This window comes from Martes martes, assembly GCF_963455335.1.
Source record: "Martes martes genome assembly, chromosome: 8".
In the NCBI taxonomy this organism is placed as follows: domain Eukaryota; kingdom Metazoa; phylum Chordata; class Mammalia; order Carnivora; family Mustelidae; genus Martes; species Martes martes.
In genome coordinates, this window is record NC_137895.1 from 137207572 (window position 1) to 137333578 (window position 126007).

General features: G+C 50.5%; 1 protein-coding gene across 5 annotated transcripts; it reads right to left on the reverse strand.

Moving 5' to 3' along the window:
- Nucleotides 1–50912: 50912 nt before the first annotated feature.
- On the reverse strand, nucleotides 50913–121682 carry PFKFB3 (6-phosphofructo-2-kinase/fructose-2,6-biphosphatase 3). 5 transcript variants are annotated; one of them, XM_080812567.1, is made up of 16 exons: nucleotides 73717–73932; nucleotides 69135–69260; nucleotides 68220–68316; nucleotides 67814–67880; nucleotides 67169–67243; nucleotides 66755–66811; nucleotides 65076–65200; nucleotides 64192–64399; nucleotides 63785–63931; nucleotides 63520–63624; nucleotides 61835–61964; nucleotides 61113–61175; nucleotides 60909–60973; nucleotides 58945–59118; nucleotides 57540–57562; nucleotides 50913–53602 (listed from the first exon to the last, which is right to left on the reverse strand). In XM_080812567.1, the coding sequence occupies exons 1-16, from the start codon at nucleotides 73790–73792 to the stop codon at nucleotides 53596–53598; spliced, it is 1545 nt and encodes a 514-aa protein (XP_080668693.1). In that variant the 5' UTR covers nucleotides 73793–73932; the 3' UTR covers nucleotides 50913–53595. The 5 variants fall into 5 exon arrangements, with proteins under 5 accessions (XP_080668693.1, XP_080668692.1, XP_080668694.1 ...); XM_080812566.1 differs by lacking the exon at nucleotides 73717–73932 and adding an exon at nucleotides 72628–72934; XM_080812568.1 differs by lacking the exons at nucleotides 57540–57562; nucleotides 73717–73932 and adding an exon at nucleotides 121625–121682.
- Nucleotides 121683–126007: the final 4325 nt, after the last annotated feature.

Below are 126007 nucleotides of genomic sequence, written 5' to 3' on the forward strand. Positions count from 1 at the left end.
AGAAATACAGAGGATGACATTTTTCTTATATAGAAATTTCTGTCTATAATTATCCAGTTATAAAAACAATTGGTAATTTTTTTTTAAAGATTTTATTTATTTATTTGACAGACAGTTCACAAGTAGGAGCCCGATGCGGGGCTCGATCCCAGGACCCTGAGATCATGACCTGAGCCAAAGGCAGAGGCACAAACCACTGAGCCACCCAGATGCCCCACAATTGGTAAATTCTAATAAAATCAAAATATTGCAAAAGATATGATGTGGGCAACTACTAGGTTATATCACTAACACTTAACCTCTTGATTCATTCTTTAGTTCTAAAAGAAATAATGAACAATTAAAATGAAGGTTTCGTGTTAAGGATATTACCAAATTTAGGAAAATATTTTATACCCAAGCTAAAATTAGCTCTCACAAAGCAAAAATAATATACCTCCCAGCTCACACAGTTTTACTGATTTCAGTTTTAAACACTAATGAATAATTCTAGGTGGTCACAGACAACAGTGAAATAACGTGAGTTCTTTTTCTCTGCCTTTCCAATCACTGGCTGTCCTTGTTTCTTTGAACCTACTTAAATATAAGACTATATAGTGAGACAGCTGCCGGAGACCGCAACTGTGTCCAAAATGTGCCAGAATGGTGCTGGACTATTCCAAACTTCCTCCTGAAACAAAGGTGGGTAGCCATGTCCATGTGTGTTGGAGGCTGACTGTACAACTGGGAGTTCTCTGGATTAATGGTCATGTGGAAAACAATATTTATGAACGAAGAAGGAATAAAAATCTCCTCACTTGAAATTTACATGATTAAAACCCAGCCGTTACCATGGCAACCATTTAGAACTTATGTCAACAAAAGATTTTTTTTTTCCCCCTGGGAGGTATAGTCTATCCCTGACATTTTTTAAGAGTTTTAGGGAGATGTGTGTCAAGAATGTTGAGAAGGCTGTATGGGAAGCCAGTAACATCCAAAACAAATAGTGATGCTATCTCCTCAGGAGTTTTCCACTGAAAAGCTATAGTAAGATTTACATCACCTGCTGGGCGGTCGCACCAGACGGTGGACTCTCAGACTCCCAATCTGGATCATCCTATTTCTGCCATGACCAAGGAGGTGAAAGATGTAATTGTGGCAGAAGGAAGGAAGGGAAAAGAGAAGTCAGGGAGAGAGGAAGGGAGGGAGGGAAGAGCCTGAATGTCAGTATCTCCCCAAAATTCATCCCCTGAACCCCGACGCCCCAAGGTGACGATGTTAGAAGGTGGGCCTTTGGCTTGATGGTATCATGAGGCAGAGCTTTCGTGAATGGATTCACGTGGATTAGTGTTCTTAAAGTGTCTCCGAGAGTCCCCTTGCCCCATGTGAAGAGAGAGCGGGAAGATGGTGGCCTATGAGCCAGAAAGCAGGTCTCACCAGACATCAAATCTGCTGGCACCTTGATCTTGGACTTCCTGATTTCCAGAAATGTGAGAAATGAATTTCTGTGGTTTATAAGCCACCCAGTAAATGGTATTTTTGTTCTAACAGCTCAAATAATCTAGGACCAGAAGGAAGGAAGGAAGGAAGGTAGACTTCACGTCTGTCGCCATTCCACTGGCTACAACTCGCTACGATCACTTATTTCTCATGTTCTAGATTTCTATCTTTTAATCGAGAATAAATAAATGCTCTTTTAGCATTTATTGAAGTCATGAGCTTTTGTGTTAGACCCATCTATGTGATATTTACACTTATAAAACTTTTTATATTAAAACTGGGTGATGGGCATTATGGAGGGCATGTGATATGAGGAGCATGGGGTGTTATATGCAACTGACGAATTACTGGACAGCGCATCGGAAACTAATCTGTGCTATGTGTTGGCTAACTGAATTTAAATTAAAAATTAAGTATCAACCAATCAATCATAAGTGCTTTCTTTAACAGCAAACCATCATTGTACACTGGCATATTGCTATCTTGTACCATTTGCTCATATTTTTATTAGAATTTCCACTTCTCTACAAAGGAAACCAGTCTGTTCTTACTTCCCTTCTCCTCCTCCTTCTAGCTCTTTGTATTAAATTTCTTCGAGCTTCTGTAAACTAATCAATGTGTTGCCTACACAATATATGACATATTTGTTACTTTTGTAAGATTATAGTGCTCCATAAAGTCCTTAAAGACGTTAAGCTGGGTTTTTTTAAGAGTCAATGAGTAAATAGTTGTTGAAAAACAAAATATCTGTGCTTTACAAGGCCTCCGGGTGCTTGTTTTTTTCAGCATGTCCCAGAGCAGCTGTTAGAGGAACAATTCTAGTCTCTGCCCTGTCCCACTTTTGCTGGGGCACGTCACAATGCCACATCACCGGCGGCTTCATATAAAGGGTACTGGGTAGATGCGATTTCCAAAACTTCTTCCAATAGCTCAGCGTTTTTTCCGAATTCCACAGATAACTTCTTCAGTTCAGAAGTTAAGAAAGATCACTTTAAAACTAAGATCATTTTTTCTTTCTTTGCTTTGGTTTCCTACCCAAAAGGAAGGCGGGTGTGGAAAAATCACAAATATGTTCACTTTGTATAATTAATAAAGTCAGCACACTTCTCTGTCCCTGTCACTCCAGGAGGGAGTGGAGACAGCAAAGTGACACTCCCGTCACTGAAAAGGTCTCATGAGGCACCTGTCAGGTTGATCAGTCATTAATCATTTACCGGAGCAGCTAACACAGCGGGTGGCCCTCCTCCCACCTTCCTGCATAGAGATGGTGTGAGCTCTCATTTCCTGGAATTTAATCATAACACAGGAACGATTTGCAGTGTGGCTCCCCTTATCAGAATGGAGAGTTGATGATTAGTTAGAACCCCATTTCCGCTGTGGCTTGCCCCCATTAGGACAATTCCCACACGAGACCTTGGAGCTGGGCGGCTATTTAAGGCAGACTTGTTGCCCAACTAAGCCAAGTTGTCACTCAGTTCCATCAACCGGTGCCTTTCAAAAAACGGGTGTGGGGAGAGCTTTCTTCACTCTATTTATCATGTTAGGAATCTGAAAATCCAGATGAGCGCAATTCTGTTTAAACAAGGACTCTTCACTTTAAGAAATGATGTGCTTCCCTAGCGTAATTAGGACAAGTCCATTTCCAAAGAAAACTCCGGATCAACACTATTTTTTTAAAGGTGTATCTCAAACAATCAGAGACTATGCATGACAATTACCTATAGTCAGAGTAAAGGAAAATAATCTTTATCAACTCCCTTAAACATCCAGGAACTGTGAGATGTCTTACAAATATGCTGGGAATAAATCTTAGTCCTGCGATCAAGATACGCATGACTCATCACATTTACTTTATTCCCTTAAATCGAAGTCAACGCCAAGTCACTGAGAAAGGACAAAGTCCAACTGTGGAGGCTTCTTTCCATTCAACGCCTTCTCCAAGGTTAGAAAGACACACACACAGCAAGACGTTCATCTCCTGTCCATACTCACATGGCCCACCGGAGTTTGGTAGCCTGTGGTATTCATGCCAGCCTTGGGCAGAGGAATCTGCATCAAGATGGTAACTTCAGTTGCTAGGGTTCAGCCTGGGGGACCACATGGCCATTCGCTTCAGTGGTCTTCCCACCCTTCCAGATGTTGCCAGACAGAGAAGAGCAGAAGCGCCCTATTCGTGGGACCCACAGATTCCTGTTCACTTCCAAATCTTGGAATTACCCTTCTCTCAAAGTCAATAGCTTCTCTTTACTACCTATGGCTTGATGCCCTCAAGAAGCCCAGGCTTCCAGAACTCAAATCCAGGAAGAAATCAAATCCCACTGTACACAACTCCTGACTTCCATTCTGCATCACAGGACCGGCACTGCTGAAACATGGGCTTCTGGGTGGCAGTTCATAAGAAAATAGCAAGGGGCACCTGGGTGGCTCAGTCGGTCAAGCATCCAACTCTTGATTTTGGCTCAGGTCATGATCTCAGGGTTGCCGGATCCAGCCTGCGATGGGCTCCGCAGTGAGTGGGGAGTCTGCTTAAGATTCTCTGTCAGCTTGTGCTCTCTCTGTCAAAATCTTTTTTAAAAAATAAATAAATAAAATGGCTAAACAGTGAAAAAAAAAAAAAAGAGAAAAGGAGCAAGAGATTCTCTGTTAGGACAGGAGATAACCTAACCTTCTCAGAAGTGAGGACTGACATGACTGCCACTCTTGAGTTATCTTTGCCAGATCCAAACCCCTGTGAACATTCAGATACTGGACCAAGCGGCGCCAGAGAATTGAGGGTGCCGACTTTGGGCTGGACTGAGTCCCCTTAAGATGAGTCGCCCCAGCTCCATGCTTTGTGCCCCCCCGTGCAAGCCCCTTCACGAAGACACTTGCACCCCCACCTTAAAATGTCCCCACTTTGGTTGTTCGAGGGAGATCTGCTTTGGGAAATACCCTTGGGATTCTCTCTTGCTTGCTGCACATAAAACTCTTCCTTTTCCTATTCTTTGCCTTGGTTTTGTCTTTTGGCTCAACGCCCACCAACAGGCAGACCCAGAGCCAGATCCAGTTTTGGAAAGCGCTACGGTCAAAACATTTTCATGATGGGAATGTAAAATGGTAGAGCCACGGTGGAAGAGAGTGTGGAGGTCCCTCAAATAATTAAAATGGAACGACCTTTTGATCCAGGAGTCCCACTTCTGGATACATATCCCAAAGAACGGAAAGCAGGGTCTCAAAGAGATATTCGCACACCCGTGTTCATTACAGCAGTATTTATAATAGCCAAGATAAAAAGGCAACCTAAGTGTCTATCAAAGAATGAACAGATAAAGGAAATGCGGCATGAGATCTATCCACACAACGGAATATTATTCAGCCTTAAGGAAAGAAGGAAATCCTGTCACACGCAACGATGTGGAAAAACCTTGAAGATGTTATGCTGAGTGAAGTAAGCCAGTCACAAGAAGGCAAATTCTGCATGATCCCACTTACTGAGGTAGGTCGAGTCGTCAAACCACAGAGACGGAAGGGAAGATGGTGGTTTTCCAGGGCTGTGGGGAGGGGAAAGGGTGAGTTGTCGCTGTTCAGTGGAAATAATATTTCAGCGTCAGAAGATGAAAAAGTCCTGGAGATATGTTTTACTACAACGTGCATATAGTTACTATTACTGTACACTTAACATTGTTAGGGGGTACATCGTGTTGTATGTTTTTTTATTTTAAACATACAATTTATTTTAAATTTATTTTAATAAATTTATTAAAGTTTATTTTAAAACATATTTTATTTATTTAAAGCATATTTAAATTTATTTTAAACAATTTATTTATTTTAAAACATATTATTTTAAATATGTTTTATTTATTTTAAAACATTTTAAACGTTTTTTATTTTATTTATTTTAAAACATATTTATTTTAAAACATTTTAATTTATTAAAATATATACAATTTATTTTATTTTAAAATACAATTTATTTTAATTTATTTTACAATTTATTTTAAAACATATTTTCAGGCTTTAGCCTTGGTCAGGAATCAAAGTTTTTAGGAAAAAAAAGGTGCTGTCTCTGCAAAGCCTCTGTAAAGGTTGGTAGGGGAAACAAGGTTGGGGAGAAAGGGTTCTAAGCCAAGGAAACATACAGAGCCCGTAAGACTGGGGAATTTCTTGGGAAGACAAGTCTGAGTGATTCCTGTTTGAGGAGCACAAGTAGTGAAATCAGAGAAGAGAGGTAAAGTATTATTCTTTATCTGCCGTAACAGAGGGAGTAACTGCCTGCGAATGATCGATGCCAGGGAGGGACTCGAGTTCATGGCCAACAGCCCTTGACCCCCTGCACGTGATTCAGCTACACCATCTCCACAAATCCACATTAGCAGTATGACCTGGCCCCATGCATTCCCGGGAATCTCTCTCTGTCCCAACTATGGAAACACCACCCTCTGTGGTCGGCCGACTCACACCTGACCATACATCCTAGTCAGGGAGAAAGGGGTAGAGTGTAGACACACAAGTACAAATCCTATCTGTCTCTGAATAAAGATGAAAGGAAGAGTGGGTTCGTTATAGCACAACACAGTCATCACTGAAAGCACGTATCATTCCTGAAAAATATAGGCAGAACGCAATCCTATAGGTTATCAACTGATGTGTTTCCCCGGTGGTGTGAGCTGATCTGTCTCCCCTAGTATGGGAGCAAGGCCTTCAAAGAAAGCACTGGGAAAAACAGAATTTAAAAGTCATGTATCAAGCAAGGAGTTAACAGCTATACTATGGGTTCCTTTGCTTTATCAGGGAAGGAAATGAAATGAGCATGTGTCAGCATGGGTTTGGGGCAATATAGTAAATACAGAGATGGAAGAGACACATCCTCAAGGAGCTCAGAGTCCGGCAGACAAGATAAGACCTTTTACACATCTGAACGGTGGTTGGTACCCCGTAATAAGTTCTTGAAATGATCAGCATCATTCACAGCCGCAGAATGCCAGGTTCTTTTTGACACCAACAGATTTGGGAAGCCTTTAGGGAGTATCCATTTGGGGGTGCATTACAGAGAGCCATCCGGAGGACCCTAACCCTTTCAGGACCATTCACAACTAGATGGCAGCCGAGCAGCTTCCTCCTGGGACTGAGAGCGCCTCTGAGGGTGAAGGATGACCTGAACAACGAATAAGCGGGCACGGCCTCTCTGTTCTCCCACCTCCTTTCTCAGTCCAGCTTCCACGGGCATCGCCCAAGGACATTCTGTAATGGTTACCCTGGAAGGCGCAGATCTCGTGGAGCTGAAACAGGGCTCTGGGTTTGGCTCCACTTACGCCTACATGTCCCCAGGCTGGGTCACAGCGTGGGCCTCATCTTTTCTTCTGGCTTTTACTCAGATTGATTTGCAAGACGAGCAGACTGCTAGCCAAGAAGTCTCTTTCTTTTCCTCTTCTTTTTGTATGGACAAGTTCCTTAACTAAATAGAACATAGCGAGACGTATGGTACCAGCCCAATTATTAAGAGCCCCTTTAGTTTAAAAATGCAATTTGTATTTTTTTCATCTGCATTCTTGACAGATGAACAAACTGATGCCCTTAGGAAGTTGTCAGCAGAGGGAGGAAAGCCTGGTCTTTGGGGACACCTCTGATTCAGCTGTTAAACAAAAACGAAGGTACAGTTATTAGAACCAGAATACCTACAGACATGAAAGAGGCCCCACCTGTGATAGAGTGAGAAGGAAAGCTTTGCCTACTCAAAAATATTCTCCACTTCACACAGCCTCCAACACCTCATCATCAAGGGAGCACTCACCCACATAACGAGCCTCCCGCTCAAATGCAAATGACTTGAGACAAGTCCCCACCCTCAGAAACAGCTCTGCTTGTAGTCTGTCCTTCATGCACCCTTCACAATGGCATCTTGCCAGAGCTCCTACAGCAGAAAATATTTTTCTTCCTCCCAACGGTAGCACCACACCACACCCAACTGTGTTGCATCCGTAAGATGTCTGCAAAGAATAGGAAGGACACCCCACTGACAGCTCTAGTCCTGATTCTGAATTTCATTTTGTCCTCTGGGCCCTACAGGTGCCCTGCTCCTGTTCTTGATGCACAGACATGCAGTCTTTTTATCCTTTACCTACTGTCTCCTTGGAAGTCGGACATCATCCCTGTGTCCTTCCTTGGGAACAAGTGGTATATTCCATTTTCTCCCAGAAATCTGCACAAATAATTTCTCCCATGCTCTTCCTCCATGCATGTCAACCACTGCAAATGCATAGCAGGCAGGGGGACACTAGGCCATCATTCTAGCACTCAGCCTAACGTTTACTCTCAGATTATGCTCTAGTGGAACGCAAAAGGATGTCCTCAGACATCCCCCTTCAAAAAATTCCCAATTTGCCCAAGGAAGCCTGGACAGTGATAGGAGACCCAAATTTCATCGCAAGATTGTATTGTTATCTTCCTTACACCTTTATCATGTACAGGTGAGGTCCAGTCCAATCATCCCTCTGCCTTAGGTCCCTATGAACTGGGTATGGGAGTCCCTTTTATGATGCGAATGGCTGCCAGGGAGTTTCTGACAATACTTGCAGACATCAGTCTATAGCAGGTAATCTCAGTCCCCAAACTAAGCTGTACTGAAAAAGGCTAATTTCTTGTTTCCAGTCCAACATGTAAAGAGGTTAGAAGTCATCACTACCATCCTCACAACAAGAAAAAAGGCTGAGCAAACTATGATCAACAAGTCTTGTTAGAGTCAGAAAATTGAGGTTACAAGGCAAACAGCTGTCCCCAAAATTGAGAGACAGATAGGCGAATAGGAAAAAAAAAATCACAGCTCACCCAGAGCAAAAGCCCAAAAGCAGAAGTCTAGAGCTGGAGCCAATATTTGCAGGAACACATTAAGCTATAATCGACTATTGCTAGAGGTTCAGGGTAGATGAGCTTAAGAATCAGAAACTCTAATGGGACCCAGTCTTAGGGGTTTCCTCATGCTTTTATGAGTTTAACCTCCAAGAATCCTGACAAATACTCACTGTGAAGATTTGAGGAAAAAATAAAATCCCCTATTGCTTCTAACAGGAGGAAGGGAAAACATTCTATTCTCATTAACAAGGCCTGCCCTCAAGGGGAATTATCTACCAGAGTCTCACCAACTGGGGCTTTACTGAAGCCAAGGAGGGAAAGAAAATTCCAGCTCAGGCTCTTGGAAAGAATGAGACCTCATTGAAGGACTACACAATGTTTATTATCCCTCACATATTGCCACCACATCAGTAAAGCTCCTGTATAATAACAGCTGATTACAGAAGAAATGGAAGGAAGGAAAAAAGAAAGAAGGAAAGAAAGGGAGAGAAAGGGAAAAGGAGTAGATGGAAAAGAAAAAGCAAACCTCAGACCTTATTTCAGAAGTCTTTAGGAAAATCCAAGACAGCAGGGGACACAAAAACAGGAACATTAGAGGAAATTTCAGCCTCTGACACCACAGCTAAAGAGGAAACACAGCCTAACTTCTAGGCAACTAGACCCAAAATTCACATCAAAGGCCTACCCACCTCAGTTTCTTGAACCTGATGCATCATATCTGACTTCCAACAAAAAATTACAAGGCAGCTAAAAGGCAAAAAGCACAATCTGAAGAGACAAAGCAAAAATCATAACCAGACTCAGATATGGCAGAAATCTTGGGATTATGAGACTGAGATTTTAAAAGAACTATGAGTCATGTGTTAAGTGCCCTAATGGAAAATGTAGATAATATGCAAGAACCCATGAGTAATGTAAGCAGAGAAATGGAAACATCTAAAAAAGAATCAAAAGAAAATGCTTGAAATTGAAACCACTGTAAGAGAAATGAGGAATGCCTTTGATGCACTCCTCAGTAGACCGGACATGGCCAAAGAAAGAACCAGTAAGCTTGAAGAGTGTCAACAGTAACTTCCAAAATGAAAAAGCAAAGAAAAAATAATAAAAAAGGTAGAGCAGAATATCTAAGTACTGTGGGAGATTATAAACTATGTAACATACACACAATGAGAATATCGGAAAGAAAAGAAAGAGAGTAAGGAACAGAAAAATATTTGAGGTAATAATAGGTGAGAATTTCCTTAAAATGACATATCTCAAACCACAGATCCTCAGAGAAACTCAGAGAATACCAACCAGAATATTTCTAAAAATCTGCATCTAGGTATATCATGTTCAAACTGAAGAAAAAGAAAAAGAAGAAATCTTGAAAGAAGCCGGGGGAGGGGGAACACTTTACCTATAGACAAACTAGAATAAGAATTACATCAGACTTCTCTTCAAAAACCATGCAGCAAGACGAAAGTGGAATGAAATATTTAAAGTGTTGGAAGAAAAGCAATCAACCCAGAATTCTGTATCTAATAAAATTATCATTCAAAAGTAAGGAAAAAACAAAGATGTTTACAGAAAAACAAATAATGAGGAAATTTGTTACCAGTAGACCTGTCCTGTAAGAAATAATTTTTAAAATTCTCCAGAGAGAAGGAAAATTATATAGGAAAAAAAAGGAAAAAAAAAATCAAATATGCAAAAGACAGGAAGAGCATTAGAGAAGTAATAAGTGAAGTAAAAATTAAATCTTCTTAACTGATCTAATAGATAACAGTTTGTTCAAAATAATGATAGTAACAATGAATTTGGTGATTAAGCTTACATATAAGTGAAATGAATGACAACAACATTATAAAGGACAGGAGGGAAGAATTGGGAGTACACTGTTATAAGTTTATTTGCACTAATAGTGAAGCAGCACTGTTGTTTGAAATTGGACTTGAATTAGTTATAAATGTAGATTGCATACTCTAGGACAACCACTAAAAGAAGTTAAAAAAAAAAGTATAATTGATATACTAAGAGAGGAGAAAAAATAAAATCATACAAAGTGTTCAATTAAAACCAGAGACGGCATTCAAAAAGATAAATGCATCCTTGTGTTCATTGCACCACTATTTACAATAGCCAAGATGCAAAAGCAACCTAAGTGTCCATCAACAGATGCATGTATAAATGAAATGTGGTGCACATAATGGAATGTTACTCAGCCATAAAAAAGGTTGAAATCTTGCTATTTGTGACAACATAAATGGACCTAAAGGGTATTATGCTAAGTGAAGTAAGACAGACGGGGAAAGATAAATACCATGTGATTTCAATCATAAGTACAATCTAAAAAACAAACAAACAAAACAAAACAGAAACAGACCATTAATACAAAGAACAAATCAGCAATTGGCAAAGGAGAGAAGCAGAACATGGGTGAAACAGGTGAAAGGGATTAAGAAGTACAAACTTTCAGTTATAAAAGATATAACTGGGGAATATAAAGTACAATATAGGGAATATAGGCAATAATATTGTAGCAACATTGTTTGGTGATAGATGGTAACTAGACGTGTGGTCTTTTCATAATATATATAAATGTTGAATCACTATTTTGTATACCTGAACTAAGATAATATTGCATCTCAATTATACTTCAATTCAAAAAAATAAAACAGAGAAGGCAGAAAAAGGGCAGGCATGGGAAAAAAGAAACAAAGAACCAAAGGCAAGGAAGCAATGAATAGAAAACAGTTACAAACATGATAAAGACTAAACCAACTATCATAATAATCACAATAATCACTTTAAATGTGAATGGTCTAAATATTTCAATTAAAAGACAGAGACTATCAGAGTGAATAAAAGAACCAAAACCCAACCAATTATAAGAAACCCACTTGAAATATAGCAACACAGATAGATTAAAAGTAAACAGAGAGGAAATTGGAACCCTTGTGTACTTCTGGTAGAAATGCAAACTAGGAGTGCCTGGGTGCTCAGTCAGTCACATGTCAGACTCTTGATGTCAGCTCAGGTCATGATCTCAGGGTCGTAGGATCGAGCCCCATGTTGGGCTCTGTGTCAGTGGGGAGTCTGCTAGAGATTCTCTCTCTCCCACTCTTCTTCCCTGTCCCTTTGCCCTCTACCTCTGCTCCTCCTCACCTGCTCTCTCTCTCTCTCTCAAATAAATATTAAAAGAAAAAGAAACACAAACTAATCCAGCTGCTGTAGGCAGTTCCTAAAAACTTAGGTATAAAATTACCATATGATCCACGAAGTCCACTTCAAGGTTTATACCCAATAGAATTGAAAGCAGAGACCCAAACACATACTTGTATATCCATGTTCATAGAAGCATTATTCACATAAGCCAAAAGGTAGAAACAACCCAGAGGTTTATTAATGGATAAATGGATAAACAGAATGTGGTATATACATACAATGAAATATTATTCAGCCTTAAAATGGAATGGAATTCTGATATGTTACAACATGGATAAAATTTGAAAATGTAATAAATTTTAAACAGTCAGAGACAAAAGAACAAACATTGAACAATTCCACTTATATGAGGTGCTCAGAATAGGCAAATTCATATAGACAGAAAGTAGAACAGAGGTCACCAGCTGCTGGGGGAGAGTTATTGTTAAATGATTAAAATTTCTGTTTCCAAGTTCTGAAAATGAATATCCATGATAGCTACACAATATTGTGAAAGTACTTAATGCCACTGAATTGCATAGAAATGGTTAAAATGGTAAATTTTGTGTTATATAGATTTTTTTCACCACAGGAAAAAAATTAAGAAAAGGGATAGAGAAAGGCATTTCATGCTATCACTTATCAAAAGAACACTGGAGTGGCTATACTAATTTCAGACTCAAGAGCAAGAAAAATTATCAGAGATAAAGAGGAGCATTATGTAATGATAAAAGGGTCAAGGAGCCATAACTGGTCTTAACATGTATGTGCCTAAAATGAAGCATCAAGATACATAAAACAAAAACTGATGGAACCACAAAGTGAAACAAATACCCACCATTACAGGAGGGGTGCAACACTCCTCCATCTGAAACGGTCAGTCCAACAGGCAGAAAGCCAGTAAAGACAGGGTTGAACAGAACAGTGCCATCAGTCAACTGGATGTAACTAACATTTGTGGTCTGCTTCACCCAACAGCAGCAGGTACACATCCTTCTCAAGCTCACACGGAACCTCCACCAGGAGACCACATTCTGGGTCAAGAAAATGTATCTTACAAAATGTGCTCTCAGACCACAGTGGAATCAAACTAGAGATCAACAGCAGAAAGACAGCTGGGAAAAAATCACAAAATAATTGGGGATTAAACAATACACTGTTAAATAACACATGAGTCAAAGAAGAAGACTAAAGTAACATTTTTAAATGTTTTGAAGAAAATGAAAATACAACCCACCAAAATCTGGAGGAGCAGTGGGAGCAGTGCATAGAAAGAAATGTTTAGCATGGAATGCATACATTAAATACACACACACACACACACACACACATGAATTAGTGAATACTACATCTGAAACTAATGATGTCAGTATGTTGGCTAATTGAATTTAAATAATATCTAAATATATATATGAAATCAATGATCTAAGCTTCTACCTTAGGCAACTAAAAAGGTAGAGCAAATTAAATCCAAAGTAAGCAGAAGAAAATAAACAAGAAAAATTAGAGCAGAAATCAAGGAAATTGGAAACAGGAAAACAATAGATAAAATCAAACCACAAGGTAGTTCTTTGAAACATCAACAAAACTGGGAAACCTGGGGCACCTGGGTGGCTCACTGGGTTAAGCCTCTGCCTTTGGCTTGGGTCATGATCTCAGGGTCCTGGGATCAAGCCCCGCCTCGGGCTCTCTACTCAGCGGGGAGCCTGCTTCCCCCTCTCTCTCTGCCTGCCGCTCTGCCTACTTGTGATCTCTGTCTGTGTCAAATAAATTTAAAAAAATCTTTAAGTTAAAAAAATAATAATAATAATAAATTTTAAAAACCTGGGAAACCCCTAGTCATGCTAACCAAGAATAAAAGAGATAAGACACGAATCACTAATATAAGAAATGAAAGCAAGGACATCATCACCAAAGGTCCCACGGACATTAAAAAGATAATAAAGGAATATTATGGATTACTCTATACCCACAAATGTGATAACTTAGATGACATGGACTCATTCCTTCAAAGACACAGTCTACCACAACTCCCACAAGAAGCAGCAATCCGAGTAGGCTTCTATCTATTAAAGAGACTGACTCCGTAATTAATAATCTTCCCAAATGGAAAGCACCAGGCCTGGATAGTTCCACTGGTGAATTTTACTAAACTTTTAAGGAGCAAATCATATTCATTTTCTACCGTCTGTTCCAGAAAACAGGAGAGGGAACACTTCCTAACGATTCTATGAGCATTCCCCGCACACCAAAACTAAAGACACCACAAGGAAACGACAGACCATTCTCTCTCATGAACACAGATGCAAAAATTCTCAACAGAAAATTAGCAAATGTGACTCCAAGCATGTATGAACAAAGAGCTATACATCACAGCCAACAGAACTGGCGCCACAGAGGCAAAGCTGGTTCAACATTCAAAAATCAATTAATATACCCCATCTCGTCCATCGGCTAAGGATACAGTTTTGTGATATATATTATAGCTTTTATGATTAATTATATAGATATAATAAGGGATTCTCACTACAGAGGAAAAAAAAAACAACAACTGATTCTGTCTGGTAGAGGTAAGGAAGGCGTCATAAAGGAAGTGACACTGGTAGGAGGTCGAGAGACGAGTAGAATCTCTCCAGGGAAGGGTGGTTGAGGGAGAGGCACCTGAGCAGGAAGGTGACTCGTCAGATGTGGCTGGTGTGTGGTGTACACAGTGCAGAAAAGCGCCGGGGTCCCCTTTCCCTCGTATCTGGCCACTCCACCCACCTGCAAATCCCAGATTCCTCCAAGAGGTACATCTTCACACCCTTTCTTACACACACTGCATCCTGCCAGGGTCAAGCACGATGAGAAAGTCATCTTTATAAACCCAACACTGCCTCTCCCACGAGGACCTTGACATGTCAAAGCTAATTGACTCTAGTTCCATCTATGCAATGGTAAATATCACTGGTCTTTATTTGTCAAATAGCTGGAAATTTTCCTCACCTCCTCCTGCCCCCGGAGCTAGTTAATGGTTAGTTTCTAATTGCTGCCTCATGTTGTCTGGCGGGAGATTCTGTATGACTCAGGGCTTTACTGAGTATGACATTCCAGGAGGTCACTGGAGAGACACTCCCCCTGAACGTGACCCCAGGCACACAGGCTGTGAGCCCCAGCAGACCAGAGGAGATAGCCTCTTCTCTCTAAGTGTTCAGACAGCCATGAAATTTCTGGAAAAAAAAAAAAGGGAAAAAAGGAACCAAGACACTTGCTGCTTATAGTACGATGGAAAGGGAGAAATAAAATCTGTTCAGCCCACTTTTATAAGACCAGATGCCATTTCCCAAGGTTGATAGGAACCCTGGACAGCTCCACAGAAAAGAACATCCCCATCCATCCAAATGTCTAAAATATGCATATGCATGTTAGATATCTGACTATGAATGATCGTAACACTCGTAAAAAACTATGCATGTTAGGTATCTGACTATTAATGTTCGTAACACCATACGTTACTATGTTAAGAGCTGTCACTTCAAAGACACAAGATATTGTAAATGTTCATGGATACATTATTTTTTTTAGATTTTATTTATTTATTTGAGAGAGAGAGCACACAAGCAGAGGGGAAGGGCAGAGGGAGAAGGAGAAGCAGGCTCTCCGCTGAGCAGGGAGCCCGATGTGGGGCTCGATCCTGGCACCCTTGGATCATGACCTGAGCTGAAGGCAGATGCTTAACGAACTGAGCCGCCCAGGTGCCCCTACATAAACATAATTTAAATTTGCCTAAATATCACATATATGATGGTGCATCTTCACTCAAATGATAAAGTATTTCAGAATAAAAGTAATTAAAAGTTATGGCTAATGCATGGGATCTACAATCTGCTTACGGATCATTAGTGATAACAGCTGAAATTGATCAAGCACTTACAGAATAACAGACTGCTCAGAGGTTCATGCACATCTTTATGACACCCTTACAATCGCAGTCCTGGAATTATCCCATTTTACAGATGAGGAACAGAGGTCTGCACTAAATCAGCCAGGAGATGACAGTCAGGCCCCAAATTCTAGTCTGGATCTAAATCTTTGATTTGAAGCTCCCCTCTAGGGTCTCCTTGAAATGGCTTCTTCGTTTCTATCCTGTCACTAATCATTTAATGAGCACGTGTAGAGAACACTGCACTAAGCACATAAAAAGCATGTATAAGACGCAATCTGCCCTCAGCAAACCATTAGTCTAGTAGGCAGTATCAATTTTACCTTTCAAATCACTAGGCAGAAAGCAACTTTATTCGTAAGAGAAAAAAATAAGAAATAAATTTCCTTCAGTGGATAAATGGTTAAATAACCCTGGTATACCCACGTCGTGAAATATTACTTAGCAATAAAAAGGAATGAATTATTCGTACATGCAACATTTTGGAGGATCTCAAAGGAATTATGCCAAGTGAAAAAAGTCAACCAAAAGGTTAAACACTGTAGGATTCCACTGATGCAACATTCTTGAAATGACACAATTACAGAGAGGGAGAACAGGTTAGTAGTTGCCTGGGGTTAGGGATGGGAGGTGGGTGTAGCTCAAGGAAGATTTATGTTGATGGAACTGATGGACTCTGGTGAGTTACAGGAATCTACACATGTGATAATATTGCATAGAACTATTCACACACACACACACACACACACACTCACTCACGAATGCACATAAAACACGGGCAATCTGGATAAGCTCTGGGGACGGATGTCGATACCCTGGTGATGATATCGTATTGTAGTCATGGAGGACGTTGCCATCGGGGGGAGCGGGGTGAAGAGCACAAGGACCTCCCTGTGCCTTTTGTCTTGCAACTCCCTTGAACCTACAAGGATTTCAAATTTTTTTAAAAAAATTTAACTGCTATGCAAATAATTCTCCTTTTTTGGAGACTATTGAACTCCACCAGGGGCTGTGACACCTCTGTCATTGCCCCCAGGCCATTGCCCTGAGAAGCCAAAAATTTCGTTGGTCCTTGGCAGAACTCAAATTCATGTTATTGGAGTCAATAGTTAAGTAAAGTCAGCTGTTAACATGCAACTAACCTACCAGGAGAAAAATGACAATCCCATATATAGAGATGTTTGGTTTTTGCTGAAGCATAATCTTTTTGTTAAATGGATCCACAAACACGCATTTGATACTTTTACACATTTTTTAAAAGGATGATCTAAAACACATTATAATTCACCCACACAAATAAATAGCAACTCCTTCCACTCCCACATCAAGCTTCTTTTTGAAGAATTATCCTGTTTGTTATCTGTCTATAAAATATGCTACCCATGAACCTGATTCAGAGGCCAAAAATCCCCCAAAATTAAGGTAGCATTTGGCTAACTACTCTAAGCGACCAAAGTCTTCTCTTGGGTGGACAGAAGTGTTGGTCCTTTTCACCAAAATCTTCTACTTCCCTAACAGACTGTTTATGCACCCAATTTTGTCAAATACAAAATGCCAGGAATTGTAAGAAACATCCTGATTTCAGAGATATCCAAGCGGGAAAGAGGTGCATCTTAACATCAGTGGAAAACCGAGGCACCTGGGTCGTTCAGTCGGTTAAGTATTCGACTCTTGATTTTGGCTCAAGTCATGATCTCAGGGTCGTGACACTGAACCCCCCCATCAGGCTCCACGTTGGGTATGAAGTCTGTCTAAGACTCTCTCTCGGCGCACCTGGATCGCTCAGCTGGTTAAGCGTTTGCCGTCGATGGGTCAAGATCCCAGGGTTCTGGGATCGAGCCCTGCATCAGGCTCTCTGCTCAGTGAGGAGCCTGCTTCTCCCTCTCCCGCTGCCTCCCCTGGTCTCTCTGTCAAATAAATAAATAAAATCTTAAAAAAAAAAAAAAGTTTCTCTCCCTCCCACTACCCCCCTTCATGCTTACACATTTGCTCATAAATAAATACATACATACATACATACATACAAGAATCAGTGGAACACTGTAATGTTCCATCCAAACACCTCCAAAATTCTGCCCAGATACCTCCAGAGGTAACCTCTATGTTTATTTGAAGACCAGGATCCTTCCTGACACTATAAAGAAAATGTTTCTATTTATGGTGATGTAATCCCTCCACTTAAAGGACAAGGTCCAAACAGAGGTTTCCTTTTGTGTGATAAGAACCTGTACAGGGAGGGCCCGAGTGTGTGGTTATTTGCATTAATGAGATGAGCTCATGTGAAACTTCCCAGAGTCTGGGGTCAGCCGTGTGCGAGCGGAGACCAGCTGACGGGAGGCCCATGACTCATCGACCACTGGCTCCATCACAAGGCAAGGATGCATTGCCTGGGATAGATAATCAGCTACTTCCTGCCTGTGCGGGACCCCAGCAAGGCTCAGTTGAGTCACACAGCGATGACTAGGGTGACTGGGCCGAGTCACAAGTCAGCTATGCAGAGAAGTCTTCCCGAGTAAGCACTCTGGTGTTCGTGCCTGAGATGGGGGCCACGTCCAGGAACCAAACGGGCCCTGCCACCAAGATAACAGAAAGGCAGAGGGTGTGGCATGATCCCCAGCCCCTGGCACCAAGTCCCCAAGCCCCAGCTGGAGGGTTCGTGGGACCAGGCAAGAAGCCACAGACGTTAGCCTCCAAGAGAAATCAATCCAGAGTCCCCTAATCACAGATCTCAAAAGACCTCAGCCGTCATCCAGTCCAGGAACACGTACACCTGGATGAAAAAATTTAAAAAAATCCTTGCTCTGCCAACCAACCACAGATACTTAGCGTTTTAACCATGAAGGAAGGCATCGAGCCCATCAGCGGCGTCTGTGCCTACAACCAATAAAAACCCTATGTTCGAGTGACTTTCTGGTTGTTGTCAATATCTTCAAATACCCTTCGCCCTTCGCCTCTCCTTAGAGCTCGCGGTTGTGTTAGACGTGCCCTGGTATCTTGCCATTTAATCCGCTATTCAAGTAGCACCCGTGTTACTCTTCACAAATGTTTGCTATTTTGATGACTGTGTTTCAATAAACATGCTTAGTCGTTGGGTGTAATATTTTTTACATGGAGGCATTATTCTGAGAAAGGGTCCAGGGTCAACCTTCCATCACCAAAGGGGTCTGTGGCAGGAAAAAGCAGAAAGATGCCGTATGAGTCTGCTAGGGTTGCCGGAGCAGAGCAGACCAGGCTGGTGACTGCGACAGAAACCGGTCTCGTCCTTCCAGAGGCTGCAAGCCCAGATCAGGGGGTCGGCAGGATGGGTTCCTTCTGAGGCCTCTCTCCTTGGCTCGTGGACAACGGGCTTTCCTTTTGTCAGTTCATGTCGTCCTCCCTCTCTGTGGGTCCCTGTGTCCAAATCTTCTGTGTCTGCGGCCACCAGTCACGTTGACTGAGAGCGCTCCCTAACAACCGCATTTTAACCCCATCACCTCTGCAGAGACCCTGTCTCCGAGTACGGCCACATTTGGGGGTGCTGGGGGTCAGGACCCTAACATATGGTTTTTGGGGGGACATAATTCAACCCACAACAGAACATCTTGTCGTCCGATCTCCCTGCTTTCTTCATGGGGGGTCTCGGGCCCCAGGAGTGGAACAACCCAAGAAAACTGCCGGCCGAGCAAGGCTGCCGGACGCCTCGCCCAGGACTGAGCGCTCCGGAAACTGCAAAGCGCTGCTCGGCTGTGGGTAAACAGCAGTCTCCCTCCGGCGACGCTCTCAGAAGCCCGAGATGCCCGATCAGAATGCAAAACCTTTCCCCTCCCAGACCGCCAGTACTCCGACCCCAGCCGAGGAGCGGGCGCCGCGTGTGATACGATTTCTTGACCTTCGGTTGGCAGCAGCTTCCTGCCTCATCTGTGATCTTGGCAGTGGTTCGGACCACCTGTAGCACAGCATACAAGGTGGCGGCAATGGGGCACGGGGAGTCGCCTTGCGGTCCCCAAGAAAATGCCTGAGACCTTGACTGCACTTACCATGCAGAAGACGTTTGAACCCTTTAGGAAATTGAGAATGTCTTCTCACCCTTTATGTTCTGTCGGGGACCCTCTCTGATCAATCTCCACCCCAGGCCTACTGACCGGACCTGAAATCCTACCTCCCCTGTCTGGTCCTGTTCTCAAGAGAGCTGGGTGGCATGGTCATTAAGCGTCTGCCTTCGGCTCAGGTCATGATCCCGGGGTCCTGGGATCGAGCCCCGCATCGGGCTCCCTGCTATGCAGGAAGCCTGCTCCTCCCTCGCCCACTCTCCCGGCTTGTGTTCCCTCTCTCGCTGTGTCTCTCTCTGTCAAATGAATAAATAAAATCTTTAAAGAAAAAGAAGAGAGAGAGAGCTGAAATGGACTCTTTCCACATAGGATGAGGAACGAGTCTGATGGAAACAGTCAAAGCAGAGAGCTTCTGGGATCCAGGAAGACCTAGTTCAGTGCACTGGCCAGAATCCATACACCTGAGTGTCAACTCAGGGTCTAGTGAAGAAACCAGCACCCCCATGTCTTACTGGGGCAACCAGAAGGATCACCTCTAGGCAGCTTGAAGTCAAGGCAAGGAACTGGGGAGATGCTTGCCTACAAGTCCTAAAGTGACATCTGGGACATCTGTCAGCTCTGGAGCAGTGCCCCCACCAGCACTTTCAGAGCGTACCGGCCTGGGGACAGCCCCCGCGCGTGGCGTGAACTCGGGGCACTTTGCACTTCACCACGTACTCCACGCATACGCGACGGTAATGAAGCCGGGGACTGCGGCGCCCGCGTCTTCCCTGCTCCATCAGACGCACTAGGACGACAGGGGCCACTGCGTGCCTTCCCCAGCCGCACACCCTCCGCGCTGAGCACAGATTCCCACCGGGGCCAACCCCGATCAATATTTGCTCAGCAAATACATGAATGGCTCCCCCACTCCATACCCATCTCTCTGAAAGCCTGTGCCCTTTTGGAGCACTTTCTCCCTTTCAAGTTTACCCAAGTTCATTTAAATTTAGCTTTAAAAATACACCCAGAGTGTGGGAGCAAAAAAAGCCCACGGCAACCTGCTTTACACACCCACCTCTCGGACAAGGCGCTGTGGCTCTCGGGTACCCGAACCCCTTTAATGCTTTCTACCAAGCAGGCACACTGCCTCGTTTGTTGTCCACAGTGACTTCCTGTTAGAGACTCATGGCTAAGGGTTGACCATCTCACACAAGGTCACACAGCTAGAGCGTAATCGGGGCATGATAGGAAATATATTTGGTCTTTGTCCCCTATTCCTGGGGCAGAGTTCCGAAAACCCTCGGGATTTCCCAAGTACTAGGAGTGTCTTGTGTTATTCATAAGGCATTCCTTCTGAGCACACCCGAGTTTGTGCTCACGAGGTGACCCCGGTGGGGCCCCTAGCTCACCCCAGGATGGGGCTTTCAGGGTGGGGAACTTTCAACCCTACTCCCGGACCCCTCAGGAGGGCAGTGGGGCCTGCAGGTGGGCTCTCCAAACATTCTAGAACAAGGAGATGAGCTTCCTGGCTGGGGAGTGTGGAGAGGTGCTGGGAGGGGGCCCAGCAGAGAGCTCACGGGAGCTCCACTCCCCTCTGGGTGGGTGTTCCTGAGTCTCCTCCTTTATAACAAACTGGCAACAGCAAGTAAACTGTGTCCCCGGAGTTCTGGAGCCGTTTTAGCAAATCCTCAGACCTCGGGAGGCGGATCTCCCCGGCGTTCACGGTAGCAACCTAACACTTGCAATGGGTCTCAGGAGGAGGGGACAGTCGTCCTGTGAGACTGAGCCCTTCACCTGCAAGGTCTGCGCTAACCCCAGCAGACAGTGTCAGCATTTAATTGAATCGGGAGACACCCAGGTGGTGTGAGAGAACAGGTTGTTATTGGGGAAAGCCCACGTCTGGGGGCGGAAGTGTTCTGTTTAATCAGTACTGAACGAGGACTGGAGCTCAGACCCCGCTGATTCAAACACACTGTTTACCAGAGGGTTGGGTAAGCTACCGGATGTGGCTCTGCTGCTTTCAAAGTCCTTTTGGCTTCCCAGCCCACCTCTGAGCGGGCTGTGACCATGAGGTTCATCCCGCCATCCCAGGCCACGTCTACAGTTTGACTCCCTGCCACTCGGCTCCCACGCTCCCAGCAGGCTCCCTTCAGAGCCGGTCAGTGACTAGAGGACTTTCCGGACTATCCCGCAGGCACCAGGAAGTCAACTAAAAGAGGACACTTTTTTTCAGTTCTCAGCCCTATCTTATCTGAGGTGTGGCACACAGCTCTGACGCCTAGAACCCCCCGTACCAGACACAGCAGCAATCACGACCAGTCCCTCTTTTCCCTCTGATGATGACCAAACAGCAGGCAATGTCTCCCCATCTCCTGAAAATACCAAGGTCCCTCCCCTGACCCTGGGAGGTCCTCATTACAATGCCTGCAGTTAAAAAAAAAAAAAAAAGTGAATGTATAAAGAACAGATTTTTCATCCATACAGCCTCCTTGGATATATGTTAGCAAATTGCATTGCACGGGTGTTTCCAGGAGAATCTGTTTAAATTCTAGACACATTTTCTCTTGGCACTTGAAACCAGGTTCCAGACAGCGGAAGTGGTTGAATACTAATTACTTGTAGCCGAGGACATTTAAAGACCCATCTTTCACTTTTTTTCACAACTTGAATCATCTGTTCCTCATGCTTCTTGCCCAACCCACTTTTCAGAAAAGAAGTTCGTAAACCAGCAAAATCCATACTTGGGATGAGATTAATGAAATTAGCAAGCTTGCTTTCCTTCCTTCATTGATTTAACACTTATTGGGTGTTTCCTACCCCCAGGCAGTGAGCTGAACGCTGGGGGGGAGGGAGCGATGAATGAACACTGGCACAGGGCCTACCCCCAGGTGCCAGAGTCTAGTAAGAGAGCAGGCAGGAAGGAACGAATCACACCAATGAATGTGAGACGGCAACTCTGGGGGCCCGAGGGCAGAGAGGCTAGGCCTGCAGTCTAAGGAGGGCATTTCACAGGGATTCGAGCTGAGCGAGTTCCAGACTGGGAAGACCGCCCTCCGGACTTGACACTAGGTGTGTCAGGAGCTAACTGGGCAGGAGGGATGGGGGACACTTACTAGCCAGATGCCCCAGCAAGTGCAAGGTCCTTCCAAGGGAAGGGCGCATGGCCAGGCCAAGGGAACTTCAGAAAGTCTGTATGACTGCAGGAGCAAATGGTCTAAGATGAGGCCAGGGAGTGGACAAGGGCCAGGCCACCAGGCAGGCGGAGAGCTGTGCTGAGCATGTTTGTCCCAAAGCCCAAAGAGCAAAGGGACTCCCTGAAGGGCTCTGAACACGGGGCTGACACAATCAAACCATTACCCGAAAACATTACTTTCACGGTAGCATAACGAGTAAAATCATCCCTATTGTACTCGTCATCCGAAAGAGGAAAACGATATGGAATGACACGTTGAGAAGAAAAGCAACCTGGAGGGCCACGACTCACCAGGGGCTAAAACACGGGACTCTTGTCCCCCATTCCCAAGTCTCCGGACATCAGTTTTTAAGAGTAGATTGAAAATTTGCCCGTTTTCACATTGGGAGACCCTCTCAGCTTATGCATTTGATACGCTCACTGACTTCTGACGTGTGTGGGTATAAAGGACTCAGCCGGGGGTCAGAAATGCAAGCCGCCTGATGTCTACTGCTAGGAGCCGTGAGGCCTTGCTCCCTGTTCTCTCTGCTCGCTGGCCTATTTCTCCTCCCTTTCTTGGCTCTCAGTCCCCCCAACCTCTTAACTGCTGTGTTACTCTCTAAGGCCGGTCTAAATCATCCTCGACCACTGAAACATAAACAGTGGGAAAAAGACTCAGGGCTCCAAAGAACAAGCAGGAACTGTGAAATGTTTCATACACTCAAGGAGTTAAAATACAAGACTAAAAATTTCAGCAGAGAAATGGAAATTATTTCTTTTTAAAAAAGCCAGTGGGGAAAGGGGCGCCTGGATGGCTCAGTGGGTTAAGCCTCTGCCTTCCGCTCAGGTCATGATCTCAGGGTCCTGGGATCGAGCCCTGCATCGGGCTCTCTGCTCAGCAGGGAGCCTGTTTCTCTTCCTCTCTCTCTCTGCCTGCTGCTCTGCCTACTTGTGATCTCTGTCTGTCAAATAGATAAAGTCTTTAAAAATAAAAAAATAAAAAATAAAAGGAGCCAATGGAAGTTCTGGAACTGAAAATACAATATCCCAAATTAAGAATTCTATGGACATGTTTAAGAGAAAATTAGTAAACCAAAATATACAGGGAGGAAAGCAAAGCATGAAGTAAGGCACAGAGCCACAGAAACACGGGAAGCACGACAGAGCAGGTGACTCAAAGTACATCCAGAGACTGGCCCGTGAATGCGCAAACAAGACTCTAGAAGGAGAGATGAGAAGGGAGGAAATGTGGTATTTAATAAATAATGGCTGAGAAATTTCCAAAAATGGTGAAGATCAAATCTCAAAGATAGAAAATGTATGTATATATGTATACATATATATATATTTATTTATTTTTAGTGTAACAGTTTTCATTGTTTTTGTACCACACCCAGTGCTCCATGCAATACGTATATATACACATATATACACATATATATACACATATACATATATATATATTTCTTTCTTTTCAGTGTAACAGTTTTCATTGTTTTTGTACCACACCCAGTGCTCCATGCAATACATGCCCTCCCCAATACCCACCACCTGGTTCCCCCAACCTCCCACCCCCCGCCCCTTCAAAACCCTCAGGTTGTTTTTCAGAGTCCATAGTCTCTCACGGTTCACCTCCCTTTCCAATTTCCCTCAACTCCCTTCTCCTCTCCATCTCCCCATGTCCTCTATATTATTTGTTATGCATATACATATATACATATACATGTACATATATATACACATATATATGTCTATATACATATATATGTATACATATATACATGTACATATATACATATACATATATGTATATGTGTATATATATGTATATGTGTATATATATACACATATACACACACACATATATATATATAAAAAAAAAACTGTGAAGGTATTTTAGACAACACTATGAAAGGTTAGATGGATGGATGGTCAAATTACCAGAGAAATAAAACTTACCCAAACTGGCACAATAAAGTAGAAAATATTGTCATGTTACTATTAAAATAATTGAATCCAGAATTTAGACCCCCCCCAAAAAACAAATCCTGGTCCAGATGAATTTACTGGGAATTCTACCAAACACTCAGAAAAAGAACTAACACAACTCTTACACAAAATCTTTCCAAGAAGAAGTTAAAAAAAAAAAGCAATCTCCAACTTGTTTTTTGACCATGATCCAAAACCTCTTAAGAATATTACAAGAATGGAAAATTTCAGACAAATCTTACTCATGAACACAAACACAAAATTTTAAACAAAGCAAACTGAACAACATATAAAGAATTAACACAGTATAGCCAAGTTAGGCTCCTCCCAGGAATGCTGGGTTTGCGTAACATTCAAAAACCAGTCAGTCAGAATCACACGACATTTGAACAGATGCGGAAAAGTCACAAAGTTCAACATACATTCCTCATTTAAAAAAAAACCCACAGAAGACTAAGAATAGAAGCTAACTCTTTGTTTTTAGGTTTAAAAAGCAACAAGACACCTGGGGGGTTCAGTCGGTGAAGGGTCTGCCTTCGGCTCAGGTCATGACCCCAGGGCCCCAGGGTCTCTGGGGTCATGATGGAACCCCACATAGGGCTCCCTGCTCAGCGGGGAGCCTGCTTCTCCCTCTGCCTTCTGCTCCCCGTGCTTGTGCTTGTACTCTCTCTCTCCAACCCACAAATAAATAAAATCCTTTTTAAAAAAATAATAAAATTAGGGGCACCTGGGTGGCTCAGTGGGTTAAGCCTCTGCCTTCGGCTCAGGTCATGATCTCTGGGTCCTGGGATCGAGCCCCGTGTTGGGCTTTCTGCTCAGCAGGGACCCTGCTTCCCCACCTCTCTCTGCCTGCCTCTCTGCCTGCTTGTGATCTCTGTCTGTCAAATAAATAAGCAAAATCTTAAAAAATAAAATAAAAAAATAAAAATAAAAAGCATCTACAAAAAAATTGGTAGAAAAATTACACACTTTCCCTCTGAGATGAGGAATGAGCCGAGAATGCCCACTTTTACCACTTATATTCAATGCTGTATTAGAGGGTTGAACGGCAGTAAATCAAGACAAATGGAGAAAGGATAGAATTGGAAAGAAAGAAATAAAACTGTCATCATTCTCTAACTACATAATTGGTTTATGTAAAAAGTCAAAAAAAATTACAGATGAATTATTAAGGCTAGTATGTGAATTTAACAAGGATAATTTCTTAAAAAGCAATTATTTCTACATAACATACATAATTAGAATCATACATAATTAGAAAATGAAATCTTTAATATACCTTTAATCTCTTTATGTTTGATCTTTGTGAATGTGTTATCCAGTCCAAAAAAAAAAAATGTTTTGGATTAAACAGTCTTTAGTTGTGGAAAAAGAAAAGATAATTTCTAACAATAGCCTCAAACACACACACACACACACACACACACCCTAATCTGTAGGATAACAGCAGCCACTTGAGTTTAAACCTCTCCACACCACCTCCCCCAGACAGCCCAAGATCACCACACACGCCTTCGGCATTACCAGAATCAGGAAGAACTTCAAGTTAGGCAGAGAAATGTGCACTTAATCACAACAAAGCTGTCGTGGGAGCTCTGCTGGGGTTTCAAGACCTTGGGAGTAAAGAGCGGGGAGAGGAGTCTTAAGAAAATCCTTGGAAAAGAGTTGTTCTGTGCACGGTGCCGTCACACTGGGCTCTGTGCTCAGAAGGACATTGCACTTGGTTTAAAGCTCTGTTGTCACCATCTTGAAATTCTTCACAATTTCATCTTTGAACCAATGCCATCACGCATGGGAATTCAGGGAGGCTCAAAGCGAGTGCAAAGAAAGTGTGTAATGCCCACCACCGGGTAGGTGAGAAGAGAGCCCCAGGAGACCACTGTGTTTGACCCTGAACTTGTTTTGACTGCACACAGAAGGCAGTATGTCTGTCCAGGAAAGGCTAACGACCAAGCATCATCTTTCTTCTCTCCGTTCACCGACCACATATGCTGAAAATGATGCCACGAAGGGAAGGGGAGAGGTAGACAAACCAGAGTGCCTTTTCCTCTCAGTCCTTCGCCATTCATCAGCGACCCAAAGGTAGCAAGTGTTAGTAGAATGTGAGCACATCCAGAAGTGAAATGGAAACACGGGTTAGTTTTGTACGACCATCGCAGCTCCTTCCTATGAACAAAGTACATATACACGTCCAAACTAGGAAATATTCACCATGTGATTTTGGGGGGCTCCACTCCGAAGTCAGAGGCTCTTCTATTTGCACTTAAAATTGCCACTGTGATATAAAGATGAAGAGTAGAATTCATGTTAACGTTCAAATTTAATTTTTTCTTCACTTCGAATGAGATTAAATGGCAGATAAAAACACCATGGCAAATCAGGAGATGGCAAAAGAAGACAGCATGCTGTATACTGTAGTGTCCTTCATGACATTTTTGCCCTTTTTGAACAAAGCGTTGGGCATCTTCATTTTGCATGTGGTTCCCAAATGATGTAGAAAGTGTGTTGTTGTTGCCAGTGGGCACTCACTATGGAAAAAGGGAAACACAAATAAGGAATGATGAAGACAGAGCCTACTTTGTATGTGTGAGACACAGGCACTCACACAGACCTTGTGAAAAGAGCCCCTTGCTCGGTTCAGTGCTCTTTGGAGCTGAAATTCTGGAGATGTTTTGAACAAAGGACCCCACATTTCATCTTGCACTGGACTCCCCAAATTATGTAGACAGTCCTGCATGGTGGCAAGGTGACCCATGGGTCCAGTTGGAATTGGAGGTATCAATGTAAACTTTTGTTTCTTACAATTCTATACATGCAGATGTTATAATCAGCTTATAGTTTTATTTACACACACACACACAGACACACACGTGCACACACATTTATCACAGGCCTGGCCACTGAAAAAGCAAGGAATTATCCTCCATCCAGATCTAGGAACAAGGGTATATTGCAAACATGGCTCGTTCCATCGCTGAGACAGGTAAGGCACAGAGGAGCATGGACTCTTGGGTCAGAAAGTAAGGAAATACTCAAAAAAAGAGAGGGAAACATGTCAAAGACAGAGGAACCAGCTCAATGATGTTCTCACTACCCCAATTTTGGGACAATCTGAGCATCAGGAAAGAAAGAGAGAAAGAGAGAGGAAGGAAGGAAGGAAGGGGACGGGAGGGGAGGATGGAAGGGAGGAAGACAGTAATGGATTATAATTCATTGAATATAATAGGAATCTGTGAGTCCATAAAATAAAAAGCAGAGAAGTAAACGCAGAAATAAATGAGGGGGAAAGGAGGGCTCTTCCTGACAGTCCAATGCTGAATGATAAATGTAGAAGAAGTGGTAGAACTGGAAAATCACCTTTTTGCAATCATTACAGCAAAGATTGGTTTGGGCAAGAATCATCAGCAGATGCTACAATTAAGAGAGACGGTTAACAAGGAGCAGGATATTTTCACGGTTTTAGTGTTTCCCCCCTTGACTGCCTACTAACTTCAAGGGGAAAGAAAATATGTGTGCAGTGGAAAAACCGAGTGCTACTTTGGGCGGGGGACCAAAACCATTACGAAGGAGACGCAGGTAGGTATCATGTGCCTTCAGATGGAATGTCCTGAGAGAGATACACGTTACTTCTCCGCGTTCCTGCCAGGGGTGCGAAGCCTGAGTCTAACGGTGAGGAAACGTAGGACAGATCCGACTGGGGAAGCACCAATGAAATAACGGGCCTGTAGGTCTTCAACACTGTCAGCGTTACGAAAGCCAAAAAAGGCCCACGGAATGGCATCAGACCAAAGATGAACAGAAAATGCCAATGAAACGCAAGGCGTGCTTCTGAGCCTGGTCCCGAACCGGAAGGATGTTATGAGGACCACTCACGAAATTGGAAGGTGAACTGCTTTAGACAGAAGAATTAAATCAAACCTAAGTTTTCTGACCTTGAGAACTATTCCATCGTTATATAAGAGACTCTCCTCGTTCTCAGAAAATACATGTGGAAACATTAATGAGTAAAGGGGCCTGATTTATGCAATCTACTCTCAAGTTATACAGAAAACAAAAAAATAATACACACCTATAGGGAGAATAAGAAAGAGAGAAAAACCAATTTGGCAAAATACGTTTCAAATGTTGAATCTGGGTAAAGGGAATATGGGATTTCTCTGTACTAGCCTTGTAGCTTTTCTGCGATTATTGCAAATAAAGGTTCAAAGAACAAATACCTAAAACTACAGGGGGTAAAACATATGTGAAACCTCTAACAGAAAAGCACCAGTACCATTATAAGAAAATATTAAAAACCGAAATAAGAGAAAGAATAAGCCATATTCATGGATTGAAAAAACCCAGTACTGTAAAGATGTCAATTTTCCCAAAGTTCTCTATAGAGCCAATGCTCTAAACATCCCAGCAACATATTTATGACAACTGAAAAGCTTATTCTAGAATCAGATGGAAATCTGAGGGGCCAAGACGAGCCAAGACAATCTTAAATAAGAACCAAGTGCGATGATTTACTCTATTTGAAAACAAACTTCATTTTAAAGCTACATTGATTAAGGTGATATTGCGCGTTTAGGTAAATAAATCAATGGAATATAATAGAGAATCTAGGAATGGACCCTCTGGATTTATAAGAACCTGGCCCTGGAGAGCAATTTGGAAAAGACAATCTTCTAATTAAGTGACACTAAGTCAATTAGAAGTGGGACCGTCAGGCAAGACTCCTACGGGTCACAAAAATCAATTCCAGGAGGACTGAAGGTCAATGTGAAAGGCAAATAATAAAACTTCTAGAAGATTATTGTCCCAGCTACCAAGCTCTGGTCTCTCCACTCCAGATCCACTCTTCTGTGCTTGGTGATTCAGGGGCTGGGACTCTACATTCCTCCTTTGCCAGTGGGTTTCCAGCTAGGTTCGGCATTAGGGGCTGCAAGAGAAAGACTGGGAGACGGGAGGCACCAAGAAGAGGCTTCCTCCTTCCGGCTCCACGCGCTGCTCTGCACGGGCCCCTCCAGCTACAGCCCTTCACCCCCACAGCAGCTGGCTCCAGCCTCCAGCTCAGCCCGTCCCACCCCTCCCGCCCAGGAGCTCGGAGAAGCCGCTGGGCAGCACCTGAGCCGGCCTCCCTTCTCTGACTTCGAGGTTCCACCAACACCCACTCTTCTCTTTGTTCCCTGGTCTTAGAGGCACCACCTGCTCTCGGAAGCTGTTATCTCCATGTTGCCGTAAGCTTCCTTTTTTGTCTTCAGGCTGTGAGATCCGTGTAACCATTTCTCCTTATTAAATTATCTCTGTTGTACACGGTGTCTTTTCTGTTTCTTAACTCTGCCACGACTGATACAATAACAGGCAAGAAGATTCTCATGACCTCGGGGTAAGGAGAGATTTCCTGTGCAGGACACAAAAAGCACTAACCATAAAGGAAAAGCTAGGTGAGTTAAATTACTTTGAAAATATCAAAAGATAGCGCTGAAAGGATTAAAAGGCAACTGGACCTCAATAAAGCTGATAAAAAGGGCCAAGACGTCAAAATGTACGTCACAAAAGGTGAGACAAATGTCCAAAAAGTGTGTAAAAAGGCATTCAACCTAATTTGTCACGAAAGGAATGCAAATTAAAATCAAGAGGAGCTATCACTACAAACGATCAGAAAAACCGGAATTAGAAAGACAGGCCACAGCGTCACAAACATACCAGTGCACCATGGGTGCGAGTGTCAGTTAGTACAACAGTTAGGAAAGCTGTTTAGCATTACCTACCAAAATTCAATGCACGCCAACCGCCAAGCAATTTCACTCCTATTTGCAAATCCAACTGAAATGCAGGCTCTTTTCACTGAAAGTCACGTGCAAGAACATTCCCAGAAGTATTTTTAATAATTGCCAAAAACCGGAAAACCACACATGTCCCAAAAACAGTAGATGGAAAAATAAATGATGCCATATTCATATAATAAAATACACACGGGAAAGAGAACTCACGTATGTATGCAACCTACTCTCAAGTTATATAGAAAACAAAAAAATAATATATTCTATGTACGCAACAAAATGTATGAATATGTATGAATGAATGTATGTATGAATCTTAAAAATTTAATGTTGTACGCAACATATGTATGAATCTTAACAATTTAATGTTGAGGGGGAAAAACAAAATCACTAAAGAAAACATACAATATGATTTATGTTTAACAAAACCAGCAGGACCAAACCATAGTGTTTAGGGACACATGCTTACATGGTAAAACTACTTTTTTTTTTTTTTAAATAGAGGTCATTATCAGGATGGTGACTTCTAGAAGATACAGAGTGGGTGGCACGGAAGGAGGGGAATGCAGGTGCTGGCAATGTTCTCTTTTTCACCTCGTTGTATACAGACAACTTTGCTTTTCAATTAACCATAGAGTCATACTGTATTTGGGAAGGCACCGTTTTGTATATGTTGTATTTCACAATGAAGAGGATGGAAATGTTGTAGCACACACTTCTTAGGATCACTTAAGGATTAAATGAGATTAGGTGGGCGTACAGAGAGCTTTGCAAAGTATCTGACAGGTAATGAGCATTCAGGACATGGTAGTTGTGACCCAGTGCAGTACCCCTGACAGACAGAAGTAACTCGAGCCCAGGGCTAGGAGAAAACAAACCCTCATGAGAAGCTGTCAGAGGACCAGAAATGCTTTCCAGTAGATGCTAAAGGCTGTAGGTAAAAGGTGGAGGTGAGTTTTAAGTATGTTTGCAAGGGATAAATGCCAAAGACTAGGAATAATTCCTACCATATTGCCTGGTTCATGAGAGTCTCCCAATAATTATTAGAAATACGGACAGGCAGATGGAATGATGAATGGACGGATGGATGGGTTGATGGATGGAAGGAGGGAAGGAAGGAAGGGTGGATAGATGGGTAGATGAGTAGGAGGGTGAATGGATGCATAGGTGTGTGGGAAAGTAGGTGGGTGTGTGATGGATGCACCAGTGAGGGGATCGGTGGGTGGGGGGGGGGGGGTGGATGCATGGAGGGACTGGACGATGGGTGGGAAAACTGAAACGAGAGTTGGTCTGATGCAAATCTTGCCGCTCCAAAGTGAAGAGACTTTCTCCACACAGTCCTCTTTGCCCAGAGCTTAGCACAAGACCATACACAAGCTTTTATTTCAGGCTTTGTGATTACAGGGATGCGGGTGACCACTTTCGCAGACCTTTTCATGGTTCTTCTTGGTTGTTTACTGGGCAGAGGAAGGGATTATATCAACCTGGATTTCTAATACCTACCATTAAGGGGGAAGAGAGCTGATTTTACCTACAAATTAAGTGTCTGGCAGGGCTACCAATTCAGGCTGAAGGCAGCATATTAGAGGGGTTTTTCCACCCAGACAGACCCCCCATGGGGAGGAAAGGCTAAACTAATGAACATCCAATGGATAGGGACTCAAGCATGAAGAGGAGGCACCAGGCTAAAAACATGTTTTCCTAAGACAGCCTAAAATGACAAACAGGCATCCGGAATGGAGACCACCAAAGCCACAATTTCCAGTCCAGTATCATATGTAATTGCAGACTTCAAAGTTTTGTGCATTGCAGGGAAACATCACTACATGCACCAAGCAATCACTATGTGCCTTTCACTAAGACTGTCTGGTTCTCAGAACTGCAGACAGAGACGCCCATGGACTTCAGAGACACATGCTATTGTCACATGACAGAGGTCTTGTACATTGCTTCATTTTTTTCCTATTATAAAGCATAATATTCTTGTTCGTAAATCTGAACATCTCCTCCTACCCCTCCACCCCCTGCTTCCCAGTCCCTCATGTTGGATCTATTTCCTTCCAGACTTTTTTCTTTACATGCACACAGATGCACGTTTCTTTTTATTAAAAAAAAAAATGATGTCAAAATATACATGTATAGTATAATAAACAATCTACTTGGTCTTTGTCCCCAGTTCCTAGAACAGAACTCTAAACCTGTGGAATTTCCTGAGCAAATGGAGTGTCTCATTATGCATAAGGTGCCCATCTTGATCACACTTGAGTTTATGCAAATGAGGTGACACAGGTAGCGCCCCTGGATAGCTTCGGGATGGGGCTGGTCCCCAGTGATTACAGGACTAGAACTTACAGCTCCATCCACCAACCCTGGGGAAGGGGAGAGGAGATTGAGCTCTATTAAAAACTCTCACATGGGGGTGCCTGGGTGGCTCAGTGGGTTAAAGCCGCTGCCTTCGGCTCAGGTCATGATCCCAGCGTCCTGGGATCGCGCCCCGCGTCGGGCTCTCTGCTCAGCAGGGAGCCTGCTTCCTCCCTTCTCTCTCTGCCTGCATATCTGCCTACTTGTGATCTGTCTGTCAAATAAATAAATAAATCTTAAAAAAAAAAAAAAAAAAACTCTCACATGAGATCGGATGAGCTTCCGGGTCCGTGAGCCCGTGGAGGTGACAGGAGGGTGATGCCCCCAGAGAGGGAATTGGGGACCCTGTGCCCCTTCATACATCCCTTGTCCTACACATGTCCTCCATTTTCCTGCTCCTGAGCTGTACTCTTTATAATAAACTGGTAAATATTGGTGAGAGGGTCTTCCTGAACTCTGTGAGCCCTTCTAGCAAATTCTTGAACTTGAGGAGGGGGTCCTGGGAGCCCCAGTATGTAGCCAGTCAGCCAGAAGGACAGCTGACAACCTGGGACTGGGGGGGGGGGTCCTTGTGGGACTGAGCCCTTTCACTTACGTAACTGGACACTCCCTCCAGAATTGAACTGAATCACCGGATACCCATCCGGTTGGTGCCTACGATACATTACTTCTCACTTGTTCACAGGCTCTACTATAAATAACTTCCAATGGAAGGACTCCACACTCCATTCTTTTCAATAGTTTAAGAGTAAAGCAGACACTGCCGAGACCCTCCAATCCCGTCACCATTTCAGTGTGTGTCCGTCCCCTGGCTTGTGCGTGCTTCTCTTTAACTATAAAGCATCCGCAGCTCCTTTCTGGGACCTGCCCTTGACCATCTGGAGCCATTTTGCCTGTTAACACCGAGAACTAGGAGGGGCTGTAAGATTCTGAAAGCCCAGCCCCTTCCCTCCAGTTGGTACAATTGATACTCTGGAGCTCCCCAGGGATCAGGGTGAGCCCTGGAGCACTCACGGGGATCAGGTGAGTGCCGGCATTAGTCTGAAGCCACCCCCTCATTTGATTCCTTTCCCTTTCCCACTCCTGCCTCCCTCGTCCTATGTTCCGTGATAAATCCTAACCAACCCAATGCAGGGTATATTCCGGGAAGATGACTCATGACACACAATAATCCACAGCATACAACATGCCATCATCTACCAAATTAATCTCCTGTTGACGGACTTTCATGTTATTTCTGAATTTCCCTATCCCAGACCGCGCTGCACCCACATCTGCGCACAGCTCCTCCGAGAGCACCTTCCTCGGCCTCCCACCTGCGTACTCTTACCAGTTGCTTTGGTGGCCAAGTCAGCTGTCCCGCCTCCTACCGTCATAGTTTAAAAATAAGAAGGTAAACACCCCTGCAAGCAACCCACTACCTTTATTAGCAACCCCAAAGATACATGACTCAGTGCGCATGTTTATTTTTCCTGGAGTTAAGTTAGGATCAAAGAGCTCAGCCCACGCTACTTCCCGAAACGCCCTACTCTCAGATTCCTAAGTAATCAATGGTTATTATCACACACCCTCCCTGCAGGCCGGTGTAGATGTATTTTCAGATCAATGACTCAGAAAGAGTCCTTTGTCTGAGAAAGTACGGGGTCTCACGTCTCAGTGTCTAACCTTTTCCCAGCTCCTTGGACGGTCCCAAATAGAAAAGACGAGCTCCGGAGTGTGGACAGACTTCCTTTATTGATGCTCCTGGGAAATCTTGTGGGCCTTCCTGAAAGGAAAGCGCTCCAAGTGGGTTGAATATTCCTTTTTGAAACAAACGGCTAGGACGTATGGAAATCTGTTTGGAACTCTTGTTTAGGAAACCTTTAAAAATGAGCTAAACTATCTTACTCTCCAGGGAATCCCCACAGTAGGGACCTCCTCCACATCCTTCTCTCTTGGCACAGAACCCAAGGCATCGGTGATCTCATCCCTTCCCTTTTCTCTCCTCGTGGGTGAATTTGATCTACCAGTGTCTGAAAGTCCCCTTTATCTCTGACTAGGGATTTCCACTCACCGAACAGTTGCAAACGAAGTTTCAGGATGACAAGTCTCCATCACATTAAACGTACCTGAGAGTGGGTGTGGCTCACTGGGGCAGCCTCCAGGCTGACTAAGGAAGTCAGTCCACTTACAACACAGCCGGCGAGCGAAAGAAGAAGAGGTGTGGGGATCGCACCTCCCAGCTGCCTCCCAGCTTCGCCTCCTCGTGGAATAGGAGAGAACACTGCCGACGTACTCCCAGCACCCAAACCTGGCACCAGCTCCGTAGAGAACCCAGCCGTCTCCCCTGGGTGTTAGCACTCACATCCTAGCAAAGACACTACCTTTTTTTTTTTTTTTTCCCAATCAGGGATGACAAAGTTAGAACAGGTTGACTCACCTTCACCTCTCAGTCTCCTACTGACCCACCTTCTCCTGTCCTGGGGGGGAAAAATATCTTCATTTAGTTCCAGGCCATTCCTTCCTCTGGTTGGCTGGATGCTGGGCCAAACCATCCATGAAGGGGAGAATGACATCTTCAGAAAATCCTCTCGGGCCCGATGCTCGGAGCAAAAGACAGAGTAAGTGTGGAGGGCACCGACCCTAGAATCTTAGTGGTGGAAGGGGACCCCCGCCATCAGACTCTGAAGACATGGGGTGGGGAATATAAGTTTTCAGAGTTTAAGTGGTTTACCCAAAGCAGACCATTAAGCGGCAAATCAGAGGTTGCTGCCTACTTTCTCTCCTAGTTCCTGGCCTGGGGCTCTGTCCGCTAGAGTACATCGTTAATGTTATTAGAAACACCAGGAACACGAGAGAACGTGGCTGACTGGCAAGGCCCCTCTGACCACCTGCCAACACTTTCTTTTTATTATGATTACTATTACTGGTATTATTATTATTGAATGCTGCTGTCACCTTTTTTTTTCCACACTTAGCCAAGCTGAAGGTCCTGAGGGGGAAGCCCCAGTACATCCTTAGGGCATTGCCAGCCAGAGCGATGTCGTTCAAAACAGGGGTCTTCACCCCATGAAATCCACACATCCAGCTAGCTCTGGCCTCCAGCAAAGCCTTCCCACTGTTTGCCCAACCTGGCAGAGCTCTGCACACTAACCAAAGCAACACCAAAAAATTAGTCTTTATTTCTCTCAAGTTTGCACCGTCATAGAGAGAGACACCTGTTGAAAGAATCTTAGCCAGAAAAACATACATCCTGCATTTTTGTATTAAAAATGATTGATTTTTTTAAAAAAGAGGTTGATTAAATTTTTATTTCATTTAATGGGGGTTAGAAATGCAAATATATTGAAATCCTCTCCCTTGAGGCTGAAACTGGACTCAAGAAAACTAATGGCAAAAATGCCAGATTAAGAGAAAACCACCATTTCTGATTGGTCTGCACAAAAAACACACTTGCTTTTTACACAACCGACTCTGATCTGAGAAAGTGCCAACTGGCCACAGAACCAGGAAACCCTGTCTCCGAGGCTTATTTCTGTCCCAGGTGAATGTGGGCTCTCTCAGCCGGGTATCATCAGAGAACCAGAGAGGGGCAGACACAGTGTAAGACCAGTGTGGTCCCCAGGCTGCTGGCTCGAGTGCCAGCTCTGCGTCTGGACGCCTGTGTCACCTCTGCCGCTGTCTACGTACGGCCCACCAGCCGGGGGCCGGAGCCGTGAGCCGGGGTCCCTGCGGGAATTCCATTCTTCTACTCCTGAATGGGAAGGAGCACACTTTGGACTGATCGGCTCGAGTTTATCATCAGAAGGGGATAAAGAGGAAAGTACATGCATTACAAGACCAACTATTCCTGGTCCCAAGTGAGACTTGCTACTTTTCACGAAAGGCTGCCGTAAGATTTTGCTCTTTGCCTCGTCTTGGCGGAGCACCAACGGCTCTCCCTGCTCTCCCCTACCCCCACCACCAGGCTACAGCCCCAACTTGGCTTTCTCTTCTCTACACCAGCGACCCAGGTAGAAGAGTGGGGGAACGAAACCCGGGAGTGCCCTTTCTGAGCTGACAACTCACGTCACCAGACACACCCCACTGCTGGCTATTTGGGGACGACATCCTGTCTCCCTCACCTGGAGCAGATCTGTCTGCATCAGGGGACAACATCCTGCCCCCCACAGATACACACGCCAACACACCTGTGTGCAACCCTCACCAGGTAGCCCGCTCACCTCAAGCCAATTACCCAATTTGTTTAATTTTATGAAAACACTTTAGATTTCTAGAAGGGGACTTGTTTTTTATCTTGCAATAAGCAGCCAAGCTCCAAGAGGAGACACGTAGGCAGAAAACTAAAAGTCAAGGTTTTTTAAGATTTTTAAGAATTTGTTTTATTTATTCGAGAGAGCAGGCAAGAGAGAGAACATGAGCAGGGGGAGGGGCAGAGGGAGAAGCAGACTCCCTGCTGAGCAGGGAGCCCGATGCAGGACTCAATCCCAGGACCCCAAGATCATCATTTGAGCCAAAAGCAGACTGAGCCACCCAGGCACCCCAAGACTTTACTATTTTTAATTGTGTCTGTAATGGGAGTAATTGTTCTCCTTGTAAGAGATCCAAATACAGAAGTTTCTAGAGTAAAACACACAGGTCCTGCTTTATCATCTCCACCCACTTTATCTCAAAACTCACTTACCTGCATTAACAGTTTGATGCATATCCTTCTATACGTATAAGGTTTTTTCTATACATTAGAATATAATATATATAAATAGCATATATAGGACATAAATGACACCATACAATACAATAATATGTATTAGAGATCTTTTCAAATCTGTACATGTATGTTTATCTCATTATTTTTAATTGTTGCTGCTTTCCATTTTGTGACCATATCATAGTTCTGCGATCAATTCCATACTGATGGCCACTTAGTTGTTTCAGGTATTGTTATAGTCATATGCACATGATTTTACATATATGTATATTGTCTATATCATTCCTTAATGTAAGGCATTTCAATCATTTCTAAATTTATCCATATTATAAATAACTTATAAATAAAACCTTGGCTGCATTTATGTCTTAGGACAGATTCCTAGGAACTGAATCACTGAATTGGAAGAGACAAACTTTTTAAAATCAAAGTTTTACATGCTTACTTATCTAATTACTAATCAGAAAGCAGACACTACTGTTCATCACAAACAACACCAAAAAATCACCAAGGAGACTTTTATAGAGCACGTCCTGGGTATCTGTCACCAATTATACCATGCGTTTTGGCATAAGTTTTCTGAACGATCTCATTCTTTCTCAGATAAAACAAAGTCCAACGTAGGAATCCCAAGAGCCAAAAGTATATTCACAAACACACCAGGATAAGAGCCAAGGCCAAAGGACATTGTTTCTGTATTAGCCGCTCGGCAGGGACAGCAGGTTCCTGTGGCCGATTACACAAAGGATAGAGACTAAAGAGTTCAGGCACTGGAGTTACACATGAATTTGAATCTTCCCTACAACTCGAAGCTGCTTCTCTCATGATACCTCTCTCATTCATCAAGTTCCGTTCCATTTTACAACATCCTCCATCCTGCCCATATCCCGGCTCTCCTAAATTTAACTCATCCTGCCTTTGCCCCGAGATGAACCTTCCCATACGGCAATTTGCATGCCTCCCTTTACAGGGCTTCCCAGTACCTAAGAGGACTCCACTTCCTAGAGCAATGTAGAAGACACCATCACGATCACCCGCCCCAGCGCCTGGAATAGGGGAAAAAGGAAAAGAAAACTGGGTAAACTCACAAACACATATTTGTGAAAAAGCTCTTGGGAGCTTGGGATTCAAAGTAGTCTACCAACTAGACTGTAGAGGGGGCAAATGTCTCCTCCCTGTGAACGCAGACGGAGGAGATGGGGATGGGCGGGTGGTCGGATGGGTCTGCCGTGGACTGATGGAAGGTGATGAAAAATCCCTGTGAAGAGTCACTGAGATAAAATATTTAATTTGGTGGTTTCATCCAAGGTTTCCTCACATCAATTTAGACTTACGCAATCTGAGAGTTGGAAAAGACAGTTTGGTTTAGTTCAATGGTTCTCAACCTTGGCTGCATGTTAGAATCACCTAGGAAACTTGAAAGAACAACCATGGGGAGGCGGGGGAAAGGGGGCATCCAGACCAATTACAACCAAACCTCTGTGGGTAAGGCCTAGACCTCAGCACTTGGTAAAGTTCACATGGTGATGCTGGTGTGCTGCCAAAATTAAGAAGCACAGGCTTAGTCAACATACTCATATTATCCCCTATGGTTTAGGTCAGACGTTAATGTGTTAGACTATTTTATCTCCTTCGCACTACTGAGGGCCGAGGTGATGTACAGATCATCTTTATATCTCTCCCAGCATTCAACATAGTGCTTTATCCAAAGCCAGTAGAAAAAGATGATAATAAAAATTAGAGCAGAAATAAATGAAATAGAGATTTAAAACAAACAAACAATAGAAGAGATCAATGAAACCAGGCACTCATTCTTTGAAAAAACCAATAGAATTCTGTCAGCCAAACTCATTAAAAAAAGAAGAGGACTCAAATAAATAAAATCAGAAATGAAGGCGAAATTAGTACCAACACCACACCAATACAAAGGATTATAATTCTATATTATATATAAGTTAGTATACATATATATTAAATTACATGCCAATGAATTAGACAACCTAGAAGAAATGGATAAATGCCTACAAACATACAACCTTCCAAAACTGAATCAGAATGAAATTGAAAAATTTGAAATAACAAGTGTTGGCAAGGATGTGGAGGAAAAGAAACCTTCATGCACTGTTGGTGGGAATGCACATTGGTGCAGCCACTGTGGTTCCTCAAAAAATTAAAAATAGAATTATCCTATGATCCCGTAATTCTGCTACTGGCTACTTACCCAAGGAAAATGAAAACACTAGATCAAAAAGATATGCACTGCTGTGTTTATGGCAGCGTTATTTACAACAGCCAAGATGTGGACACAGCCCAAGTGCCCATCAGTAGCTGAAGGGATGAAAAACACATGGTATATATGCCCAATAGAATATGACTCAGCCATAAAAAAGAACGAACTCTTGCCTTTGCAAAAACATGGATGGAGCTAGAGAGTATACCGCTAAGTGAAGTAAGTCACTCAGAGAAAGACAAACACCATATGATTTCCTTCGCACGTGAAATCTAAGCAAAAAAACATGTAAAGATGAAGAGACAAACGAAAAAGATTGTTAAATACCGAGAACAAACGGGTGGATGCCGGAAGGGAGGTGGGTGGGGGGATGGGTGAAACAGATGAAGGGATTAACGACGAGCACTTGAGGAGCACTGAGGAACGTGCAGAATTGTTGAATCTTTATATTGTACACCTGAAACTAATATAACAATGGGTGAATTATACTCAAACTTTAAAAAACTGTTAAAGCAGTAAATAAATAAATAAATAAATAAATACAGAGCTTTACATGTAGTAGGGATTCAATAAATGTTCTTGAGGCGACTGATTAAACACACTCCCGAGGGTCACGCTCTTGGAATTCAACACCAGGAATAAAATCCATTTTTTTAAAAAAAAATTACAAATATAACACCTCAAGTAAAGGACAGAAAATGGCATTTCCAAGCCAAAGAAATTCACACCTTACGCCCCTGGCCCAGGAAAATGGAAGTGACTACATTTCCAGGGAAATCACATGAACAGAAATGAAAGAAAAGGTCCATTCTCCATCTCACAAGATTGTTCCCACAGGGCTTCTCCTCTTTCTGCAAACTCCCTGACTTGACTCTAATCAAGTTGGAGCCAGCAAAACAGCAAGGACATTGGCTTTATGGCCACTTGGTAACCGTGGTTACCTGGGTTGATTCCTCCTCTACCCATGACAGTCTGCACCATCTAGGGCAAATTATTCAACCTCTCAAATGATTCAACCTTTGAGCCAAACCTTTCTCATGTAGGTTTTTAAAAGATAAACTGAGGCCTATTATAATTTTTGAGAGTCTGAACAAAACTCCACTCAAATAGGACAGCGTCCGATCCAGAAGACAGACAGGAACTCCAAGTTGCTGTGAAAAATGACTTTTACAAGCAGAAGGGAGTGGGAACAAGAAGGTTAAACTAGGCAAAAAAGCATGTTGTTTATTGCTAAGTCACTTTCCTCAGAAGATGGCAGGGGTCCATCAGGCAGATGACCGACTACGTTAAGGTTCCATTTCTGGGAGAGCCCCAGCTGTTACTAAGTCAAGTGTTGGTTTGGTGACGTGGGCTTAGCACAAGTGACTCCATTTGGGGTCTTCTGTCTTGTTTTTAACAATATAAAATGGAGAAAAGAACATAGAACTGGTTCATAAAGCTGTGGAGAAGATTGCGGGCAATGTTCTAAGATGAAACATCTAACTCATAGCAGACATTCAAAAAGGACTTCTGTTTGTTCTTTGGGACTATTTTTCCTATATTTTCTGGTAAGAAAATCAAGATCTTGCTTCTAGTGATTCCCAGAACCATCTGGGCACCCAGATCGACCGTGGAAGAGATATGAGATATGAGATACCCCTAGAAAGGTTCAATCAGGAAAGGTTTGGAAGAGAAAACCTCACAGCAGCAGAATGGGGACAGAGCGCTGGACTGGCCAGGAAGAGAGAGATGACTTTTTCTCTTAATGGAGAGCTGAACTCTTGAACCAACTCGATCTGTTTTCCTTTGTTTTGCCTTCGCCAGGACTAGCCCAGAGCAGTGGGCGGATGGATGTCATTGCCTATTTCCTCCCCGTTGTTTTTATAGACCTACATTTTGAGAGGGCTAATTGTTGGAGTCCTCTTCCTTCTTCCGCACAAAGAAAAGAGCTTTGTTCAGCAATCTTAGAGCAAGGTCTGGCCCCCAACGTCAAAGAAATGTTGCCTCTTTTTTATGGAGCTGACCATGGTTTCTCCCTCCGAGATCAAACTGGACGTTTCTGCCTCTCAGAAACACGGGTCCTTCCATGACCTTATACGGGGAGGGAAGACCCGCCGCCAGCCCAGCGGAGCAAGAGGATGGCTCTTCAGGCTTCTTGTTTCAACTTCCAGGGAAGGAACACAAGCAGAGTGCCACCGGTTTATCCATATAACAGCCTCGGACTTCTCTCTTCCCTTGTCTGGGACTTCTCGAATTTCAGATTCATAGCGAGAGGTAACCTTACCCAGCCACTGGGCTGCCATCTCACGAGGTCCTTCTGACACCAGACTTTGCAGAACAGATGTATTTTTCTCCAGCCTTCTAGAGCCCCTGAGAACGGCTCATTGCTGTTCTTTTAAGTGATTGTCTGCTCCGAGATGAAAGGGTTTTGTTTTGTGGTTTTAATCCGTGGGTAAACCCCTTCAGTCCTTTCTTTGGCAAACACCGGCCAAGTTCCGTGGTGTGAGTCCCGTGGCAAATCCACCCTTTTCCACCCTTTCAGCTGGAGACTCGGGAGCGTGGGTCTGGCAGGGTGGACAGCCCGCCCCACGAAGCACCCAAGGAGAGCGCCAGGGCCGACGGCGGGAAGCGGGAGGCTGCAGGATCGCGAGGAGAATCTTCGAGAAGAACCAGAGGAGTCAGCCTTCAGGAGGGGAAGGAGACTGTCTTCTCAGCAGCAGCCGCTGAGAGCTCTTCCCTGAAAGCCCCACGGAGCTCTGACCGGTCCCGTGGCACTGTTTTCTCTCTCTTTCTGGGGAGGTGATTCTCATTGAAAAAAAGAGCTAGAGCAGGGGTCAAGCTGGTTTGGTCCCAGCTGCTACTACGCCGGAAACGACTTCCGCCCTGTGGACCTCCTGTTTCTACATCTGTTAAGTAAGTGGTGAAGTTGAACGAGAGCCCCTCAAGGTCCCAGCCCTCAGGGACTCTAACCTTCTAAGATGAAAAAAGCTCATAAACGTGTTTACCCTTCTCTCTGATAAGAACTAATTTTTCTCCTGCATCTCCTATAAAAGTTCCTCCTAGCACGTAGCACAGTGTTGGACCATAATAGGAACACCATGAATTCTGACGGAGTGAATGAATGAATGAATGAATGAACAGACTAATGAACGCGATTTAACCCTGCTCTTGGCACTTCCGCTTAGTGCCATCCTGGGGAGCTGGGGGCCCCAGACAGTAGTGTAGCCTGCCTTTGTCCTTAACTGCCCTTTGCAGCTTCTCATTCCTAATCCCTTGTGAGCTGTGGATTTAAAAGACTAAGAATTACTTGTCCACATATAATCTGCTTGTCGTTCTTGTGTAAGAAAGCCCAGATTCTTGACTAGGGCTAGGGTGTATTTTGGGTCCAACTGACCCAGAGTGCCAGTCGAGGGCAGCTTTTCCCGGGTACTGTGCCCACACTCTCAGGCATGGTCTGATTGAAATATAGTTCATGTCTTTCTGAAACTGAGTAGCAAGTAGGCTGCTCCAAGGAGACCATAGTATCTCTAGAAATTCCCTTCCCCTTTGACCAAACCCGTCCTCCAGGGGCCTCTGGTGAGCCCGATACCTTGGAGAACTGAATCTGGTGGTCATTAAATGTGCTTTGTCTTCCCGTGTCTGGTGCTTTGTTAGTCCCAGTAAGGGATCTGGTGTCACGTCACGCTCTTTGTGTGGCCTCTGAGGCCCAGAGAGGCCCAAACAGCTGAGCTGAGGTCACACTGTCCCCTGATGAGCAGAGGAAAGAAAGAACCAGCACTTTAACTCCCAAGCCCTGAAGTTATAAAATGACGAATAACAATGTATGTCACACCTTTTCCCCCACTCCATGTGAGGAGATGCAAAGGGAATTAGAGAGAACAGGGCAGAAGACACGAACAGACACTTCTCCAATGGAGACATGCAAACGGCTCACAGACACATGAAAAATGTTCATCATCACTAGCCATCAGGGAGATTCAAATCAAAACCACACTGAAATGCCACCTTACAGCAGTTAGAATGGCCAAAATTAGCAAGATAGGAAACAACATGTGTTGGAGAGGATGTGGAGAAAGGGGAACCCTCTTACACTGCTGGTAGGAATGCAAGTTGGTGCAGCCACTTTGGAGAACAGAGTGGAGATTCCTCAAGAAATTAAAAATAGAGCTTCCTTATGACCCTGCAATTGCGCTACTGGGTATTTACCCCAAAGATACAGATGTAGTGAAAAGAAGGGCCATCTGTACCCCAATGTTCATAGCAGCAATGGCCACAGTCGCCAAACTGTGGAAAGAGCTGAGATGCCCTTCAACAGATGAATGGATAAGGAAGATGTGGTCCATATACACTATGGAGTATTATGCCTCCATCGGAAAGGATGAATACCCAACTTTTGTGTCAACATGGACGGAACTGGAAGAGATTATGCTGAGTGAAATAAGTCAAGCAGAGAGAGTCAATTATCATGTGGTTTCGCTTATTTGTGGAGCATAAGGAATAACACAGAGGACATTAGGAGAAGGAAGTTGGGGGAAACTGCAGGGGGAGACAAACCCTTAGAGACTGTAGACTCTGAGTTTATTTCTCAGAGTTTGGAGGGGAGGAGGTGGGAGGTTGGGTGAGCCTGGTATTATGGAGGGCACCTACTGCATGGAGCACTGGGTGTGGTGCATAAACAATGAATTCTGGAACACTGAAAAGAAAAAAAATTTTTTAATTTTTTTAAATTAAAAATTAAAAAAAGAAAGAAAGCAAAAGGAAGAGAGAATAGGCCCCAGTAGGAAACTGTCCCAGCTTCTACGGCTCCAATGTGCAAAGGACATCCGAATGACAGGACCCAAATTCCAGCCTGCTCAGAGGGGCCATGCCCTGCTCCCTTTCAGAGGGAAGGGAGAGTTTCTAGAAAATCCTAGGGGCTTCACTTCTCCCTCCTTCTTGCTCTCTACTTGTCATTCCTCAAAAATTGCATCCACTGATGCCTTCTGGGGTTTAATAACAAAGTAAAGAAGTCTTGGACCAAGCTTCCCTTGAATCTTGGAGCTAGATGAAAGATACTGAATTTGTTGTTTTCTGTAAAAAAAAAAACCTCTCCGAATAAGTAGACATTTACATTCCTGATGATAAAAGGAACATGAAACCATTTACCCTATTTGGCTCGATAAAACCATTCAGAAGATCAGAAGTGGCAAAGACAATGTACGATGTCACATTTTTAGTATTGACGTTGTACATCGTTTTCCTGCACATTTCAGAGAGCAAATGCCTCTGACTTCAACTCAAAGAACATTTGTTGGCAAGGACTGTTCTAAGAATCTAGCAAAGTTGCAGGAGTAAGAGTAGAACAACAGACTCTACACATTTCACCACACCCACCTATTGTCAACACTGCCTCCCATTTGCTTTACTGTGTGTGTGTGTGGGGGGGGGGGTCACTCTCTAGCAGTCTATGATCAGAATGGCGGCCAAGAATATGACATGTGACCAATCAGGTGAACAACAATTTGGTTGACAAAGACAGAAAGGCATGAAGTAACCTGAAAAGAAGGATGAGGGCTCCCAAACGGACATTCTTCCTTCACTCATTCACCGTCATCTTACTCACTCCGCCATTGATGTGCATGTACCGTCCCCTTGTTCTGGTCCTCTGACCCCTCCACATTCTATCGTCTCAGCACCACCCCCACTCAGCTTCGCGTTGTCATATGGCTATAGAATGGTCTGCGTATAAGCCTATACAATTTACGTATATATATTTAGGTGCATTTGAAGGGGGAGAAAGAGGAGGCTAACAAGTCCCAAGACGTGCAGCATGAGTCAGCAAGCTGGGGACCCAAGGAGCTGATGGAGGTCAACCTTTTGGTCTAGTCAGGCCTTCAACAGATTGGGTGAGGCCCACCACACAAGGGAAGGCAATCTGCTTGACACAATCTAGCCACTGATATGTCGATCTCATCCAAAAACACCCTGGCAGATACCCCCAGAATAATGTTTGACTTAATATCTGGGCATCCTGTGGCCCCATCAGGTTGATACACAAAACTAACGATCACGAAAGTAAGGGAAGACAGACCCAAGGATTGACATCTAAAATTGAATCTTAAAGGATTAAAGGGACCTGGTGAAACTGGAGGGAAAGATTTCTGATCCAGGCAGAGAGAGGAGGAAGGGGAGAGGTCCAAGAATGGAGTGCATGGCTCAGGATGGGGACAGCTGGGATCACAAGGACTGAGGTCATTGGAGAGGGATCAAGAGGCAAACAGAAGGGTCCTTGGCCTGGGGAGTTTGTTATCATGCTAACATCCTGTGTGTGTGTGTGTGTGTGTGTGTGTGTGTGTGTGTGTGTGTGTGAAAATGAATGGGTAGCCATTGAAAGGATTTATGCATAGGAATTATCAGATTTCCACTTTACAAAAAAAAGGAAGAGTTTAAGTTATAAAAACCATACTGAGAATCTCTGAAAATGCAGTGAGCTTTCACTATGGAAAACGACGGACAGTATTTGTTAGAAATTTCAAGTTTTCAAATAAAAATTAGAACTGTAGAAAACACATCTATCATTTCAAGACTGATAGTTTTTCAATGCTTTAAGGATTTTCTGATGGGATCAGAGGGCTATTCACCAATGTGATTTTTTAATATTACATTTTGAAATGTGTCAACATTTAGAAGATCTCCATAACTCAGTGAACCAATATTTCCCAAATGACCTATGTTGAATGTTACATAATCATGCGTGGATGAAAAATCAGTTCAAAGAGCAAGATCAACCAAACAAATTTTAATGTAACAAGGTATGAAAAGTTCACTGATCCATATCCGATCTAACGCCCCAAGAAAACTTTAAAAAACTATCATGTGTCCACTTTGGGTGTAGGATCAAAGAAGAATACTCATGATTTTCTGAAAAGGGTATTGATATACTCTGCCATTTTCATCTATATTATCTGTGTGAGGCTAGAGCGTCATTATATACTTCAACACAAGCAATAAGTGTGTCACAACAGACGGAGCGCCAAACCAGATATGAGGATTTACCATCAAGGAGATTTACAAAAACTATAAATGCCATTTTTCTCACCACATATTTTCTATTTTGAAAATCAGTTGTTTTGCATACAATACGTTATTTATCACCTATAAGGAATCTTAAAATAAATTATTAAATACATGTACTTTTTAAAAATTTCATGGTTTAAAAAAGGGCTCTTTTTAAGAGTGTGAAGGAGTCTGAGATCAGAAAGTTGGGGATTGGCTGCACTAACTTATAGTACTTTGCTTGTTCTCAATTCGGAACATTCCCGTTGTAGCCGAGCTCCAACTTCAACAGGGAGCCAGGGCAGGAAAGAAATCCCTGGGGGTTCACAGTGCCAGGGGTTAATCATTAAAGGAGGCTTCCCTCTGCTGGGTGCCCTGGAGGTGTTTCTACCCTGGGGCAATGCACCGTAGGAACTGCTTTGGGGGTGGGGTAAAGGGTTTGCCTTCTGTTCCCGAAGCAGAGAAACACACTGCAATTGCGAAGGTCAGCAAACTTCTCAGGCTGTTTTGCAAAGACCAAGTATAGAAGTTGAGGATCTGGGACCCTCTTCCCCTAAAACTATCTCGGCATGTGTACCCCTGGGAAAGTCCTCATGGACACCCAGGAACAGGGTATACCCAAAGGTGCTCGTCTATAGGCCTTGTTTGGAAGAGGTGGGACTGGAAAAATGCGGAACCTCGGACCTGAACCTCCTGTCTTCAAGGCTCTGCAAGCACCCTGAATCACAGCCCTTTGAAGAAAATTGGCCCTTCATTTGGATGCAGACAGACCTTTCCACAGCCCCAGGACACAAAAGCCTGCTTGCTAATTAACATGAGACTCAGTCCCAGACCTGTGGTTGGTGATTCATCTGGCAGGGCCTGGCTCAGCTGTGTGGTTCTTAGGCTGCGTGATCTGGCAGTCTGACAAACCCAGGCTTACCCCGGGTTGTGCCTGGGCAAAACCAAGCGGGATCCTAGAGTTCTCCTGGCCTCAGTTCCACATCCATAAAGTGGGAATAACAATATCTACTTTGCACTGGAAGTATTAGATGGATAGCTACCACTCTAGAGTTTACTCTGTGCTAGGATCTGTCAAGGTCTCTCTTTGTTTATACGATTCGGTCCTCACAAAAAGCCTGAGAAGTAATTATGTCATTTCTTCACTTCTAAGGAGAAATTCTGTCTACATTTAACACACCCAAAAATTGAATTTTGTCTTGTCTTGGATGTGCATATGGTTTGTTCTATTTTGCACTTAAAGTTTAACAAATCTACGGTGAATCTTATAATAAAAAAATGCAGCATGAACTTCTCCACTTTATGAGTGGGGAAACAAGTTAAATAACTTGTCCAAGGCCACACATCTGGAACGCGGTGGGACAGAGATGGACACAAGGCCATCTGTCTCCAAAGCCTGGGGTTGCCTGGTCAATTCATCACACCAGGCAGCCTGCCTCCCCTCACCCCACGCAGCCAGGACTTGGAAATGAACTGAGTCGCACCCAGGCCCTAAGTGTCCCCTCTTCCCCTTTACTCACCAAATGTAGTCACCAGATTATCCAGGTGAGGCATCTTTTGTTCAGTTTATCCAAAGTGTGGGAGGTAGAGTCACTCCGATGCCTGCAGCTTAGTTAAGGCCTCAAAGAACTGAAAAGGGACAGCTTACCCATACCCCCCACCTTCCCCCAGTGTCGAGGAGTCATTGGTAATGCAACGTCATGAAGCATGTTGTATATGGGGACGCCTCTCCACTGAGCCCACGCCCCTCCCCACCACCGTTAGGTTTTTTTCTAACAGTTCCCCCAACCCAGCCCACCCCAACTGCACTTCCCCCTGTGCATTAAATCTCATGGGGCTAAAGATCCCTGCACATGAGAGACGTAAGGTGTCTGCGATTGGCATGCGAGCCATTGAGTATCTCCAAAGACTTCTCTCCGGGAGTGTGCAAGCAACCCTCTTTAGTCCGAAGTAGCAGAAGTCCCACACTTTGGTGTGCTTCTGTTGTCTTTACAGGGGTTCTCTTTTAGTATATGGTCTTAGAGGGGTATGTCAGAACCGACAGGTTGAAACCAGGGCCTTTATAAAGTTTACCCGAACCATCGGTGCCTTGTGAAGACCTGCTCACGCGCCAAGAAAATCTTGATCTAAACCCACTCACGCTGTGTGGAAAAATGAGAGCTCGAGAGGAAGTTAGTAAGACAACCTTCAGAACCCACCTCTGCCTTCAGTTGCCCTGTCTTTCTTTAGCTTAAAAGACGGCAGAGGTTTGTGGTGGAGAGGAAGTAAAAGCCTCTGGGAATCTAGAAGAGTCTCTGTGTTTTTCTTATCGCTCTGGATGTGTTTCCAATCCGTCTGCTAGGATAACTGCAGGGGTGGGGGTCAGATTTGTGGCAAAGTTTCTCAGCATGTTGCTTTCGTTTTACTCACAATGGTTGTTAATGACTTTGAAGGTAAAGTATTTGTGTTGTGGAAACTCAAGTATTTCCTTTGTGGTTTCTTCTACTGCTTTTAAGTTTGATTCTCGTCCACCCAATATTTTCTTCTCCTTTTCAACAGTCTGATATTTGTTAACACTTCGGTCCAACGGATGGCGCAATGCTACAGTCTAATTAGTTGCCTCTTCTCAAACAGTGGACTATTTTTCCCAGTTCTGCTTAGTAAATAATCCCAAATTAAAATATTCCCAACAATGCTGGTGAGAAAAACGTAAATGAGTCATGGGCAAAGTGCGACTCGAGTGTCAGACTGGCTGGCTGCTCCCACTGGCAGGGCTGGACCACTCAGCCCCACCAAGAGAGAGTCCAGCAGCTCTGTTTACTCAGTTAAACCCCCCCTAAGCTCCCATTTGCCCGCTCCCCACCCACCCTGGCCTCCCACCCTCTATGGCACAGTGCCACCTGCTGCTTCTTGGAAGTGCAGGTAAAATCCTTGGAACTCCTGCCCAGATAGAATTTGGATAGTACCTGGGGCTTTCCGAAATCCGGGCCAGGACTCCCATCTACTCCTGCTGGGCTGCTGCTGACTTCTCTAGAGACCCTGACCACCTGACCACCAGCTGAGCACCACAGGGAGCATGACGGAAGGGACAGCCCAGGCTCCCAGCCCGGACAGGCAAGTCGCGTAATGCTGAGCAGACCCCTCATCAGCTCCACTAACTCACATTACTGTGGGAAAACCACATTCACTAACAGTTAAAGCCACACACTTTAGAGTCCCAGCTACCTGGATTTGAATCACTAAAATCTGCTTGCCAAGGTAAAGGTGAAGCTACCCTCATTGAGTCTAAAATTCTGTGTCCGTAAAACGGGCATCAGGCTCACGTCTTGGGGCACCCCGAAGAGGATCCCCAAAGACGGTTAACTACATCTTTACCACCGCAGCGGTTAGTACTTGGCCTAATGGCTTTATCTGCTACCGGGAAATTCCTAGTGTGGTCTTCCAGGTACAAAGAGCCACAGCGTGTCTGGCTCATATTTAGGACCTCGGGAATGAATCAGTTTCCTCTGGCATTCACCTCCCCGAAGCTTTCTGCCCCCTTCTCCCCGCACCCCCCCCCTCGCCTACCCGCTCACCCTTTCGTCCATATTTATTCGGTCATTATAGCCCTGGCCCAAGGTCACACACAGACATACCACAGACATGCCCCAAAAGGTCATGATACTGACCTTTTGTCAGTATCAGGGGTGGGTCAGGCCCGGCCCCCAGTGGGCGTTTGCGCTCCGGGTGCCAGGCAAGGCCGTTACCCCAACACCCTGCCCCGCCGTGTGGGGCGCAGATCACCTCGGAAGTCACTTCGACACGGAGGTGCCGAACTGCTGACTCCTCGTCTCCTCACACCAGGGCCAGGAAAGCGTGAGGGAGGCAGGAAGACTAATTTGGGAGCAAGGCCTATTTCTGGAGTGTAACCGTGGGGGCCACAGAAGGAACATCGCACTCAGGGAGAGCATCACAGGTCATCCAGACGCTGCCTGACGGACACACTCGGGGCCTTCGGCCGCACACGGCCCCCAGCCCTGCCCGGAGAGGAGGGTCCTCGTCTGTGGAGGGGAAGGCGCGGATGTCAAACAGCAGGCCTCGGGCACAGCACAGTGGCCCGAGAAGCTGGAGAGAGCGTTTCCCCCGCACAGAAACTGGAAAGGGGCAACAAGGGGGTTGGGGGGGATCAGGGACGAGCCCAGCGGAGGACACGTGGTGTACGGCCCACAGGGGTCAACTGAAGACCTCTCCGCCCTCCCCTGCCGCCTCCCCCCAAGGAAAGCATCAGAGCCGTGCTTCCTCAGCGAATTTCAACCAGGTATTTTATTGTTCTGGCAACTGCAAAATATACAAATTTCTGAAAAGCATCCCCTGTTTGAAAGCTGGCACAGCCTCATCCCAGGTCATTAATTCAGACAGTGTACAGAACACAGAGGAGTCGTGAGTCACACGTAAAAGGCCCCCAAAACCAACCAACGCACAACGAAACCCGATCTATACAGCTTTCTCTGTTCAGGCTCCCTTATACATATTAAATAAATAAATAGCACATCTGCTATCAAAATAATAAAAAAATAAATTTCAAGTATTACAAACGAAAACATCATTGGTGTGGTTGTTACTCTCCTCCCCATGGAGGAGAGCTTCGCCCGTGGTCTCAGGACAGAATAAGGACAGGGGTGAGCCCACCCCAAAACAACGATGCCAAGTTAACAAAATTGGTCCCAGATATTTTTCGGGGGGTAGGGGGTGAGAGGCAATAGTCAGAGCAGCCGGAGCCCCCGTGACCACAGCTCAAACACACCCTCCGTCCGGCGCCTCGAGTCAGAGCGCGGCTTTCCTTCGGCAGCGCTCCGCGCTCTCTGGGGTCTCTCTCCTCGTCTGTGTTGACGTCCTCTGGCCCCATCGGGCCTGCACGAACGAATGTTCAGGATGCTCGCTTCCGTAGGTACGGACCTCGGCAGCTGGAGGCCGGGGAGGGCACCCGCACACAGCCCCAGGGGATCGGTGGGAAGGGTCAAAACTCAGTCGGCTGTGGTGGCCAGAAAGAGGGACTCTAGAAAGCCGTGCGCCGCAGGCCCTTCTGTCTCAAAAAACAACCAACCTACTAGCACACGCTTGTGCGCACACACTTGCCGTCTACCGAGACTCAAGGTGGCAAGAAAGGGACAATAACCCATCTTCGGTCACACAGGAACACAGATGTCGGACATCATCTCGGGCAAAGTGCCCGACTGGGGAAGAATGGGGGAGGATCTGAATGTTTCGGTGTGAAATCCGTGAACTTGACTGTACGGTATCAGAAGCACGTCCCAGTGTCCCACTGAACCCCAAGCAGAGAAACATGCCCTCTCTGGATGTCCGAGCCCCCCACCCCCACCCGACCCCCTGTTCCTCTCTCGTCAGCTCAAAGGGGCGAGACTGTCAAGCTTGAAAGCAGAGGGTGAGCCAGGGAAGTGACCTTTGGCACCAGCTTTTGAAGATTCTTATAAGGGTCATTTGGACAAATTCTACTACAGAGTCTCCAAATCGTTTCTTCTGGGGCCTCCGGATGCCGTCTCATCCCCAGTCCACGGAGGCAGCAAGGAGAAACCAGGAGGCAGAAGCTACAGGTATTTAAAACCACAGGTCCCACAGCCCTGCTCTGAACCACCCCCAAAAAGGCCACAGGAGCCATCGAGGCAAGCGAAGACATGCCCTTCTTCGGAATCCCAAGCAGCCCAGCCCCGGGCTGGGTGTAGAGCAGACGCTCCACAGAGACAGGCAGGATGGAGCTCAGGCCTGCCCAGAGCCCAGAGAGTCTCTTGGAGGAAGCAGCTGCAGGTGGGGGGCGGGGGGCCCCGGCTGGGCCACCAGACCCACCCGGGAAGCACAGGGTGACAAAGAACATCCTGAAGGAAGGAGGCCAGAGCCCTTCTCATCACTGCTCTGCCTCCGGGTCCGTGGGGCACGGACCCGAACAACTTGCTGCCCGGCTGGGTGACTGGGGTCCCTCTGAGCTCCCCATCTCACGCACACACCGTTCCCCACGTGCTTTCCGAGCTCCGGCACCTGAGGGCACGAACCCCACACGTGGCAGTTCCGGAAGAGGAGGTGCAACTTTCCCGTCCGCCTCCTGCCGGCTAAAAAAGTGCCGAAGCAAGCAGCTCCCGGAGAGCCGTCTCGCCCGCGCCTCGGTGCCACGCAGGAGAGCAGAGACGGCAGAGCGGCCTGGGAAGGGGAGGCCCCGGGGCTCTTCCAGCGCCATAGTTCCTTTTGCTGACGCAGCCAGACTGTCCTCGAGCGTCTGCAGAAGCAGAATGAGGACCCAGGAAGGAAGGTGTGGCCCAGGCGGGGTGACAGCCCGTCAGACACGTGCGTCTGGCCCAGAGCCTTCTCCCTCCTCACCTCCGGGCCCAGCCCAGGCGCAGGCCTGAATCCTTCCTTCGAGAGGCAATGAGCGTCCAGGCCACGATGCACAGAAGAGCCTTGTGAAAGTTCTCACCATCCCTTTCCTCTTCAGCAACTGGGATCTAGGCCCCCCTTTTAATTTTAGGATTCTGGGGCCAAGCGTCTTCTCTCCATGCTGGGAACATACCAGGTCAGGATCACAGAAACTAAACAAAGCAGAAGAGCGTGAAGGCCGACGTCCCCTCCTCGGGGCCTTCTCCCAGCTCCTCTTCCATGGCTCATCGTCCTTTCAGAGCCACGTGGAGGGTCCGCGGGGCAGGGATAGCGTGGGATGAAGGCAGCCACGGCGTCGATCCCAGGCACGCACACGGGAGAGGCCTCCTGGGGTCTCGGCTGCCCCGCCACGGTCGGGGGCATGGCTCTCACCGACCAGCAGGCCCCTCTTCCATACCACCCACCCCGCTCCAGAAGAAGTCCTTGGGATCGCCGGCCTCGGGCAGATGGGAAAAGCACTACGGAAGCTGCAGGAATGGAACTGGAATGGAACCGCCGGGTCGGCCTCAGTGTGTCCGCGCATCGATGCCGCTCTGGGCGCCTTTCATGTTCTGTTTCCAGGAGAGGAGAGAGCGAGGAAGGGGGATCATTACTTCTTGTCCACGAGGCTTCTAAAGCCAAAGACTAAAGCCATGCAGCTGAGATGACCCCCTCCGGCAGACAAAGAGCACAACCCGGAAGGGCATCGTCGCCAGACACGTGCGAGACAGCCCAGGTGGGCTCCAGGACCACAGTGGAAGTCGCGCCCAGCATCACCCGGAAAAAGGCCCGGGCGAGGGCCCCTGGGGCAGAGGCCTGACATCTGTCTCTAGGAGGCAGGGAAGAACAGGCAGCCCTCGTGGGTGGGAGCTCCGGGCAACACCCAGCACCAGTGCCAGGAGCCCTCCGGCTCTCTTAGAGCCGTGAAACTGCCCCACCTGCTCCCAGGGGACTCCAGCTGCCCCCTGCCCTGGCAGGAGATGGGCTGGGAGCCCTCCAAAGAGGCAGGAGGGCTCTTCCCCCAAGGAGATCGTGCACTCCAGCCCTTGGATGCCAGATTCTATCTAGGAGTATGGGCTCGGCAGCCAGAACACGGGTGCCGCCGGCCGGCGGGATGGCACGGGGAGGACCCACACAAGGAAGCCAGGCAGTGCCACCAAAGCTCTCTTCCTGTTCTAACAAAAGCAATCCTTGCTGAAGTCCCACCCCTACAAAGCTGACCAAGATCAAATCCCCTTAAAAAAAGTTTTCCGTCAGCTGGGGACAGATGGCAGCCACCACTGCATGGCGGCAGGCTCTTCGCCCAACCTTCACCCACCCCGCCAAGAAAGGAAACACGGGTTTTTCAAAGTGTTCTCTCCCATCCTGTCTCTGCTAAGACCATCTGCAGGGGGCGGGGTGAAGGGGAGAGCGGAACCGGGGCACACAGGGGTGCAGGGACCCTGGCAGCCCCCTCCGCCCCGGGCTCCTGTGCAGAACTGAGGGCCCGCAGTGGGGACACCTGGAGAAGAGACCCACTCAGCCCAGGTCTCCTCCACCTCCTGTCACAAAGTGTCTGTTGGGTGGGGGTCTCCCCGGGAGGACCTCTAAGCCTTGCAGCCTGCCACTGATGGGATGGGAGCTCCAGGAGCGGCCCAGGCGCCCGCGGCAGCAGCTGGCTCCCCCCCGGCCCTCGGACCTCTCACGCCCACAGCTCCGAGCGCCCGCGAATGATGACAGATGCAACAATGACACTGGGGCGTGCAGGCACGGGGCACGTCACATCACTCACGCATGGTGCCCTGGCTCAGGCCATATGAAGGGAAATGAGGAAGAGAGAGAGAGAGAGAGAGAGAGAGAGAGGGAGGGAGGACCTTGAAACAATGGTGCTGCTTTGAAACAACACGAGTTCTCCGGCATGGGGTGCATGAGTCACAGACTTGACAATGGCCAGTCCTCACACAGACCGATGCCCCGACAGGCTGAGATGCCATGACCCAGGGAGAGGTGGAGGGGACAGAGAGGGACATGCACCGAGCCATTTACCTTGCCAAGGTTAGTAAGGAGAAAACTTTGAGAAAATGTGACAAACAGTTCGTCTTTCAAGCATAGTGGGGGGAAGGGAAGAACATGTTGGGAAAGAACAGAACAAAACATCTTTAGTGGCATCTCCTTTCTCGAGTGTGCACTTGCAATTTAAAAATCAAGGATGCATGAGGTCCTGCCGCCCAGAGCACTCGCACCGCCCAAGGGGAGGACGGCAGGTGCGGCATCTGACCAGGCTGGCGGGCCTGTTTCACCAGGAAACTACGATGGCCGGTATCTTCGGGCCACCACCCGGAAGCTCCCAGGGGTTCTCCCCACTCCCCCGTCTCTTGGTGCTCCTGCTGCTCGTGAGAAGAAACCCCCTGGCCTGTGCAGAAGGAGCGGGGTGCGGGGGGCAATCCAAATGCGGAAGGAGCACAAACCCAGTGCCTTGGGCATCCCAGCGGAGCCCGGGGCACCGTCTCTGCCGTGGTAACGGCTGGTGTCCGCCGGGCACGGACTGTGCACCGCCGGCCACTCTGCTAAGCGCTACGTCTATATTCTTGTGACCAAAACACCTCATACCGTTCCTGCACCCACGTTACAGACGAGGAAGTAGAAGTGCTACAACTGCCCAGAATTCCAAAGATGGAGGGTGGTAAAACCAAGACCCAAACCAGGCTCGGTCAGACTTGAGCACTGAGAAGTGGGTACCTGCGACCTCGGACGTGGGCTCACGCTCCCAGGCGGGGCCGGACACTGGGACCCCAGAGTGGAACGCAGGTGGACGGGTGCAGAGGACATGCTTTTGCTGAACTGGAGGGATTCCAGCCGAAGGCACTATGAGCCATAGAGACAGGCAAGTTTCACCTTAGGAGGTGGGGGGATGCGCCCGAGGGGCACCCTGCAGCGGGAAGGTTTCTTCCCTGGTCACACCAGGCCACGGCTCAAAAGGAGCAAGACATGCACGGGATGCAGAAGCAGAAGGCTCCAGATCCGAAGGCCAGTTTCACCAGGAGAACGCCTGCTCTAGAAGCCCTTAGTTACAATGCCTGGCTTCTGGGAGGTACCAGACAGGGAACAGATCGTCTTTAAGACTGAATTCCCCCCAGTAAGGAAACACCCTAGCTGCAGAGGGCAGCTGCATGGGAGAGCCTTCTAAACTAAAAAGGACACCCAAGCAGCTCTGAGCTGTGCCCCATGGGCCTCAAATGTCAGGTGCCCTGGCCAGGGGTAGGTGAACAGGACCTGACCGTCCCCAGAAGCCAGCAGAGAGAAGGTGGTCAGCCTTTGGGAGAAGGAGACGACCCATTCACGTCCTGGCTCTGCTACTGACCAGCTGGACGGCCTCAGGCAAGTGACTTACCCTCGTTCATCTGGTAAAAAGGGACAAAACTACCCTATGGACCTCCTGGAGTTATTTTAAGGCCCAAACACATGGAATACAGGCAAGCAAACCCGTCTTCCATGAGCCATAAAGGATCACAAAACAGATTTTGCCACTGTTGGGGCGACCTAATCTAAGCACGATGTTAAACACCTATATTCCAAGAAGCAGCCACACTTTCAAGCCTGCAGGCCGAGCTCCTCAAGCCAGTTCCATTTCTGCACCTGTGAGTCAGGTGACCCAACCAGCAAAAGGGAGGATGGGCAGGTAGTGGGACCTGAAGGGCTGGGGAAGGGGACAGCTCATGGCGCCTGTTAACGGGACTCCAAGACAGAAGGCCTCGGCCCCTTCCATGGTGGGGACCACCACAGCGGTGGAGACTCTGAATTCTCTAGCAGCTGCTCTGCTCCAGCGGACACCTAGCCAGTTCCAGCAGAACTCCAGCTGAAGGACAGGGGAAACCAATGGGTCTGATTCGAGGGCTGCAGCCACTTCCGGTCATGACCCTTCAGGCTAAGCAGATGCTGGTACAAGACAACCAGATCCACGGCAATGGTTTCCAAACAGACCTCCAGAGTGCCAGGGTCCTGGGGCGCCCAGGGGAGCGGGTCTCTGCTCGGAAAGAAGGGAGCGCCTACGGGGTTGCAGGCCCACCACAGTCCCCCCCCCACCAGAGTCTGTCCTCTGTTTTGCAGACAAGGCTCTGGGTTACTTTTCCTTTCAACATGAAAGGCCTCTCCTAGGGCAGGTACATGACTTAAAAGACGACGCATCAGGCATAAGACCTAGCCTGGTGCCAAAATCAGAAAAAAAGCATATTTATGTCAAGCCGGGACCACTGCAAGCACCAACAGTGACCAGGAGCCCGAGGGACACAGAGGAAGCCGGCTGTGGCAAACGGCGGCAGCAGGATGCCCTGGAGAGAGCTGGGTCCGGTTGCTTCTTGCCTCTTTTTCTAAAAATTCATGAATCCCCCTCCGCCTCCCCCAAGGCCATCTTTCTCTGTCAGAGAGGACAAACACTGTCATCGTCCTGCACATTTTATCAGGCAGGAGGCCAAACTGGCAAGCAAGGAGAAGAGGTACGAGTAGCAAAATTATCCAGAGAAAAATACTTACAAACAGGCCTTCCCTAGCAAAGGCTGCAGAGAGAAAAAGTGGAGAGAGAGAGAGAAGTCAGTAGAGGGACAGCGTAGAGGCCCCGAGTCATCTGAAACCAGGACATTCTCTGCTGGGATGAAGCCCTGTGGACCCTCCCACCGGGCCCCACCCAATGGCTGCCAGACTCCGAGGATTTTGAACCTCGAAGGCCTGTCCTGTCAAAGTTGGGGGAGTCCTCTGTGACCCTGAAACACAGCCCCAGGTGCCACCCAACGCCGGCCTGGGCCAGTCCCGCCAAGTACGTGTCGCAGCAGCCTCCTAACATCCAACCGTGACCCCACAATTCACACCAAAACCGAACGTCACCCAGAAACCACTTCAGTTCTCGGTTTTCATAAAAAGACCAGGTAACATCTTACAAGTGGGGGCAGAGACGGACACCAGTGTGCGAGACGATCAGCACGGAGGACCTCGTCTGATCCGCCTTCCGCAGTAGGTGCTCTTTCCCCATTCCACGGATGGGAAAACTGAGGCCTGAAGAGGTTCGGTGGCCTGCCTGAGGCGGCCCGGCACTCCCCACCCCACTGCACAACGCCAAGTGCAGACACCACGAGATTTAAATGAGCCTCAGCCTGCGACTTCTTTGTGAAGAGCCCAGACATGGTGGGGGGAGGGGGCGATCTCGAGGTGGCCCTCAAATCCACGCCCGGGGACTGCTAGGTCTCACGTATTGGCAGAGTCCTGGCTGCCACGGAGAAAAGACTGCTCTTCTGAAAATAAATCTTAATGCCCAAGAGCCGACACCCGTCAGCTTTTCCTCTTCACAGCAAACCCAACAAGGGAAAGCCAGCTGGGTTTTTGCTTTCTGGTGTCTATGAGCTGGTACTCCATGACACCCATGTTGTGTGAGAAGGTGGCCCTCCCCAGGCCACCCTGCGTGTGTGGCCGCCCGGGCTCTACCCCGGCTCTGGAGGAGAACGTGCTTCTCTACAACGGGGCCTGAGAGGGGGCATGTAAGGGAGTTCCTCGACTATCGGCCTGGGACTGAAAAGACGTCCTCGGGCCACGTGTGGCCCGTGACCCAGAGCTGAAGGGACGCTCCTGAACTAGGCCCCCGTCTTCCATTTTGTTTTTGGAAAAAAGTATCCAGGAATGTGTGTGGGACACAGACACTCGGCCATGTCTTCTACTCTGCCCAGCTCTGCCCCATGAGAAACAGCTCCTCAGAAACGAGGCACGCGTGCGCAGCTGTGGTCAGCGAGGAAGGACCCCAGGGTGCCGCGAACCTTTGGGGGGGGGGGGTGTCTGCGTGTTGTCCCCCTCCCCCACCCGCCCACGCAGGCCTGGTCTGAGGCCGCCACTGCCCACGGGGGCTCTCCTCCCGCCCCACACTGGCTGTGAGAAAGCAAAGGGGTCAACGCACTTGTCCGGGCAGCTGGGCGGGCACCTCCGGGGGCAGGCAGTTGGGCAGGGCAGCGGAGGTGGAAGCCACATGCTCCTCAAAGCTGTTGATGCGAGGCTTTTTGGTGGGCTCAGGGCTGGCTAGTGGGGTGACACTATTGCGTCTCATGAGCGGGTTAGGTCCCTTCTTTGCGTCCTAAGCGAGACAAAGACAAAAGAGAGAAGGCGACAGTTACGAGGAGTGGGGAGGTAAATAAGCCAAAAACCAGAAAACCAAAAAACCAACCAACCAAACGAAAACCCCCAAAACCGAACAAAACACGTTTCTCTGCTTCTGGATGTTACGGATTCGAAACTGACCACGGTCACTAGCCCTGGGACCACAGGGTCACGATTTGGTCCTGTGACTCCCAGACGGCAAGAACGAGGGAGGGTGTGCTGAGCCCCTTTCCCAAAACATTCCAAGACGCCCACTCGGACATGCAACATTCACAAGGCAGGTGAGGGACGGACAGCTGTGCAGACAGTCATTCAGGCACGGCAGATAATGAGATTGGAGGAAAGAACCCTGCTGCCAGCCTTCCAGAGAGCTGAGAAAGGGGAGCGGAGGCCTGAGTGTGAGGCTCGGGTCCCCACGGAGAGGACAAAAGGAGGGGGTGTGGGGGGGTTGGTGCTGGTCTCCCCCTGCTGACCGCGAGCCAAGGGGCACACGGCAGACAGGGCTGTCTCCTGCTCCCCATTACTACACCCTGGCTGAGGACAAGAAATGCAAGCTTCAACCCCCACCAGGAGACCAAAGAGGCAGAAAATCAGAGGTGGGCAGAAACGGCAGAGCCAGAGCCAAATGCCAGCCTTCGGATCGAGTGACAATGCAACGGGAATGAGGACTTTCGTCCCAAGGCCCCGAGCCTCTGCAGCCTGCAGAGGGGCCTGAGCGGAGGCCTGTCTCCCTCATGACACTGCCCCATTCCACACAATGAGGGGCTCGGGAAGCACCAGAGCCCAGCCGCGGCCCAGCCCCGCTGGCTGAGTCAGGCTGGGAGGCTGCTTCTCACCCCACCGCCCAAGTTCAGAAGTGGGGGCGGTCACCGGGCCACGGCTGGCCATCCATCCTCCTTCCCCTTCAGGCCACCAGCCATGCAACGGCTGCTGGAAGGTGGGATTTTCATGCCCAAATCTTCTGGCCGAGCTCCTTGGGAACAGGGAGGTGGGTGTCCTGCACGGACAGGAACATCACACTCCGTGGAAGAGAAAGGGTCACCTGGCAAAGTGTCATGGTTTGACAGTCGGTGGAAAGCAAATCTAATTTCCTTCCCAGCCACGCCTGGGCGGTGGTCTGCTCTGCCCGTGGGGGGCCCCAACCTGGCTGCCTCCCCAGAAATCAGATGCCACCAGGCCTGGTGTCTCCTGATGAAACCTTCCACCCACTGTCCCTCGAGTCCCTACTTCCCAAACCACCGCGCCTGTCCAACCCCACCCCCTTGCCACGACTTTCGTCTTCTTGCTGGTTCTGCAGCTAAGCGTACGCAGGTGACTGAGCGATTTGCTAATCCCGTTTGCACCAGTCACTCTAGAACTCGGAAGGCGTCTCAGCCACCCCAAAGGAAAAGAAACTGGCTGGGCTACAGTTACGCTCACAAGAGCGGACTATGTCTTCCAGCTTAATACCCACTTCCTGGGTCACGTCAAAAGTGGGGGCGGAAAGCATGGAAGGCAAGAAAAAGCAGCAGCCAAGAAGCCACGTATAAAGACAGAGCAGGAACACACACACGGAAGAGAAGGAAAGGCAGGGGAAGACGTCACAAAGACCGGCCGATTCCAAACAAACCACTCCAGCGAGAACCCAGGGCTGAAGGGGACACAGGTACGTGGTTACAGGCCATGCCACGTGGGGGCCTCCCTAGGGCTCGCAGCCGCTAGCCCCGTCACACCACAGAGACCCCCCCCAGGACGGAGGATGATAGCAGGACGGCGGGGTGCACTCACCTCTGACCTCTCCCGGTGCGTGCTCACCGACTCCACATTCAGGTAGATGGACTCCACACGGCAGCCTGCGGGGCGGCGGGGGGGTTGGGGGTCACAGGGGTTGGCTTCCAGGTCAAGGGGCCAAGCCACTTCCAGCCCCGGAGCCACCAGGAGCCACCAACCCAGGGGAGCAGAGCGTGGCTCGGGCCACGTCACTACACTCACCGTAAGCGACAGGTGTCAGTTTGAGGACGGTGTGGAGAGGGCATTTCAAATAAGGCATCTCTTCTGAAAAGGAGAGAGAGGGCCCCACGATGAGAGATGAGCCTCGAGGACAGACACTCGCCAGCCCCCAGGGACAGCTTCTGCCACAACATCAGCACCCTCGGGGTCCCGGCCAAGCACGAGCGTCTCCACCCCACACAACGCCCCCTCCTCCTCCAGGCAGGCACCTAGCCCAAGATCATGATCAAAACCAACCCCAAACGCACCCTCACGCAACACATTAGAGTTTTCAAAAAAAAAGTCATTCCCCAGTTTAAGTGCATGGGGATTCGGGTGAAGCTTGGGTAGACACAGGCTTAAGTTTTAAATCTCATGAGTTTTCTGGGCACTTTGTTCTTTACATGTGGACCCAACCTCCGGCCCAAAGCCCTGGGATGCAAGCAGCTGTTCTGGGAGGCTGTTTCACAAAGCCCTTGGGCCCATCAAACAGTGCATCGAACCGGGCTCTGAAGGCTCTCCCGAGGGCCGGCCAGGAAGCCCTGCACCGGGAGGTCCACCCTCACACTCAGCACCACAGCAGACGACCGTGTTGTCTGGGTGGGGAAGGTCTGGATCTGCAGCACCCCACACTCCAACGCCAGTTTCCCTCCTCCCTTCTGGGGAGCCCGACTGGCTCCTAATCCCAGCCCCCACCCAGAGGAAGCCTGGAAGGACGGCGGCACCTGCACTCTTATCCAGGAAGTAGGCCAAGAGGCAACGCAGGACGGCCTGATGGCAGATGACCAGCACGTTCTCCTGGCGTTCCAGCTCCATGATCACCGGCTCCAGGCGCTGGACCAGGTCCTGGTAGGACTGCAAGACAGAGGGATGAGGATGTTGAATTGGAGCAGAGGCACGTGTGGGAAGGGTAAGAGCTCGGCCACCTCAATCACACTTCTCCCATGGTTAGAAAGCAGAGGACACAGACTCAACCGAGCATTGATCACCAGCCAGTGGTGTTTCCGTGGTGCCTCCCTACTGGGCGCTGGGGGACCCACTGGCTTCTCAGGAAACGGGATCGTCCCCCTGTTGGTGAGGATGTAGAGAAGCAGTCCTCTGAGAGGAATGTAAACCATCCTCTCTCGTGGCTGCTTCCTGATCCTCCACGGGGGGAGGAAGAGAATGACATCCTGACACATACTTACGACGCGTGGGGAACCCTGGGACATGTTACCCTACGTGAGAGAAGCCAGACCCCAAAGACCACATGTTGTACCACCCCAGTTCTATGAACTGTGCAGAACAGACATCTCCCCGGGGACACAGGGCAGATCCGAGGTTGCCAGGGCCTGGGGGCAGGGAGTCACAGGCTGCAGGTTCTTTTCAATTGATAGAATGTTCTAGGGACACCTGGGTGGCTCAGTGGGTTAAGCCGCTGCCTTTGGCTCAGGTCCTAGGATCGAGTCCCACATCAGGCTCCTTGCTTGGTGGGGAGCCTGCCTCTCTCTCCGCCTCTGCCTGCCTCTCTGCCTGCTTGTATGCTTTCTCTCTCTCTTTCTGACAAATAAATAAATAAATAAAATCTTAAAAAAAAAAAAGAAATGATAGGATGTTCTAGAACTAGTGATAATGATTCCACAGTATTGGGAATATACTAAAAGCCACTGAATCATCTACTTTAAAATGACGAAGTTTACATTATGGGAACTTCTTCTCAATATAAAGAAATTGAAAAACAAGGGGTTGGCCTGTGGCTTTTAAAAAAGACCACGAAGGCTCTCACTCACTCCACTCCCTCCGTGGCCCACTCTCTTTCTCTCACTAATCAGATTCCAGGAACGGGGCCAGGGCCACAGAGGAGGTCAGCACCCTGAGCACGCAGAACAGAGACACGACAAGGAGTGAGACAGCCTGCAGACAGCAAGGACCCACTAGGTGTCACCCAGCGGCCTGAAGCAGAGCCTGAGGGCACCCCACATTTCAGAGGCTCTGTCCAGCGCTCATGCGGCCAGACAGGGCCACACGTGGCATCAATTCAATGAGTGCACGTGACCTGAGATGACACGTCCGCCATCTCGTCTGTACCCAAGGGGGGAATCCCTTGTGCGAAGCAAATGATCGCCCAGCTGTTGTCCTCTCCTGCTCCATGAGGGTCTCAGCAGAGAAACACCTCTGGCCGTTGCTCCCGGGAGAACACGAGTGTGCTGCTCCCGGAGCTGTGTGCAAGGTTCACCGGAGGAAGACGATCGGCGGGGACAGCGCCAGGGACACGCATGGAAGGGGCACGGCGGAGGCCGGCTGCAGGAGCCCTTCTGCCCCACCTCCCAGAGCTCACGGCCGCTGCGCCCGGTCACGGGGAGGTGGGGGGGGCGGTGCTCACCCGGGCCCCCGCACCCGCCCTGGGCCAGTGGGGAGGCGGCGCACGTACCTCCCCCGTGGGGTAGCGGTAGTAGTACTTGTCCTGTTCCCGCAGGGCGTACTCCTCGGGGTAGGTGTCCTTGATCTCCTCGTAGGTCATCTCCTCACAGACACCCTGCGGGGACACGCAGAGGTCACGGCGAGGCGCCCCCCGCACAGCAGCACGTGCGCGTCTGCGGGCTCTGACTTCCCGCAGGCCCGGCGGGAGGAGACCGCCCTGCCCCCCGCCCCTGCGCCCCCCCCCCCCCCGGGGCCGAGGTCGGTCCCGCGCTCACAGCGTCGATCTCGTTGAGCGCCTTCCACTGCTCGTAGGGCAGGCGCAGCGCCTCGGCCGTCTGGATGGTGCTCTTCAGCTGGCTGGTCCACACCCTGAGGTCCTTCAGGTTCTGCTCCTCCACAAACTTGCTGAGGGCGTTCGCGAACTGAGGGCGCGGGACAGGGGGACCCGGGCTGGACTCAGGCTCCTGCCCCGCCCCCCCCGGACGCGTCCCACTCCACAACCGGGACATGGCTCTGCGGCCATCAGAACGGCGGGGACGAGCCCGGGAGCCACCGAGGAGCAGCTCCCGCGCAGGCGCACGCTCCCCGAGGACCCGGGAGGCCCCGCCCCCCACAGGCGCGCATGCGCACGCTACACCCACCGGGTCCCTCGCAGCGCGCCCTGCCCCCCGCGCTGCCCTACCTTCCTGCCCCTGCTGGACAGGCCCGAGTCCCCTCCGATCTTCCCCTGGAGGTTGTGCTCGCTCTCGCCGTGCCGACACAGGTAGATGGCGCGGGGCTGCACGTGGATGTTCATCAGGTAGTACACGATGCGGCTCTGGATGTGGTCCTGGACCCTGTTCACCAGGAACCGCCGGCCCACGTCGATCACCTTGATCAGGGACAGGTCCCTGCAGGGGAAGGCACGGCGCTGACCCGCGGTCCCCGCACGGCGCAGCCCAGCCCCGCCGGCCCCGGCCAGAAGCCTGTCGCAGAGACTCAGCCCCCAGACAACCCCACGTCCGGCTGTGAGCTCAGTGAGGGCCCACAGGGCGTCTGCTGTCTCGGACACTGAACCGGCCTGCACGCGTGGTCGCGAGGCCCCTGCCTCCCAGAAGAGGGGGCAAGTCAAGCGACAGAACAGAACAGAAAGGACACAGCAAAGGGACAGGAGCGGGACGGGGCTCCACATACACCTTCCACACCCGGACACAGTGAGCGCTGAAACACTGACTCCAGAGACGCAATCGAGAATTTCTATATTATTTTCAAAAATATTTCATTTATTTATTAGAAAGAAAAAGAAAGAGAATGAGCAGGGGGGGAGGAGGAGGGGGCAGAGAGAGAGGGGGAAGCAGACACCCTGCTGAGCAGGGAACCCGCTGCGGGACTCCATCCCAGAACCCCGGGATCATGACCTGAGCTGAAGGCAAATGCTTAACTGACTGAGCCACCCAGGCACCCAAGGATTTTTTTAAAAGAGGTTTTAAAAGAGCTGATGAAAGTATCCAGGAGCAAGCACTTTGGGGGGATGGCAAGAAAACCCTAAAGCAGGGGACTCAGAAACGGTCACGTCTTAGGAATTACCTGTCACATTTGTCGGGGTCGAGGGGCTGATAGCTGGCTTCATAGCAACTGATTCGCTTCATGAAGTCGTCCATAGCTTCCGCTGAGTTGCAATCTTTGTAATCCGGGCTGGAGATTTTAACCTCCTGTAACACCACAAAGAGGCAGCTGATGAATCATGCTGTGAAGGCTTTCTGCTTAGACGAAGCAGGATTTGAGGCTTGCAAACCGGGAAAGTACAGAGCAGCTCAGAATAATGATGACCGTACCCGGCATTTAAGAGGAAAAAAAGAAATACACCAGGGGTTGAGTCAGAGCCCGATGATTACACTGGGAAGCACCCACGGGAGACAGAGGATCGCTCCCCGGAGAGATGGGAGACAGGAAACCCACAAGGATTCTAATGAACACATCTGACACGGGTCAGACGGCCAGTCTGGTCTTCTGGATATTTTACCACGGTGAAAAACGATCTAAGTTCCCAAATCCCTTTCTCCCTAGCACAGCACCGTGGAAGGGCCTAAGCCCTGCCCCAGGGCTGAAGCAGAGCCCCGGGTTTCTGAAATGGGGCAAATGACCAGGTGTCTCAGTGGAGCACGAGGTAAGCGGCGAGCTCCCCGCAGAGCACGTGGGGACACTCGCTGCGGAAAATTTAGTTGCGTACCTGCCCCGGGCCTCGCTACCAAGCAGAATAGCAGAACCAAACCCAAGAAACACAGCAAAACCCTTTGTTCAGATCACAGCAACTTCTGTCCTACATCCCCGTATTTTGCGCCTCCTCCTTTGGACGCGCTGAACTAATCCCAAGGACTGTCCACAGTCTGAAGAGCCCTTCCTGAAACATGAACTCATTTCCTAGAAACGCTCGTCAGTATTCCCACCGCCTTGGAGAAGAGTTCCAGGCCAGAAGCCAGTGACTCTCCAGCCACTCTGCGTACAGCCAACCAGAGCGTCCCCTGCACAAGCATCAGCCCTGCTTTTCACTAGAAACACGCCGGATTCTCCTGTATTTAAGCTGGAGAGAAAACTGTCTCCTTGGGAAGGTGACCTGTGGTAAAGCCCTCGTGGCAACTGTTTCCATTTAGGATGTATTGCTCTCAAGCAGCAGAATTTAAGAACTGATCAAATTAAGCTGCCAATTACCCTCAGCTGATGTGGGCAAACCTCCCCCTAGGCACCGGGAGAGAAGGGAATGTCACGGGTACAGAAGAAAGACTTTTACTGCCTCCATTCTTCCCACAGCTGGTGGCTCTGCCTTTCAAGTGGGCCACGTCCTATGGAGTTTTACTTGGTCATTCTTACTAAGGACCTTCACAGCTGAAGAGTCCAGCCCGCTGCCTCCTTCCCCGTCCGGAGGGGTGAGCTGCCCTTTGTCCGAAGCAGCCCTGTCCCCCCCAGGCTGCCAAGCTACGGCCACTCACAGAAACTGTGCCCAGTCCCCACTTCATCTCTTACGTCCCACAAAAACTGCTTTCTGGCAACTGTCTGCAAGGAGCCCAGATAAAGCCAGTCCCGGTCAGAGAACACGCTTCTAAGTTAAATACCATTTCCTGCCTCCCTGGACCCCCCCCCCCCCACACACACACACAAAGCCAACAAGCTGCGATAGTCCTACGCTCTCGCGTCTGGTTATCGCTCTGGGCCCTGGTCCTCACTTTTCTCTCACTGCTGCCCTAGACTGGGGTCCTACGCGCTCTTACCATGATGTTGGAGGCTACGACCATAGGGTCATCGCACACAGACTCGATGAAAAACACCTGGAAGGAAGCAAAGCGAAATGTTAGGAAACAACAAATGCAATTAACACGAAGGGCGGACTTCGGGGTCACTCTGATGTCACCACATCCGAGGAGGAAGGACCCCGTTTATAAAGACCCAAACACGTAAGAGGAACCACTTGCTCCATCCCGAGTCCGTCACCCTCCCCGTTTCGCAGAGTAACCCCTCAGAGCCCCACCGGTGAGACCCAACCTGCCGGCAGCAGAGCAAGGGCCGTGGGGGGCAAAGAACCAGGCGCGGAGCAGCGGGGCCCCGGACAGGAGTCAGCCCGTCCCCGAGGTGAGTGTTCTCCCTGCTCCCACACACTCCCGACCAAGTCAAGGAGTCTGGCTCACCTTGAAATCATTTTCTTTGGCAAAATGAAGGATCATGTGTCTCCTCTCTCTGGTAGTGTTGGTGGCATCAAAAACCTGACGGCGAGAAACAAGGGCAGTGAAGAGCGCCCAGGCGGCAGGTGAACAGCACTTACCGACCACAAGCAGGTCGGGCCTGTCACCTCCAGGTGTGAGCCAAAACTGTGGTTCCAGGACAGACCATGCCCCGCACTTCCCCGCCCCACCCCGCCCGGCCTTCCGGAGCCTCGGGCACTCGGGGACAGACAGGAGGGTGGGAAGGGGACCTAAAGCAAACCAACACCAGCAATGCACAGGGGAGGGTGCACACGGAAGGGACACCCGCTGCCGTGGTGGCAGCCACCCCAGGCCCAGCCTGCCTTGGAGGGTAGAGTCCCCACAGAGGGGTGAGCAGAGCACACCAACCAGCCGTGCCCCGAGTCTGCACCCAGTTCACCATTGTCCTGGGTCCCTGTGCCGCTCTAGCCACCCGCTTCCCCAAACTCTCAGGCCGGGGGCCCCTGTCCCTATGGAGGGGTCCCTGCAGTGGCTCTCGGCACTGCTCTGGCCTGTGTCTACACCTCCCTCCCTCCAGGGCACCATCCGGCTTCGGCACGGGAGACAGAGCTGGCGATCCCCCAGACTCACCGCAATCTGGCCCCCTTCCTTGGTCAGGTAACTTTTGACGTCCCTCAAGGCAGCGAGCGCGCACTGCCTGCAGCACAGGGAGAGAGAGCGCCTGCCTCAGACCAGCCCGGCCCGCGGGGGAGGCCCAAGCGGCCCCCCCATCATCGTAAGGAACGGAGCGACCGGCCACTCTGTCGCTGAACTGCCAGCCCCGGCCCCACAGACCCGCTCTCAGGGCCACACGGCCGCTGATCTCTGTCCGCCGCCCGCTGAACCGGACCCCGGGAGCAGAGGCAGCCGGAGGCTCGCTCGCGGAGGTGGGCCCGGACCTCCTCCCCCCGCCCGCGTCCCCTCTCCCTTGCTGAGCCCGCCCTCGGGGAGCAGCGCAGACCCACGTCCCCGGGGCCCCGCGGCCGCCGGGCCTTACTTGCGCACTTTCATGGCTTCCTCGTTGTCGGGCCGGAAGAAGCTGTAGGAGCTGTACTGCTTGACGGCCTCCCGGCGGTACTCGCCAACGTTGAACACTGCAGAGACAGACACGAGGACCCTCCGCTGAGCCCCGGGGACGAGGGAGCCACACACACAATCGGGAGCTCTCTCGAAAATAGGCAACCACGCCGACACACCAACACCAACGTGAGCACGATGGCACTAGGACAGGGACACCGGAAAGCAGACCCCGACCGGCAGGGCCAGCTTCGTGAGACCGTGCAAAGGGGCGACAAGGCAAGGATTTCTGCGCCCGGTCCCCAGCAGAGCATGGGGTCTCACGCTGCCCGCCGGGTCCAGGTCGGCTATTCTCCTGCTGACCCAGCAGCAGCACAGAGCACTGGCGGGGACTCACTGATGACACATGGCGCTGGGCACCGTGGAGGACAGCAGATGCCAGAATGAGTTCGGGGGACCCCATGACCCTTGCCGTGTTGTTGGAAAGACCAGTCATAAAAAGGTAACCAACAGCATAGAGCACAAGGCATAGAGCCCGTGACAGTCAATGAAGACTGTCACAACGAAGTGCTATTGGCACTTGAGAGGCACAGATCCCCCCAGACTCTGTGGCCAGAGAAGGCTTCCTGAAGGAGGGGAGAGCTGAGCTGGGCGGCTGGCAGGGCAGGGGAGGACCACAGAGCAGCAGGGGGGAAACATCCCAACACAAAGTCAGGAAACGTAGACAGCATGGCGAGTGACACAGCCAGAAAGGGACCCGCACAACCACCCGGGACAGGCCAGCCCCACAGCGGCCCTGCAAGGTCCCAGCAGCCCACTTTTTCCCGGTGTCAGGGGTCGGTGAGCAAGACGGCAGAAATCAACGTGACCACCCGGCCCGGGCCCGTGGCCTCACCTTTCGTGGGCACGCCGATCCAGTTGAGGTAGCGAGTCAGCTTCTTTGAGATGTAAGTCTTACCGCGGGCCGGGAGGCCCACCATGACGATCACGGTGGGGGAGTTGGTGAGCTTCGGCCCACAGGCTGTGGGGGAGCAAAGAAGGGGCTTAGCCATGAAGCAGTGCACGCTGATGAACAAAATCCCGCGCCCCACAGCGAACTGGCAAATTCTGCAAAAATTCCGATTTCATTCCCACCTCAAAGCCCTGGGTGTTTGACAGTCTAGTGGGGCTAAGACCGTCCCCTGTTGACCAGAGCCCCCCCTCCAGTTACATGTCTCCATCTTGCTTTCAGGTCATGTGTGGCAAGGGCTGTCCCAACCCCAGATACCAGCCCGATCCCTGAGGGTCCTAAACCCAGCCAGGAACCCTGTTACGAACCCCAGAGCAGAAAGCACTTTGTGGGGGAGCCTAAGGAAGGTAACCCGCACCAACACCAATGAGGGTGAGGTTAACAGTAGCGGAGGTGTTTCAACATGAGATAAACCACCAGGGAGAGAGGTTTCCCCTGGGATTTAAGAAAGGAACCCAAAGAACCCTTTCTGGACATTTAAGGTGTAGTATTTCCTCGGCTGGCGTCTTCCCTTGAGACTCTAAGGGGACTCCAGCATCCTGATGACAAGAGTACCAGCGGCCGCCCGCTGGGAGCAAGAGACCGGCCACCTGCCCACCCCCACCCAGCCCAGCAACCCTGCCTGGGCCTGCTGGCTGCCGCAGTCAGTCAGGCTAGCTCTCCTGGTCAGCTACGTGCCATGGCTTCCCGGCCACCGGCCACATGGATGCAGGCAAAGCTACTGGAACCAAACCACAGATCGAGGCGGAAGTCAGGCTGAGACAAGGGCCCTGTTTCTTTCTAAGCAGGTGAGTGCCAGATGGCGAAGGAAGGAGAGCCACCAGGCCACCGACAGGCACAGGCTTGAAGGAGGGCACCTCCCCCCCAGCTGGATGCCCCAGCACGGTCCCATGCTCAGCCTATGACCAAACTGAGATCACAAGTGCCAACACCCACCATGTCATTCTAGGAGCTGCTCCCTGGACCGGGGGCTGTGGGCAAGGAGGAGCACAGAGGGGGCTGCTGCTTTCATGTTTTAGACCATCGGCGACCTTCTCCATGCAGAGTGACGAGGAAGAAAGGCCATCAGAAGCCAGGAGACACTCAGGAGCCACAAAAACCCTTGACTAGGATTCCCCAGCTCCCAGGGGCTGGAGACAAACAGGTTTGTAGAAAACAGGCCAGGATGAGCACACAAATGGAGCAAAGGAGCGCCAGTGGGCTTTCTTGAGTCCAAGGGGCAAGAAGAGAAAAGTGATGGCCTTCCCGAAAACCAGGAGGGACACAAGACAGACCCGCTGTTTGCCCTGTGGCAGCTGCAGGTGACTCACAAGAAAAGTCTGCTCGCTTAGGCCCGAAAAGAACATTTAATCTACTAATCCTTCGCCCAAGCCCACTCTGGCTCTCCTCTCTCGTATCTGATTTCTCCACCATGCCACTGCTCCCAAGAGTATCTGAACAGGCAGGGACCAGCAGACACACACTCTCTCCCTCCCTTCCTCTCTCCACCACCCCAGCTGTGCACGTGCATGGGATACTCGTGATGGACTCATGCCAAGTAAGTGCAGACAGAGGCTGACCGATTTATCAAACAGGGGATTAGTTCTACTATCAAGTCATCATAGGCACAAATCCCTGGCGGTCAATCCTTTGGGAGGAAAAAAACCATAAGGACATGGCAGAGTAACGATCTTAAGCCAAGAATTCAAGCTGAATCTCAAACCCAAATAAATCATCACTCTTTTATTCAGCAAAGCAGAAGCCATTCCCCCTCGTCCTTTGGCTTCTCAGACAAGATTCAGCAAAACTGCGAGAGGGGCTGCAGCCATCCCTCCCTCCTGGCACTCCCGGGTCTCAGAGCAAGGAAACCTTTGGACTAAACCTGGGAGTCTTACTCTCCTTCACACCTCCCCGCTCTTTTTTTAAACCCACAGGTGATCTCAAGGGCCTTCATGCTATCATCACCTGCCCCTGCCTCAGTTCCCCCCCAGGCCCTCGGTTTCTTCTTCTCTGTAGACCTTTTTAACCCATGGAAGAAGAATGCCTCCTTCTACCCTGTTCTCTGTACACGAACAGTAATGTTCACCATGCCATCTTTCAACTGAGGAGTTTGCCTCAGACCCTCAATTAGGACACCCCTTAGAAAGATGGTAACAGGTTTAGAAGAAAACCCACCCAAGTTTCCAAATACCATTAAACAAAGGGAGGAAGGTGATGGGGGAGGGAAGGGAACCAGGAAAGATGCTCCAAAAAGAAATACCCTCTTTTCCCCATTCTGCTGAGAGACAAATGTGATTTTATCAACCCAGAAAGACACCACGATGATACGATATGAACTAAGGTCATATAATAAATACCCAGGCTGCAAAGATTTTTAAGGAAGAATGTGTCTGAGACTACACCCCAGAACCACACACAGGGATTCCAGGAGTGGGCGGGGACAAGAGACTTAATCCACCGGCTTTAGCCCCCCCACCCCTCTCCCAACCCCAGGCACACACCAGGCTCTCATGGTTCTCACAGGGATTTTAGGCAAATCTCTCATCTGCGTGTGAGACGTGCAGACTGATAGCGTCTAATGGATGTGTCTCCGGACTCCGGAGGAAGCAAGCATAGCTACACACTTGTGTCTCCCCAATTCTCGCAACTGAGCGAACACCAGCCAATCTCGGAACTTCACACCTCCACCCCGAACCTCGGGGGACGACTAAATGTGTTCGCATGTATACACGCTTACCTACAAACACATGTGTACATACAGAGAACCCACATGTATTTGTATGGCCAATTACAGTTTACAAAGGGCTCCAGAAATACTGGTTTTATTCAAACGTCCAAAAGGGTGGGGTTGTTTCTGGGTCTCGCCATGGCCACATCGCCCTCCCGATTTAGGGCACTGTATTCCCCACTATCGATCGGGGAATCCTGTGGTCAGCCCCAGTGTAGAAAGCTAGTTAAGAGTTTATCTGAAAGGGCTGGGTGCCAGAAACAGACCTGCAAAGCCCCCGCCCTTGGTTACCTCGAAAAGAAACCAGTTCTTAAGGCTTTTGTGGCCCAGGTCCAGCAGAGGGGTAAGCTGGTGGCAAAGTAGCCCTTGCCAGGTCTCCAACACCAGGATGACCTAGGAGCACCCCAAAGCCAGCTCTCCCTGCCTCCTGTCTGGGGCGGGGAGGGGGTGTTGGTGATTCAGACCTGGGCAAAGCCTGAGGTGGCACGATGTCACCATGGCCTCAGTGACCATCCCCTGGGAAACGTGGCAGCAGTAGAGGCCAGCAGGCGGCCTGGCGCTCAGGAGCCGTCACTGCCTAGAAGCACTTTGAGGATTTGCTCACAGGATCCCATGTTTCCCTTTCAGGAAACCTGACCCTGTCTGAAGCAGAGCACCCAGCACCCGACTGACCTTCACAGCAGGTGTCGCCTTGGACTCCCTGGGACCGCCCTTCTAGTAGGTGCCTCTCTCCGCAGCTGAGGGACAGAGCCGCCGGTGAGAGGTAAACCTTTCCAAAGCACGCGCCACGATGACAGGGCAGGAAGGGGAACTGCCAGCAAATTCCAAGCACGGTGGGTTGTGTGCGTGTGTGCGTGTGTGTGCGCTCACGCGCGCGCGTGCAGAATGCTGCCGAATGTGCGGTCTCTGATCCAGGGACCCTCCCCAAACCCAGGAGCACAGGCTTGGCTCCCGGCATCTCTCTTCTCGCCCCCAGAGCAGGAACTAGACGGGGAAGCCGGGAGAGGGAGGGAGGGAAAGGAGAAAGAAAATACACTGAAGAGAAAGGAGAGAGCGAGGAGATAGGGAGGGAGAGAGGGAGCAGACAGAAATAGAGAAGTGGCGAATAAAGATACGCAGAAGAGAAACAGGAGATGGAAATATAGAGAAGGGACAGAACGATGCAAAGCGGGAGAGAGAGGCGACGAGGAGGGACGGAGAACGGCGGAGTGCAGGGGAGGCAGCGAAGGCAGAGAAAGGCTGGGGAAAGACCCGCCGCGTCCTTCGGCAGGAATCGGCCCGGCGGGGGGACCGGCCCGGGGGGCGTCCCTGGCCAAGCGTCCCCGCAGCAAAGGCTTCCCGCCCGCTTCTGCGCGCCCGGCCCCCCGCGCTCCGGAGCCGAGGCCGGGGCGCGCTCGGAGTTTCCGAGGGCCCCTGCGCTCCCGGGCGAGCCGAGCGGAGCAGGGCTGGGCGGTGGGCCCGGCCACAGCGCCCCCGACGCCGGCCGGGGGAGGCGCAGCGCCCGCGCCCCAGCCCCAGCCCGCGCCGTCCCCGCCCCGCGGCCGCGGCGACGGGACCCGCCCGCCCGCGGGGAGGAGCGGGAAGCGCCCTGCCGGGCCCGCGGGGACGGCGGAGGAGGGCGGCGCCCGGCCCGGCTCGAGCGCGCCTGAGGAGCGCAGTCGGCACTACAGCGCCCCGCCAGCGGCCGGCACACAATGGCCGGGCTCTCCACGCGGCGCGCCGCTCCCCTGCAGCCCGGCCCCCGCGCGAATCTGCACTCACATCTGGGCAGCGAGGGGCGGTGGTCGACGGGGATCCAGATCTTCTGCACTCGGCTCTGAGTCAGCTCCAAGGGCATCTTCACAGCCTAGACTCGGCGGCCCTCCGCCCCCCGCGAACAGTTCAGACTTGGGGAGGCGAGCAGCCTGTCGACCCCCGAAACAAAGGGGAAGGGGGGGTGCGTGCGCGGGAGCGCGGCGCGGGAGCTCTCCCGTGCGCTTTTTGGAAACGTGCTTTGTGCTAAATCACGAACGCCCTCCCGGGGCGCGGGGCTCCACGGGCGCGGCGACAGGGCAGGGGGTTCGGGCTGTGCCCGCAGCTGCCGCACGGCCGGGCGCGTCTACTCGGGAAGCCTCCGGGATGCTCGCAGCGCCGTGACAGCCGCGGTCCCCGGGCGCCGGCTCGAGCCCGATGCCCGCCCGCCCGCTCGCCGCCTCTCCAGCTCTGGAGGCTGCCGCGCGCCGCGCCCGGGCTTTTAAGAGTGGCGACCGGCAGCTACGCGCACGTCAGCCTCGGGGCGGGGACGCATTCTTCGGCGTCCAGCCCTCGTTCACGTGGGGGCGGGCGGGCCCGGAGCCGGCCTGCTGCCGCCCCCTGCCGCTCAGCCGCAGCAGCGCGCCCTGGTGCTGCCGTCCCGGTGAGGACGCCCTCCGCTCTGGCTGAAAAGTCCCACTCGCGGAGCTTCGCCCTCCGTCCCCTGAAGGCTGGCACAGCTTCCCAGAATAATGACCTCAGCGGCGCTGGGAAACAAGAAGCGGAGCCGTCCAGTGTGGTGCGTGGACCCCCGCAGCCAAATCACCTTGGATGCTGGTTAAAATGCATCCTGCTGACTTGGCCTCTCTGGGAGAGACCCCCCCCCCCCAACTCTACATTCTTAACACGCGATCCACGTCAGGCCCAGTCAAGTTGAAGACCCGAGCTTAGAGCTACAGGTTGGACAGAGGCTGGAGGATTCGGGGGTGGGGGTCTCTGCTACCTTAGAGAGGAAGCCAGAACGGGGATGACGAGAGCGCCAGTGTGACACAGGTCTCTGGGTCATCCCTTGCCAAAGCTGCTCCCTGGTAATACTTGTGAGTCTCACCCACCACGACTCCCGCCACCCGCGGGGAGGGGGCTTCCCTGGTCCCTCTTCCTCCCCGTCCCCACTTTCCTAAGTCCCTTGGAAACCTTGAGTTGTGCCGAACATTGCTCCCCCAACACCCAGCCCTGAGTGAGACCTGGAACCCGGTCTTCTCCCTGCCGCCCCCGCCCCCGCCCCGCTGCGGAGAGACCCAAGGGGCTGGGCACCAGAAGGGGCCAGGAAAGCCCCGGAGGCCGGACTGAAACGGACCGAGTCATCCTGGTCTTCGCGGTCCCCATGTACAGTATTTTCAGGATACCCTCATCTCTGTGAGTAGAAGAGTGAGGGAAACTAGAGCCTCTTCCGACCGCGACTCATTACCAGACCGTGAGCCCCCGGAAGACTCCTGAGAGTGGCACCTTAATTGGGCAGATCCCTAAAATTCATGACATTTATCCAACACAGCTCACATCTCTTCCTCGCCATTTCTGGGGGGTGGGGGGTGTCTGTGTTTCCTTCCTCCACGGTCCTCGGGGTCCTGCATCAGCTACGGACACGGAACAGTCGTGTGGTCAGGCCAGTGCCCACCCCGTGAAGATCCGGGGGGCTCTCAGCGGGGACTGCCGCCCGCACGGTGGTCTTCCGTGCACGGGGCTTCCGCACGCCCAGCACCAGCACAGAAGCGGGGCCCTGCCTCGCAGGGGTGCATACCTCCCCCTGAGGTGGTGCTGTGATTGGAAGGAAGAAGGCGGCGCTCCCTGAAATCCACGCGGCCGCAGAACAGTCGGCGCAGAGCCTGCCACACGTCTCTCACGTCCCGCATGGCTCGCCGGACCGCGCCCGCGCCCTGGCGGCCGGCGCAGCTGCTCCCGCCCCGCCCCTCCTGGGCCTCCCTCCCGGGTCCTCCCTCCCTTCCCTGCACCCCAGCCCGCCCAGGGGCCGGGAGTGCCTAGCGTCGCCCACCGGGCGGGTGTCCCGCACCGGGCACCCCCCCCCAACCAGGGCCTTCCCCACCCCCTCTCCTCACCCCCCAGCCGGCCCAGGGGCCACGACCGCCCCCACGAAGCCCGCAGCGCGGGTACCCCCGACCCCACCCCCAACCCCCGCGTCCCCACGGCGCTGGGGCACGCACCCCTCCCACCCCCGCCGCGGCCCTCCCCGGAGTCCCGCTCTCCCTCTGACAGCTTTGCTGACTGTCTGGTTTCGGCGCTCGGGCAGCTGTTCAGAAACCCGAGTGCATTGCATTGGACTTGTTTTTCTGCAGTGGGAGCAAATGCCAGAGATGACACCCTATAACGCCCCAGGGAGAGTCCCACTCCACTCTTAGAGTGGGCTGATCCAGAGAGAAAAACAGCAGCCAGCGAGCGCCAGAGCCCTGGGGAAAGTTGCTGCCTGGGGTTCCTGGGGTCTGGGAGGGGGCCCGCTACGGCTGCACCCCTCCATGCTTGCACACTTGCCTCCCCGGGGAGAATCGGTGTGCCTGCTACTACCCCATCGGATTTTTTGCACACACAGGCAGGGCACGGGGACGAAGTGGCACTCTTCCAAGCCCCAAGCTTGTGAACAGCTGTGGGTTCAGCCCAGGGAGAGTGGGGTCCTTGCTAGCGGAGGCACGTCTTTAATGTCCTGACCCAGATAATGTGTCTGGCAGGGTCCAGTTCTGAGGGCACCAGGCAGTGGAAGTTCCTGGGTAAGCACTGGCACAGGCCACCGGACCCCTCACAGGCCCTGCCTGTGTGTCAACAATGCCTTGCACTTGTGTGTCCATGGCTACAGAGCAAAGACGAAATTCTTCCTCCTCACCGCCTGCACCTGACAGGGGAACAGGGGAACAGAAGTTCACTTAAACCGCCCCCCCCCCCAGATTCTGATGTCTAAGTGCAAACAATGTGAGACGAGGTGGGGTTCAAGGAGGACTTCACGCTTGAAAATAAAGCAAGGGGACAGCTAGAATGGGTGTGGCATTTGCAACCCTCAAGTACATTAGGATAGTGGCCCTGTGAGGAGAAAATTGCCTCGTGGCAAAACCGTTCATAAACAACCCCAGTGCAACCGAACTCCAAGAATGTACTAGTTCAGAGTTTACGGATTTAGACATCCTCCTAACTCTTTCCCTAGTTCTGCTAATGGCTCCGTCCTCTACCATCTCCCCTGTCACCTACCTGGTGATTAAACATGCAGTCCTTCAGAAAAGGCTGCAGAGGGTGCCTGGGTGGCTCAGTGGGTTAAGCCTCTGCCTTCGGCTCAGGTCATGATCTCAGGGTCCTGGGATCGAGTCCCGCATCGGGCTCTCTGCTCAGCAAAGAGCCTGCTTCCCCCTCTCTTGACTGCCTCTCTGCCTACTTGTGATCTCTGTCAAATAAATAAATAAAAATCTTAAAAAAAAAAAAAAGCAAGAAAGAAAAGGCTGCAGGGGACGTAAAATTTTCTGTAAAGTACATTGATATTTCACAGACAGGACAGCTCCAAGTACTGGGGGAGATTCCATGGTCCAGGGCACAAGTAAGGCTACATGGAACCTTCCAAATGAGTCAGCCCTTTGTGTTAGTTGAGGAAGGGGAAGTTTAGAGATGAGAGGGGTTAATGAACTAGGTCAAAGTTCAAGAATGCCATTATTAACTCTGTTCCTGGACCTGACACAGACCTCTGATAGTTCCCCAGGGTGCTGAGTGGAGTCTGGTGAAGGGAAGACCGCCCTGTGCTTCAGACCTTGTCACCCAGAACAGCTGAGCCACTGGACAGAAAAGAACAGAGAAAGACTTTCTTGCACAATAATGTCTGGTGCAGGTGCTTATAGAGAATTCTCTAGCGAGGTGGAGAGTCAGGAAATGATGGTGGAAATGATTGTTGGCCAACGTCATCTAACCCTTACCCCTGCTCCCCAGTGGGGCTAGACAACAGCAAAAAGCAAACCCCACTTCCAAGATCTTATGCCAGCGAGCCAGACTGCAAACCAGGCCATACCCACCTGCTCCCCCGCGAGAGAGTGCGAGCACAAGCTGCGACAGGCTGGGAGCCATCAGAAGTTGTTAATTAGACACAAAGTGTCGTCATTTGCTCCTTTAACAATCCCATGTCTGAGAGAGTGAAGTGAGACTCCAAATAAAAGACTGAAATAAACCCTTACCTCACCATCCATCCAAAAACAAGAGAGAGGGTGATTTTTTTTTTTAATGTTTGTCAGTCGTACATGAATGGGAACACGGACACGGATGTCCACACAATGCCACCTCGGTGGATTGAAAAACCAACTCAAAACCGGCATGGGGAGGTTTACGGGAGCTCCATTCGTAATCACCAAAAAGTGGAAGCAGCCAAGATGTGCTCTGGGAGGTGAATGGATGAATAAACAGGGGTCCACCCAGACGACAGGATTATCATTCGGCACTACAAAGGAATCAAGCCATGAAAAGACATGGAGACCTCTGTGTGTGTTATGGAGTGAAAGAAGCCAGTCTGAAAAGGCTCCCCACTGTACGATTCCAAGTCTGTGACATCCCGGACCAGGCACAGCTATGGAGAGAATAAAATGATCAGTGGTCTCCAAGGGTCGGAGGAAGAAACGGTTAAGAGGAGAAACACTGGGTTGTGCAGGGCTGTGAAACCACTCTGTGGGCTACCGTAATGCTGGATACACGTCATTTATCCAAACCCCTAGAATGCCTAACGCCAGGAGTGAGCCCCAAGGTAAATTGGGGACTTCCGGAGATGGTGACATATCCGCGCACGTCATCCTTAGTCAAAATGCTCCACGCTGGTGAGTGATGTGGCCAGTGTGGGAGGCTGCACACGTGTGGGGACAGGGACATACGACAGCTCTACACGTTCCTCTCAACTTTGCTGCGAACCTAAAACTGATCCAAAAAATAGAGTCTATTTTAAAAATTGTTATGTTTCTGGATGTCTGGGTGGCTCAGTTGGTTAAGCGACTGCCTTCGGCTCAGGTCATGATCCTGGAGTCCCGGGATCGAGTCCCACATCGGGCTCCCTGCTCGGCGGGGGGTCTGCTTCTCCCTCTGACCCTCCCACTTCTCATGCTCATTCTCTCTCTCACACTCTCTCTCAAATAAATAAATAAAATCTTAAAAAAAAAAATTTGTTGGGGCGCCTGGGTGGCTCAGTGGGTTAATGCCTCTGCCTTCGGCTCAGGTCGTGATCCCAGCGTCCTGGGATCGAGTCCCACGTCGGGCTCTCTGCTCAGCGGGGAGCCTGCTTCCCTTCCTCTCTCTCTGCCTGCCTCTCTGCCTGCTTGTGATCTCTATCTGTCAAATAAATAAATAAAATCTTTAAAAAAAAAAAAAATTTGCTATGTTCCTGCCAGTGCCACACACTTGTCTCCAAACAAGGGGGCTTACATGTCTCATGATGGGGCTGGGACAACATTCCTCCGTGGCCACAGCCGGGCTCCAGGTGAACAGATGCAAAGTGGGCACCCCAAGTCCCACTGAACCCCAAAGCAAGTTTCTATCTCCCTCCACCCAGGCTATGTTTCTCCACTTTCCTTTCTCCAGACCTTTCCTTTCCTTAGGGCACGCCCCTGAGCTTGAGACCAGGCTCTTAAAACTGCCCATCGGTGTTTCTTATCCAGTATCGAGCCCAGCTGCTGCTCTCAGAGTATCTTATACTCCTCGTCCACCTCCTCATCCAATACCAAGACATAAATTATTTGTGTTTTAAAAGTATTATTTTGTGGCTTCAAAATATTTGTGCTTTCTAAAAACCAGACATCCTACAGTCTAGTTCATGGGATCAAACCCATGTTAATTTCCTGGTTTTGATATTTGATAGTCACGTAAAATTACACCAATGGAGGAAGCTGGGTGAAAGGTTTACGGGACTCTGTGAACTATGTTGTAACTTCTTGTATTTCAAAATAAAAAGTGTTAAGAAAACAAAATATTTAAAATCAGTGAGAGTTCAGTTTCCTCAAATCCTGCAAAAAACAACAACAAAGAAGACACAGATTGTGTCGACGTGGGGGAGGCACTGAGGGAGAGGGGAACCGGCTGAGAGTCAGTCAAGAACTCTGTGGAGATTTGCACATGTTCCTACCATCTTTGCTTCTTGCAAATGACACACACAAACAGATTTTGCATGAATCCTGTACCTGCGGAAAAAGGGAATCAAGCTCAAATTGTGTTTTAACATAGGGGGAAATGATTCTACTTCTGGGCTTTGCATAGATCTTTGGGAGAATATCAGCGGGTTTGTAGCTTGTCCCCATTGTGCATGCCTAAAATAAGAGAAAGACAGTCCTGCAGAGTTCAGTTGAGGGCTCCAAAAGGTTCTTGCTGATCCTGTCTTTCCCTGAGGGCAAAGGAGCACAAGGAGAAGCCACTGCCCATCTCCCGGGGTCTGGGGTTTATTAGATACTCAACAGCAGCGACTGCGTGTCAGCGGCTGCAAGGAGCAAACTGTGCGGGCATCTCAATGATCCCGGGTCGCACCACGGGACAGAAGCGAGTGGGCAAACAGCTGTCATCACCGTACTGGGTGCCCAGCCTGACGCTGAGTATTACAAAGAAAAAGCTCCCACGCCCAAGAGTTCGTAACTTAACGATGGGGTAAATGTCCATGCCTGAGAATAAGGCAGAGAGAGAGGTGGTAGGTAAATGCAGGCTGTGGGGAGGTCCCTTGGGGACGGTAGGAAAGGTCTGCACATAATGGGGGCAGATCAGGCAATTTCATATTCATCTCATGGTTCTTTAGTTTTTCTCTAACTCTGAGAGGGACACATGGAACAAAGTCAACGTCTCTCATTTCTTCCTACATTCCACAAGTATTCACCAAGAGCCACTGCACCAGGGAGGATAAGGGCAAGTAAGATCTGGTCCTTGCCAGAATTGCGAATTCGCTCTGGAATTTCATAGTGTCCCCCCAGCACGCGTGCACGCACATGCACACACACACTCACTCACTCCTCCCTCTGTTCCTTATAGTTAACCAAATTGAGGCTCAGAAATATTCAATTCCTTGCCTGTGATCACATAGCTAATGAGCCAAGGATTTAAAAAAAAAAAAAAAAGGTCTTCAACGAGCCCGGCAGTCTTTCAAGCCTCTCCCGTTTCAAGGGGATTGAAACCTTCCAAGTGGGATGGGCGATTTCCTTCCCAATAACAATGCCAACGACAAAATCTTGAATCCAAGTGGTTTTGACGACGGTCCCAAAATCACTTAGCATTTGGCTATGATATGGAAGAATCATCTTCAGAAACTACTGTGAGGATTCAGACCTAAAAACTTTCATAAGACCCTACAATGGAAGGTGCCACTTAACATATGAAAACAAAGCCAGCACCGCAGAGATTCACACATCTTTTTGTTCCAGCAGGTACACCTGGAGAGCCTCCACCTTACAATGTAAGAAAGGCTCATGGTCACTAGCACAGGAGAGCAAATACCCCAATGTTTCCCAATGTTTATAGTCAGCACGTCCACAAGAGCTGAAATATGGGGAGAGCCCACATGTCCATCGACAGATGATGGATAAAGAAGATATGGTAAATATATACAACCGAATATTAGTCAGACATCAAAGAAAAAATGAAATCTTGCTATTTGTAATGACTTGGAGAGAACCAGAGGGTGTTATGCTCAGTGAAATAAATCAGTCAGGGAAAGACATTTAGCATATGATTTCACTCATTCGTGGAATTTAATAAACAAAACAGAGGTTCATAGGGGAAGGGAGGGAAAAATAAAATGACAGGAAGAGAGAGGGAGACAAACCATAAGAAACTCTTAACTCTAGGAAATAAATAGGGCTCCTGGAAGTTAGGTGGTTTGGGGGATGGGGTCACTGGGTGATGGACACTGAGGGCACGTGATGGAATGAACACTGATGAGTCACTAAACTCTACCTCTGAAACTAATAATACACTACATGTTAATTAATTTAATTTAAATTTAAAAAAAGAAAACGGTTTTGTGAAAGGAAATTATATCAGCACTAAAAAAGAAAAAAGAAGTGAAGGAAGCCTTGGGTTTCTTGGCTACCTCCCAAAGGTCTTAGCATGTCCTAATTTATTAGTAAAGGGAAAGAAGGAAAGAAGAAATACTCCTACACCTCCAACATCACTCAAATCATTAGATAAATCTCAAATTTCTACTGCCAATAATACATTTTTGCAGAATGGCTGCTTCGCCCAGGTTGTCAACAGCCTGACATCTCTCTGCCATCCCATGGGAGCTATGATCTTAGCTGAAGATTTTCTAGTAGTCAGAAAAAACAGGTGAAACTAGCACCAGGAATATATTTTTAGTTAACGTCTTTTACATTAAGTTAAGTTCTTTTACATTCCATGTGTTAGCCATCTTCGAGCTCCCTTCCAGACATCTGGAGTAAGAGCCATCCGAGGAGGGAAACAGGAACAAAGGGTCCGGAGGGGGACCCTGACTGGGGATACGGCCAGGGTGGGTGGCACAGGGAGGGCCGCAAAGCGAGGAGGTAGGAGGCGCCCCATCAAGTAGCACCTTCTAGATCCATCCGGAAGGCTGGTTCCTCTTCTGAGAAAGTTAGGAAGCCCCCGGAGGGCAATACAAAGACTGATCAATGCAACAGATGACCCGTTAGGACAGGGAGGCCATACTCATGAACACTTTCATGCTTGCTGATGTAGCCATCCCGAGTGTCTGGAACAGAAGCACACCCATGGTAGGCTCTCATGGGTTGACCGAAGGAGAACTTGTTTAAAGACTGGCCTCTGGTTGCTGTGTTGAGAACAGGTTGTAACACATGCAGGCAATGATCTTGAGACCCTGAAATAATCATAAGGTCCAGAACGTCTGATTTGGATTTATAAGAAAGAGGGAGTGAATGACAGCTCAAGAAACAGGCCCCTGCATGGAGATGTGTTTCCAACAACTTGGCTCTCAATTCCTCTTCCACATCCCCCCCAAATAATGTCCCTGCTTGTGAAAATGAAAGAGGAGGGCGAACCAGAAAAGCTTTATTCTGCAAAATTTCTCTCGAAGGCTTGAAAACAAGAGGGAGGGTGGGGGAGAAAGAGAGCTGGATGTTGGAACCCATATCCAAGCTACATGAAGGAGGAAGGGGCCCTCCTATCACGAGAAAAGGTGTCAGCTGCAGTGAGAATAAATTAATGGACAATTCATTGAGAAACCAACAGATCAGGCTGCCTTAGCTCTTCGAGAATAGCCAATGCAGTAACCCTCTTTCTCCTGTCTCCGTGCTACCATGCACAGCAGCCTTCTAATTATCACTCACCGTCTCTCACAGAGACAACCACCACTTACCTCCGCTCACAGAATTACCATTTGTCTTCTCTCCCAGGGAACTCCCGGGTGAGCTGCCTTGAATGGTCTATCCCAACCCACAGTTGGAAATGTATCAGGTGGGCAACCTACATTGACATGGCATTCTCTTACCGGTTTCGTTTGCGACTCAGCCTCCCAAAGCCTGACTATCTCTGGATCCACTGCTAAAATCCAGTTCCAAAGAGAAAAATCTGAGGACCAGACCCACACAGAGCCAGCCACCCAGGAGGGCATGGCTGAGGGACCAGCCACGTTTCTCTCTACCAGCGCCATCTTGCTTCTCTTCATTGTCAGCATGGAGATACGGCCGGGAACACTCGAGGCTCTGTTTTTGCCACAGTAGTTTCCCAATGACAACGTTTTATAGCCAAGAGATACAAAACAAAGAGAGATTGAAGAAAACATCCAGGAGTGTGGTAAGATCCAGGTCAACTGAGGTAATATCTCTGGGTAGAGACAAACCATGGCTACTACTGACCCCACATGTCTCCTGTATAAGGGTCTTCTGTGACCCTCACAACACTTTCTCCCCAATCACAGGTGAAAAGGAAACAGGAGAAAACTCACCTTTCCTAAGAAAAAGACTGACTTTCAGAAAGTGGGAGATTTTCAGAGCGCATCGCTGGGTAACTCAGACATAGGTCTGTTCGAGGAGGATAAGTTGGACAACCCCTGGCATTACTGTTCTTTGTAGTTCAGGCTCTTTCTCCACCAGCAAAAAAACTATTCCTCAGACATCAGTCATCCATCATCATGGATCAGAGATCCCAAGCATGGTGCGCGACCAGCTGGACGGTGACTAAGCCGGCGAAAGATGCAAACAGCCTGACAGGCGGCCACCGTCCCACAGCAAGCTCACAACAACACAGCCTGTTGCCAGACACCTGTGTGCCAGCTTCAGGGGGACGGTGGCACCAGCACTGCCCTGATATGGAAGGCTGGACACTGAATGTGCACACAGCCACCTGCCACCAGTGTCTGGGACAATATTACCTGCTACCTGGCCCTCTTCTCCCGTCCATCCCCCAAAGCCGGGAACCTCTTTGGGTAAAGAGACCGTGGGCGTAGCAGCAGTATTCATGATAGCCAAAAGCCCAAGTGTCCACCAACAGATGGATGGATAAACAAAACCTGGTCCATCCGGACAATGGAACACTCTTCAGCCACGAAAAGTCAGGAAGTACCAAAGCGCGCTGAAACATAGAAGAATCCCGAAACACCCCCATGGCGGACCGGAGCTGTGTCCTCCCAAAACTCCTATGTTGAACTCTAACCCCCTAGCACCTCAGAATGTCTCTGTATTTGGAGACACTGTCTTTAAAGGAATCATTAGGGTAAATGGGGTGAGGGTTGGTTCCCACCCAGCTTGACAAATTTCTCTGCGAGAAGAGGAAATGTGGACACACAAAGAGACTCAGGCACATGTGCACGCAGAGGAAAGACCATACGGGGACACGGCCAGGCGGTGGTCACCTACAGGCCAAGGAGAGGCCTCGGGAAAAACCTAACCTCATCACCACTTCTAGCCTCCAGAACCGTGAGAAAATAAATTTCTGTTGCTCAAGCCCCCATGATCGTTTGTTACAGCAGCAAGAGCAAAGGAGTATGATTCTGCTCAGGGAAAGGAACCAGACATAAAAAATCATGTATCATAGGATTCCGCGGACATAAAATCTCTAGGATTGGTAAATCCATAGAGAGAGAAGGCAGATTTGGGAGAGCCCGGGCCTGGGGAAAGGGGTGAAGGGGGACTGCCGGCTTCTTGGGGATGGGGCTTCCTTTTGGAGTGATGACAACATTCTGGAGCCAGACAGAGGTGAGGGTTGCTCAACACTGTGGATGTGTAAATGCTACCCAGTTGTGCACTTTCACATGGTTGGTTTTATAACGCGAAATCAGAGAGGGAGACAAGCCCTAAGAGACTCTTAATCCTAGGAACCAACTGAGGGTTGCTGGAGGGGAGGTGCGTGTGGGATGGGGTAACTGGGTGATGGGCACAAAGGAGGGCACATGATGTAATGAGCACTGGGTGTTGTATGCAACTCATGCATCACTGACCTCTATCTCTGAAACGAGTAACACAGTATATGTTAATTAACTGAATTTAAATAAAATTAAGATAAATTAAACTTTAAATGGTTTTATATTGTGTGATTTTAACTCAGTAAAAAGGGGGGAAAATAAGTAGATAAGTAGTATAGCGTAGATAAGAGACAGAAAGCTACTGAGAAAGGAAGCTATGAGGCCTGTTAAAGCCATAACACGGTAGTTACCTAGACCAAGGAGAAGAGAATGCTAGGAAGAATAAAGACAACCAAGTGCAAGAGACTGGAGAGAGTTGGAGAAGCCACGGCCGGCCCAGAGCTCCCCACCAGAGGCCCAGGGCCGCAAGAGCATGAGCGCTGGTGGGCCGAGGACCCCCATGTTAGAAAATGGAGGGTTTCCCCGGCTCCTCCTCCTTGTCCCTTCCTTCCCATGCCGTGAAATCAATCACATACTTGGGAGGTTCCGTTACTTCCTGTGTCAGGGCTCCTGAAGGAAGGAAAGAAAGAGAGAGGAGGGAGTGATGGAGGGTGGTAAGGAAGGGAACGTTTTAAGTGGAGGCGGGAAGCCCGGAAGGGGGAGCTCTTGAGCACATGCCACCCGGGCAGCCGCTCCACATTCCCGGGCACGAAGAGGCGGGCTTTCCCCGTCCCCAGAGGACTAAGGGAGCTTTCTCTCCTGCCCAGCAACAGCCCAGCCAATGAGAAGCCACTACACTTCAAACTCCCCGTTTCCCCGCCTGGATCTGGCCTTTGGACAAAACCATCCCTTCCAACTCCCCTCTCTTCTCCACGAATGAATGTTCCCTTCCCTTGCTCTCCAGGTTTGCCTGTGATTTACCACAGTGAGCGTGTCCCAAACTGCTATTCCCAAATAAACTCATTGCGCTGGTAAAGGAACGGTTTTCTTTTTTAAGATTTTATTTATTTATTTATTTAAGAGAGAGGAGCGCAAGCACCTAAGTGGGGGAGAGGCAGAGGGAGACAGACTCTCAAGCAGACCCCACCCTGAGCACAGAGCCCACTGCGGGGCTCAGTCTCACGACCCTAAGATCATGACCTAAGTCCAAACCGAGAGCCTGTTGCTTAACCGGCGGAGCCACCCGGGTGCCCCTGGTTATTTTTATGTTTAAAGTTGAAACTATGTATGCGTGAGAAGAGACGTTATAGTAATTGGCTCACATGGTTCTGGAGGCCCAGAAGTCCCATGATATGTCACCTGCAAGTTGGAGCACCAGGAAAGCCAGCGTAATTCAGCGTGAGTCTGAACCAGGAGCACCGACGTCCAAAGCCAGGAGGAGACGGGTGTCTTCGCTGAAGCAGACAGAGCACGCTCACCCCTCCTCCACCTTCCTGTTCCATTCAGGACCTCCACGGATAGGGTGATGCCCCAGTGCAGTGGGGAGAGTCGTCTGCTTTACTCCGTCCCTCAGGTCAAACGTAATCTCGTCCAGGAACATCATCGTGGCCACGCGCAGAAATAACGTCTTACCAGCGATCTGGGCATCCCTTGGTGCAGTCGGGCTGACACATAAGATTACCTGTCAGGCACCCCATCTTCCTTCAGAGCAGAGCCCCAGTTTCTAACTGCCCGGGTAAATGATATTTTCCAGGCTTGCAGGTTAGACATGGCTGAATGGCTAAGGCAGGGATAGCAAAGCAGGGTCAGGCTCCAAAGTGCTCCACCGGCCGTCACCTGGGTGTCTTCTGCTGCTGCAACAGCCTCTAAATGAGGAGCGGCAACGGGGACGGGTTTCCCAGCAGCGAACCAACTCACCTTGCTTCATCCAAACCTCAGATGTCCCTCAGGCCATCTCCCCCCTGATCTAGAAGCCTCTCCCTGACGGCCCTCCTGGGAAGCCTCGGCTCAAACCTGTGGCTTCAGGCGGCCTGATCCCTTTTTAGACAGTGCTCCTGGCCAGACTTCCTTACACTGAGCCAAATGCCTCTTCCTGGAACTCTCCCCCACGGGTTCTCATTCTGTGCTGGGGACACAAGCCCGTGCCCATCCCAGCAAGACAGGCTTGGCCTCCAACATTTGTGAACAGCTGTCATGTTCCCATGAAAACATACAATCTTCAGGCTAAGAAGCTCACTCCTGGGCTTGAAAACAGTGTAAATACGGTCTTCACACCGCACACCCAGCAAAGCCGACGAAAAGCGTGAATGTGTCTCGTGATGTTAAAAGCATCAGTTCCAGGGAGAAGTTAATGGAGTGATGCCATTAGAGGTATGACAAATACCAAAATGAGCCAGGCACTCAAAATTCCCAGGACAAAAAGCAATTCTCGGGAACCTATGGATGATCTAGGTTTTGATTCTCAACTACTGCGAGCCAGATCTGTCTGGTCTCCAAAGCTTAGCCTGGGGGAGTAGCGGAAGGAGCGAAAGGGGCCTCAGCGGGGAGCAAGGAGCTTGGACCCCGCTGCCCACCCCGCTACGCCTGGCCACAGGGCGTCTGGACCTCAGTTCCCTCCTCCACGAACGAGCTGTCGAGATGGCCTCTCAGATCACTTCCACTCTCCAAGGATCCTAATTGTTCTCGACGACGCAGAAATAGAAACTTGATAATGATTACCAGACTCTAAGCAGCTCAAAATGGGGACAGCTGTTCATCCTGGGGACACCAGAGCCTCAGTGTTGGGCACGTGGGAGGTGTTCAGGATAGGTCCGTGAGATGAAGGGTGGTTGGGTTACAGCAACCCTGGGGGGCTCCCATCGGGGAATGGAAATGGCCTCCGTAACTGCTCCAGGGACCGTGTTTACGAGGATCGGATCGGATGGGGATGAAAACACTCTCCCAGAGACCGTGAACTACTCCACAAATGCAGGGAGATGAGAAGTTTTGAATTGCCCCGGCCCACCCCCACGGGGATGACTGAGATGGCTGAAAGCACTTCCTCTGAGCCTGACTGTCCTGGGATCCGGCCTCCATCCCCGGGTGTCCTCTGCACCCCGATGACATGCCCCCAGCACATGTCCTCCGCACCCCGACAAGGCGCCCCCAGCACACGCACAAAATGAGGGGAGGAGCCTGGATCCAAACAGCGGAGGTCCCTACACCCGGACTCTGGAGCGAACAGAAAACTGGCCAGCAGACCACCTTCTGCCGAGGAGGCCAAGTGCGCCACGGGGACGCCGAGGGGAGCCCGAGGTGGGGAACGCAGGGAACCGGCGTTATGTTGCAAGGCCTGCTTGCGTGGTGCGGTGCCTGCAACGCTGGGATTGCCACATTCGAACGGGCATCCTTGCCTGACCTTCTCTGTGCCCCTGATACTTCCTTCTCCCAGTGGAAAGCGCTCTAAAAATAGAGCTAAATCAAGACCAAAAACAACTTTTTAAGTAGCCTCCACACCCAGCGGATCCCACCAAAGGCTTATCCACCTGGAATTTACTTTGTGTGTGATAGAAATAGTGGCATAACCTTTGTTTCTTTTTTTTTAATTTGGATAACGTATTGAACCAGAATGTTTTTTAAAGTTTTTATTTAAATTCAATTTAGTTAATATATACTGCAGTATTAGTTTCAGAGGGAGAATTCAATGATTCGTCAGCTGCGTAGAACGCCCCGTGCTCGTTCCATCACGTGCCCTCCTTCGTGCCCATCACCCAGTTACCCCATCCCCCCTACCCACCTCCCCTCCAGCAACCCTCAGTTTGTTTCCTAGGATTAAGAGTCTCTTATGGGGGAGTCTGGGTGGCTCAGTGGGTTAAGCCTCTGCCTTTGGCTCGGGTCATGATCTCAGGGTCCTGGAATCAAGCCCCATGTCGGGCTTTCTACTGGGCGGGGAGCCTGCTTCCCTCTCTCTCTCTGCCTGCTGCTCTGCCTACTTGTGATCTCTCTGACAAATAAATAAATAAAATCTTTAAAAAAAAAAAGTCTCTTATTGTTTGTCCCCCTGTTTTCCTCTCATTTTTCCTTCCCTTCCCCTATGTTCCTCTGTTTTGTTTCTTAAATTCCGCATGAGTGGAATCGTATGTCAATTGTCTTTCTCCGACTTACTTCATTTAGTGTAATACCCACTAGTTCCATCCATGTCGCTGCAAATGGCAAGATTTCGGTTTTTTGATGGCTGAGTGATATTCCATTGTAAATATATACCATATCTGTATCCATTCATCTGTCGATGGACATCTCAGCTCTTTCCACAGTTTGGCTAGTGTGGACATTGCTGCTATAAACATTGGGGTTCATGTGCCCTTTTGAATCACTATGTTTTTATCCTTTGGGTAAATACCCAGTACTGCAATTACTGGGTCATAGGGTAACTCTAGTTTTAACTTTTTGAGGAACCTCCATGATGATTTCCAGAGTGGCTGCACCAGCTTGCATTCCCACCAACAGTGCAGGAGGGGGCCCCTTTCTCCGCGTCCTCGCCAGCATCTGTCGTTTCCTGACTTGTTCATTTTGGCCGTTCTGACTGGCGTGAGGTGGGATCTCACTGTGGTTTTGATTTGAATCTCCCTGATGCCCAGTAACGTCGAACATTTTTTCATGTGTCTGTTGGCCATTTGTACGTCTTCTTTGCAGAAATGTCTGTTCATGTCCTCTGCTCATTTCTTGACTGGATTTTTTGGTTTTGGGGTGTTGAATCTGATAAGTTCTTTACAGATTTTGGATACTAGCCCTTTATCTGGTAAGACATCTGCAAATATCTTCTCCCATTCCACAGGTTGCCTTTTAGTTTGTCGACTGTTTCCTTTGCTGTGCAGAAGATTTTTATCTTGATGAAGTCCCAATAGTTCATTTTTGCCTTTGCTTCCCTTGCCTCAAGAGACGTGTGTAGCAAGAAGTTGCTGTGGCCGAGGTCACAGAGGCTGCCGCCCGTGTTCTCCTCTAGGACTTTGATGGATTCCTGTCTCACATTGAGGTCTTTCATCCATTTTGAGTCTATTTTTGTGTGTGGTCTAAGAGACTATGACCAGTGCTTTACGGTACACAATAAATGACATCTCTCTGCTTTAGGCTACTGTTGGTCACGTCTTCTGCTAGCTTTAGCCAAAAGCATTCTTAACTGGTTAATATGTCATGAATATCATCAAAATTTCACTAATACAAACTTCATAATTACAATGTTAACAATGTAATCGAGAACAGTTCTACTTAAAATCATCTCCCTATTCTATATCCCAAAAAACACCACCCAAAACTTTTGCTTTGGGCCACTTTGCCACCAGTAGCCACCAGCAGCGTCGCTGGAAATTTGGCCAAGGCTCCTGCTCTTGCAGGGAGTCAGCAAGACGACAGCACCATGAACAAGTGAGGTCTGAACGCCGCAGAGTTGCTCGGCTGGGCCTTCGGACGAAGTACTGGTCCAGCCACAGCAGACGGAGACCAACGAGATCAGAAGGGACACCTTGGAGGCCCTAGTCTTCCTCCAACGCCCACCTCACCCCGTCAATGCACCGTTTTGAGAGTCTGTTCTCTCCACCCTTAGTAAACTTGCTTTCAGAAAAGAATTTGCCCCCATTCCGGTTAGATCCTCTGATTGCTAAATGGTGTGGAGCCTATACCCCCTCTCACGATGCTTGACTTCCAACTTTCATCCAGGCCTTGCACAGAAGGAGGAAGCTGAAGGAACAGCATGCCAGCCACCCACCACCAAGGCCCCGCACGAGGTGGGTGCTGGGCACCGGCCACCAGCTGCGCGTGGGAATGGCCTCTCCTGGTTGACGTCTGCTTCAAGGGACTGGTCTCTCCTGAAGGGATCACAGCCTGCCTTCTGAAGGAGTTCTCCCTTCACGGAGTCACTCAGTGATGCCCCAGATCACCCCCCAAGAGTTGGAAGACACCCCCAAAGAAGGCAGAGGCACGAGGCTGGACTGGCAAAGATGTGTGGGGAAAGCCGCCCTCACTCCAAATGAGAGAGCTCAGGGATGGAGAGGCACAGCCCTGTCTACAAGGGTGTCCTTGGTGTGTGTAAATCAAGTTGAAAGCACCAGCGTAGACAAGGACCCTATCCGGTGACACTGCTAACTGAGTCTTCCGAAACTCCTCACCAGGGAATAAGAAACGAGAAGATAGAAGCTGGCACACACGGATGGCACAGGACCCAGAGGGCGGCATTGTCAACGTGACCAAATTCTTTGAAAACTCTAATGTACCATATATAAGGTGCACTCCTAATAGCAAAACATGGAGATTACACATAAAAGTAATGCTAGTGGAATGTCAATTTTCTTAAATGTATTGGGTGTTTCTACACATCAGAAATGCTACATCCAGGTGGCTGAATTAGATGCAATTCTCTTTCTTGTTTTGCATGTGTGCCTTCCCATACATTTTATAATAACTATAATATAGCAAGTACTTTACAGCCTAAGAGCAATCATTATTTTTAAAACAGCTACCACCTCCTGAGCACTGATGCTGGCCAAACCCTGTGCTCAAATTTTGCAACTATTTTCCCAACAACTCGTTGGTAAGTAAGTGTCAGTATTTTTCAGATAAGGAAACGCAGGCTGAGGGAGGTAAAAGTCTTAAACCAGGTCACATAAGGGATTCCAGTCCACATGAGATCTGTGCCCTACTGGCCTCCAGAAATGCAACTTTTTAGGAATGCATATATACATCTGGTGAAAGGGGGCAAGAAAAGAGGAAGGTCTGCCAGGAAACCTCAGGCAGGAGGGGCCGCCGGGAGCCCCCATGTCATTCCAGAGGAGGGGGCTGCCTGGGAGTTCATCCCCTCAACTAACCAAGGAAGAAGTTAACAAGTATAAATGAGGGTTTCTTCTTCTGATCCCCCCCTTTTTGGTGAGGGGACAGTGGTGTAAGAGAACTCAAGAGCCCCACATTGGAAGTTGAGGTTAAGGCATGGAAAGGAGAAATTCCTGGGTCAGCCAGAGACAGCCAGGGTCAGCCAGGGACAGGGCAAGGCTGTGCCTAGCCACAGGTAATTTTGACGCGGCTCTAAGTGTTACATGGGTTGACATATAATGCTGAAAGGAGCCTTCTTCCACAAGGTCCCATCACTGAGAGATCCCTGTGTGCTGCCTCTGAGATGCTGCGTGCCCCCCTTAGAGGAACACCTGGGTCCGCTCAGCCCTTTCCACGTGAAACAGAAAACTGAGCTGCTCGGTCCCGTATCACATCGTGACCTCTGGGACCCCCAAGACGTTGTACAGTTTGGATGGCTCTGCCTAAAATGATAAGCCTCACAAGCAGGAGATGATCATCAGTTATTCGTGGTTCAAAATTAGGTATCACACATGTATTACGCAGTAAAGAGGGGCCAGAGGCTCCCCGCAGCATGCACCCCTGGAAATGGAGCCAAGGTCAGAGCACGTGGGCTCTGGACCTTACGACATCTGTGGACAGTGGAGGAGCTTAGCTCCCCGCAGAAACAGCCCATCCCGGGATGCCTTCTAAGTGGATTATGCAATAAACCAGCCGCTGTTCCTATAATCCTCTCAAAGCAATGAGGGGGTCAAATGAGGATGTACAGAAGCAGCTGGAAGGCCTTGTGGGCAGATAGGAGACGTGACACCACGGCACCAGGAAGCCCTCTGGGGCCCAGTCTGGTCACCTAAATATTTCTTCCACTGCAGTCCACATGTAGAGCCAGAACGTGGCCTCCCGGCGACTTAAGTCAGGTCTTTTCTGTCTTGGGTTTCAATAAATGCAAATGCCCGCCTGATATGCTGGATAATCGAGGGAGGGGGCAGAGGGCGAACACACAACATCGATTAGTCTGAACCACAATACAGGTCGCTGGTTTTCAACATCTGTGATGTGTAAGACTCATCCAGGGAACTTAATAAAAAATACGCAGTCTGCAAAGCCCGTGCTCGGCCCATCAGATCAGAACTGCTGGGTGGGGTTCAGGCTGTGCAGTTTCTCAAAAGCCTCTCCGCCCCGAGCCCGGTGGCTGCTGAACAAACCCTCCCGTCTTGGCCGCGCTGAGCCACAGTGCCCGCAGGCGCATGCGCGGAGCCTCAGGCTGGTGCTGCACCAAGAGGGAGCCCTACCTGGCACCTGACTGCTAAGACTGTATACCTTGTTGAGGAAGCAAGGGAACGACGCATGGGGAGCAATCCGCAAACAAAATCACAGCGGAGGCTGGAGGTATTCTGGAGAGATTTCTGAGCAAAGAAAAAAAAATCAAGTAGAACAAGTGAACCCTCCGGAGTCGGTGTTCCTGCTGCATCTGCAACTTTTTTTTTTTTTTCCTCTGTGGCTTGTGACCAGCCATTCAGCAGCCTTGAAAACCCTTTCTTTGTTTGTTTTGCTTATGAGAAGGAAGAACCGGCTCGGCCTTCTCAACGAAGCTGGATAAACCCTTAGGATATTCAACTACTAGGTAGTTTCCAGAGAAAATGACTTCCCGCTCGCTATCATAGGAGAAAAAAGTCCCCTGGGAGGTCACTCACAGCACCCAGTGCTTCACGCAGCACACAGGGAGACAGGCTGGAAGTCCCCGATGATGAGTACAGCAGGTGCGGCACGTAGGGACCGTAGGTCGGGGGGGGACGGGGCTTAGCGCATGCGCGTGTGCAGGTGCATGTATGCGCTCCGGCCTCTGCCGCCGCAAACCCAGCAGGGCTCGGCCACCACCGCTTCCTAAGCCTGAGGTTCACAGAATGGGCGCATGGGGATAGACAGCCACTCTGGCTGACCCCACTGCGAAGCAAGCAGGGCCCCCGGGGCATTGGTAAATGCGGTACGTCGCCTGGCACAGACTGGGCCCTCTGCCCTCCTGGCCCGGGACCCAGACTGGATGACAAGCTTCACCCACATTTGGACCCAGTCCTGCTGAGACAGTGAGAGCACAAGGGGTCTCACCTCCCTCCTCCACTGGCCCACACCCAAAGCTCCCTAGTCCCAGCCTGTTGTGGCAGAAGCCAAGCAGAGGTGCCGAGGGGGTTCTAGGGGTGCCTCGCAGGGGACCTGTGGCACTACCATTTCCAGCCCACCAGACGGGAGCTTGCTGCTCGGCCGGTCTGGCTGTACCTTAGAGCGAGCTGGGTGTAGAGAGCTGGCCTGTGGAGATGCTGGGAAAGGGGCTGGGCCTGTGACTTAAGAAGGCCCTGCTTCTCCCAGAAAGCGGCATTAGGATTCAAAGCTGCCCCACTTGAGCACTGCACCCTCCTACTGGCTCCTTTTCCTTCCCACTGCCCTCCTCTTGTCCATGTTACTCTCTTAGTCTCATCTTACTCTGTCTCCCTCTCACCATCCCCATCCCATCCCTGCATCATAAACTTCTACTAACTCCATTTTCTTGAGCTCTATGATGTGTAGGGGGGAAAATCTGGTAAGAGGAATTCATACTAAAATGTGAATGGCTACATTTCAGGCATCAGGTAGCTTCTGAATTTCTCTCTCCACTAGGAGGAAAACCAAAGAGTCGGTCCACGCTGTTAGAGTTTACAGCAGAGCTAGGAAATTTGTCCCATGGGAAGATGTCACAGAACAACGAAGGGCTGAAGTAGGTCCACATAGGCTGAGTGCTAGAAGCCCGGAGTTGCCTCCCAGTGCAGGAAAGGCAGCCCGGGAGCCCCCCAGAGCATGCAGTCAGGGTGCTCCTGCCTGCCTCCTGGAGCCCCAGCCAGACGGACGGCACAACTCCTCGGCTACTGTCATTCCCAATCTAGTCCCAACCCACGTGAGCTGTTTCATACTCAAGATTTCACACAAAGCTCTGTTTGCAGAGAATGGTTCTGGGCTACAACCAATTTGCAAGCCGTAGTCGGGTCCAAGCCATCGATTTTGCAGAAAGCGGATCCAGACAGACGTTATTTGCTTGAGGTCCTCACAAGTTAGGAGGAGCAAGGACTAGGGCCCAGGCTTCTTGTCACCCAAGTCATGTTTTAAATAAACATATTACTGAAGTGTAACAGACCTATAAACACACAACAGTTCCATGAATGCTCAAAGCAAAGACACTTGAGTAAGCAGTGCTCAGCTCAAGTCTCAGAAGCCCCCAAGCCCTCTGCCACTGCACCCCCCACCCAGTAACCAGCGTCTTGACTTACAGCAACACCGATTAGTCTGTATGGTTCGGACTCGGCACCAGCGGAATAGGGCACTATGTATTCTATTGCGTCTGGCTTTATTCACTCAACATTTTGCCCACGAGCTGTTGCCTCTCACTGCTAAGGGTCCTCGCTACCACGGTCCTGTACGTTCCATCGTACCGATACACCGCATGCGTTTATCCACGCTGACGGTGCGCTGACCGGTTCCCCATCAGGGCTCTCACGAGTGTCGCTCACAAGTGCGCACATTCTCGTGCATGTCTCAGTGCGCACATGAAGGCGTTTTTGCAGGGTCTACGCCAAGGGAGCTGCCAGGTCAGTGGACTTGCTGGGTCCCAGCTGGTGCCTCTCTTCCGTGGCTGCTGCCAAATGGTTTTCCAAAATCATTACACCGATTTTCCCTCCATGGAGAGTTCCCTTTACTCTACTCTGGTACGGAGTAGAAACGAGCTGGACAGCAGCCTCTCACTGCAGCTTCAATTTGCATGTCCTCGCTGATTCAGGAGGTAGAGTGGCTTTTCATTACTTATCGGCCGTTTGGGTTCTTCTTTTATGAAGAACCATAAAATGTGTTAAGTGTTTCCGTGTTCAGCTATTTTCGGTTTGCTTGCTTTGCGTTTTTCCTTTCTCTACGGTGACTCTGGTGGGTCTATACACCAGTAAGGGCCGTGGAGCCAGACTCCCTGGGTCAGGCTCTGGCTGCAAGGGTGACCGCCTGTCATTCTGGGCTCCTCCGGTCCTCTCCTGGCCCCCACCGTGCTGGCTGTATATCCAAAGAGGGTAACAGGACCTTCCCCCTTCTGTGTGAGTGAGCGAATGCATGCAAACACCTAGAACAATCTTGGCACATCGTGAGTGCTCATTACGCTGGGATTTTTACAGTTACCCCTAGCAGTCTGTCTCTGAAACCGCCCAAAACTGCACGTAGCAAATGCACACAGCAAGGCTGGGATGAAACGTCCCTATTTGTCGGTAACGTATCACCACCTGAGTAGCAACTTCGTACTTCTCCCTACTAAAAAGAGTTCTTTCCTTCGTGTGTGGAAACCAAAGGAGAGGTAAATCCGGTATTTGTCAGAGATGCTGGGACCAATCCATCCCAACCGAAAAGAAATGAAACAGAAGGGGTCCATGAGCACACATGAGGACCCCGTGTCCAGGCATCACCCGCAAAGGCTGCCGAAGAGGGATACTGAGTCTGTGCAGCCCAGGAGCCCGCCAGCCCCCTGAGCAAGCGCCAAGTACTCGCTCAGCCCCCGCCTTTCCTCTCGCCTCAGGAGCCGCCCACAGCCCAGGCTCACCCTGGCCGGCCCCAGTTTTAGCCCCTGCTCGGCGGTCCGGTGTCAGCAAGCTTGGCTCCAGAGACCAAATTCCCCCTGACGACTGTGCCGGAGGCCTTTGCTTCCTCAGCCTCCCCAGCCCGGGACTGCAGGCCCGCCCGCAGCAGGAGGAGGTCAGGCTGGGGTGTGGAAACCCGCTTCCAGAACACACAGCCCGAAGGGCATGGGCCAGGGCCAGACCGGTGCTGCGGGCACTGTGGCTCTCCGGAGGGCCCCTACACTGGACTGCAAAAGCAGGTCACGTGGCCAGACAGGAAGAGGTCAAGGAAGTCTCAGGTTCTTCGGGGAAACAGACCTGGGTCGGCGAAATGATGAGCACAGCAGGTCTGTGCTTGGAGACCAGGTCTAGCATGAAACCAGAGTGAGTCACAGAGATCTAATTCCCTTATTTTACACACAAGGAAACTGAGGGTCCCCAAGGTTCACAGACAAAGTACGAGCTTTAGAATGAGGCCCACCTGATCAGCACCGACCGCTCCTTTCCTAGGACTTGCTGGTTCACATCTTTCTACTGCTAATTCATCACCGAATCCTACCCTCCCTGTGCTGCTCACATGGCGGGCCGGTATTCTCCCCGTGGCTAGGGTCTCCGCTCCCATTAAACCCCAACAACCCCATCCAGACCACAGGTCACCATTCCCATCTCCTTCCCCCCAGCCGCTCCCGTTCCAATGCAGCGAGCCCACCGCGGACACATGGTCCAGGTCAGCGCTCCGGCTCTGCCCCTCCCCTGCTCAGAAACCATCGACTTCCTCTAGGACCGCATCCAAACCCCCAGGCTGCGTCCTGGGTTCTCTGCGGAGGGCTCTCAAGCCATCTCTCGGCACGCTGGTCACCTGACCTCTGCTTCCCCCAAACAGCCTGTCCTCCCGTCCTCCTGGGCACTTCTGCCTTCCCGGAGCATCCCCCCCCCCCCCCCGCCGCCCCGCCGAAACCCCTCCTCCTCTCTGAGTCCTCCCCGTCTCCGTCGCCGCGTCGGGCCCAGAACAAAGCGGCAGCCCTGAGAACACAGGCGGGAAAATCAACGCAGGCGGGACCCACAAAAGCCGCCAGCACGGACGGCCTCCTCGGCCAGCGCTCCCTCCGGCGGGGGATGTCGTGCCCGGCGCTGGGTCCAGGAGGGTGACAGGTCGGGGGCTGCGGCATCAGGGGCCAGAGAGAAGAGGCCGCCCCAGGTAGGAGACAGAGGTGGGGTGTGAGGGGCTACGGGGAGGACCCGAATGACTGGCGTGGGTGATGCCTCATGGATTAGGATCTGAGCCTTCGTGAGGCTTCACACAGGGTGAAGACACAGGAGTCAGCAGGGGCCTGTCTCCAGGGAGCGACAGGAGGACGTGCCCAGCGCACAGCTGAAGCCTAGCTCTGTGCCTTCCGTGCCATCAAGCTGGCCGGCCTTGGGCACACCTGTAAGTTGCTCCAGGCCCCGGTGCTTCCCAGCGTCCGTCAGGGGGACCCTGAAGAATCCACCTGTGCCTTAGGAGAACCACACCTAAAGAAGTGACCTGTTACCCTGCCATGTGTCCCTGGGTCTTCACGTCCCATTTAAGGCACTGGGAATTGTGCCTCTTGTTCCCAACCAGGAAGGAGCCCGGCCCCACTGACCAGTCCCGTTAGGGATCTGAGAAATGAGTGCTGGGACTGCAAGATGACTGGGCAGGGACAGGATGCGACAACGGGGTATCTGGATATTTACCTGGAGAATGTCCCACCATTGGGACGGTTCAGACACAGAGGCAGACATCCTTCCCCACACCCGAGCCAACCCCCTTTGTGACAGGACGTGTCACATCGCCCCTGGCCCCTACACTGTAAGCTTGACATAAGGAGTTAGAAATTCTGCTTTTGAAGGGATTTTTCTTCTCACCGCAGCCCAGAGCACCGTAAGATTTACACTGAGTGTGCCCTGCAGAAGTAAACCCCTTCTGCAAATCAGGCAGCTCTCTGGCATCATAAGGTGTCATCGTGAGGCCAGGGAGCTTTTTCAGGCCAGAAAGAGGAAAGGGGAAAAGCTGGACTCTTTGCATGGCAGGATGTGGGTGTGAGGGCAGGGACCGTGGTTTCTACACTGGCTACACCTACTGGCCATCGCCTTCTCAAGACAGCACTCCACACCTGAGCCCCACGAGCCCACACCCAGAGGGCCACTGATCCTGGGGCCCGCTCCTGAGGAAATCCTCTCTGGAGAAAGCAGGCCACCCCCAAATCCAGACTCTGGCTTAGAACAGACTGGAAGAACCCTTCCTGCCCCCCATCTTTGCCCCCCCCCCGAGAGGAATGGGGGACAGGGAGCTTCTGGTTCTTGTGCTTGAAGACAGTTGATAATTACATTAAGTATAAATGGTCTAAACACTAATCAAAAGACACAGTCCTGGAGGATAAAAAGAAAAAGCAAACCCAACTCGAAGAGATCCACTGAAACATAAGACGTGGATACGTCAGAGTAAAACACAACAAGCAAACACTAACCAACGGAAGAGGGAGTCACTCGATCAAGAGCTAAGTCAGTTTCAAAACCAAGGATATTTGTGGGGTTCAAGAGGGACATTTCATAATGATTAAACCATCTGATCTGGCAAAGAGACACAGCAATTAACAGGCATGTCATTAGGACTATCTCTGTTAAGTTTCAAATGTATTAATTACTATCATTTCTATTTGGGTCAAATTGAGGAAAGCTTCCTGACGTCCACGTACTCATCTCCCTGCTGGTAGCAACCTCCCCCTCCATATCTTGCTAGGATCATTCGCCCTTCGGACACACTGCTGTCAGCTAACCTTCTCTGTCGCCCCCTCTACGGGCCATGGGACGCTGCACCCACCACGGCACTCAGCAGTCTGGTGAACGCACTTTCTTGTCTCAGTCTCCCTCCTTGAAGCCATGGGCTGTTTTGTTCACCTCTGAATCCTGAACACATGGGACCAGACACATCATACTGCTCGAAGAATGAATGAATGAGTTTAGTCCTCAAAAACTCTGAACTCTCAGGGCCTCCCAGGACAGCGGTGTTCATTTTACTCGAACAGAAAGAACACTGAGCACTCAGCCAGCGGAACGTGCCCTGCCACACGACTAACAAGACCCGCGATCCTAGATACGTGCCTTAAGTATTTGGGGCCTCAGTTTCCTTATCTGCAAGGTGGTGAAAGAGAAGAGTGGCCTCATGGAAGTGTCCCTTGAGAGCCACAGGGTGGATATGTGTTTGGCAACTGTTAGTTCACATCAGAAGCAGGAGGTATGGTGTCCCTGTGTCAGCAACACCCCGGAGGAGGGCAAGGAAAGCTAAGGAAAGCACGGCTGTCTGCCAGGTACAAAACAGCCGGAGGGGACAGGGACCTTGTCACGAGCACACCCGTCCACCCATCTCCTTCTCCACACTCCCCAGCCACCGGCTCATCTCCAGCTGCCACCAGCACCTTCCCTCTCTGCGAAGTGGGCCACAGACACCATCTGGACCAAGGAGCAAATTAACATCACAAGGCATGTGACAGCAACACATCCCTCACAGGAACAGATGCCGGCGAGCTGATCCACCATGCGTCTGTGCGGGACTTCCTTGCAGCGGCGAGAGGAAGGGCTGGGCGTGCCAGGAAAGAAACTGCCAGAGCATCTGTCCCTGACCGCCCCGCGGCTTTGGGTCTCCCTCTACTTCTGAGACACCGAGTGCAATGCTGCGGCAAGAAGAGGAAAACACCATCTCACCCCTTCTGAGTCAGTTCCAAATGCAGAACCTGGGGCTCCAGCCCAGACCTACTGGACTACAAATTTGCATTGTATTAACACCGCCAAGGAGCCTCAGACACCCAAGTTCGAGAAGCACCGCTGTTCCCCTGCTGGGTCATTGCTCTGAGGGGCGGCATCCAAACTTCGACCACACACTGTTTCCTCCCCAAAAGGCATTTTTTTAAAGTTGTCCATTATAAACATGGGCTCCTGTGCTGTTATACCATACTGATCATGAAACTTAAGCAAAAATTAGAAATTAAAAAGGATGCACTAAAATACACAGGAAGGGAAGTTGTCATCGTTTTCTTCGTGCACCCAAAGTAATCTTTTGGGAGCCAAGGAAGGACATGAGGTATGCCCTGCCTGTCCCAACTCCTGGATTAATGGAAAACATATTGGTCATCTCCTCTTTCCAGAAAGTTCTTATTGCACAGTACCCCCCCAAAACACATGCCCCATTTTTACTCCTAATTTTTCCATTCCCATCATCAATAGCCCCAGGAATTTCTGTGGCTGGGTTTTCCAGTCCCATTTAAATGTGTATCTTCTGCATCTCATTCCTTGGAGGACCAAGAAAGAAAACATAAACAAGGGATGGAGGGGAGTGGGGGGGGGGGGGGAGTCCGGCAGGTGGATTTCTTTTTTTTCCTTAAAGGACTTAGTATTCCTTCTCATTTCTAGATCACCAAACAAAGCAAGAAGCCACTCAAGATAAGGTGAACTCAAGAGCTACAGAGGTTTTCAAATTTCTTCTCAGCAGTGCCACCACCTCCTGTCTTAGGATAAACATCTATTTTTGGAGCTCTGGTAGCTGGTAAACATGATTCTCCTGCTTGAAAGCAAAACCACTCATCAGAGAACCAGAGCTGGGCCCCCAGGGCACATTCCCCCAACCCCACGGCTTTACCACCATGAGCAGCAGTCCAGGAAAGTCATCGTAAAAAAAGATTCCCAGAATGTTACTATTTTAAGGTTCCTAGAAATAGGGAATAGGGAAAGCTTTTCAGGGAGTAATACTACATACTTCTAATAACACATACTACCAATCAGTATTTCATCTTTTCAGTATCTCAACCCAGACTCTCCAAGAAGCCGGGGACGTTTTGCGAAAATGCACATCCATGAAATAACTATAGAAACAGAAAGCCGGGAACCCGCCAGCAGCAAGTTCTCCCTCATCCTTCTGGGCCTTGTGGCCAATTTTGTGGGCGAGAGCTCCACGACTGGGATATCACCCCACAACACAACATTTAGATGGTATGGAATTTTTCACAAGTATTTTTAAAGCGTCTGCATACCTGTAAGCCTTTGTCTAGACCACAGCAAACAATCCCTTCCTCTCTGTCCCTTAGGCATCTCCCTTAGGCACCAGTCTGCAAGGGCAATTTCACCCCCAAGGCAGCCTAAGAACAGAAACAAAGGCCAAAGATCAGCACTAAAAACCCCTGGGGAAAGAGGGGTCTGCTAGGCACCTGCTCAGGCCTCCTGTCTCCAGCCCCTTCTTATCAACTCCAGTGGCTCCAGCCCACTTTGGAGCCACCTTATTCCTCCTTGCACTAAAATGAAGATCCAGCTCTGCGTGTCACAAGACCCCATGACAAATCCCACAAGTAGGAGAACCAGAAAGAATGGGAAAGTTTCTGTTTCCCCAGTGCATCAGCCACCCAACCAACTACCTCGTGGCAAGAGTACAAGGGGCGGGGGGGGGGGGGGGGGACCCTGTTAGAGAACTCTGGGGACAGAAAGGAGAGGCATGTGGCTAAGGACTATTTGTAGGGGGGCTGTCTTGGGGGCTGCACCATCAGCAAGTTCCCTGTACCCGAGTCAGGGCCCTGCACATCGCCCAGTTTTCCGCAGGGCAGGCCTGGAGGACAGGTTAGCACTTGGGGCAGGGGAGCTGCTGTGCTGACCACCCATCCTTGAGGCTGGCAGCTCACTTAAGCTCACACGGAAGTAGAGGTGACAGCGACCGCAGCGCTGTCATCGCCGGACAGGGCTCCTTCAAGTCAGGAACCAAAGCCACTGCCTAGGAGCACCCAGCATGCAACAGGCACGTTGGGAGTGCTTGGGGCCTAATCCTCACAACCACCCTGCCAGGCGAGGAGACGGAGGCACAAAGAGGGGAAGGAAGTTCTCTACGGTCATGCAGCTTCTACACGGCGGAACTGGCGTCTAAGGCCAGGAAGTATGACAGCAGAGCCCAGGAGCAACTTCCCACCTCACTTGCGCTCACTCCCAGCTGCAGCAAGAGCCTGGGTAGGGGGGATCCTTCTCTGCCCCTTACCCGTTAATACAAAGAGGACCAGGGTGGGTGAGCAGGGGCAAAAGACCAGCCTTCCAGCACACTCCCCACCCGAGCTGCCCTTGAGAAGGAGGATGCTGGGGTGGGGACACCGAAAGGCCAGGGAAAGAACAATGCGCCTGGACTTTTGCTCCTAGCCTCTCCCTAAGTTGTTTATGCCTTAAGACCCACCGTTAGGGTACCACCCCTTGAGTTCCAGATCTTTAAAATCAGTTCAAAAGGGAACTGAGCTACTCTGGCTTTAAGAATCCTCCTTAACGAAGGATCTGAGGGAAGAGGAGGCGGGAGAGGACTTGCAGACAGACAGGAACATTTCACCTTCTCTACAGCATTGCTTAGATCTTAATCTGAGATCTAAGCACTACTTAGCTGGGCTGGACTGGCTACCTGGATGATCTCCAAGGCCTTGGTACCCTGGAGGAGACACGTACGACCCAGGAAGCTTATAAGGAATCACCCGAGACTTACTGAAAGGAAGGTATGTGGGCCTTCAGAGACGGCATCTAGATCTCTGAAAATTACATCCAGGCCAGAGAGGAGACCTACTCTGGATGCTGCCTCCAGGGGAAGAGGGCTCAGTTTGGTTTTTTCTGGCTGGGTTTGGGTAAGAAATTGCAACCAGCTCTGCTGGAGAGCCAAGAAAAACCAGATATTGCCTCTTTATACCAACTGCATACTCCCACCTTCCTCCCAGGGATGCTATTACGGGTTTTGTTTTTGACAATTTAATACATGGAGTAGAGGCAAAAGTAGATTCCCAAAGAGCTCCTGTCTTTTCAGAAAGTGTGAAGCTATTACTTCATAATATGAATCCAAAACTTCAGAGAGGGTTACCCCCTCATGCATCTGCCCTCCGGGCTTAGAGTCTGCAATGTCAGACACTGAGGGCCACAGAGTGAGTCAGAGCAGCCCAGGTGCTTCCCTCCTGACCTTTCTGGACACCGGATCCACGCTGCCTCAAGGGCGGACATGAGCCCAAGTTAGTCACCCCTCCACTCCTCAGTTCTTACTGCGTTGGTCCCCCTTTTAGTCTGGTCAAGGCACAGGGGCTGGACAAGAGGAAGGAGCATCAGATTTGGAAAGTGGACCGGCTAGGAAGCAAGGACGAATGTTGGATGACAGGTGGATACTGTGATCGCGTTTGTTACGCTGCACGGCAAGATTAGTGCTTTACCAAGGTGGAGAGCACTTATAGGCACAATGGGTCAGACATGCCCTGCTGGAAAATTTGACTCGCTGGTGAGACAGGTGGCCTCCTCCCTCTCAGGTGGGGCTGGCATCGTCCTCTGGCCCAGGACGACCTCCCTCTTCATCCCAGGTGGAAAATCTGTGATATGCTAACCACGGCCAAATGACCTCTAGTGTCATGCGTTCCATCCACGAAGAAACCCTTTGGCACTACTCCCAAAGTGACCCGTTCCATTAAAACAAACGCATCATGAAAGGCTTTGGAGTCTGGCACATCAAAATCCGATCTGAACTGCCCCATTTTCTGACTGATAAATGTAGACGCCCCGTTGTACCTGGTTCCTAGAAAGAACTCCACAAACTTCATTCCTGCCCCTTCTCTGTCACCGACCTGAAATTCCCCTCCCGTGAACGGTCTGCTGTCCCCGAGGACAGCACTGCGGCATGGGACCACATGCGACCACACGAGTCTCGCAAACGCTAGCCCACGGCCTCACAAGGTCCTGGGACCGCTCAGCTCCGGGCTCACCAGCCCGTTCTCGGAGCACTCCTCCAAGGGCCTGGTTCCTGCCCCTCCCCCAGCTGAGCCACTCTGGGCAAGTCAAGTCCAAGCCCTCCCGAGGAACTCAGAGGCGACCACGGGCCCCAATTCATTCCAGGCCGCGGGGCGGGGGTGTTCCCGGCTCGTGCTGAGGAGCCTGGGCCCCACACCAGGGACAACTGGCCCTCAGAAGGTGGCTGCGGTTGCAGGGGACCCCTGCGGCCCACGGCACCCGCGCCGGCTGTTTACCGACGTGACTGACACAGAACATCCCGTCCGGCGCGCCGAGCGGGGACCCGCGGTGTCGGGCACCTACGACTGTTTACTCCCCACAGAGAAAAACACCGCACGCTCTGTTGCAACCTCCCCCGCTCCCCGAACGCTCCCCCGCGTGTCCTCCCCCTGCCCGCGCGAGCCACCTGCCGACCTACTTCCGCGGGCGCACGGCCCTAACGGGCGGGGCGGGGGGGGAACCCGGCGGAGGAAACGCAAACAGGCCACTGGGCGGAGACGCTCCGAGTCTCCACGAGGCGCGCAGCTGCGCGGGGTGCACGCCGCGCCCACGTGCCGGACCCGGCGGCGCGGGGCAGGCTGGGGCGGCGCCACGTGAACGCGGCGTGCGGGCGGGGGGGGCGGGGCGGGGCGCGCGCTGAGCGGCCCGTGCGCCGCGCCTGCAGCCAATCCGGCCCGCCGGCCCCGCCCCGCCGGCCCCGCCCCGCCCGCCGGCCCCGCCCCGCCCCGCGCCGAGCGTCCCGGGCTGACCCGTCTCCCCGCCGGCCGGCCGGCCGGCTCTGCTGACCTCAGCTGGGCAGCAGCGGGAGCGGGGGAGCGGCGGCCCGGCCGGCTCTGCGGCGCCCCCCGCCTCCGAGGCAGCTCCTGCCCCACAGCGCCGCCCCGACAGGAAAATTGGCGCGGGCGGGGCCACCGTCCAGGAAGCCGGGTTCGGCCCGCAGCCCAGCCCTCCACCTGCCATCGTCCTTAGCGCTCTGTCCCCAGTGCCTGGGTCCTAGGAGGTATATGGAAGGGATCCAGAATACGCCACCCCGAAATACGCCTCTCTGCCATAAGGGCTATTTTGCGCTGGTTATTTCTGAGAAACTGCAGACACCCGGGAGCTCTGCGAAGTGTAAGATACCCTTTTGTAGGGGGAACTACACGCAAAGGGGGCCTATGCCAGGAAGAGAGCTATGCCCACCCATCGCCTTGCTTACAGGCGCGGCTGGGCAAACTGTTTACCATACATTTCGCCTTCTGACCCTCCTGTGAATATTCTTTCTTGCCTTTGAGGCCCCGGACCCTTGTCCCTTGGTCCATGAGGCCCAAGGGTCTGGCAGTTCGAGTCTGGTGTCTTTGTGGGACACGGGAATGTATGCACATCATAACGAAAAATGCACAGACATAACGAAATGTATGTATGTATGCACAGACATAACGAAAAAGTGGCTTTTTCCTTCCTGATTATTTTTTATGGGGGCAGGGAGAGTCTCAGCCAAGAATGTAAAAGGATAAAGAGAAATATTTTTTCTTCCCTACAATATGTAGGACCAAGGTGTTGACATCCAACCTATGTAGGTTTCTTTTGCCTTAAAATATCCCTATTTGTTACTTTAAAAGTAATATACATTCAATGTGAAATGACTAGGAAATATGATAAAAAACATAACATATTCCCAGTTGTGTTTCCTTCCAGGCTCTCCTCTCTGTGCAGATTATTTTTAGAGCCTCGGACATCTGGCATTAGCCTTCACCTCTGCACTGAATTTATGATCTACTCAATGTCATCACTTATGGGAAAATAGACATCAATCATGAGGATTTTTATTTTCATAATAAGGCCAGGAGTAAAGGAGATTCAAGATGAGTGGGAACAGAGTACTAGATTCACACTTTGTGAGCTGTCCCAAAGGATCCTCACAGGTACATCTGTAATTGCGAAGGGCAGAAGTTATCTTTATGAGATGCCCTAACAAATGGCCAAACGTCACTGTTAAAGGGACAAGGCGACCCCTGGTCTGTCGATGGAATGCCAGTAAGCAGGACACACAGCATCTATGCCGTTTTCTTGCCAAACATGTTGAATCTAAGAAGGAAACAATCAGGCAATTCCAAATAGAGGGGCTTCCTGCAAAAGAAGTGGCCAGGGTCTTCACGAGTGTCAGTATCATTAAAATAACACGAACTAAGGCTGCAGAATTCTTCTAGATAAAAAAGAGACTTCTGGATAAATGTGTGACCTTTGATTGGATCCTAGATGCAAAAAGAAAAAAAAAATCTATAAAAGACACTACTGAGACCATTCAAATATGGACCGGCAACTAGGTAACAGTCCTGTGTCCAGCAAGGTTGATAACTGTATAGTGGTAATTTAAGAGAATGCTCTTGTTCTCGGGAAGAACATGCTGGAGCATTGAGGGACGAAGTGCTGTGATGTCTGCAGCTCATTCCCCGATGGTGCAACATCAACAGAATCAACGGAGGAGCTAAGATGGTCAGATCAACAGCCAGTGAATCCAGGTTGCGGGGGTCGTTCACTAGGGCCATTCCTGCAACGCCGCTGAAGGCTGGACATTCTTTAAAGCAGAAGGAGACAGAAATGAAAACTTCCCCAGGCCAGCGTCCCTCCTTGGCCTCGCACACATTTAGTTTCCTAACACACAATCAGTGCTCAGTGGGCCAAGACTGCATTTCTGCGTCATCAAGCAAGCACAAGTCAAGCAACCCAAGTGGTGTGTTTGTGCAGCTACGCAAAGAAAATACATGCGAAATTAAAGGGACACGTCTGTGGCAAGCGAGTCCCTAAACCCCAGGTGTTGTATCTGATGTTCGGTGTTGAGAGAGGCACGTCTCCGGAGCAGGACAGCTCTTCCCTCTCTCGGAGGCCTGGGTAGACACACACACACACACACACACAGCCAGTGCCTGAGACCATCACGTGGTTCAGCGAGGGGGCCATGTCAGTGACCGACTTTGAGAAGGAGCACAGATTCCGCAACTTCTGTTTCAAATCAAAGAACACCATGGACATTGGTTATCAGGAGGCTCCGTGGGTCACAGAGGTCTCCTGAAATCGAGGCCTCCCTTTGGCCAGTTCGGCTGCAAAGCATTTCTGGCTGTTGGTTAAGCCTTGTTATGGGAGTCCAGCAAAGCCTGTCTTGTCCACTCATTCAACAGACGTCGGCAGTGGTTCTCGCACCTTCTAGGGGAGACCCGCTACCGCTGATCTTTGGTGCCTTGCCTGGTCCAGGGCCACACCCTCTCAGAGGTTCTGTTTCCTTTTTAATGTCTACCTGACAGCTGAGGGGATCCTGACAGAGAATGTTCCCAACCAGAATAATGTAGGACACAAGTGAGGCAAGGTGGAGAAAGCAGCGCGGAACCAGAAGTGGTCTCCCTTGGAAAAGTGAGTGTGTAACTTGTTAGCAGCGGGAAGGATGAAGGAAGGGCGCTCTGGAGAGTGAAATGAAATGAGACGCCCCAAAGTAAGTCACGTGAATGACTTTACATGTTGAACTGCGCCTAGAGACCTAAAGGCTAGAAGTTCCACGAGCCACCCTGGGAAGGCTGCACACCTTCTATTCCTTTTTTTTTTTTTTTAAGATTTAATTTACTTATTTGGTAGAAGGAGAAAAAGAGAGAGCAAGCAGGGCGAGCAGCGGGCAGAGGGAGAAGCAGGCTCCTTGCTGAACAGGGAGCCCGACGCAGGAATCGATCCCAGGACCCCGGGATCGGGACCTGAGCCGAAGGCAGACGCTTCACCAACTGAGCCTCCCAGGCGCCTCACACCTTCTATTCCTTCCTCAGCAGGTCAAGCTCCCCTAACCACACCTTTCATATGATTGTTGTAAGGAAACAGTATAAGATTCTAATGCACTTTGAAATTTCGATCAAGAATAGAGATTTAAACAGCCGCAAGTCAGAGAATGATATTGTTTGAGGACTCTTCTGTGCACGGAAGCGTTAACGTTCCCATAAATGAGTCACCTGGACGCACAGTTCTCTCTCAATCATCCACCAGGCACGAGGTTGGGCAGCAGGAACACTGCCCGGGCAGTTTCCTGTCAGGTTGGGGAGACGGAGCGAACACAAATTACAGCCCAAGAGCCATGAGCCCCTCCAGCTTGAAGACTTCAAGGCAGACTGGTTTGAGTGGGGCCTTAAAGATACGGCACAAACACACCCAAGGAGGGAGCTGATGAGGAGAGCGCAGCTGGGAGGGTGAGGGGTGCGCAGGGAAAACCATGCAATAAGACAGCTGACGTCAAGAATTGGGAGACAGTGTTTTCAGGGGCGAAGGCATGGTCAGCAAGATGTGAGCAGAAAAAATCTCGAGAGGGTAGACTTTTCCTGAGGAAGACAGTACCTTTCCTCTAGATCAGATACATAATACAGTCCCTCGTTTACAGAGGAGAAAATCATCCAGGGTAAGGCTGATTTAAGAGCTAAACCCACCACCCTGCTTCAACCCAACAATTCCAAAGTGGACGCTTGTACCGGCCAAAAGTCAGGTACACACAGAGTGTTTGTGGTGGCTCTGAACGTCACGACCCAAACCAGAAACGACCCAAAGGTCCGTCAACCATAGAAGGGAGATGATGAGCACTGAGTAATGTACAGAAGTGTTGAGTTGCATATTGTACATCTGAAAATAGTAGCACACTGTATGTTAATTCAGTATAACTAATCCCAGTATGGGTTAAAAATTTTTAAATAAAAAACTCTAAAAATTAAAGAAAAACATCAAAGGGACAAGATGTCAACTATTCGCACAAAAGAATACTACACAATAGAATACTACTAAAAAATGTAGAATACTACGTTTCTAGACGTAACAACATGGAAAACATCCGGAAGAGATGTTGAGGGAAAGAAGCCACATTGAAAAGATACATTAATGTACAATTCCACGTATGTGGATTTCGAGAATGAGCAGAACTTACTCCTAACGAGAGAAGTCAGCCTCGTGGTTTCTGCTGAGAAGCAAGGGCACCAGGGAGCCTTCTGGGGGCACTGGAAATGTTCTGTAGCTTGGTCAGATGCTGGGTTACATGGATGTACACATATGTATAAAACCATCTGGAATTTGTACACTTACTACATATACGGTATGCCTAAGCTTGAAAGAGACATAAAATGTAAGCCAGAAACAAGAGTGACGTAGGTCTCTCTGTGAACCACTAGGGACAAAAAATTTACTGCCCCCAGAGCATGGCGGAGATATGGCATGTTATGGAAGGAGGCTGACTTGCCATGGTGTGTTCAAATTGGAGAAGAAGTTAGAAGGACAAGGACGGGTGCACGAGGCAGAAGTTGAGGGAGCCTGGAACGTAGGTCCCAGCCTCAACCCCTCCGCCTGTCATCCGTCCACCGTGACAAAGTTTGTAAAATCTCTGTATCTTTCTGCTTCTCCAGAAAATGCGGACAAAGCCTTGCTTCTCGAAGGCTGAGAAACGAGCTGCCATGAAGGACGATGAATTCCTTTTGTTTGTTTTCTGGAACAGCTTTATTGAACTATAAATCGCCCATTTAAAACTGCACGATCCAATGTTTTTTATATACTCGCAGACTCGTGTAAACATCCCAATTTTAGAACCTTTCCATTACCCCAAAAGAACCCTTTAGCTGTCACACCTCCACATCCCTCCTCCTCAACCTGTAGGCAACCACAAATTTACTTTCCTATTTCTACAGATTTGCTTTTTTTGGACATTAAATATAAATGAAATCACACAATCTTCTGTGAATAGCTTTTTCACTGAGCAAGTTTTTCAAGACTCATCTGCTTTGTAGATACAGGATTCCTTTTTACTGCGGCAGGATATTTCATTGTATGGATATACCATATTTTATGTATCGATCAGCGGATAGACATGGGGTTGTGTCCACTTTGGGGGTATTATGAGTCACGCTGCTCTGAAAATCCATGTGTATCTTTTTGTGTGGACGTGTTTTCGATTCTCGTGGGTAGACATCTAGGAGCGGAAGTGCCTCGCCTATACCCTCAGAAGCGATGGGAAAGCCAAGAGGAGAGAGGGATGGGATGGGGTGAGGGCTCTCGGCTGGGTGCTCAGGGAAGGCCTCTGTAAGGAGGAGAGAATCAGCCAGTGCTTCGCAGGAAAAGCTCTGAGGAATATTCCAGGCGGAGTGAACATGGTCTCATTTTGACATCGTTTCAACCTAACAGAAAAACTTCCATGCACGAGGAATTTCCCATGTATCCCTCACCCAGACTCCCCAATCCACCCTAACATTTTCCACATCTGCTTTATCATTCTCTCTGTACGTTAGTACATTTTTAAAATCTATATTTTATACAGAGAAGATAGTACATAAGGTAACATTTTTAAAAATTCGTACCTATTATTTTTTTCTGAACCATGAAGATAAAATTTGCCCCATTTCTTAATCCTTCAGGGTGTATCACCTAAAAGCAAAGATGCTTTCCTGCATGCATAACTACAATACAACCATCAAAGGCAGGAAATGAACTTGAATACAACACACACGCCAAATGCATTTGGCCAACTGCCACGCTAATGGCCAGGCTCCAGTCCAGCCTCTACAGTCAATGTCCATCTGTCTGTCTGTCTCTATCTATCTATCTATCCAATCTGGGTCTCTACCTCCAAGGACCTAATATTTAAAAGTACCTACTACTTGATAGGGACTCTCTAAATAATTTCATTTCTCTGTTAAAACTTAAATGTCACGGGTAATAATAGAAATGAGCAACTAAAATTTAAGACTACAATTTTGGGTTCTACTTTGGTGAAGCAGGTTTCCCATACTCTTCTCACCGTGTGACCACTTCATTCCGAAGGCGCCCACTACTGTACGCACAGAGGGCACTCGAGTTGTCCTACAACTATTTTACGAACCATAAAAACACAGCTTTGGGAACCGCTGATCTCCTAAACAAGTGGGAGGAACCATTCTTCTTCATTCTTTCTTGATCTCTGGGCCCCAGGCACAGAGACCAGGGTCCATCATAACCCCTGGCCCATCTCGTACACGCATCATTGATCCCCGAATGGCCCTCTTCTACACCGTTTGTTGAAGGGATGTAGTACACAAGCAGACATCCATCAGCCAGTTGACATCCGAGCTTCTCACTCTACCTTCCATCGAGATACACGTTCCTGCCTCCCTCCAAACAGAAGTAACCATTATCCTGAATTTTAGAAAATACCGGTTTTGTTAGGTGCATACTGCTTAAAAGCATATTGTTCAGTTTGAGGCATTTTAACTTTATTTAGAAAGTATCTTACTGCATCTAATGTTGTGCAGTTCTTTTAAACGGTCGTGACAGCATCGAATACCGCTGCCTCCCCACGTGGGTCTCGTCCAGACGGCGGCGCGACCGACGCGGCCCTGCGCGGCGGCCCCGAGAGCGCGGCTCCTCTCCTGCGCGTGCGCTGCTCTGCCGGGCGCGGCTCCTCTCCTGCGCGTGCGCTGCTCTGCCGGGCGCGGCTCCTCTCCTGCGCGTGCGCTGCGCTGCCGCGCGCGGCTCCTCTCGGATGGACCGTGGCCTGTGCCCGACATCCCCTCCGTGACGTGCCCGGAGGGACGCACCTGGTAACCGGGGATGCGAATCCCACCTTTACCAGAAAATTCCAAACTGTTTCCTGGACCCGTCCGTACGCGCCCATCACGGCGTATCAGAAACGCTTCCGACCCACATTCTCTCCAACACCTCACCCGGCCGACCTCCTCCCTCCTGCCGGCCAAGTCGGGGTGAAACGGGGTCTCCCGCGGCGGCCTCCGCGTGGGCTGTCTCGGGCCCTGAAGAGACACAGTGTCTTCATCTCCTTATCTTATGTTCCACAGCACCTGGTTTTTGTCTTTTTTTTTAAGATTTCATTTATTTGACAGAGATCACAAGTGGGCAGAGAGGCAGGCAGAGAGAGAGGAGGAAGCGGGCTCCCCGCCGAGCAGAGAGCCCGACTCGGGGCTCGATCCCAGGACCCTGAGATCATGACCCGAGCTGAAGGCAGAGGCTTAACCCACTGAGCCACCCAGGCGCCCCGAGCACCTGATTTTTAAAAGTCGTTTGGCTCTTCCTAACAAATGGGCAGAAGACATGACCAGACATTTCTCCAGAGAAGACACCCCAATGGCCAACAGACCCGTGAAAAAGTGCTCAGCATCACTCGGCATCAGGGAAATACAAACCAAACCACAGTGAGACACCACCTCACACCAGTCAGAATGGCTAAAATGAACCAGTCAGGAAATGACAGGTGCTGGCGGGGATGTGGAGAAAGGGGAACCCTCCCACACTGTTGGTGGGAAGGCGAGCTGGTGCAACCACTCTGGAAAACAGTGTGGAGGTTCCTCAAAAAGTTGAAAATAGAGCTACTGTATGACCCAGCAATCGCTGGGAATTTACTACTATGGGGTATTTACGCTAAAGATACAAATGTAGTGATCTGAAGGGGCATGAGCACCCGACTGTTTACAGCAGCAATGTCCACAATAGCCAAACTAGGGAGAGAACCTAGACGTCCATCAACAGATGAATGGATAAAGAAGATGTGGGACAGGGGCACCTGCGTGGCTCAGTGGGTTAAACATCTGCCTTTGGCTCAGGTCATGATCTCAGGGTCCTGGGATCGAGCCCCACATCGGGCTCTCTGCTCAGAGGGTCGGGGGGGAGGCTGCTTTCCCCCTCCCCCTCTGCCTACTTGTGATCTCTGTCAAATAAATGAATAAAATCTTAAAAAAAAAAAAGTGGTGTGTATATATATACAATGGACTATTACACAGCCATCAAAAAATGAAATCTTGCCATTTGCAACGACGTGGATGGAACTAGAGGGTATTATGCTGAGTGAAATAAGTCAGTCAGAGAGAGAAGTATCATATGATCTCCCTGATATTTAAGAAAAAAGACAGAGGATCATAGGGGAAGGGAGGGAAAAATGAAAGACGACAAAACCAGAGAGGGAGACAAACCCTAAGCGACTCTAAATCTTAGGAAACAAACTGAGGGCTGCTGGAGGGGAGGGGGGAGGCGGATGGGGTCACTGGGCGACGGACGAGGAGGGCATGAGATAAAATGAGCACTGGGTGTTATAGAAGACTGATGACTCACGGCCTCCTCCTCTGAAACCAATCATACATCATATGCTAACTAACTGAATTAAATTCAAAAAATATGAAAAAAAAACAATTAAAAAAAACCTTAGTTCCTTCTAACAGAAGGCAGAAAAAGGAACATAGCCACAGAGAAAAAAGGACCATCTTGCGGCCCGGGGCAGTTGGTTCTTCCGTCGCGTGGATTATGATTTTATTGACAGGCCATTTATGACTTCTCAGTAGGTACTCCAAAATGTTTTTTGAAGTTTGATAAGGTTAAGAAATGTCCTATAAAGGGGCGCCTGGGTGGCTCAGTGGGTTAAAGCCTCTGCCTTCGGCTCAGGTCATGGTCCCAGGGTCCTGGGATTGAGCCCCGCATCGGGCTCTCTGCTCAGCGGGGAGCCTGCTTCCTCCTCTCTCTCTGCCTGCCTCTCTGCCTACTTGTGATCTGTCTGTCAAATCAATAAATAAAAAAATAAAAAAAAAAAGAAATGTCCTATAAAACAACCGTGACAACATGACCTTTTGCTTCATTCAAACTTCAAATAAAAAGTGCGGCTTCCATCCAGAATTTGCACAAAACATGGTTTCAGCGTGAAGTCGATCCCTGCTTCCGTTCTCCATTCAGGGTCCCCAAACGTGATTCATGGTAAATTGGCGCCAACTGACTCACTTTTTTATTTTAAAAGCATGACATTCAGCTCGTAGGTTTTTCGCACAGAACCTGGCCAAAGTGCAGACTCAGAACCCTTTCCCATGACGACGAGGCGGCAAATTGATGACAAAATTCCCGTTTGGTTTTCTTACAGGTCTGTTGGCAGAACTGCTTTGAGACGGATCTCCCACAGTCTCCGGGCTGCGGCCGGACCGGAACATTTGCTGGGCTCTTTCCTTTTGTTGTTCGAACGCTAATGAGGTTTTAAAACCAGTTTCTCTGAATGAGGCCACGAGCCTGGGGCCCGGGGTTGGCTGGGGGCAGGTGGGGTGACCAACCGCCCCGGGAGCGAGGAGGCCGCTGCTTCTCACTATTTTCCAAGCCAAACAGGGGAAATCCGGGGCAAACGAGGCTGAGTCGGTCCCCCCGCCCCAGAGGCGAAGTGGGGGCCGCTGAGGGCTGGGCTGGGTTTGTTCAGGAAGCCTTTCTGGAGTGGAGTTTTCCCCTGCCCTACAATGAGCCCTTCACAGGCTAAGGAAACCGAAGAAGGGACAGAAATTAACCGGCAGTTGGGTACCACTGACACAGAAAGCCCGGCCACATGAAAACCCACCCCCTGCTTCTCTCCCGGCTTGGACCATATCCGTGCGCAGCATCCTTGGGTAAAACACATGAAAATGGGAAGAATCCCTCAGGTGTGGCAAGAATACTGGATTCTGAAAGCCAGCTTGTTCCGAAACAAAGTATCTGTCCGGCAGTTGGCCCGGAGCACAACAGATCTTTCTAGAATGCTCCTTGCTGAGTCCCAAGCCTCTGGAACTATGGATACAAAGTGAACCACTGCCTGGGGAGATCCGCTACTCTTGTAGGTTAGTCAAAGTTTACTCCACGGAGCCCCGCCGGCCCCCGCCCCTGCTGGCCACACAGCCATTAGGATAATAACAGTGTCCTCGGCACCCCTCCGGGTCACCTAGAGCAGCCGCAGGAGTCCTCCATGACTCACTCTTTCTCTTCCCCTACACCCAATCCCTCCCAAACCCTGCGGTCTGTGCCTCCCCTGTGCCTCCCCTTATAACCACCTGTCCCTCCCCACCCTGACCTCGCCCAACAGACCCCCAGCTGGCCTCCCTGATTCACCCTCGTCACCCTGCACATCAGTCTCAGGAAGGCAGCCACATGCTGCATATTTGGCTTACAGTATAAAGTTAATTCATGCCACCCCCCTGCTTAAACGCTCCAAGGGCTTCCTGCCCCACCCCAAGTTAGAGGCCAAGGCCTTAGAGGAGCCCTGATTTACAAGATCTGCCCTGCTACCCTTCTGAATGGTGTCCTACACACACTTGGCTCCAGCCCCACTGGCTTCCAACACTCAGCCCACTGTGGCCACAGGACCTCTGCACCTACGCTTCCCCCTGCTAGAACACTCTCCTAACATATTCCACAGTCCACTCCACACTCCCTACAGCCTCTACCCAAATGTGCCCCCACAGTGACCATCCTAGTTAACAGCCCCTTGCCCCCATCTCCCGCCTCCTCTTTCCTTTCATTTCCTTTCATTTCTCTCCATGGCACTCAGGCCCATTGGGCACACTCTGTATTTAATCACTTCTCTATTTACTGTCTTTATCTCCCCGTTAGAATGTAAGTCCCACAGAGGCAGGCAGCTTTGCCTATAGTGGTCACTGCTGTACCCTCAGCTCTTCACCCCCACCTGGCCCACCAGACGCTGAACAGATGTTTGCTGAATGACTGAAGGGCACAGGGAAGTGACTGAGGGAACACCACCGGCTAGGAGAGGCACCAGCAGGCAGGGACAGCTGGCTGGCATCCAGCTGTGTTTCCTGCCTTTTCTACTAAGCATCCTCAGCTGCCGAGTCTATAACCCTCCCTTTCCTAGTGTTCCCCCAAATGGTTATTTTGTGAATGTCCCCAGGGAAATGTGGTCCTTGCAGATGGCTGACTGTGCGTGGGGCCTCCATCCCCTCATCCAGATTCTCTGCTTCCTCCCAAGGCCTCCTGGTTCAGAAAGCCCCCAGGAGAGGCCAGATGCCCCCATGGCATACCTACCAGAAGCCTTGAAGCATGACCATTTGGATCTTGTGGAAGATCCTAAATCACGCTCAGAGCCCTAGCTGCAAGGGAGTCTGGGAAATGCGGCTTACCACTTCCCAGCCTCCGCGGGAGAGCAATCACGCGAGAACCGTCCTTTCAAGACAGTGCGTCACTCCCCACTAGTGGCCTTGAAATCAATTTACTGGAAGCAGACCAGAGTCCTTTTTAATGAAATGGAACAGATGACAAAATATCACAGTGTACTATATATTCTGGGATAAGTACTATTTCATGAGAATGTCTGTCCACGCATCAACCCAAACTATTACATCAGAATTTCTGGTGCATCAGGGACGCCTGGGTGGCTCAGTTGGTTAAGCAGCTGCCTTCGGCTCAGGTCATGATCCCAGCGCCCTGGGATCGAGTCCCACATCGGGCTCCTTGCTCAGCAGGGATCCTGCTTCTCCCTCTGCCTGCCACTCTGTCTGCTTGTGCTCACTCTCGCTCCTCTCTCTCTCTCTGACAAATAAATAAATAAATCCTTAAAAAAAAAAAAAAAAAAAAAGAATTTCTGGTGCATCAGACTTTTTGAAAAGCTCCCTGATTAATCCAAATGTGTGGCCAGGAATGAGAGCCATGGGGTCTGGTCCTTTCCGTAGGAAAACGAAGTTTCTGTACCCATGACTCCCGAAGGGGATCCCTTCTGCCCCCTGCAGCCAGCTTGGCCAAGAAGCTTGGGACACTCCGTGTCTGTGTGACCAGTGATTAGAGGGCGCTGAATCAGATTTGGAGGGAATCTTAGTTCACACCTTCTTTTTCCTGATGGGTAAACTGAGGCCATATGCTCACAAGTGGCTTGAGATAACCAGCAAGTACCTGACACAGTGGGCCCATCACTACCTGGTCTCCGAGTTCCCGGGCCAGTGTTTTCTCCCCAATGCCACGGTGTTTTCATACACATCACCCCCGGGTCCCCTTCCTTGGGGAGGAGTCAGGGACAGCTGCAGTCACGTCAGGAACAGAGCTCCGAAATGCCCAGGGAGCCCTAATCTTATCCAGTAAGCCGCTGGGCCCCGGGGGAGGAGAACACACCCCAGGACCCAGTCTGGGGACACAGACACCCCGGGTGCAGAACGGGAGCCCAGGCCGTCAAGGACGGCACCAGCCCAGCCCCTCCTAGAGACAGTCTTTTCAGGATCTGCTCTCTGCACGGCCATGGGGGAACTGGAGTGAAAAGGAGAGGTCCAAGGGCTTACAGCCCAAAATGCTGACCCCAGGTAGCAAAATCGTAGGAAATGCAATTGATTTCCTTCCTGCTGCCCGTGGTTGAGTCGCAGGAATTCCGAAGGGGCTGTATCCCTTGTGATGGTGGTACTTGGGTTTTGCTTCTGTTTCCCTCATCATCCCTGAAACTCAGTACCCAGCAGGCACCGGTCAGCTCAGCAAGCAGCCGTGGCCTGTCTTCTGGCTGGCCCCTCTCAGCTCCACGACATCAGCCAGGGTTATGGGATCAGCACCAGTGACAGCAGTGTCCCGGGGCCACCCAAGGAGAGGCAGAAGGCTGGGGTTTTCCTGGGCAGGCCCACCTGCATTGGTCTCTCAAGGATCCCGACGAGTCAGTCCCCTTCGTCTGTCTCTCTGCTCACGGCCAATGTGAAAGAAGTAGCTGGTTCCTAACGGCGGACTTATCGGACTCTATGATTGCTGCCTGGCGGTGGTCATACTCCTCCTCCCCTCCCGTCTGGTCCCATCATGGGCCGTGCGGGAAAGCACAATGCAGGGGGTGTGTCCCAGCCCTGTTCACCACACAGCTTGAGGAAGGGACGAGACAAGCCACATAACCCCCATGACCCATATGTCCTTCATCTGTACAGTGGACACAAGGCCACGTGCATCGGAGGGCAGCTGGGAGGTAAGCACACACACGGGAGGCACTCAAGGGGTGGGGGGTGCTCGGTAATGTCAGTTTGGCTTCTGACCGTCAGGCAGGACCTCCACCCACTATTCCCCTGGCCCCTCTGAAGGGGGGGGGGGGCGTGGTGCTAGGATACTCGGTACCCTACTCTCTGAAGACAGTGTTACAGACTTGTCGGCCAGAAACGGCCCTTGAGAATTTCATCAAGACCCCGGCCTCCGGGGGCGCCTGGGTGGCTCAGTGGGTTAAAGCCTCTGCCTTCGGCTCAGGTCATGATCTCAGGGTCCTGGGATCGAGCCCCGCATCGGGCTCTCTGCTCAGCAGGGAGCCAGCTTCCTCCTCTCTCTCTGCCTGCCTCTCTGCCTACTTGTGATCTGTCTGTCAAATCAATAAATAAAAAAATAAAAAAAAATATTAAAAAAAAAAAAAAAAGACCCCGGCCTCCGAACAGAGCCACGCACAAATCACAGGAGAAGGGCGTCCGGAGGGAGAACTCCCCCAGCCCTCCCGCACAGCTCGGCCTGGCTTTCCTCAGCCAGTTGTGGTCTTTCTGCGGGAACATGGCCTAAGCTTTTCCTGCCCACCCGCCTCTCGTTCTCATGGTAGCACATTTCCTCCTCTGACTCAAACCAACCTCAAGGCTGACTTCTCCAGACCTACTTCTTCCAGCCACGTGGCGGAGGACCGAACCCTGTTCCCCACCATGGCCACCATCACCCTGGAACCGTCCAAGAAGAGAAGTGAGTGTTCATATTTCATCCCCACCTGCCCGGAGGGGGACGGTCACTGCTGCCCCGGGCCGGTCTCAGTCACGTCTGTTTATCCGTTGACACTCGGGGCTTTCTGCCTGCCTGACTGTAGCACGGTGGACCGTGTCGGGGAGGCAGACTGTGGAGGTCCACCTACAGGGAGGGAACTGCCAGATCTTATCCCACCAGCACCTCCCGTGTGCCTGGTGTCTACAAGCACTCAACCTAGAGAATGAATGAATGAATGAATGAATGAATGAATGAATGAATGACACAGCATGCAACCTCTGAACTCTGCATTCAGGAGATACCAGGCGCATTCCTCTCACACTCAAGACACAGGACCAACACCTAACACCCTGGGCTGCTTATCTGTTTGTCTCCCCGGATCCACCCTCCACAAAAGGCGAGTCTGCCCAGTTCTGCGTCCCAGTGGGCGGACATGTAAGCAAATTCATGGGCCCATGCCCTGAGGTCAGAGGGAGGGAGGGGCAGAGGGGCTGACTTGCCCAGTTTGTTCTCTGGAGGAATCCTTGAGGGAAGGTCATCTCCGATCAGGCCACGGGCTCCTCGGCCCTTTAGGCTGGGGTGGTAACGCCCGGGGTTCTGTACTCTCGTCTTTGGCTTTCCTACACCCCACCCAAACCTCTGTAATAATGCTTTCCATTTTTCTCAGCTCTCCCTCTCCTCTCCCATACGCAAGCATGCCCCGTGCTTCTCACCAGGCCTCTGACAGAGCTGATCCCAAAGTCTTCCCTGTCGGGGCACAGAAACCCCGCATGGGAAGGGAATGCGAGGCCCGGTAAGGTTCTAGAGGCGAGCTAGAAGGAAGTCCTCCTCCAGCCAGCTTCTGTTCGTCTTGCGGCGGGGAGGGGCGGAGAGCAGGAAAGTCTTTTCCTATGTTTTAAATTACTTTCTTTGAATAGTTAGTACATTGACTCAGACGGCTCCAAGCCCAAAAAGACATGAAAGAGTATCTGCACGCGCTCAAGTCTCCCCCACCTGGACAGTTTCGGGGACAGAGCGCTGAGCCCCCCTCACCGGCAGGCCTTCCCCCTCCGGCGGCTCCAGATGACGTCCCATCACCGTACGGAACAGACCGTCTCCCCACGGTTCCCACCTGCGCTTCCTTCGAGATAGGAGAGCACAACTCAGTTAAGTGGGGAAGTCCGGCCTTGGACTCCAAGCCCTCCAGGGTCCCTGCCCTGGCTGACCGCCGGAGCTTCCAGAACACCCGGCCAGGACTGTTTCTCACAGCCTGGGACCTTCAGGAATGGGCATCCACAGAATGGAGGAACGCCGTCTTCCCTCTGGCAAGGGTCTCTTCAGATTAAAAAAAGAAAAAAGCCTAACATCTAGCAGTTTGCAAACGTCTGGTCCTGTATGATGGATCAGTGCCGTCGTCGAGTGCAACCTCCACACATAAAAAGTCATTCAGCAGCCCAGGTACCTCTTCGCTCCGTGATGCGGAAGCCCCGCTCCTCTTCTCCCCCCAACAAGTGCGGGGACAGCCGACGGGCACCCTTGCCTCCCGGGAGTTTGCCAGCAGAGACCACAAGGAAGCAAGCCCAAAGAAGGGGTGAACTTGGCACACCTGCGACTGTTCCCACGGCAGCTAAATGCCGTCAGGTGAGTGCGGAGGGAACCTCCCGGCTAGGGCACCACGCCATTTGGGGGATCGGGGAGACCCCGCGGACAGCAACCGCGGACTAAACGGCATCAGCCGACCGGGACCCTGCAGAGCTCTCCACCCCGCTCTCAGAGGCAGTCACCTCAGGTCTCACCATCCCCCAAAGAACAAGCAGGGCCAACCATCCCCCTTCCCAACCAGGAGCTCATAGTGGCATCTTAGCAACCTCTGTTTACGGGACAAAGGCCAACAGGGCAACATGGGCAACCGCAGCATTAACCTATTAATCCGAGTTATGAGGGGATGGAAGAGAGGATGAGAGGACAGGGATGGAGGCAAGAGGGAGAGGACCACACAGCTCAGGCCCAGGCACCAGGGCCGGAGGGGCGGCCTCCTCTCACTTCTGGCCAGGCCACGGTACCCAGGTGGGGGTGCAGAAGCCTTGGGTTCTGAGGGGCAGTGGGTCAACGGAGCCCAAGCCCCTCCCCGCCCGAATAAAACAGGAAGGAGTCGGCGCTGATTGCAAAGTAAAACCGAGTCTTCCTCTCCACCCCGGGGCCAGCCTTCCAGCCGAGCCCTGCGCGGACTTGGGAGCATCAGGGCCTCCCCACCTGCCCGCAAGAGGAGGCCAAATAAAGACCACGGGGGCCCCTTTCGGGGCAGGGGGCCTTAGGAGCACCCGGGGCTTGCTGACAGGCCCTGGGCGCCCACCACGCCCCCCTGCAGAGGGGACGGTCCCAGGGCGGGAGCCTAGAGGCCTGCAGGTGGGCCGGGGGCGGGCGGCGCTCCACGCAGGGGGCCCGGGAGGGAAGGTCTGGCTGGAGGGCACCTTGCGAGGCCAGGCCCACCTCCTCCATCGGTTTGCTTTCCTGTGCCCTGTCCCACCGGTCCCCGTGCGGTCGTCCCTACTCCTGTGCATTCCGCCACGTTAGAACCCGAGGCTCGGGGGCGGCCCGAGGACCGCTGCCCCACAGTCAGAGGGCAGAGAAAGGCGGCGGCAGGACTCGCACACGGACCTGCCGTCCCCACCCGCGCGCCCGCGGCCGACCCTCCCCCAGCCGCAGCCTGCAACCGGAGAGCACGCCGGGGACCCCACGCGGCGACGCGGCCGCCCCCGAGGGCCCCCAGGCCGCGGGTCCGCGCGCGAACCCGCTCCCGACGCTCCGCGAACTTGAACGCCGCGCGCCTGGGGCTGCTTCCCAGTCGCGCCGCTCGCACCGGCGCGGGCACGTGCGGCGGCGGCAGGGGCGGCGCGGAGGGGCGGCGGGCGCGGGGAGCCCGAGGGCAGGGCGGACCCGGGGGGCGCAGGGGGACGGCCGGGGCCGGGCCGGGGACGCGGGGACCCCGCGGCGCGCGGGCCGGTGGGCTCGCGGGGACGGCGCCTACCTTTCCTGAAGGGCATCGCGGAGGGGGGCGCCCCGTGGGGCCGGCCCGAGACTCCGAGGCCGGGCGACGTCCGAGTGGCAGCCCCGCGGCTCGGGGGCGCCCTAGCCGGGCGAGGGCGGGGGCAACGGGACATATTTGGGCAAAGCGGGACGCGTCACAGCCGGAGGGAGGAACCGCGGCGCGGCGGGCGGCGCAGCCTCCGGGGCGGGCCCGGCGGAAGCCGCTTAACCCCTGCGCTCCCGGCGCGCCCGGGGCCGCGCACCAGCCCCTCGGGAGCAGGGGCGGCGTCGGGCCAGCCGGTCGGCTCCTGCGGGCGGTTGGGGACGCCCGTCCGGGAAGATTCTGGGGACTGTGCCCCGCGCTTATCCCTCGGGCACAGGGGGACGGCTCAAGGGGCTGCGCTGGCTGGAACTGAAATGAAACGACGGGCGCAGGGAGTCACCCCTACCCGTGCGTCTCTGGGAGGCTCCCTGGCCACCCTCCTCCTAAACCCTCAAGCCTTCCCACTCCTGGGCTCCTGCCCCCCTTTATTATTAACCCCCCCCACCCCCCCCACCCCCCATCAAACCAGCAATTACCACCTCTGTCGAACATTCTAGTTTTCTCCTTTGGTCCCTGCTGTTTCCCGGGAACCTGGAGCAGCACCTCACGCGCAGATCGTTAAATATGTCACAAATAATAAAAATAATGGGACTCGAGGAGCTGTAACCTAGAGAGATGGAGGAGGGAGGCCCGTCGGCGCATCACTACTCATTCTGCCTCGTAAAGTCCAGCGCCTGGAAAATACTCCGTTATTTGATGGGATCAGATACCTCTCAGGCTGAGTTAATGCCTGTGGAAAGTGCTATTTTATATTGCAATTTGAAGAAATGATGTTACGAACAATCTCCTGATCTAATACTTAAGACGCTCGTGCAAATAGCAATTTCCCCACTTTCTATGTAGTGAAAAAAGCCATCCAGGTGAACTGAAAACTCAGTGGGTTGTCTATGTTTAATCATTTCTTAGAATCAGTTTCCTGGCCTGCTCTCTTTTATGGGTGGTAGTCCAGACTCCTGCCCCACATTCAGAGGGAGCTCCTGTCTGGGGAGAGGGAAGTAATGTTAGTTCAGACAGGGTATTGTCAGTTGGCTTGGGACACGGCCCCGGTGGAGCCTTCTGGAAAGACACTGTTGCACAGGGTTGGCTGGAGTCTGGGATCAGGAGCTCTCAGACCTCAACTCCTGTGCCACAGGCCTCATGAGTGTCGGTGTCAGTCTGTGCAAGAGGAAAAGGAAGTGAGAGATGGGAGGGGGTGCCAGATTCAGTGCTCTGAGAGATTGTCAACTCCCTCTGCTCGTTTCCCTGCCACCACCGTAACACTCGGTGAACTTGCACTTTACTCCTTGGACTCACGTGCAAGGAAAGCCAATTTTATCTCAGGCCAGATAAAGTGGGCAAGACTTCTCGTCTCCGTGAAGCCAGAGGACACGCACTTTGAGGTGGGTGGGCCTTTCTTCCTTGTTCTTGGCACCTTTATTGCCTTGTGGACTCACGTGCCTGATTGTGATACAGTAAGAAAAGTTCATTTGGTCTTTGTCCCCAGTTCCTGGCACGTGGCTCCCAAGACCCTTGGAATCTGCGCAGGAATGAGGGAGTGTTTGCACGCTCGTGAAATGACTGCTGGGGCAGGGCAACGCAGGCAGCTTTGGGTGAGGCCTGGTGGCCAGGAAGACTGCATCGTACCGGGAAGGTTGGAACTTTCGATACCACCTGTCTACCCGCAGGGAGGGCAGAGGGGCTGGAAATGGAGTCGGATCGCCAGTGGTCGGTCATGCCAACGTAATGAAAACTCCATAAAAACCCTGAAATGACAGGGTTCGGAGAGCTTCCGGGTCGGTGAGCACAGGGAGGTGCTGGGAGGGTGTGGGAGGGTGGCGTGCTCGGGGGCGTGAGAGGTCCACACGCCTCTGCCCTCCTTACCTTGTCCTTGGCGTCTCTTCCGTTCCATGAGTTGTATCCTTTATAATAAACTGATAATAACAAATAGGGCACTTTTCTGAGCTCTGGGAGCCGTTCTAGCAAATTCTCAGACCCAAAGGAGGGAAAGTTGTGGAGACCCCTGACTTTGTAGCCAAGTCGGACAGAAGAGTGGGTACCCGGGCACGCAGTAGCGGCATCGGCATCTGAAGTCTTGTGGGACTGAGCCCTTCCCCACCCTGTGGGGTCTGCTGGCTCCAGGGTGACACATCAGAACTGAACCGAATGGCAGGACCGAGACCACTGCCTGATGGTGTTGGAACCGCACACAGGTGGTATCAGGAGCCTTGTGAGGAAAAGCGGTTCGGGCCCACGGAGCCTGATCTCTCCACTTGGAGTGTCACCCTGTGGACGAACAAGGGCATGGGACTCGTCGCTGTCTTGCTTCTGTCGTGCCGGAGAGCGGCCCTCTCAGACGCCCGGTGCTGTGGACAATCCCGGGACACTCGCTCCTTCGCTCCCAAGCGGAGCCCGCCAGCGGCGGTTGCCGTTGACATTTCACAACTGGGAGAGTGTTTCTGCTTGTCCTCGGCACCAGGGAGGGAACGGCCTCGGCAAGTTCGCACAAGAGAGAAACGAGCGGCGTGAAAAATCGGATTTGCTCAAGAACGAGCTCATGGCAGCCAGGCCCCGGGACGGGCTGGGAAAATGGGCTGGGGTAGGGGGACACGGCCTTAGGTGTTCGACATGGAGGCAAGAGGTGAAATGATTTAAAATGGGGAATATATTCCAGGTGCTGTCAACGATGCAGTATGAGCCAGGGAGTGCGGTCATTCTGTCACTACTCTCCGAACTTGAACTTCCGACTGTGTCAGTCTAATGACTGTTGACTTAACCCCGCTCTTCCGAGGAGCTCTCCGCACAGCAGAGACTCTCGCCCAGTGGCTGGAAGCGCCGGGGAGACTGCGAGGGCTGCCGTTCCTCCAGGCCCCAGTTACCGTCCCTGTAGGACGGTCGCCATCAATAGCGTCGTCTGGTCTCTGAGGTCCTGAGGACCGGGGCGGGCTCCAGCGTGGGGGCCGGAGAGCAGGCTGGAGGGCGGGGATTGTGACAGGCGGCTGGGCCTCCGGGGCAGTTGCTGATTTAGTGAGTCCAGGGCGCGGTGCAAGAATTGCAGGGCAGCAAGCTTCTCGGTCCGTCAGGATGTCCCCGGTTCTCCCAGGGCCATCCTGCACTGAGAGACCCAGAGAGGGGCACGGAACTGGGCTGTGGGGTGAGGGCCCCCTGAGAACTGGATCACAATTGGGGATCCTTTCACCTGGGGCGCGAGCCACCCCCTCCTCTGGCATCGGTGACCCACCGGGTGCCACCCCCCCCCCAGGCTCTTGAGGCAGGAAGGGCCAGGCCCAGAGCCTCTGGTGGTCTCACTGCAGGAAGCAAAGGGCCCTCTTCCCACATTACTTTCCCAGTTCCTAGGCCAAACCGAAGGCTTTCACGCCCTCTCCAAAGGGAGGGGGACACTCAAATAGAAAAGATCTCACACTTTCTACCTTGGAAATCCCTCCCTCCCTCGGCCCTTCCTTAGTAGGCATTTGCATTTTCAAGCCTTTCTTCTCTAGTTATATAGAATGTGAGGTTTTGTCTGTGATGAAGGAATTCGGGCCATAGGAAGAGGGAAGGTTTTGATCAGGACCGGGAACTGCGGGAAGGAGTATGTGAAGGAGGAAGGAAGGAAGAGGCGTGCCTGGGGACAGGGACCAGCAGGCGCTACAGTCCTTGAGAGCCCTGCCCCCTCTACCAGGTTCCCCAGTGTGGGGAGTCCCGAGGGGGCTGTCCCCACCGCTGGGCACCCCCCCCATGCCCCTCGGCAGTTTAAAGGTCCTGCTGCCTTAAGCTTTCCAGCTCCTGGGGTTCTGCCAACAGGTGACCTACAGCCGGCCAGCCCTAGGATGGGTGCATAAAAGAGCAGGGGTGGGGGGAAGAAACGGGCTAAGAATCCCTGCAGGGCTTCCTAGGCTCTGTGACATGCCCTCTTCGAGCCTCACTACCTTGTCTGTCAAATGGGTATAATGCAATCTCCATGGACTGCTGTAAGGGTTCAGTGAAACTGCATTTGCCTGGGGCACAAGTGCTCAATGACAGGTAGCTGCTATTAGTAGTAGTAGTAGTGGTAGTATTAAGCTGGAAGCAGGGGCCCGGGGGTAGTGAGAGGGAAGGGTCCCAGAGGAGGGGAGGAGCAACGGGGAGCGTCTGGGAGAGGCAGTGTGGAGCACGGGGGCCGGCCCAGGCATGCTGGGGCTGAGCTTCCACGGGCTCGTGTGGGACAAAGGAAATCCTGCTGCCCGGGGATGAGCTCCTCAACTGCTCATTACCAACATGTGAGCGTGTGTGTGTGCGTGCACGTGTGCAGGTGCACGCGTGTCT

Excerpts from the sequence above, each read along its gene's own strand:
- PFKFB3 (XM_080812565.1), bottom strand. The coding sequence starts at position 72,913 with ATGCCGGGAGCCAAGCCTGTGCTCCTGGGTTTGGGGAGGGTCCCTGGA. Across the intron at positions 66,812-67,168 it reads CCAAAGAAAATGATTTCAAG|GTGTTTTTCATCGAGTCTGT; the intron begins GTGAGCCAGACT and ends GCTTCCTTCCAG. Across the intron at positions 64,400-65,075 it reads GACCCCGACAAATGTGACAG|GGACCTGTCCCTGATCAAGG; the intron begins GTAATTCCTAAG and ends CTTCCCCTGCAG.